This window comes from Ranitomeya imitator, chromosome 1 (assembly GCF_032444005.1).
Source record: "Ranitomeya imitator isolate aRanImi1 chromosome 1, aRanImi1.pri, whole genome shotgun sequence".
In the NCBI taxonomy this organism is placed as follows: domain Eukaryota; kingdom Metazoa; phylum Chordata; class Amphibia; order Anura; family Dendrobatidae; genus Ranitomeya; species Ranitomeya imitator.
This window is the reverse complement of record NC_091282.1, coordinates 112,648,073-112,792,251: the sequence shown is the minus strand read 5'-3', so window position 1 is coordinate 112,792,251 and position 144,179 is coordinate 112,648,073. Positions and strand designations below refer to the sequence as shown.

Here is a 144,179-nt window from a genome sequence, read left to right as displayed (position 1 = left end):
TTATGCTTGATAGACGTATACAATGATTCTATGTCTGCTGTAAGCATGAGTATATTTCTGTCAAGATGTAATGTAATTGATCAATTCTCCGCAGTGCCACCATAGTATCCTTGATAAGAAACAGAAGGGTTAAAACTATGGCTTTCAAGAAATAGTCAACTACATCAGATATAACCTCACATAATCCCCATTGCCTGCAACTATAGGCCAACCCCAGTGGATCAGTTGAATTTCTGTGCAGTTTGGGGATAAGATAAAAAGTGAGTAGTCTGGGGTGGCAGTCCCGCACCTTATCCAGTATATTTTTAGATATTATTCCATCATTATAGGCCTTTTGTAGAATGTTGATTTGATTAGTTTGAAAAGAACAGAGAAGATTGTATGTTAGTTTCTGATAACACTTATCATCTCCCAATAGTTTCTATGCCTGGCTTTCATACATATGGGAAGACCACCTTATTACAAGATTACCCCCTTTGGCCACTGGTTTATAAATCACATCAGCCAAGAATTTAACTCCTGTAGAGCAATCTTTTCATTTTTCGTTACATTTTAAAAGCCTTTGTGGCTTTGAGCCAGAAACTCAATTTTGGTCATAACAAACTTGGTGAATATTTCAACTGCTGGGCGTAGTAATCCCAAAGAGGGGAATTTCTTAGATTTGGTAAACAGGTGAGTAGGGACAGCACTAACCTCGACTGATTCATTCTCTTCTGTCAATGATTTTAGTACTTCCAAGGCTTCCCTTTCTTCCTTGGTGGTAAAAATACCCAGCTCATCAGCCTTATGCAATTTTTTCACGGTTAATTTCCTAGCGAATAGATGGGTGTCTTTTATTGACATGAATACATCGTGATGGGAAGATGGAGAGAAAGATTAATCACAGGCGTGATTTACATGATTTTTTCTATATAGTAGCCTATTATTTGATAATCACCACAGTGTAATATAAGCAGCAATATATTGTTAAATAACTGTCATGATACAGTAGCGTCCCCTTCAGGAGGTTATTTTTTATTGATACTGGTTATATTACAATTAATAAAAATTGATTTTCACTTATGATGGATCTCTTCTTTACTTTGCACAGTATTGCTAGCCACAGTATGGGTTTAATCAGTGGCCCAATGCAGAGAGTGCAAAGACATCACTGCATAGGACTGCCGGCACCAGAGCACTCACATCTTAGACAAGAAGGGGTATCTGTTAATGACAACCTTTCACCAAATTTTTTATGCTGAACCCGACGTAGGATGTAATAGTGGCTGCAGAGTGGGATAAAATGCAGAAATATACATTCAAATTATTTGTCACTTAATGAGTTAACTTTTGTTAAGTTCCAGTGGGTGTTAGGCTAGTTTCCCATTTGCGTTACAATCAGCAGCGTTTAATCCGCAACTTAAAACGCACGAAAAACCGCATGCAAACGCGTACAAATGCAGCGTTTTTTAGATGCATAAGGTAATGCATGCGGTTAAAAAAAACGCGATGTTTACACGCTTTTTCATGCGTTTGCTGTGCGCATGGTGGAAAATTTAACAGAAGAAAAATCTAGATAACCAGACACCGCCAATGGGACTACAGTGTATTATGGATATCTATATATAGACCCTAGGACTGCTGAAATCTTCACAGTTTGCTGCTGTATCCTGTCATGATGGATCTTCACATGGAGAGCTTTTATTTCAACCTGGATTTAAGCATCAAGCTGTTTCTTGCCTGTGCGTTTGCTTGGGAGCAACAAAGACGTAGAGAATGACAGAGAAGGACACGACGTAGGTGTTTTTGGAGACACCCCATTATTGAACTCCGGGAGAACCGTGGAGCCTATCACATGCTATATGGCGAGCTTAATGCCAACCCGGACAAATTCCCGGAATATACCAGGATGTCTCAAGACTCTTTCCGGCATTTGCTTGGTCGTGTGCAAGGAGCCATCCGGAGACAGGACACCCAGCTCCGTAGAGCGATTCCAGCAGAGGAACATCTCCTGGTTACATTAAGGTACGTAAGAATTCTAAACAAATGCCAGTCATAATTATTGTTGGTCTGCCATGTATTATTTGTATTTTCCTTTATGTCTTTAGCTAAACACCACCATAAATGGAATTGATTGTAATTTTATTTTTTTATTTTATTTCAGATTTCTGGCAACCGGAGAGAACTTATCATCCCTCCACTTTCAGTACTGGCTTGGAATTTCCATCCTGTCTGGAATACTTGCGGACACCTGCCGGGCTTTGTGGAAAGTTATCCAGGATGAATTTATACCCCTACTTACGGAGAACATGTCGATTGAAATTGCAGAAAAATTCTGGGGTGTGTGATTTGTGAGCAGTGGATGGAAAGCACATATGCATTATCAAACCCGAACTGGATCGGAGTACTTCAGCTACAAAAAATATTTTTCTGTTGTGCTCATGGCAATAGCAGATGCGGACTGTCGCTTCATCGCCGTGGACATTGGAGCTTTTGGCCATGGCAATGACTCACAGACTTTCAAAAATTCGGATATGGGCCGACGTGTGTATGGCAAAAATTTTAATTTTCCACTGCTGCGAACTCTCCAACACTCAAGGCCCACCAATGCCATTTGTATGGTTGGGGATGAGGCCTTTCAGATGTGTGAAAACCTACTGAAGCCATATTCCAGTCGGGACTTGAACCACACTAAAAGGATTTATAACTACAGACTGACCAGGGCCCGAAGAACAGTAGAGTGTACCTTTGGGATTCTAGGCTCAAAATGGCGCATTCTTGGGACAGCCATTAATCTAAAAATGGAGACAGTCGATGAGGTGGTCAAAGCCTGTGTGGTTCTCCACAATTACATAATGGCTAAGGAGCGACCCAACATTGAACTGGATGAACCAGTTGCAAACCCATTGCCAGATTACCAGCATCACCCGCTGCGGTCAAATGTTGAAGTTGGCCACATGCAGGACCAATTTGCTGCCTATTTTGATTCTGATATTGGACGTGTGGCATGGCAAGACAATATTGTGTAAAATGTCCTGTCGGGTTTGGATCTGTACAAGTTATGTTTTAAATGTTACTAATATTTTTTGTTAATAAATTTCGTGTTTTGATATCTTGACCTAGTCTCCTATGTATTTCCTCTAAAAACCACTTACCGTATATACTCGAGTATAAGCTGACCTGAGTATAAGCCAAGACCCCTAATTTTGGCACAAAAAACTGGGAAAACTTAATGACTCGAGTATAAGCCTAGGTTGGAAAATGCAGCAGCTACTGGTAAATTTCAAAAATAAAAATAGATACCAGGAAAAATAAAATTAATAGAGACATCAGTAGGTTAAGTGTTTTTCAATATCCATATTGAATCAGGAACCCCATATAATGCTCCATACAGTTTATGATGGGCCCATAAGATGCTCCATATTAAAATATGCCCCATCTAATGCTGCACAAATGTTGATTATGACCCCATAATATGCTCCATACAGACATTTGCCCCATATAATGCTCCACAAATGCTGATTATGGCCCCATAAGATGCTCCAAAGAGATATTTGCCCCATATAATGCTGCACATGGCCCCATACAGATATTTGCCCCATATAATGCTGTACATGGCCCCATACAGATATTTGCCCCATATAATGCTGCATATGGCCCCATACAGATATTTGCCCCATATAATGCTGCACATGGCCCCATACAGATATTTGCCCCATATAATGCTGCATATGGCCCCATACAGATATTTGTCCCATATAATGCTGCATATGGCCCCATACAGATATTTGCCCCATATAATGCTGCATATGGCCCCATACAGATATTTGCCACATATAATGCTGCACATGGCCCCATACAGATATATGCCCCATATAATGCTGCACATGGCCCCATAAGATGCTCCATACAGACATTTGCCCCATATGCTGTTGCTACGATAAAAAAAAAAAAAATGACATACTCACCCCTCAGGCCCCCGGCACTTGCTATATTCACTGGTCCATGTTCCACCGACGGCCGCCGCTGTGTCTTCCGCATCCTCTGCACTGATGTTCAGGCAGAGGGTGGCGCGCACCCTAATCGCGTCACCGCACCCTCTGACCTGAGCATCACTGCAGAGGATGGGGAAGATGCACCGGCGGCCATCGGTGGAACGGGGAACAGGTGAATATCGCTGACTGCGTTATACTCACCTGTTCCTGGCGCGGTCCCTGGACGTCCCTGGTTCTCCAGCGCCGGCAGATTATTCCTGTATTGATCGGTCACATGGTACCGCTCATTACAGTAATGAATATGCGGCTCCACCGCTATGGGAGTTGTTGTGAATTCTGTGGCCAAGCTCCCTCCTGTGGTCGAGAGTGGTACTTCGGCTGGTTCTGTCTATGAGCTTTCTTTGGTGGATGAGAGTGGTACTGCGGCTTCTGAGTTTCCTTCCTCAGGTGATGAGGTTAAGTCGTTAGGTGCTGCTCTATTTAACTCCACCTGGTGCTTTGATCCTGGCCTCCAGTCAATGTTCTAGTATTGGTCTTGCTTCCTCCTGGATCGTTCCTGTGGCCTGTCTATCCTGCATAAGCTAAGTTCTGCTTGTGTTACTTTTGTTTGCTATATTTTCTGTCCAGCTTGCTATATTGGTTTTTCTTGCTTGCTGGAAGCTCTGAGACGCAGAGGGAGCACCTCCGTACCGTTAGTCAGTGCGGAGGGTCTTTTTGCCCCTCTGCGTGGTTGTTTGTAGGTTTTTGTGTTGACCGCAAAGCTATCTTTCCTATCCTCGGTCTATTCAGTAAGTCGGGCCTCACTTTGGTAAATCTATTTCATCTCTGTGTTTGTATTTTCATCTTTACTCACAGTCATTATATGTGGGGGGCTGCCTTTTCCTTTGGGGAATTTCTCTGAGGCAAGGTAGGCTTATTTTTCTATCTTCAGGGCTAGTTAGTTTCTCAGGCTGTGCCGAGTTGCATAGGGAGCGTTAGGCGCAATCCACGGCTACCTTTAGTGTGGTGTGATAGGATTAGGGATTGCGGTCAGCAGAGTTTCCACGTCTCAGAGCTCGTCCTATGTTTTTGGTAATTGTCAGGTCACTTTGTGTGCTCTGAACTTCAAGGTCCATTGTGGTTCTGAATTACCTGTTCATAACAGTACTGGAGGCCCAAAGTACTAATGCTTCTCAATAGAGGGAAAAGAGAAGTTCTGAGACCATTTTTTTTTCTTTGCACTGTGTTCTGTCTTTCTTTTCCCCTTTACATCAGGGTGGTTCAGAACACAGGTGTGGACATGGACATTCAGGGTCTGTCCTCTTTGATGGATAATCTCACTATAAGTGTACAGAACATTCAAGATTTAGTGGTTCAGAATCCTATGTTAGAACCTAAAATTCCTATTCCTGAGTTGTTTTCTGGAGATAGAGCTAAGTTTTTGAATTTTAAAAATAATTGTAAACTATTTCTGGCTTTGAAACCCCGCTCCTCTGGTGACCCAGTTCAACAAGTTAGGATCATTATTTCTTTATTACGTGGCGACCCTCAAGACTGGGCATTTTCCCTTGCGCCAGGAGATCCTTGGCGCATAGCAAATGTGGTGCCAATATTCAAAAAGGGCTCTAAAAGTGAACCTGGAAATTATAGGCCAGTAAGTCTAACCTCTATTGTTGGTAAAATATTTGAAGGGTTTCTGAGGGATGTTATTCTGGATTATCTCAATGAGAATAACTGTTTAACTCCATATCAGCATGGGTTTATGAGAAATCGCTCCTGTCAAACCAATCTAATCAGTTTTTATGAAGAGGTAAGCTATAGGCGGGACCACGATGAGTCATTGGACGTGGTATATCTCGATTTTTCCAAAGCGTTTGATACCGTGCCGCACAAGAGGTTGGTACACAAAATGAGAATGCTTGGTCTGGGGGAAAATGTGTGTAAATGGGTTAGTAACTGGCTTAGTGATAGAAAGCAGAGGGTGGTTATAAATGGTATAGTCTCTAACTGGGTCGCTGTGACCAGTGGGGTACCGCAGGGGTCAGTATTGGGACCTGTTCTCTTCAACATATTCATTAATGATCTGGTAGAAGGTTTACACAGTAAAATATCGATATTTGCAGATGATACAAAACTATGTAAAGCAGTTAATACAAGAGAAGATAGTATTCGGCTACAGATGGATCAGGATAAGTTGGAAACTTGGGCTGAAAGGTGGCAGATGAGGTTTAACAATGATAAATGTAAGGTTATACACATGGGAAGAAGGAATGAATGTCACCATTACACACTGAATGGGAAATCACTGGGTAAATCTGACAGGGAGAAGGACTTGGGGATCCTAGTTAATGATAAACTTACCTGGAGCAGCCAGTGCCAGGCAGCAGCTGCCAATGCAAACAGGATCATGGGGTGCATTAAAAGAGGTCTGGATACACATGATGAGAGCATTATACTGCCTCTGTACAAATCCCTAGTTAGACCGCACATGGAGTACTGTGTCCAGTTTTGGGCACCGGTGCTCAGGAAGGATATAATGGAACTAGAGAGAGTACAAAGGAGGGCAACAAAATTAATAAAGGGGATGGGAGAACTACAATACCCAGATAGATTAGCGAAATTAGGATTATTTAGTCTAGAAAAAAGACGACTGAGGGGCGATCTAATAACCATGTATAAGTATATAAGGGGACAATACAAATATCTTGCTGAGGATCTGTTTATACCAAGGAAGGTGACGGGCACAAGGGGGCATTCTTTGCGTCTGGAGGAGAGAAGGTTTTTCCACCAACATAGAAGAGAATTCTTTACTGTTAGGGCAGTGAGAATCTGGAATTGCTTGCCTGAGGAGGTGGTGATGGCGAACTCAGTCGAGGGGTTCAAGAGAGGCCTGGATGTCTTCCTGGAGCAGAACAATATTGTATCATACAATTAGGTTCTGTAGAAGGACGTAGATCTGGGGATTTATTATGATGGAATATAGGCTGAACTGGATGGACAAATGTCTTTTTTCGGCCTTACTAACTATGTTACTATGTTACTATGTTACTATGTATCCTGCATTATGTAATATTGATGCGTTTTTTCTGGCGCTCGGATTGCTGTACGATGAGCCTAATTCTGTGGATCAGGCAGAAAAAAATTTGCTGGCTCTTTGTCAGGGTCAGGATGAGATAGAGTTATATTGTCAGAAGTTTAGAAAGTGGTCCGTGCTCACTCAATGGAATGAATGTGCGCTGGCAGCTATTTTCAGAAAGGGTCTCTCTGAAGCCCTTAAGGATGTCATGGTGGGATTTCCTATGCCTGCTGGTCTGAATGAGTCTATGTCTTTGGCCATTCAGATTGGTCGACGCTTGCGTGAGCGTGAATCTGTGCACCATTTGGCGGTATTATCTGAGCATAAACCTGAGCCTATGCAGTGCGATAGGACTTTGACCAGAGCTGAAAGGCAGGAACACAGACGTCAGAATGGGCTGTGTTTCTACTGTGGTGATTCCACTCATGCTATCTCCGATTGTCCTAAGCGCACTAAGCGGTTCGCTAGGTCCGCCACCATTGGTACGGTACAGTCAAAATTTCTTTTGTCCGTTACTTTGATCTGCTCTTTGTCTTCCTATTCTGTCATGGCATTTGTGGATTCAGGCGCTGCCCTGAATTTGATGGACTTGGAGTTTGCTAGATGCTGTAGGTTTGTCTTGGAGAACTTGCAGTGTCCTATTCCATTGAGAGGAATTGATGCTACGCCTTTGGCCAAGAATAAGCCTCAGTATTGGACCCAACTGACCATGTGCATGGCTCCTGCGCACCAGGAGGATATTCGCTTTCTGGTGTTGCATAATCTGCATGATGTGGTCGTGTTGGGGTTGCCATGGCTACAAGTCCATAACCCAGTATTAGATTGGAAATCAATGTCTGTGTCCAGCTGGGGTTGTCAGGGGGTACATGGTGATGTTCCATTTCTGTTTATCTCATCATCCACCCCTTCTGAAGTCCCGGAGTTTTTGTCGGATTACCGAGATGTATTTGATGAGCCCAAATCCAGTGCCCTACCTCCTCATAGGGAGAGCGATTGTGCTATCAATTTGATTCCTGGTAGTAAGTTTCCTAAGTGTCGACTGTTCAATTTATCTGTGCCTGAGCACGCCGCTATGCGGAGTTACGTGAAGGAGTCTTTGGAGAAGGGGCATATTCGCCCGTCGTCGTCACCATTGGGAGCGGGGTTCTTTTTTGTGGCCAAGAAGGATGGTTCGCTGAGACCTTGTATTGATTGCCGCCTTCTGAATAAGATTACGGTCAAATTTCAGTACCCCTTGCCGCTGCTGTCTGATTTGTTTGCTCGGATTAAGGGGGCTAGTTGGTTCACCAAGATAGATCTTCGTGGTGCGTATAATCTTGTGCGTATTAAACGGGGCGATGAATGGAAAACAGCATTTAATACGCCCGAAGGCCATTTTGAGTACCTGGTTATGTCATTCGGGCTTTCTAATGCTCCATCAGTGTTTCAGTCCTTTATGCATGACATCTTCCGAGAGTACCTGGATAAATTCCTGATTGTATACTTGGATGATATTTTGGTCTTCTCGGATGATTGGGAATCTCATGTGAAGCAGGTCAGAATGGTGTTCCAGGTCCTGCGTGCTAATTCTTTGTTTGTGAAGGGGTTAAAGTGTCTCTGGTGTTCAGAAGGTTTCATTTTTGGGGTTCATTTTTTCTCCTTCTACTATCGAGATGGACCCTGTTAAAGTTCAGGCCATTTATGATTGGACTCAGCCAACATCTCTGAAGAGTCTGCAGAAGTTCCTGGGCTTTGCTAATTTTTATTGTCGCTTCATCGCTAATTTTTCTAGTATTGCTAAACCGTTGACTGATTTAACCAAGAAGGGTGCTGATGTGGTCAATTGGTCTTCTGCTGCTGTGGAAGCTTTTCAGGAGTTGAAGCGTCGTTTTTCTTCTGCCCCTGTGTTGTGCCAACCAGATGTTTCGCTTCCGTTCCAGGTCGAGGTTGATGCTTCCGAAATTGGAGCAGGGGCTGTTTTGTCGCAGAGAAGTTCTGATTGCTCGGTGATGAAACCATGCGCCTTCTTTTCCAGGAAATTTTCGCCTGCTGAGCGAAATTATGATGTTGGTAATCGAGAGTTGCTAGCCATGAAGTGGGCATTCGAGGAGTGGCGTCATTGGCTTGAAGGAGCTAAGCATCGCGTGGTGGTCTTGACTGATCACAAAAACTTGACTTATCTCGAGTCTGCCAAATGGTTGAATCCTAGACAGGCTCGTTGGTCGCTGTTTTTCTCCCGTTTTGACTTTGTGGTTTCGTACCTTCCGGGCTCTAAAAATGTGAAGGCGGATGCCCTGTCTAGGAGTTTTGTGCCCGATTCTCCGGGTTTGCCTGAGCCGGCGGGTATTCTCAAAGAGGGGGTAATTTTGTCTGCCATCTCCCCTGATTTGCGGCGGGTGCTGCAAAAATTTCAGGCTAATAGACCTGACCGTTGCCCAGCGGAGAAACTGTTTGTCCCTGATAGGTGGACGAATAAAGTTATCTCTGAGGTTCATTGTTCGGTGTTGGCTGGTCATCCTGGAATCTTTGGTACCAGAGATTTGGTGGCTAGATCCTTTTGGTGGCCGTCTCTGTCACGGGATGTGCGTTCTTTGGTGCAGTCCTGTGGGATTTGTGCTCGGGCTAAGCCCTGCTGTTCTCGTGCCAGTGGGTTGCTTTTGCCCTTGCCGGTCCCGAAGAGGCCTTGGACACATATCTCTATGGATTTTATTTCGGATCTCCCCGTCTCTCAAAGAATGTCGGTCATTTGGGTGGTTTGTGATCGCTTCTCTAAGATGGTCCATTTGGTGCCCTTGTCTAAATTGCCTTCCTCCTCTGATTTGGTGCCATTGTTTTTCCAGCATGTGGTTCGTTTACATGGCATTCCAGAGAACATCGTTTCTGACAGAGGTTCCCAGTTTGCTTCGAGGTTTTGGCGAGCCTTTTGTGCTAGGATGGGCATTGATTTGTCTTTTTCCTCGGCTTTCCATCCTCAGACAAATGGCCAGAATGAACGAACCAATCAGACCTTGGAAACATATCTGAGATGTTTTGTTTCTGCTGATCAGGATGATTGGGTGACCTTTTTGCCTTTGGCTGAGTTCGCCCTTAATAATCGGGCCAGCTCGGCTACTTTGGTTTCGCCGTTTTTCTGCAATTCTGGGTTCCACCCTCGTTTCTTTTCAGGGCAGGTTGAGTCTTCGGACTGTCCTGGTGTGGATAGTGTGGTGGATAGGTTGCAGCAGATTTGGACTCATGTAGTGGACAATTTGACTTTGTCCCAGGAGAAGGCTCAACGTTTTGCTAACCGCAGGCGCTGTGTGGGTCCCCGACTTCGTGTTGGGGATTTGGTTTGGTTGTCATCTCGTTATATTCCTATGAAGGTTTCTTCTCCTAAATTTAAGCCTCGTTTCATTGGTCCATATAGGATTTCTGAGGTTCTTAATCCTGTGTCTTTTCGTTTGACTCTTCCAGCTTCTTTTTCCATCCATAACGTGTTCCATAGGTCATTGTTGCGGAGATACGTGGCACCTGTGGTTCCATCTATTGATCCTCCTGCTCCGGTTTTGGTTGAAGGGGAATTGGAGTATATAGTGGAGAAGATTTTGGATTCTCGTGTTTCGAGACGGAAACTCCAGTATCTGGTTAAGTGGAAAGGTTATGGTCAGGAAGATAATTCCTGGGTCTTTGCCTCTGATGTCCATGCTGCCGATCTGGTTCGTGCCTTTCATGTGGCTCATCCTGGACGGCCTGGGGGCTCTGGTGAGGGTTCGGTGACCCCTCCTCAAGGGGGGGGTACTGTTGTGAATTCTGTGGCCAAGCTCCCTCCTGTGGTCGAGAGTGGTACTTCGGCTGGTTCTGTCTATGAGCTTCCTTTGGTGGATGAGAGTGGTACTGCGGCTTATGAGTTTCCTTCCTCAGGTGATGAGGTTAAGTCGTTAGGTGCTGCTCTATTTAACTCCACCTGGTGCTTTGATCCTGGCCTCCAGTCAATGTTCTAGTATTGGTCTTGCTTCCTCCTGGATCGTTCCTGTGGCCTGTCTATCCTGCATAAGCTAAGTTCTGCTTGTGTTACTTTTGTTTGCTATATTTTCTGTCCAGCTTGCTATATTGGTTTTTCTTGCTTGCTGGAAGCTCTGAGACGCAGAGGGAGCACCTCCGTACCGTTAGTCGGTGCGGAGGGTCTTTTTGCCCCTCTGCGTGGTTGTTTGTAGGTTTTTGTGTTGACCGCAAAGCTATCTTTCCTATCCTCGGTCTATTCAGTAAGTCGGGCCTCACTTTGCTAAATCTATTTCATCTCTGTGTTTGTATTTTCATCTTTACTCACAGTCATTATATGTGGGGGGCTGCCTTTTCCTTTGGGGAATTTCTCTGAGGCAAGGTAGGCTTATTTTTCTATCTTCAGGGCTAGTTAGTTTCTCAGGCTGTGCCGAGTTGCATAGGGAGCGTTAGGCGCAATCCACGGCTACCTCTAGTGTGGTGTGATAGGATTAGGGATTGCGGTCAGCAGAGTTTCCACGTCTCAGAGCTCGTCCTATGTTTTTGGTAATTGTCAGGTCACTTTGTGTGCTCTGAACTTCAAGGTCCATTGTGGTTCTGAATTACCTGTTCATACCAGGGAGTGGAGCCGGGTCCATATTCATTACTGTAATGAGCGATACCATGTGACCGCTCACTACAGGAAGAAGTTGCCGACACCCGCAAAAAAACAGGGACGTGCAGGGACCGCGCCAGGAGCAGGTGAGTATTATTACACAGCTGCTGCTCCCCCTCCCCTGCTGACCCCTGGGTATGACTCGAGTATAAGCCGAGAGGGGCAATTTCAGCCTAAAAAAATGGGCTGAAATTCTCAGCTTATACTCAAGTATATACGGTATGTTGTTTTTGGTAAGGTAGTTGACGTCATTACGTCCTGATTCTGTTCTGCAGTATCTATTGGACGCAGACTGAAGAGACGATGGAGGTATAATACAAAGCAGATCTACACTCATCAAGTCAGGTGTCATAAATAATGAATTCATGATGCACAAATAACAGCCTCATGAATTCACTATTTCTGACACATGTTCAGGTGAGTATAGATATGCCTTGTATGACCTCCATCATCGCTTCAGTTTGTGTGAAATAGATTACGTACACTGAAGAAAAAAATGGAGGTTATACAAGGCAGTTCTCTACTCACCAGGTCAGGTGTCGTAAATAATGAGTTCAAGACGCAGAGTTTTGTGCATCATGAACTCACTATTTATGACACATGACCTGTTGAGTATGGTTCTGCTTTGTATTACCGCCATTTTCTCTTCAATCTGTGACACAGATTAATCAGACTGAAGATATTATGGAGAAAATACAAGTTATATTTATTTTTTGCCACCTCATAGCTCAATACCAAACATACACAGCTGCAGTCTTGTAGTTAATAACTACTGGACCTATGAGTTGGCAAAAAAATATAGTGTGCGGCGCAGTGTTTTATTAGGCACATGGTGTGTGTTGCCGGCGGCAAAATACACAAATAACCAAACATTATTGGGGGCAAAAAACATTATTATTTATTTTGTAACCAAAAAAACATTTAACTGCGCCTGCTTGGGGTAGAGTGACGGAACTGGGGGGTGTCACGATTGGACTGGCGAGTAAACTGGGACCAGGGGCACCTTTCCTGGCCCTAGCTCTAGGGGGCGCCCTAACTCGCCCTGTTCCCCGGGATACCTCAGATGGCGAGGATGCCGGGGCCTCCGCCCTCGCCCTGTCTCCGGACTGCCGCCCTGCGTCTGTCCCCCTTCCCCACCTGGGGAAGAGAGGCGCTACTGTGTACAACAGTACACCAACCCGACTAACAGGGGAACAAAGACAGGGGTAAAAAGAAAACTCCACTCACACAAAATATGCTCTCACAAATAACAGAGGTATCCACCAGGGTGTGAAGGACGGGGAATGTAAATAAAGCAGGTAAGGGATGAGGAATTTTCCAAGTGAACAAACCATACAACTGTCGCACAATAAATTCCTCCAGCTCTCCAAACTCCAGCTCCTCACTACACCAGGTCTCTCAAGCAAGTGCTATCTCAGACAAGGATCTGACCAGAAGGCCTAGCTTTTATAGGAGAGATGAGTGGCTAACAGAGCACAGCTGAAAGCAGGAATTTGTACATGGCCTATTAACCCCTGTCCTGCTGAAAGAAAACAAAGCACCTTCAATACACAGAAGTGCTTCTTCTCAGCGATGAAGCAGAAGCCATCAGACGCCGTGGACTTCTGACACTACTCTGTCGCGGTAACTCCGTGACAGGGGGTGTGTAGCTGTGAGGCCTGGCTAAGTGTGGACGACGCAGGGGTGGCAAGAGAAGGTGTAATTAAAGTAGTGGGGTCTGGGAGTTCGGGGATGGGGCTTGACACATGAGAGGGCTGAGACACACTGGAAGGGAGACAACAACCTGACATTACAGACACATTTGGGAGGTGAGGGGTGAGGAATACAGATAGTCCGCTGCTTTTTATTTTTTTCCTTTTTTGGGATCTACGTGTAAGTCTGGGGAGCCTTGGTGGGCTCATTTGTTGCGGCCTGGTCGTGGTGGGCGACCTGTCAGGGTACGGCTGTTGCATTGTGCTCGTAGAGTGGACAGCCATGCCAGAGTCCTGCCACTGCATGGTGGTGGGGAAGGTGATGCCTGGGTCATGCTGCATCGTGGTGGTGGAGCGGAAGGCCATGCCAGGGTCCTGCAGCTGCATGGTAATGAGGAAGGCCATGCCTGGGACCTGCTGCATCGTGGTGGTAGTGGAGCGGAAGGCCATGCCAGGGTCCTGCTGCTGCATGGTGGTGGGGAAGGCCATGCCTGGGTCCTGCTGCATCATGGTGGTGGTGGAGCGGAAGGCCATGCCAGGTTCCTGCTGCATCGTGGTGGTGGTGGTGGAGCGGAAGACCATGCCTGGGTCCTGCTGCTGCATGGTGGAAGCAGTGGAGGAGGTCCAAGCAGGAGCAGCAGTTGTCATGGTGATGGTGGTGGGCTGTCCAACAGCACTCGGCATGGTGGTGGTGCTGTAGTGGTGTCCGGCAGTGCTTGGAATGGAAGTAGCCGTGCAGTGGTATGCAGCAAAGCTCGGCATTGAGGTCAGCGTGACAGTGTTGGCACAGGTGGATATGCCGCGACTGTCTGCTGAAAATACCGACTCTGCTGCATAGCCTGCACGTAAGCAGCATTGCAGGCCTGCATCACACTAAGCTGGAGATCAGGAGTAAGGTGTTCTGACATGCCCTGTTTAATTTGATTAAAAAAATGATGTGCTGGCCTCTGGAGGTCGGCTTTCACTTGGTCAAGGCTTTTGGTGACCTCCTGGATAAGTGTATTAATATGGTTTATGGCACTATCCAGTCGGTCACTCATCGCCTTGAGTCCATCATGAAAGACCGAGCTCAAGTGCAAAAACTCGGACATGAGTGACCTGTCCGAGGCCCTCTGCCGCTGCCGGGAAGAGCCTAAAAAAAAAAAAGAGGCAGAGGACTGGGACAGGGGAACACCTGATGGACCAGCTTCCTGGTCTCCAGTCTGTGTGGCAGGCCCACTTGCTGCAGCGCTGCTAGAAGGCTGGAACGGGTCCGTGGCTGTTTGATGAAGGACCGCTCCAGAACCAGGGTCAAGAGTGCTGCTCCATGTGCTGTGAAAAAAGAAGAAAAAACACATTACTATCAAACATTTACAATAGTAAAGTGCAAACAACTGTGGAATAGAAAAATACAGATTAGGCAATCCAACACAACCCATTACACCACAAAAAATACTTACGTTCTCTGGGAAAAGGACCGGTCTCAAAAATGCAAGGATGCAGTGATACTTGTATTTGCGGATCCTTGCTCCAGAACCACTAGGAACCCGGCTTTCTTGATGAAGGTCCTTGTTGAAGCGATCCTTCATCAAATGCCAATGTGTTTTGACTTTGAGCACTGTTGAAAAATATAAATAATCGTTAGACAATGCACTTTTGACCGTGATCACACAACTGTGTGTGATGAGAGAAACTCCTAAGAGTTTCTCTCATCACACAGTTGTGTGATCCCAGCCAAGGTGACTGCTGCAGCACACCGCATTGCAATACTTACAAAATGCATTTCGGACCCGAGTCAGGGCGTTGTCCCAGCCATCCCACATCACTTTGGCCACCTCATTCCATAACTGCCGGATCGTCACGTTGTCCGAGTGTTGCGGAACCTGGGTGTCCCACAACGGGACTCACTCATGGACCAGGGAGATTAGGAGGTCATTTTCAATGAAGTCCTCATCCCGTTCTGAAACCTAAAAAATAACTAAAGACATTAATGTTGGAGAGATAGTAGGAGCGCCCCCAGATGCAGGGCCGCGGGTTACTCGGTAGCGGTCCTCTCTGGCTCTGTTCTGGGGTTGTTACGGTGGCTGGACCCAGTCCGTGACCCTGCTAAGGGGCGTCCAATGAAGGATGATGAAAGTCAGCTAAGGTTTCGTGACGCCACCTTTGGTATTCGGTCAGGGTGACCGACGCTGCTTGGGGTCCACTGGGGTGATGTGATGGCAGCTAGATGGTATACCTTCCCACAGGTGAAGTATGTCCCCAGGGCTTCCCAGTAGTGTAGGTGGCGATAGTGTGAGGCGCAGTCAATAATGATGACACACGGTTGCAGTCTCTTTACCTTTTACGGAAGGCTTCGGGATCCTCAATCCAGAGCACTGTCAACTGGGCTGTCTGAGACCGGCTGGTCCGAAGGCACATCCAGAATTCCCTTTGCAGGTGGAAATCGTTGCCTACCACTATCGCCTGTGTGTTGTAGTTCTTCCCTGCTGAGCATTCGGGATAGTCCTCACAACTTCTGTCCTCGTTCTTTCTCGTTCTCTCTCTCTCCCCGTCCCCCAAGTTTATCTGGATAGGACGCACCCATTTGACGGGAAGGCTCGGAGCTATTCTGGGACCCTAGAGATGCCCCTCTCCACGCTTGCACCCTATGTCTGCTTAGGTGATGTATGGTAGACAGCCAACCTATAATTAACTGTCATGCGGTTTTTGAAGTAAGGCATAAAGTCAGTTACTTCCTCGGTGTTCCGGTCACCGGCTAAGCGCCTCAGTAGGAAGTTGCCGTTCTCGGGGCACGACTCCTACTGGCTCTCCTTTGTGCTTGATCTTGTTTCTCACTGTCCACAATATCCTTCTCTTCTTGTCCTTTCTTAGGATACCGCCGCAAGGTAGTGCAGGCGCGGTTCCGTTGCTTTCTAATCGTTCTGCTAGGCCCCTGTCAGGAACCCACCCCTGACAGGTCCTCCCTGGACTCTCCCCAGGATGCGTTCTTCTCTAACTTCCTATCCGACTCCTAGTTTTACCAGTGTGAGGAGTGGCCTAATACATAATGCCTTTTGCTCCCCCTAGTGGCCGAAGTGTGAAGTGTAATGTGTGCTTGTGATACCTGGTCAGGTGAACTCCTTTAGTGCAATCAGACATAACATCACCCTCCTTAGCGGCAGAGCGACATTACTGCAACGACCAGGTCTCTGGGGCGCTGCATTAACATACGGAAAAGAAAGAAGACAGAGACAGAAAACCGGCATGAATATTGAAAGTCAAGAAAAAAAAAAAAGGAGTCAAGAAGAAAAAGGTAAAGAAAGAGGAAAGTAAAGAAATGAACATTCAAGAATAGTAAAGTCAGGATACAATAAACAGTCAGCCAGGTATACTTACACGCTGCCGCCTTGCCACCCGAGCGTCTCCACGCTGCTCCTGCTCAGCCTCTGCCACAGTGGAAGAACTGCTCTAAAAAAGGAAAAAAAAAAAATTTGACACATGTGTAGATGTGACACTGAATACTTACAAATCTGAAGAGGTGAGTACTCATTTCACTGACATTTTCCCCTTGTGCAGGCCCAGGCCATTGCTCCTCCTCAGAAGATGACATACTGATGCATGCAGAAAGAAAAAATTAACAGAAATTAGGACATATAGAGACAGAAAATTGAAAATAAAGGTATTGGCTTTGATATACTCACATTGTTCTGAGTCTTGTTTCCTCCAAGGTGCTTTCCTCTGTCTGGTCTGCTTCCTAGTCTGCTGTATAGTGACCAATGCCCACTCCCTCCTCTTATCAGTTTGTATGTGGGGGGTGGCCAATCAGTGTCTAGACATGTTTTCCTGTGGTGCAACGCATGCGTTCACAAATGCAAGCAAACGCATGTGCTTGCGAACGCATGCGTTCACATAGACCGTAATGCGTTTTTTTGCCGCATTCCTTCCGCTAACAACCACATATGTTTCTAGGCAAATTGACGCCTCTAAAATTACTACATGTAGCATTTACCGCGCCAAACCGCAGACGACGAAACAACGCATGCGTCGTCAAACGGGGCAAAACGCAACCAATTGCAGACACCTGCCTTCCTTAATGTTAAAGATAGGAATTCACGACGCATGCGGAAAATTGTGGCACAAACGCTGCGGACACAACCGCAAATGTGAAACCAGCCTTAAGTGATTGCAACTCATACAGGAGGAAGTACAGCTCCTAAATAACTCATTAGGTGCCAAAAACTTTGATAATATTTCTGCCATGGAGAGGCAAAAGAAAAAGAAAAAATGTTTTATTCCACTCTGCAGCCAGTACTGCATTGTGTGTTCAGATCAGCATGAAAAATTTGGTGAAAGGTCCTTTTTCAGGGAAAGGGGTCAGGTGAGGAGTAGTTTTGTTATTTTTGGGTGCAAAAAAGTAATGGGCATTATTAAGGTTAATTATTATTGGGCATTATTAACCCCTTCCCAACCTTTGACGCCACATAGGCGTCATGAAAGTCGGTGCCAATCCGACCTGTGACGCCTATGTGGCGTCATGGAAAGATTGCGTCCCTGCAGATCGGGTGAAAGGGTTAACTCCAATTTCACCCGATCTGCAGGGACAGGGGGAGTTGTAGTTTAGCCCAGGGGGGGTGGCTTCACCCCCCGTGGCTACGATCGCTCTGATTGGCTGTTGAAAGTGAAACTGCCAATCAGAGCGATTTGTAATATTTCACCTATTAAAACTGGTGAAATATTACAATCCAGCCATGGCCGATGCTGCAATATCATCGGCCATGGCTGGAAACACTAATGTGCCCCCACCCCACCGATCGCCCCCCCCCAAGCCACCGATCTGTCCGGTACACTGCTCCGGCTCCCCTCCGTCCTGTGCTCCGCTCCCCCGTGCTCTTGTCCACTCCCCCCATTCTCCTATCACCCCCCCGTGCTCCGATCCAACCCCCCTGCACTCCGATCCACCCCCCCGTGCATCATCCCCCCCCGTGCTCCGATCCCCCCCGTACTCCGTTCCACCCCCCCACGCTCCGATTCCCCCCCCCCATGCTCCGATCCCCCTCCCGTGCTCCCCCCACCCACCCCATCATACTTACCGATCCTGCCGGGGTCCGTCAGTCTTCTTCCCGGTCGCCGCCATCTTCCAAAATGGCGGGCGCATGCGCAGTGCGCCAGCCGAATCTGCCGACCGGCAGATTCGTTCCAAAGTGCATTTTGATCACTGAGATATAATCTATCACAGTGATCAAAATAAAAAAAATAATAAATGACCCCCCCCCCCCTTTGTCACCCCCATAGGTAGGGACAATAAAAAAATAAAGAATTTTTTTTTTTTCCCACTAAGGTTAGAATAGGGTTAGGGTTAGGGCTAGGGTTAGGGCTAGGGTTAGGGCTAGGGTTAGGGCTAGGGTTTCGGTATGTGCACACGTATTCTGTTCCTCTGCGGATTTTTCCGCTGCGGATTTGATAAATCTGCAGTGCTAAACCGCTGCGGATTTATGGTGGATTTACCGCGGTTTTTCTGCGCATTTCACTGCGGTTTTACAACTGCGATTTTCTATTGGAGCAGTTGTAAAACCGCTGCGGAATCCGCAGAAACAAGTGACATGCTGCAGAATGTAAACCGCTGCGTTTCCATGCAGTTTTTCTGCAGCATGTGTACAGCGATTTTTGTTTCCCATAGGTTTACATTGAACTGTAAACTCATGGGAAGCTGCTGCGGATCCGCAGCGTTTTCCGCAGCGTGTGCACATACCTTTAGAATTAGGCCATGTGCACACGGTGCGGATTTGGCTGCGGATCCGCAGCGGATTGGCCGCTGCGGATTCGCAGCAGTGTTCCATCAGGTTTACAGTACCATGTAAACCTATGGAAAACTAAATCCGCTGTGCCCATGGTGCGGAAAATACAGCGCGGAAACGCGGCATGTCAATTCTTTGTGCGGATTCCGCAGCATTTTACACCTGTTCCTCAATAGGAATCCACAGGTGAAATCCGTACAAAAAACGCTGGAAATCCACGGTAAATCCGCAGGTAAAATGCAGTGCCTTTTACCCGCGGATTTTTCAAAAATGATGCTGAAAAATCTCACACGAATCCGCAACGTGGGCACATAGCCTTAGGGTTAGGGTTGGAATTAGGGTTGTGGTTAGGGTTACGGGTGTGTTGGGGTTAGGGTTGTGATTAGGGTTATGGCTACAGTTGGGATTAGGGTTAGGGGTGTGTTGGGGTTAGTGTTGGAGGTAGAATTGAGGGGTTTCCACTGTTTAGGCACATCAGGGGTCTCCAAACGCAACATGGCGCCACCATTGATTCCAGCCAATCTTGTATTCAAAAAGTCAAATGGTGCTCCCTCACTTCCGAGCCCCGATGTGCGCCCAAACAGTGGTTTACCCCCTCATATGGGGTATCAGTGTACTCAGGACAAACTGCGCAACAATTACTGGGGTCCAATTTCTCCTGTTACCCTTGTGAAAATAAAAAAATGCTTGCTAAAACATCATTTTTGAGGAAAGAAAAATGATTTTTTATTTTCACGGCTCTGTGTTGTAAACGTCTGTGAAGCACTTGGGGGTTCAAAGTGCTCACCACATATCTAGATAAGTTCCTTGGGGGGTCTAGTTTCTAAAATGGGGTCACTTGTGGGGGGTTTCTACTGTTTAGGCACACCAGGGGCTCTGCAAATGCAACGTGACGCCCGCAGACCATTCCATCAAAGTCTGCATTTCAAAAGTCACTACTTCCTTTCTGAGCCCCGACGTGTGCCCAAACAGTGGTTTACCCCCACACATGGGGTATCAGCGTACTCAGGAGAAACTGGACAACAACTTTTGGGGTCCAATTTCTCCTGTAACCCTTGGGAAAATAAAAAATTCTGGGCTAAATAATTATTTTTGAGGAAAGAAAACGTATTTATTATTTTCATGGCTCTGCATTATAAACTTCTGTGAAGCACTTGGGGGTTCAAAGTCCTCACCACACATCTAGATTAGTTCCTTTGGGGGTCTAGTTTCCAAAATGGGGTCACTTGTGGGGGGTATCTACTGTTTAGCCACATCAGGGGCTCTGCAAACGCAACGTGACGCCCGCAGAGCATTCCATCAAAGTCTGCATTTCAAAACGTCACTACTTCACTTCCGAGCCCCGGCATGTGCCCAAACAGTGGTTTACCCCCACATATGGGGTATCAGCGTACTCAGGAGAAACAGGACAACAAGTTTGGGGGTCAAATTTCTCCTGTTGCCCTTGGGAAAATAAAAAATTGCAGGCTAAAAGATCATTTTTGAGAAAATAATTTTTTTTTTATTTTCATGGCTCTGCGTTATAAACTTCTGTGAAGCACTTGGGGGTTCAAAGTCCTCACCACACATCTAGATTAGTTCCTTTGGGGGTCTAGTTTCCAAAATTGGGGGGGATCTCCAATGTTTAGGCACACAGGGGCTCTCCAAACGTGACATGGTGTCCGCTAATGATTGGAGCTAATTTTCCATTTAAAAAGCCAAATGGCGTGCCTTCCCTTCCGAGCCCTGCCGTGCGCCCAAACAGTGGTTTACCCCCACATATGGGGTATCAGCGTACTCAGGACAAACTGGACAACAACATTTGGGGTCCAATTTCTCCTATTACCCTTGGCAAAATAGGAAATTCCAGGCTAAAAAATCATTTTTGAGGAAAGAAAAATTATTTTTTATTTTCATGGCTCTGCGTTATAAACTTCTGTGAAGCACCTGGGGGTTTAAAGTGCTCAATATGCATCTAGATAAGTTCCTTGGGGGGTCTAGTTTCCAAAATGGGGTCACTTGTGGGGGAGCTCCAATGTTTAGGCACACAGGGGCTCTCCAAACGCGACATGGTGTCCGCTAACGATGGAGATAATTTTTCATTCAAAAAGTCAAATGGCGCTCCTTCCCTTCCGAGCCTTACCATGTGCCCAAACAGTGGTTTACCCCCACATGTGAGGTATCGGTGTACTCAGGAGAAATTGCCCAACAAATTTTAGGATCCATTTTATCCTGTTGCCCATGTGAAAATGAAAAAATTGAGGCTAAAAGAAATTTTTTGTGAAAAAAAAGTACTTTTTCATTTTTACGGATCAATTTGTGAAGCACCTGGGGGTTCAAAGTGCTCACTATGCATCTAGATAAGTTCCTTGGGGCGTCTAGTTTCCAAAATGGGGTCACTTGTGGGGGAGCTCCAATTTTTAGGCACACGGGGGCTCTCCAAACGTGACATGGTGTCCGCTAAAGAGTGGAGCCAATTTTTCATTCAAAAAGTCAAATGGCGCTCCTTCCCTTCCAAGCCCTGCCGTGCGCCCAAACAGTGGTTCACCCCCACATATGAGGTATCAGCGTACTCAGGACAAATTGGACAACAACTTTCGTGGTTCAGTTTCTCCTTTTACCATTGGGAAAATAAAAAAAATGTTGCTAAAAGATAATTTTTGTGACTAAAAAGTTAAATGTTCATTTTTTCCTTCCATGTTGCTTCTGCTGCTGTGAAGTACCTGAAGGGTTAATAAACTTCTTGAATGTGGTTTTGAGTACCTTGAGGGGTGCATTTTTTAGAATGGTGTCACTTTTGGGTATTTTCAGCCATATAGACCCCTCAAACTGACTTCAAATGTGAGGTGGTCCCTAAAAAAAATGGTTTTGTAAATTTCGTTGTAAAAATGAGAAATCGCTGGTCAAATTTTAACCCTTATAACTTCCTAGCAAAAAAAAATTTTGTTTCCAAAATTGTGCTGATGTAAAGTATACATGTGGAAAATGTTATTTATTAACTATTTTGTGTCGCATAATTCTCTGGTTTAACAGAATAAAAATTAAAAATGTGAAAATTGCGAAATTTTCAAAATTTTCGCCAAATTTCCGTTTTTATCACAAATAAACGCAGAATTTATTGACCTAAATTTACCACTAACATGAAGCCCAATATGTCACGAAAAAACAGTCTCAGAACCGCTAGGATCCGTTGAAGCGTTCCTGAGTTGTTACCTCATAAAGGGACACTGGTCAGAATTGCAAAAAACGGCCAGGTCATTAAGGTCAAAATAGGCTGGGTCATGAAGGGGTTAAGGTGTGGGAGTCAAATAAGAAGACACAAGGGTGTGCAAACACTGTGAGGACACAGAGGGGAGATCATTGTTTGGGTCACTCAAAACACTTTGAGGCATGAAGTCCAATGGGCATCATCAGTACGTATAGGAGCACAAAAAAGGGCAAAATTGTGGGGCCACAAAAGAAGCATTAGAAAAGGGAAATAACTGCTAAATGAGAGTATGAACGTGTAATATTAATGTTTGGGCTGCACCATTACTATGTGGAAAACAAAAAGGTGCCACTGGTGTTGGAGAGGGCAGTATTATTATTATGTGGAGCAGGTGACACCTGTTTTTTTGTGTAGAGGTTGGGGAAAGGATTGGAAAGATGTTGGAAGAAAGAAGTCGAAGAGGTCTGGAGTCTCTGGACAACAAATTTAGCAACCAAGGTGGTCATACTAAGTATTGACTCGGGGGCTGAATACAAATCTACGTCACAATTTTCAGATTTATATATTTTTTAAATATTTAGAAAACCATCCTTTACACTTCATAAATTCTTACTTGGCATATCACATAAAATACTTTTAAATTTGTGGGTGGAACGTGAGAAAATGTGGAAAAGTGAAAACTTTTTCACTGCACTCTATAAACTGCTGTTTATATGATTTTTATAGGGGCTAAGTCCCCTACACACCTGTTTAATTAGTTAATTTGCATTAATTAATTAGCATTTCAGAATGAGAAACTCCCTTTAAGTAAGAACAAAATTGTCACCAAATGTGGACAACCCTAAAGCTCGGTGTAACTTGGAGGTTGGACACTGGTGTACATTAGTCTTTACGGTTCAGATTGTAAATGTTGCTACATGTTCTAGTAGGAGGGCACAGATCTTAATTTCACCTATGACATTATGGGATGAGATTAGTCGTGGGGACACATGGACATTTTCTCGTCATCCAATAGTACAAATATTAGCACGTTTTTCTATTTCTGGAGTGGAGTATTAGATGATTGCAGTAATTGTGCCATCAAGTGAAATTAATTCATCAGGATAAGGCACGAGAAATATTTGTTTTCAAAGCATTACAATGTTTCCAGCAATTAGTAATATGTGATAAAATCAGGCAGTTACTGGAGCGTCCTACGAGCTGTGATTAATTAAAGTGTTAATTATTCTACCAAAGTAGTTTAATTGTTATAGTAAACTATTGCATTCATTTACAATGTAAAGTGTCGGTGTCATTAAGCTGTCAGTAATTCACCAAATGTCTGAAAGTATTGTAGTAGCATCTGGGCGGTTGTATGAAAAACTATGGGTTACCTACGTTCACATTAGCGTTGCGCCGCCCTGCGTCGGCGACGCAACGCGCGACGCATGTTAAAACGCGCGCAAACGCGCGCAAAAACGCGCGCGTTTTGCGACGCGTGCGTCGTTTTTGACAAAAATCGGACGCACAGAAAATGCAACTTGTTGCATTTTCTTGCGTCCGACGCTAGCGTCGGAAACGACGCACGTGGCGAAAAACGCCACCCAAAAAACGCACGCGTCCCCTATGTTAAACATAGGGGCGCGTCGCCGCTGCGTCGCCGACGCAACAGCGGCGCAACGCTAATGTGAACGTAGCCTTAGTAACCAAAGCTGTAATTAGAAGTTTCTAGGTAAAACCCTTAGGCCATGTTCACACGTTCCTGATTTCCCTGCTGTTTTTTCTGCACTAAAAACCGCAGCTCTTGGCAGAAAACGCAGGTGCGTTTTTTGGTGCTTTTTGGTGCGTTTTTTGATGCGTTTTTTAGTGCAGTTTTTTATGCAGTTTTCTCTGCAGAGTCTGTGTGTTTTCTAGGAAGTTTTTTTAGGGTTAAAATGGCTGAAAATACCCTAACCCTACCCCTAACCCTACCCCTAACCCTACCTCTAACCCTAGTTCTAACTGTAGTGGGGGGGGGAAAAAAAAATTCTTTATTTTATTATTGTTACTACCTATGGGGGTGATAAAGGGGGGGGGGGCATTTACCTTTTTTTTATTTTGATCACTGTGAGGTTATCACAGTGATCAAAATGTGCCTGGAACGAATCTGCCGGCCGGCAGATTCGGCGAGCGCACTGCGCATGCGCCCGCCATTTTGGAAGATGGCGGTGCCCAGGGAGAAGACGGCCGGACGGACACCGGGAGGCCCGGTAAGTATAAGGGGGGGAGATTAGGGCACGGGGGGGGGGGGGGGCGTCGGTGCACAGGGGGGGGCATCGGAGCATGGGGGGGTGGGATTGGAGCACGGGGGGCAGCCTCACTCCGCCCACGCACTTCCTGCTGCAGCGGTTCTGCACCACAAACCGCAGAAAACCCGCAGATATTTTTTTTGTCTGCGGGTTTTACTGCGGGTTTGACCTCACAATGGAGGTCAATGGGTGCAGAACCGCTGCAGTTCCGCAAAAAGAAGTGACATGGTACTTCTTTTTTACCGCAGCTATTCAGCGCAGCTTTTTTCGGGATTTTCCGCAATGTGGGCACAGCAGTTCCTGTTTTCCATAGGGTACATTGTAATGTACCCTGCATGGAAAACAGCTGCGGACCCGCAGCGGCAAAATCGCGGCGATTCCGCATTAAAAAAAGGATTGTGTGAACATGGCCTTAACATGGTTCCTCTTATATAGCAAAGGACACATTGGATGACCTTATGTACCAGTTCCCAAGTGCGACTCTTTTGGCCTGTGCCAGTAAAAGGGAATCTGACACTATGTCACCTAAACTGAGAGCAGCATAATGTACAGACAGAGACCCCGATTCCAGCAATGTGTCACTTACTGGGTTGCTTGCTCTACTTTTTCATAAATTCACTGTTTTATCAGCAGGATATTGTAGGCCAGTTGCCATGAAGTCTTCCATATTCAGCTGCGGCTGGTGTGGGGCGATGCTGCGGGTCCAGTGCTTGGAGGAGGGCGCTCTGGTTGTGTGAGGCTGCAGGCTCTGGTCTTTCATAAAATGTCAGCGGCTTCCTGATGCCCACAGCATGGAAATCAATGGGAAGGGGACTCTGCTCACTGTTGACATTTTATGAAAGCCCATGGCCCGCAGCCTAGCACTGCCAGGACACACCCTCCTAGCACAGGGCCTGAAGCATCGCCCTTATCCTGCTGACAGCCTCCTATTGGAGCGACCCTTTCTCCTTTGACCCCACTCCACCACAGCCACCCCTCACTCCAGATAAGCAATAGTAAAATAAGACTATAAGAAGCACCACCATTTCATTTTTTTTTCCATTTCTATTTAAAAATATGGGGTGCGTCTTATGGTCCGCATAATACGGTATATAGTGCCAACAAATTCAGCAACACTTTACAAGTAAGCAGGCACATGTACGAACAATAAAGACATTGAAAAATAACACAGATTAACAGTTACAGGAGGAGTGAGGGCCCTGATCACAAGCTACAATCTGTAAGGCCCAGCCATCATTATAAATAGGGCATTTTAAATAAGCTGCAAGATCCGGTCATCAGCCAGTACCTGTCTAGTACCCACAGGTGTCGGTGTTGGGATCTATTCTCTTTAAAGGGAACCTGTCACCCCGTTTTTTGAGATTGAGCTATAAATACTGTTAAATAGGGCCTGCGCTGTGTGTTCCTATAGTGTATGTAGTGTACCCCGATTCCCCATGTATGCTGAGAAATAACTTACCAAAGTCGCCGTTTTCGCCTGTCAATCAGGCTGGTCAGGTCGGGAGGGCGTGGTGACATCGGTGGTTCTTCCTCAGCTTTACGTTGGTGGCGTAGTGGCGTAGTGGTGAACAAGCAGCGCGCGATCTGCGCTGTAATCCCTTGCATCGGTGGGGGCGGCCATCTTCCTGGGGCCGCGCGTGCGCAGATCGAGTGCTCTGCTGCACGGGGCTTCAGGAAAATGGCCGCGGGATGCCGCGCGTGCGCATTAGAGATCGCGGCGGCCATTTTCCCAAAGCCGAGATGCAAACTCGGCTTTGGGAAAATGGCCGCCGCGATCTCTAATGCGCACGCGCGGCATCCCGCGGCCATTTTCCTGAAGCCCCGTGCAGCAGAGCACTCGATCTGCGCACGCGCGGCCCCAGGAAGATGGCCGCCCCCACCGACGAAAGGGATGACAGCGCAGATCGCGCGCTGTGTCTTCACCACTACGCCACTACGCCACCAACGTAAAGCTGAGGAAGAACCACCAATGTCACCACGCCCTCCCGACCTGACCAGCCTGATTGACAGGCGAAAACGGCGACTTTGGTAAGTTATTTCTCAGCATACATGGGGAATCGGGGTACACTACATACACTATAGGAACACACAGCGCAGGCCCTATTTAACAGTATTTATAGCTCAATCTCAAAAAACGGGGTGACAGGTTCCCTTTAACATATTTATTAACGATCTGGTAGAAGGTTTACACAGTAAAATATCGATATTTGCAGATGATACAAAACTATGTAAAGCAGTCAATACAAGAGAAGATAGTATTCTGCTACAGATGGATCTGGATAAGTTGGAAACTTGGACCGAAAGGTGGCAGATGAGGTTTAACAATGATAAATGTAAGGTTATACACATGGGAAGAAGGAATCAATATCACCATTACACACTGAACGGGAAACCACTGGGTAAATCTGACAGGGAGAAGGACTTGGGGATCCTAGTTAATGATAAACTTTCCTGGAGCAGCCAGTTCCAGGCAGTGGCTGCCAAGGCAAACAGGATCATGGGGTGCATTAAAAGAGGTCTGGATACACATGATGAGAGCATTATACTGCCTCTGTACAAATCCCTGGTTAGACCGCACATGGAATACTGTGTACAGTTTTGGGCACCGGTGCTCAGGAAGGATATAATGGAACTAGATCGAGTTCAAAGGAGGGCAACAAAATTAATTAACGGGATGGGGGAACTACAATACCCAGAGAGATTAGTAAAATTAGGATTATTTAGTCTAGAAAAAAAGACGACTCAGGGACGATCTAATAACCATGTATAAGTATATAAGGGGACAATACAAATATCTCTCCGAGGATTTGTTTATACCAAGGAATGTGACAGTCACAAGGGGACATTCTCTGTGTTTGGAGGAGAGAAGGTTTTTGCACCAACATAGAAGAGGATTTTTTACTGTTAGGGCAGTGAGAATTTGGAATTCCTTGCCTGAGGAGGTGGTGATGGCGAACTCAGTCGAGGGGCCTGGATGTCTTCCTGGAGCAGAACAATATTGTATCTTACAGTGATTAGATTCTTTAGAAGGACGTAGATCTGGGAATTTATTCTAACGGAATATAGGCTGAACTGGATGGACAAATGTCTTTTTTCGGCCATGCCAACTATGTTACTATGTTACAATCCCTGGTATTTTGTATTAAGGTAGGGGTAATGTCAGGAGAAGTGTATACAGTAATTAGGTGTCATCAGCATAGAGATGATAGTGGAAACCAAATTTGCTGATGGTTTGTCCAATAGGGGCAATATATAGTGTACTGTGGCTAATGATCGCGTAACATAGTAACATAGTAAGGCCGAAAAATGACATTTGTCCATCCAGTTCAGCCTATATTCCATCATAATAAATCCCCAGATCTACGTCCTTCTACAGAACCTAATAATTGTATGATACAATATTGTTCTGCTCCAGGAAGACATCCAGGCCTCTCTTGAACCCCTCGACTGAGTTCGCCATCACCACCTCCTCAGGCAAGCAATTCCAGATTCTCACTGCCCTAACAGTAAAGAATCCTCTTCTATGTTGGTGCAAAAACCTTCTCTCCTCCAGACGCAAAGAATGCCCCCTTGTGCCCGTCACCTTCCTTGGTATAAACAGATCCTCAGCGAGATATTTGTATTGTCCCCTTATATACTTATACATGGTTATTAGATCGCCCCTCAGTCGTCTTTTTTCTAGACTAAATAATCCTAATTTCGCTAATCTATCTGGGTATTGTAGTTCTCCCATCCCCTTTATTAATTTTGTTGCCCTCCTTTGTACTCTCTCTAGTTCCATTATATCCTTCCTGAGCACCGGTGCCCAAAACTGGACACAGTACTCCATGTGCGGTCTAACTAGGGATTTGTACAGAGGCAGTATAATGCTCTCATCATGTGTATCCAGACCTCTTTTAATGTACCCCATGATCCTGTTTGCCTTGGCAGCTGCTGCCTGGCACTGGCTGCTCCAGGTAAGTTTATCATTAACTAGGATCCCCAAGTCCTTCTCCCTGTCAGATTTACCCAGTGGTTTCCCATTCAGTGTGTAATGGTGATATTGATATAGTCGATGGGAGGTATGTGTCTCAGAGATAACTTGTCTCTGTGATGTAACCCGGAGTATTTTTTCTAGTGCATGAAATTACTAAGAAGTTTGTTTTTGCACCTGGGACCAGGTTACGGATAGCTGTGAGAGATGACGGGTCTGGCTACCAACATAAATAATAATAATAAATAATCTTTATTTTTATATAGCGCTAAGGCTAGGTTCACATTACGTTATGTGAACCCGTTTAACGGACGTTACACCGCGGCATAACGCGGTGTAACGTAGTCCGTAACGCCGCCATTACTTGTAATGGCGAACGCATCGCTAGCGCACGCCCACATTGGGCGCCTACAACGCTGCTTGCAGCATTCGCGGTCTGTTCCTCGCTAGCGCAGATCGGGCATCTGCGCTAGCGGGATCGGCAAACGCGATCCCTTACAGGATCGGACAGTGATTGACACATTAGCCAATGATGGGACAGTAGTAGTCCCATCATCCGGCTAATGTGTTGAATGTAAAAAAAAAACCACAAACATACATGCTACATACATACTACATACATACAACATACTATATAATACATACATACTACATTCAAGATTCAAAGAAGCTTTATTGGCAGGACCAAATACACATCAGTTTTGTCAAAGCAAGTGTATAGAGGCAATAGGGATAGGGACTGTGGGGATGTTGGGTAGGAACTGTAGGGAAGGTGGGTGGGGGCAGATCCAGGGTGGGGGCTATAGTCCATGGCATAGGGGAGGTGGATGGGGGCAGATCCAGGGTGGGGGCTATAGTCCATGGCATCATATTTCTCTTTCTCGCAGTCTATGACATTCGCTCACATACCGCGCTGCTATCTCCACTGCTCTCTATTCTTCTCCCAGCAGGATATATGTTTTCTCTTCCTCCTTCATGGTGATGAAGTCCGGGAAGAGATGTAAATTGTATTGCATATTTTAACAAATATTTAATAGGTTACAGCAGAGTAGGGCCCGGCCAAAAGTGTCTACCGTGTTATGGTGGCGGCTTAAAAAATCTTTTGGCCAAAACAAAAGCTGCCGGCTATATGTGTGATCTGGTGATGGGAACTGTCAATGTGTGATAGGTGAGAAGTGGAGATTTTCCAAGAGAGAGCGGTGGGACTGTGGACAGTTCGTGGGGTGGAGCCTGGAGGCGGGGCTGGGGTGGAGCCTGGGCGGAGTTTCAAGGGGGCCCCGAACATTTTGCCAGTATCGGGCCCCAAAATTTCTAGTGGCAGCCCTGAGTATGGCTGTGTGGGACAAACTGGATTTCTGACTGTTTTATAGAAGTGCTTGGTTCTATCCAGTCACATTAGTCTGCTGCACAGTGCATTGAGCAGGTTCTTTATCTCATCCATATCTCTGCTCTGCATGTGTCTGTGTGGGCTCTGTGGTCCCCTCCGTGGAGGTCTCCACCTGTGATGGTCTGGCACTGGATGAAGAGCTTTGTTTCCAGCTTCAGGAGGTAGCATTGGGGTTTTCTGCTCTTTTGTTCTCGGGGGTCTTTCAGTGTGATTATGGCCACTGTTGAATCCAGTCCTGGGGTCTCTGTTTAGCACGATGTCCTTCAGCTCTTTGGCCAGGAGGCTGACCCCTTGTTTATTATCGTGCAGGTGACTGATGTTTATGGAGAGGTGTTGTGTCAGAGTCACATTTGGCACAGTCTTGATCCTTTCAGTCAGTTCTGTATTGATGGTTTGGGTGGTTTGCCTGGATATGTCCTTTCTTGGGAGCAGCGATGACAGAATGATTTTACTGTCCGGGAATTTTAGTTTTGCCATCTTTGCCAGTTTGATCAGTTGTTCTGCGATCTGCTGGTGCTGGTCCTTGTCTTGACATTTCGGTTCACACATTTCTTCCCTTATTTTCTGTAGTCCTATTTATTGAGTTCATTTGTTGCTTGGTAATTTGCATTCCTTTGTGAGGGGGGGGGGGGTTAGGCGGCTCTGTCTGGGAATCGCTATGTGAGCATTAGAGGTAGCTGCTGGGGCTTGTAGTCCTTTATAGGTTTGTGCCTGCTCTTTGATATCAGAAAAACAATTTTCAAATTGCTGCAGAGCATCCTCAGTCCCCTGCACCATGACTGTGCCACTGTTGTATAGGCTTATGGTGAGCACATTGGTGTCATCATCTGCTTGGCTGTTAATTTTAATCCGCTGGACATTATTAGTGTTGTATTTAGATACTTGTTTATATCGTTTGCACAGGGCAGTGTGCCAGGCTGAGAGTTGGTCTGTATAGAATAATAAATTGTTTTTTCTTTTTGGTTAAAGAGTCTCTGGATTCTCTCTAATATAGTCCTTCTTGGGTTAATTGCTCCACTGCCCCTGTGTTATCTCCAGATCTGACACCCAGCATTCCTGTGTCTCTGGCTCTGGGCTTTGTTCATTTACTTGTTCTAAATTTGTGTTTTCCATTTTGTAGTTATATGTTAATTATAATCCTTATTTCTAAGAAGATTAATTTGTAACAAGTCTATAGGTTGTGTTGTAGTTAAAGAATTCTCCTACCTTTTATAGGTCCAGGTATCAGGATGTCAGATGTATGATGCCAGCTGTTTCCAGTCTGTATCCTCCAGGAGATTCTTGTTTTGTCCTTTAAATCCTCCAATTCTTCCTTTTCTCATAAAATTTAAAGTCCAGTTCAGTCCAGATCACTTTTATGTTCCACGGAGTTGAGTTTTTCCAGGTTTTGTCTTACAGTTGCCTCATTACAAGGTATAAAGTGATGGAAATTCAGGAGCTCATGTTCAGTGCTTCTTACTCCTAGGAATGGTGGGCGGAGGCATATGTTGTAGTATGTTGTATGTATCTATGTATATAGTATGTTGTATGTAGTATGTATGTTGTAAGTATGTAGTATGTTTTATGTATGTTGTATGTAGTATGTATGTTGTATGTATGTAGTATGTATGTTGTATATATGTAGTATGTTGTATGTATGTATGTATGTAGTATGTTGTATGTATGTATGCAGTATTACAACATACTACATACATACATACAACATACATGCTACATACATACATACAACATACTACATGTAGTATGTATGTTTGTGTTTTTTTTTACATTCAACACATTAGCCGGATGATGGGACTACTACTGTCCCATCATTGGCTAATGTGTCAATCAGTCATTGTAGCAGGCATAGCCCGATGGGACTTGTAGTCCCATCAGAAGATGCCTGCACACAGACACAAAGACCCCCGGAAGGCCCGCACAGACCCCTGAGAGGCCCATACAGACCCCCGGCTGGCCCGCACAGACCCCCGAGAGGTCCGTACAGACCCCCAGCAGGCCCGCATAGACCCTCGAGAGGTCCGTACAGACTCCCGGCAGGCCCGCACAGACCCCCGAGAGGCCCGTACAGGCCCCGGCAGGCCCGCACAGACCCCCTAGAGGCCCGTACAGACCCCGCCCGCACACACAGACACGCACAGTCTCCGCCCACGCACCGCCCACACTCTTCCCCCTCCCGGACTGGATGTGCAAGGAAAGAAAGGGTTTATTTTCATTCCGATATTTGTGTCCCATTGACTTGCATTGGTTTCTGGTATCGGAATCGGTGATACCCGATATTTTTTTGGGTATCGGTCCGATCCAATACGATCTGATATTTCCCGATATCGGAAGGTATCGCTCAACACTAGTTATGACAGCTTGTCTGAATGAAGAGGGAAAAAATACCGCAGGAAAAGAGAGGTTCAATATTTTAGTTAGGTAGGTAGTGACAACTGAGAAGATAGACTGGAGGAGATGTGAAGGAATAGGATCACTGGTGCAGGTTGTAGGACGAGAAGAAGCAAGGAGCCTGGTAACTTCTTCTTCTGTGACAGGTTTCGAAAGTGGAAAGTTAGCTTGAGGTGCGGAAGGGACTGTGCAAAAATGTCCTGATGGATTTGTTTGAGGAAAATTTGTTTGTCTAGGAAATAAGTTGTTAGATTGTCATCGCTGAGGTTGGTGACCGAGGACTGTATTTTATTGCTCAGGAGGGAATAGAAAGTTTCAAAGAGCCGTTTTGGATTGTTGGACAGTGATTTGATGAGGGTGGTGGACTTTTTTGGCCAGATGGAGAGCAGACTTGTAAGTTTTGAACATGAACTTATAGTGGATGAAGTCTCCAGCCAATCCTGATTTTCTCCACTGACACTGAGAGCACATTGAGCAACCCTTGAGGAAACGTATTTGCAGTATGTGGCCAGGGTCTGTGTGTACCAGGTGCTGCTTCATTCAGGGCATTCAGCAATATATAATTATAATGTGACACTTCTGAGTCTGGACAGGAGAAGGAGGAGATCAGGGCTAAAGATGACTATAAATTGTTCATAAGCTGCTGAGTTTGATTGCACATAGATTTCTGTATGTGTGATAAATGGCAGTGTCATGGGCATGGAGAAGAAAAGCAGGTTGTGGTCAGAGAGCGGGAGAGAGGAGTTAAGGTACCTTCACACTAAACGACGCTGCAGCGATCCAGACAACGATCCGGATCGCTGCAGCGTCGCTGTTTGGTCGCTGGAGAGCTGTCACACAGACCGCTCTCCAGCGACCAACGATGCCGGTAACCAGGGTAAACATCGGTTACTAAGCGCAGGGCCACGCTTAGTAACCCGATGTTTACCCTGGTTACCATCCTAAAAGTAAAAAAAACAAACGCTTCATACTTACCTTCCGCTGTCTGTCCCCGGCGCTGTGCTTCTCTGTACTGGCTGTGAGCACAGCGGCCGGAAAGCACAGCGGTGACGTCACCGCTCTGCTTTCCGGCCGCTGTGCTCACAGTGAGTGCAGGAAAGCACAGCGCCGAGGACAGACAGCGGAAGGTAAGTATGAAGCGTTTGTTTTTTTTACTTTTAGGATGGTAACCAGGGTAAACATCGGGTTACTAAGCGCAGCCCTGCGCTTAGTAACCCGATGTTTACCCTGGTTACCAGCAAAGACATCGCTGAATCGGCGTCACACACGCCGATTCAGCGATGTCAGAGGGAGTGCCAGCGATCAAATAAAGTTCTGGCCTTCTAGCCCCGACCAACGACATCACAGCAGGATTCTGATCGCTGCTGCGTGTCAAACTGAACGATATCGCTAGCCAGGACGCTGCAACGTCACGGATCACTAGCGATATCGTTTAGTGTGAAGGTACCTTTAGTAATGTTTTATATTAAGTAGAGCTGTGAGAAGACTAGGTTCAGAGTATTCTCATCTTCAGGTTTAGGAGAGTTCGTAAAATGTGAAAGACCGAAGAAGGAGGTTAGAGAAAATGAGTGACAGATGTGGAAAATGGACAATCAATGGGGCTGTTAATGTCCTTCATAATGAGAGTGTCACAGGATAGTCAAAGGATAGAAGTTGTGGAAGCCAGATGACAAAGTGATCTAGAAATTGATTGGTTTTGCCAGGAGGGTGATACACAATCGCCACTCGCAGGGAGAAGGAATTGAAGAGTCTAAAGGCCCCTTCACATTAAGCGACGCTGCAGCGATACCGACAACGATCCGGATCGCTGCAGCGTCGCTGTTTGGTCGCTGGAGAGCTGTCACACAGACCGCTCTCCAGCGACCAACGATGCCGGTAACCAGGGTAAACATCGGGTAACTAAGCGCAGGGCCGTGCTTAGTAACCCGATGTTTACCCTGGTTACCATGCTAAAAGTAAAAAAAAAACAAACACTAGATACTTACCTACAGCCGTCTGTCCTCCAGCGCTGCGCTCTGCTTCTCTGCACTCCTCCTGTACTGGCTGTGAGCCGGAAAGCAGAGCGGTGACGTCACCGCTCTGCTTTCCGGCTCACAGCCAGTACAGGAGGAGTGCAGAGCACAGCGCTGGAGGACAGACGGCTGTAGGTAAGTATCTAGTGTTTGGTTTTTTTTACTTTTAGCATGGTAACCAGGGTAAACATCGGGTTACTAAGCGCGGCCCTGCGCTTAGTTACCCGATGTTTACCCTGGTTACCAGTGAAGACATTGCTGGATCGGTGTCACACACGCCGATCCAGCGATGTCAGCAGGAGTCCAGCGACGAAATAAAGTTCTGGACTTTATTCAGCGACCAACGATCTCCCAGCAGGGGCCTGATCTTTGGTCGCTGTCACACATAACGATTTCATTAACGATATCGTTGCTACGTCACAAATAGCAACGATATCATTAACAATATCGTTATGTGTGAAGGTACCTTAAGGCCGGGAGCACACATGCGAGAAATACGTCCGAGTCTCGCATGGTAATACCCGGCATTGCTGCCATCACTCAGAAGTGGAGAGTGCGGCCGCATAGCAATACATGCAGCCTCATGCTCCGCTCCAGAGAGACGGTGGCAATGCCGGGTATTACCTTGCGAGTCTCGGATGTATTTCTCGCATGTGTGATCCCAGCCTTACAGTGTGGCCTTCAAAGGAGAGAAGGATAATCGAGGGTCTGGGGGGGTAACCTGGAAAGCACATTGTGATGAAAGGAGCAGACTAACTCCTCTACATTGTCTTCTCTCAGGTCTGGTGGGTATGAGAAAATTGTAGTCCACCAAACGAGGGAGCAGCAGCGACGGTGGTGTCCAACTGCTGGATCCAGGTTTCAGTGAGAGCCAGAAGGTTAAGGGAATTAGAAAGGAAAAAGTTGTGGATGTACGGAAGTTTGTTGCACACTGTTCTGGCATTCCAGAGAGCACAATTTAAGGAGACAGGAGAAAAATGTTAGTGAATGTTAGTAAGATAAATACTAGTGGAAAGACGGCCGGGGTTAGGGGAAATGTCACCAGCGACTAGGAGAAAGAGAAAAAAAGAGAAAGAGAAGGTGGTTAAGTGATTTATGGAGTGTTTTGTGCACTGTATGGTGGTAGTGGGTGGTTTGGAGTAATTGAGAAATCAATCAGCAGAGCCTGAGCATTGTTTATGGAAGAGGGGAGTAGAGAGGGACTTATGTGGAGAGAGTGCACAGAATGTGTAAAAGGATGGTAGATGTGAAAAAGAGTAGCAGCTAGAACAAAGATGAAGCAAAGAGATATGGAAAATAAATAACGTAGTACAACTAAACAAAAAGCATGTTTGTTTGCGTATTTGGTATAGATTACCCAGGGGTGAACTTAGCCTCTCTGCTGCCTGAGGCGAACTGCAAAATAGCACCCCCCCCCCCCATACACACACGGCTCTGCTCCGCTCCGTACTCATAGACGGGTCAGCTTCATACACTTTGTACACACAGGGCTCCGTTTTATACACACAGGGCTCCGATCCGCACACCTCGTACACACTCGGCTCAGCTCCGCACACCTCGTACACACGCGGCTCAGCTCCGCACACACATGGCTCAGCTCCGCACACCTCGTACACACACGGCTCCACTACACCCACACTGTAAACCCCTCCTGACCCCCACACACAAGCTTACCCTCTTCCAGCACCATGACAACCAGAACACCAGAGTCCTACATACACTGAGGCCACTGATCATGTGACCACTGACTCCTCCCATCCCGTGACATCATCACAAGTCCTGTGCGCACAGAACAGTCTTCTATGAGCAGCCCCAGCAGATGCAGGAGAGGAGTGACTTCAGGTTGAGGACCTGTGATGACGTCACGATCACATGACCGGTCACATGAGCCAGGGAAGGCTGGATGAGGGGATTCGGCCATTCGGGACGGTTGGCAGCCTTGAATACAGTAGTAAATGAACCTGCGTCTACAACGCAAATTCAGTTACTACCCGGCAGAATCTGCCGCCCCCTCTCTTCATTGAAGGCAGTGCATAAAGGCAAAGTACTCAACTTGCCACATGGTAGCGGCGCCCCTGCCCTGTCAAAAAGTTTTTTCTAATATCTCATCTGTGTCTCCTCCCATTCAGTTTCATTCCATTGCTTCTAGTCACTCCTTGTGCAAATGAGAATAAAGATGATCCTTCTACAATGTGACAGCCCTTGAGCTATTTGTAGACAGCTATTAAGTCTCCTCTCAGTCTTCTTTTTTGCAAGCTAAACATTCCTAAATCCTGTAAACGTTCCTCATAAGACATGGCTTTCAGAAGTCACCATTCTGGTCGCTCTTCTCTGAACTTGCTCCAGTTTGTTGATGTCTTTTTTAAAATGTGGTGCCCAAAACTGGACACAGTATTCCAGATGAGGTCTGACCAAAGAGGAGTAGAGAGCAATAATGACTTAACGTGATCTAGACTGTATGCTTTTGTTAATACATCCCAGAAGTGTATTTGTCCTTTTTGCTGCTGCATCACACTTTTGACTCATGTTCTGTCTGTGATCTATTAGTATACCCAAGTCTTTTTCACATGTGCTGTTGCTTAGCCCTATTCCTCCCATTCTGTATATGCTTTTTTTTATTTTTATTGCCCAGATGTAGTACTTTGCATTTTTCCCTATTCAAGATCATTCTGTTAGTTGCTGCCCACTGCTCCAATTTATTTATATCTTTTTGAATCCTCTTTCTCTCTACTCTAGTATTAGCTATCCCTCCTAGCTTTGTGTCATCAGCAAATTTAATCAGTTTACCCTCAATTCCTTCATCTAAATCATTGATAAAGATGTTGAACAATACAGGGCCCAGGACAGAGCCCTGCGGTAGCCCACTTGAGACATCCTTCCAACTTGATGTACAGCCAATTACGACCACTCTTTGGATCCAATCACTAAGCCAGTTATGAATCCACCTAATAGTTGCCTTGTCCATTCCATACTTAGTCATTTTTTCAATGAGGATTGTGTGAGATACTTAGGGAAATGCTGTAGATATAGTATATCTTGACTTCAGCAAAGCATTTGACAGATCCACCCAGTCAGTGATTCTGTAATAGAGGGAAATTAAGTTAGTCTGACATGACTTATTAGTTACAAACCCATGCTGACTCTGTTTAATCACTTCATTCTTATCCAGGTATTTACATACATGTTTACTAATTTGTTCAAAGATCTTTCCTGGTATAGACGTCAGACTCACTGGCCTATAGCTCCCTGGGTCCACCTTCTTCCCCTTTTTGAAGATAGGAGCATTTGCTCTTCTTCAGTCTTCTGGGACTTCTCATGCTCTCCAAGAATTTTCAAAGATTATGGAGAGTGGTTCAAAAATTTCTTCTGCTATCTCCTTCAGTACTCTGGGGTGTAATTCATCTGGACCCGGAGACTTGAATTCATTTATGTTAGCTAAGTGTTTTCTCACTATCTTTCTGTTTATAGATATCCTGGATTCTGGGGCTTCAAGGTGCTCACCACACATCTAGATATGTTATGGGGTATCTGTGTACTCAGGAGAAATTGCAAAACAAAATTTGGGGTCCATTTTCTCCTGTTACGTTGTGAAAATAAAAACTTTGGGACTAAAAGACAATTTTTGTGTGGAAAAATTTGTTTTTTTTTCAATGTTCCTTGAGTGGTCTAATATCCAATACAGAATCCCTTTTGGGGGATTTACACTCTTTAAGCACATCAGGCGGCGTGGCTCTCCAAACGCCACAACACATCCGCTAATTATTCCAGCTAATTTTGCATTCAAAAAGTCAAATGATGCTTCTTCCCTTTCGAACCCTGCCGTGTTCCCAAACAGTAGTTTTCCTTCATATATTTGGCATCAGCATACTCAGGAGAAATTGTTCAACATATTTTGTGGTCAATTTTTTCCTTTTACTCTTGTAAAAATAAAAAAGTTTGGGCTAAAACAACATTTCTGTGGAAAAAAAATGTGATTTTTTATTTTCAAGGCTGTACGTTATAAACTTATGTGAAGCAACTGGGGGTTCAAGGTGCTAACTACATATCCCAATACATTAAGCGGTCTAGTTTCCAAAATGGGGTCAATTGTTGGTGTTTTCTACTGTTTACGCACATAGGGGGCTCTCCAAACGCGACGTGGTGTCCGCTAATGACTCCAGCCAATTTTGCACTCCAAAAGTCCAATGGCGCTTCTGCTCTTCTGAGCAAAAAAAATATGGTTTTGTAAATTTTGTTGGAAAAATTAGAAATCGCTGATCAACTTTTAACCCTTGTAACTTCCTGTATATTTCAAAAATTGTACTAATGTAAAGTAAAAATGTGGGAAACACCAGGGTTACTTACTGGTAGCCGTTTTTTACGGAGCCCATGACAGCACACATGAGAGAGAGGGATTCCGCCCAGTCAGGACAGGAAACCTACTGAAATAAAAGGGCGGTACCTCTCCCTCGCTTCAGTTGGTTTTCAGAGCATGAGAGGCCTCCTTGGTTAGTACACATGGTAATCCACCACCACATTATAATAATAACAAAAAAACACCCAGCTAAAAGTGCCCACCAAAGGGTGAAAAGAAGAAGGGATGGAATATACAGGTGCTGTCATGGGCTCCGGAAAAACCGGCTACCAGTAAGTAACCTTGGTGTTTTCCCGTCTCCCATGACAGCACACATGAGATTTTTGGAGAAAGGAACACCTTAGGGAGGGACCACCGCTTGCAGCACCCTTCTACCAAAGGTAAGGTCAGTAGAGGAAGATAAGTTCAGTCGGTAGTGTTTAAAGAAGGTAGACGGTGAGGACCAGGTAGCAGCCTTACATATCTGATCAAGCGATACCTCTGCTTTTTCTGCCCAGGAAGTAGCCACGGCCCTGGTGGAGTGAGCCTTGATGCCTTCAGGGATCGGAACGCCACATGCAGTATAGGATAAGCTAATGGCCTCCCTAATCCACCTGGCAATAGTACCTTTGGACACCCCATGACCTTTCCTGCTACCCTGGAAAGCTACAAATAGAGACTGATCCTTCCTCCACTGACTGGTCAAGGATATGTACTGTAACATAGACCTTCTTACATCAAGAGTGTGAAACCTCTCCTCACCTGGATTTTTTGGATTAACACAAAAAGAGGGTAATACAATCTCCTGACTCCTATGAAATTTAAGGACTACCTTAGGTAGATAAGCCGGATCTGGTCTTAGAACCACCCTGTCGTCATTTATCTGAGTGTATGGAGGACAAACAGACAGGGCTTGCAAGTCACTCACCCTACGTGCGGACGTCAAGGCTACCAATAGCACTGTTTTTAGAGTGAGAAATTTTATTGATAATTCTTGCAAGGGCTCAAAAGGATTCTTAGTTAGAGCATCTAAAACGAGATTTAAATCCCAGGGAGGAATTTTCTGAATTACTACTGGTCTAGACCTACTACATGATTTAATGAAATGGGCAACCCACTTATTGGAAGCTAAATTACAATGATATAAAGCTCCTAATGCTGACACTTGAACCTTAAGTGTATTGGTAGCCAATCCTAGCTGTAAGCCTGCTTGCAGAAACTCTAAAATAGCACCCACAGGAGCCTCATCCGACAAAGGTTGTCCTAAAAACTCTAGAAATCTCTTCCATGTCCTACCATAAATTCTTGACGTAACCGGCTTCCTACTTTTCAACAGGGTGGAGACTAGCCCTGGCGAGAATCCCTGTCGGCTTAGTAATGCCCTCTCAAATCCCAGGCTGCCAGATGGAAGCCCTTCACTTGAGAGTGGCATACTGGACCCTGGGTAAGCAGGTCCGGGACCTCTGGTAGGATCCATGGATCGGTTACCGACATTTGCCTTAGGAGAGAGAGCCATGGCCTTTTCGGCCAGAATGGAGCAATCAGAATCACTCTTGCCGGCTCCGTCCTGATCTTCCTCACTACAACCGGAATTAATGCTATTGGTGGAAACACGTAAGCGAGGCTGAACTTCCACGGTATGCGGAGGGCATCTACTGCAACCGGGTTCCCCCTCGGGTCTAGCGAACAGAACCTCTTCACCTTCCTGTTGTGAAGCGTGGCAAACAAGTCTATTACCGGTTCTCCCCAGGCCTGCACTATTTGTTGGAATACCCTGGGATTCAGTGACCATTCTCCCTGCCTTAGCTTTTTGCGACTTAAGTAGTCCGCCTTTGTGTTTTCGACCCCCTTTATGTGTAGAGCTGTGAGGGACAGTAGGTGAGATTCTGCTAATTGAAGGAGCGCCGATGTTGCCTTCATGAGTGAAAGGGATCTCGTTCCCCCCTGATGATTGATATAGGCTACTACCGCGTAATTGTCGGACATCACTCTGGTATGACGACCCTGAAGGATTGGAAGGAAATGTTTTACTGCCCTTTCTACAGCCCATAACTCTCTTATATTAGATGTTTGATGTTTTTCTATATGGGACCAGGACCCCTGTATGGAAAGGGTCCCCAGATGTGCACCCCATCCTGTACCACTCGCGTCCGTTGTGATCACGTCCTCTATCGGAGTTAGCCACTGAACCCCTGAGCTCAAGTGATCCCTTACTGACCACCAGACTAGGGAATCTCTGACACGTATTGAGAGGTGAATTTTTCCCTCCAAATGCCCTTCTAACAATCTCTGTGTTGACAGGACCTCCCACTGTAATTGCCTCAGGTGAAGTTGTGCCCATTTTACAGCGGGAATACAGGATGTTAGTGACCCTAGCAGGGACATCGCCTTTCTTAGTGTCATCACAGGCTGATGTATCGCCAGTTCCACAAGACTTTGTATTTTGGAAATTTTGTTCTCCGGCAGGAGACAGAGTTGACGCATGGAATCCAGAATCAACCCCAGGAAGGATTGAACCTTCACTGGTGTTAATCTCGACTTGGCGACATTTACCTCCCAACCTAATACTGCTAGGGTCGTAGTCACTTCTTCTATTTGCGCAAGACAGTGATCCACTGATCTGCCTATTATCAGGAAGTCGTCTAGGTACGGAACAATGACTATGTCCCGGGAACGGAGGAAGGACATGACCTCTGACATTAATTTTGTAAATATCCTTGGCGCTATTGATAGACCAAATGGAAGGGCAGCATACTGGTAGTGTTTGAGCTGACCTTGGACAAACACTGCTACCCTCAGAAATTTTTGATAGTCTTGATGAATTGGGACATGGTAGTACGCGTCCTTTAAGTCTATAGCTGCCATGAAGCAGTCTGGAAACAGCATCTTTATCGCTGAGCTTACCGACTCCATCTTGAAGGAGTAATTTTTTATTGACCGATTTAGTTTTTTTAGGTTGACAATAGTTCTTAGTCAGCCATCTGGTTTTCGTATTAAGAAGAGAGGGGAATAAAACCCTTCTCCTTCCTCTACTTTTGGAACTTCTACTAGGACCATTTTTAGAACTAGCCCCAATACCTCTGTTTCCAGAGCTAGTTGTTCCTCTGGAAGTTTCCTGCATGGTGTTAACACAAAAGTCTGTCGAGGTGGATGGATAAACTTTATTTTTAGTCCGTCATTGACAACATTCAACGCCCAACGACTGGGGGAAATATTCAACCAGGCGTGAAGATAGAAAGAAAGCCTTCCCCCTACTTCTAGCTTGGCGTCATTGGGAGGGCTTTTTTGTGGATGTGGAGGGGCCCTTAAACATGTACCCCGATCCTTTCCTATCTCTATAATCCCAGTTTCTTCTATCTCCCAGAGGGCGACCCCTATTGAATTTTCCTCTCCGAAAATAAGGCCGTCTGATATCCACTGGAAAACGGGGAAAACCTTTTTTCTTGTTGCCAGCTTTTTCTAAAATGTCCTCCAGTTTCTGACCAAAGAGGAATTTGCTGTCGCACGGAATGGAACAGAGTCTATTTTTTGAGGGTAAGTCCCCTGGGCACCCCTTCAACCACAAGGCACGTCTTGCCACGTTAGATAATCCTGCTGCCCTAGATGCAAGTCTTACAGAGTCTGCTGAGGAATCCGCTATAAAGGCCGCCGCTCCTTGTGCCATTGCCATATTGGCTAGGATTTCGTCTGTCGGCACTCTAGATTTCAACTGATCCTCTATTTGTTGCAGCCAGACTATAAGGGAACGGGCAACACATGTTCCAGCTATTGCCGGTTTTAAACCTCCTGCGGCTGCCTCCCAGGTATGTTTTAAAAAAGCATCTGCCTTTTTATCTAAAGGGTCTCTTAGGACGCCTGAATCATCCAAGGGTAGGGATGATCTCTTAGAAGATCTGGCCACCGCACCATCAATTTTAGGGGCTTTATCCCATATTTCTGAATCTTTGTCCTCAAAAGGATACCGTCTCTTAGAAGCTGAGGGAAGACTACCCGACTTTTCAGGCTTCTTCCACTCCTTGTCTATAAGGGTTTTAACTCTAGTATTTATGGGGAAGGTACGCTTCCTCTTCTCCTCCAAACCACCAAACATAACGTCCTCTACTGATCTGGACTCCTTCTCATCTTTAAGGCCCATTGTAGCCCTAACAGATTTAACCAGTTTATCTGTATTCTCAGTTAGGAAGCATGGTCAGCCCCCAACATCACTATCCGAAGAGGAGCCAGAGAACACAGAAGAGGACGAAAATGGAGACAGAGGTCCTTCTTGATATTCCTCGTCAGATTGAGGGGTATCAGAATCCGGAACAGTCTCTAAGACCTTGCTACTCCTCTTTTTAAGGGCTGATTTTAAAGACCCTTTAACCTCTGCCCTAATCATGGCCCTGTGGCTAGCGGCAAAGTCAGGGGATTCATCCTGAATAGTTTTTTGGATGCACTCCGCACAGAGGCTTTTCTGCCATTGGACTGCTAGTGGGGCTTTGCAGAGGGCACATTCTTTGTTCTTGGACTTGGCACTAGCCTTCCTTGGCGCCTGACAAGCAAGCAGAGACATGTAGCCTATTAACACCATGTGACATTCACAAAGATCACTCACCACCCGCTGACACTCAAGGGTACCGGCTTTTGAGGCTGATCTGGAGTACGGATAACGTCCCTCCTAGAAGCTGAGGAGTCCTGTGATTTCCGATCCGGACGACTGCTGCTTCTCCTCCTAGCATGCTGGTGAGCAGACATAGCACCTGAAAGGCTCTCTTGCTGCTGCTGCTGCTGTGGCAATGATTGATGTGATTGCTGCTCCATACAATCCTCCATAGCTGAGCTCTGTATATGTGAGCACATTCCCTGTGGATCCACTCCCTTTTAAAGGGTGATCCACTCTGCTCACCGCCTCATCCGGTACCAAATTCTGCTCCTCCCCCACCTCTGCGCCCACCAGGAGACCGCCAGGGGATTCCTGTGACGCCGCAGCGCTTGTCCATGGGCGCCGCCATCTTGGATCTGGCGCGCAGCAGCGACATCACGCGGCCACGCCTACTTCCAGCGTGCCCCGCGCGCATCACCGCCGCGCACCCGGAAATCAGAGCCGGCGGCAGCAGAGGGGGAAGAGAGCGGCGTGGCAGCCGCAGAAGAGCCACAGGACTCCGGACTGCGCTGCCAAACGCCCGCACGTGCGCTAAGGCCCCAGGACCTGAGAACGGCGCTTCCACACCCTGAAGGCCGGCATACAGGCATCCTGCCTGTTCTTCCAGTGCCGGGACAGGAGTGGGCGAGTGGAATCTTCAATCAATATACCGCCGTAATTTCAGCACAAGGGTTCCCCTCAGGACAGGAAACCCAACTGAAGCGAGGGAGAGGTACCGCCCTTTTATTTCAGTAGGTTTCCTGTCCTGACTGGGCGGATCCCCTCTCTCTCATGTGTGCTGTCATGGGAGACGGGAAAATGTTATTTATTAACTATTTTGTATGATATAACTCTAGTTTAAGGGCATAAAATTAAAAGTTGAAAAACTGCAAAAATTTCACCAAATGTCCAATTTTTTCATAAATAAACGTAAGTCATATTGAACAAATGTTACCACTATCATGATCACTATCAAGTTCAATAAGTCACCAAAAACATTCTCAGAATCAGTGGGATCCGTTGAAGCGTTCCAGAGTTATTACCACATAAAATGATACTTGTCAGAATTGTAAAATTTGGCCTGTTCATGAAGGTGAAAAGAGGCTTGGGATGTGGAGCATTTTTTTTTACTTAAAAATTTGCTAGTTTGACTGCTGGTATAATACACTGCAACTATACCAGTCACATTCAGGACACTGCTGCTCGCGGGACCTAACGGGCTTCTGTAGCTGCAGACCCAGAGGCAATTGGTAAACCTCGGTTCACCATGGTAATCATCAGCACCCTGTGATCGCATGGTGGGCCCTCTGTGGGGCGATGCAGGTACAGAAGGAGCTCCCTACCTACAATTGATATGCGGCAGTTGGTATAGCTATTGGCATCTAATGGTTAAACTGTCAAGATCGTCAGTTGCAGCAGGGCGCCAGCTGTATGTAACAGCCAACACTCTCGCGCGCTAAATCCTAGCCCCCATCATAGAAAAAGAAGGGCTTAAAAGTCAGAAAAAAATTGTAAACTCGCTCCAGTAAAAGGGGACTGTAGTAAACAGCGAAGTAATACATCAAGGTAATTCCTTAACAGGCTCCAAGTTGATCAACCAAATGTGCGACACTTTGATATATTTAATGCAATTCACGGCACGGCCCTGCTGTATATGGAGAGCCCCCCACTGTATGAGAGCCCCCGCTGTATGTGGAGAGCCCCCTGCTGTATATGGAGAGCCCCCCACTGTATGAGAGCCCCTGCTGTATGTGGAGAGCCCCCTGCTGTATGGGAGAGCCCTCTGCTGTATAAGGAGCTTTCCCTGCTGTATATGGAATGCCCCCCCCCCCCCGCTGTATGAGAGCCCCCAGCTGTAAGAGGAGTGTTCCCCGCTGTAGGAGCGCCCCCTGCTGTATGAGGAGAGCCCCCTGCTGTATGGAGAGCCCCCTGCTGTATGGGGAGCGTCCCCCGCTGTATGAGAGCCCCCTGCTGTATGGGGAGCGCCCCCTGCTGTATAAGGAGAGCCCCCTGCTGTATGAGGAGAGCCCCCTGCTGTATGGAGAGCCCCCTGCTGTATGGGGAGCGTCCCCTGCTGTATGGGGAGCGCCCCTGCTGTATAAGGAGAGCCCCCTGCTGTATGAGGAGAGCCCCTTGCTGTATGAGGAGAGCCCCCTGCTGCATGAGGAGAGCCCCCTGCTGTATGGGGAGTGTCCCCCGCTGTATGAGTCCCCTGCTGTATGGGGAGCGCCCCCTGCTGTATGAAGGACGCCCCCTGCTGTATGAGGAGAGCCCCTGCTGCATGAGGAGAGCCCCCTGCTGTATGGGGAGTGTCCCCCGCTGCATGAGGAGAGCCCTGCGCATACAGCAGGGGGCTCCTTATACAGCAGGGGGCACTCCTCATACAGCAGGGGGCTCTCCTCATACAGCAGGGGGCTCTCCATATACAGATGGGGGCTTTCTCCATACAGCAGGGGGCCCTCCTCATACAGCAGGGGGCCCTCCTCATACAGCAGGGGGCTCTCCTCATACAGCAGGGGGCTCTCCTCATACAGCAGGGGGCGCTCCTCATACAGCAGGGGGCGCTCCTCATACAGCAGGGGGCTCTCCTCATACAGCAGGGGGCTCTCCTCATACAGCAGGGGGCGCTCCTCATACAGCAGGGGGCGCTCCTCATACAGCAGGGGGCGCTCCTCATACAGCAGGGGGCGCTCCATATACAGCAGGGGGCTCTCCTCATACAGCAGGGGGCTCCTCATACAGCAGGGGGCTCTCCATATACAGATGGGGGCTTTCTCCATACAGCAGGGGACACTCCTTACACAGCAGGGGGCTCTCCATACAGCAGGGGGCCCTCCTCATACAGCAGGGGGCGCTCCTCATACAGCAGGGGGCGCTCCTCATACAGCAGGGGGCGCTCCATATACAGCAGGGGGCTCTCCTCATACAGCAGGGGGCCCTCCTCATACAGCAGGGGGCGCTCCTCATACAGCAGGGGGCGCTCCATATACAGATGGGGACTTTCTCCATACAGCAGGGGGCGCTCCTTACACAGCAGGGGGCTCTCCATATACAGATGGGGGCGCTCCTCATACAGCAGGGGGCTCCTTATACAGCAGGGGGCACTCCTCATACAGCAGGGGACTCACCTAATACATTAGGGGCTCTCCTCATACAGCAGGGGGCCCTCCTCATACAGCAGGGGGCTCTCCTCATACAGCAGGGGGCTCTCTCCATACAGTCCATACAGCAGGGGGCTCTCTCCATACAGCAGGGGGCTCTCCTCATACAGCAGGGGGCGCTCCATATACAGCAGGGGGCTCTCCTCATACAGCAGGGGGCTCCTCATACAGCAGGGGGCTCTCCATATACAGATGGGGGCTTTCTCCATACAGCAGGGGACACTCCTTACACAGCAGGGGGCTCTCCATACAGCAGGGGGCTCTCCATACAGCAGGGGGCCCTCCTCATACAGCAGGGGGCCCTCCTCATACAGCAGGGGGCTCTCCTCATACAGCAGGGGGCTCTCCTCATACAGCAGGGGGCTCTCCTCATACAGCAGGGGGCTCTCCTCATACAGCAGGGGGCGCTCCTCATACAGCAGGGGGCTCTCCTCATACAGCAGGGGGCGCTCCATATACAGCAGGGGGCTCTCCTCATACAGCAGGGGGCTCTCCATATACAGATGGGGGCTTTCTCCATACAGCAGGGGACACTCCTTACACAGCAGGGGGCTCTCCATACAGCAGGGGGCTCTCCTCATACAGCAGGGGGCGCTCCTCATACAGCAGGGGGCGCTCCTCATACAGCAGGGGGCGCTCCTCATACAGCAGGGGGCGCTCCATATACAGCAGGGGGCTCTCCTCATACAACAGGGGGCGCTCCTCATACAGCAGGGGGCGCTCCTCATACAGCAGGGGGCGCTCCTCATACAGATGGGGACTTTCTCCATACAGCAGGGGGCGCTCCTTACACAGCAGGGGGCTCTCCATATACAGATGGGGGCGCCTTATACAGCAGGGGGCACTCCTCATACAGCAGGGGACTCACCTAATACATTAGGGGCTCTCCTAATACAGCAGGGGACTCACCTAATATATTAGGGGCTCTCCTCATACAGCAGGGGGCTCTCCTCATACAGCAGGGGGCTCTCCATACAGCAGGGGGCTCTCTCCATACAGCAGGGGGCGCTCCATATACAGATGGGGCTCTCTCCATACAGCAGGGGGCTCTCTCCATACAGCAGGGGGCTCTCTCCATACAGCAGGGGGCTCTCTCCATACAGCAGGGGGCTCTCTCCATACAGCAGGGGGCTCTCCATATACAGATGGGGCTCTCTCCATACAGCAGGGGGCGCTCCATATACAGATGGGGCTCTCTCCATACAGCAGGGGGCGCTCCATATACAGATGGGGCTCTCTCCATATACAGCAGGGGGCTCTCCATATACAGATGGGGGCTTTCTCCATACAGCAGGGGGCGCTCCATATACATAGTAACATAGTAACATAGTTAGTAAGGCCGAAAAAAGACATTTGTCCATCCAGTTCAGCCTATATTCCATCATAATAAATACCCAGATCTACGTCCTTCTACAGAACCTAATAATTGTATGATACAATATTGTTCTGCTCCAGGAAGACATCCAGGCCTCTCTTGAACCCCTCGACTGAGTTTGCCATCACCACCTCCTCAGGCAAGCAATTCCAGATTCTCACTGCCCTAACAGTAAAGAATCCTCTTCTATGTTGGTGGAAAAACCTTCTCTTCTCCAGACGCAAAGAATGCCCCCTTGTGCCCGTCACCTTCCTTGGTATAAACAGATCCTCAGCGAGATATTTGTATTGTCCCCTTATATACTTATACATGGTTATTAGATCGCCCCTCAGTCGTCTTTTTTCTAGACTAAATAATCCTAATTTCGCTAATCTATCTGGGTATTGTAGTTCTCCCATCCCCTTTATTAATTTTGTTGCCCTCCTTTGTACTCTCTCTAGTTCCATTATATCCTTCCTGAGCACCGGTGCCCAAAACTGGACACAGTACTCCATGTGCGGTCTAACTAGGGATTTGTACAGAGGCAGTATAATGCTCTCATCATGTGTATCCAGACCTCTTTTAATGCACCCCATGATCCTGTTTGCCTTGGCAGCTGCTGCCTGGCACTGGCTGCTCCAGGTAAGTTTATCATTAACTAGGATCCCCAAGTCCTTCTCCCTGTCAGATTTACCCAGTGGTTTCCCGTTCAGTGTGTAATGGTGATATTGATTCCCTCTTCCCATGTGTATAACCTTACATTTATCATTGTTAAACCTCATCTGCCACCTTTCAGCCCAAGTTTCCAACTTATCCAGATCCATCTGTAGCAGAATACTATCTTCTCTTGTATTAACTGCTTTACATAGTTTTGTATCATCTGCAAATATCGATATTTTACTGTGTAAACCTTCTACCAGATCATTAATGAATATGTTGAAGAGAACAGGTCCCAATACTGACCCCTGCGGTACCCCACTGGTCACAGCGACCCAGTTAGAGGCTATACCATTTATAACCACCCTCTGCTTTCTATCACTTAGCCAGTTACTAACCCATTTACACACATTTTCCCCCAGACCAAGCATTCTCATTTTGTGTACCAACCTCTTGTGCGGCACGGTATCAAACGCTTTGGAAAAATCGAGATATACCAGGTCCAATGACTCACCGTGGTCCAGCCTATAGCTTACCTCTTCATAAAAACTGATTAGATTGGTTTGACAGGAGCGATTTCTCATAAACCCATGCTGATATGGAGTTAAACAGTTATTCTCATTGAGATAATCCAGAATAACATCCCTCAGAAACCCTTCATATATTTTACCAACAATAGAGGTTAGACTTACTGGCCTATAATTTCCAGGTTCACTTTTAGAGCCCTTTTTGAATATTGGCACCACATTTGCTATGCGCCAGTCCTGCGGAACAGACCCTGTCGCTATAGAGTCCCTAAAAATAAGAAATAATGGTTTATCTATTACATTACTTAGTTCTCTTAGTACTCGTGGGTGTATGCCATCCGGACCCGGAGATTTATCTATTTTAATCTTATTTAGCCGGTTTCGCACCTCTTCTTGGGTTAGATTGGTGACCCTTAATATAGGGTTTTCATTGTTTCTTGGGATTTCACCTAGCATTTCATTTTCCACCGTGAATACCGTGGAGAAGAAGGTGTTTAATATGTTAGCTTTTTCCTCGTCATCTACAACCATTCTTTCCTCACTATTTTTTAAGGGGCCTACATTTTCAGTTTTTATTCTTTTACTATTGATATAGTTGAAGAACAGTTTGGGATTAGTTTTACTCTCCTTAGCAATGTGCTTCTCTGTTTCCTTTTTGGCAGCTTTAATTAGTTTTTTAGATAAAGTATTTTTCTCCCTATAGTTTTTTAGAGCTTCAATGGTGCCATCCTGCTTTAGTAGTGCAAATGCTTTCTTTTTACTGTTAATTGCCTGTCTTACTTCTTTGTTTAGCCACATTGGGTTTTTCCTATTTCTAGTCCTTTTATTCCCACAAGGTATAAACCGCTTACACTGCCTATTTAGGATGTTCTTAAACATTTTCCATTTATTATCTGTATTCTTATTTCTGAGGATGTTGTCCCAGTCTACCAGATTAAGGGCATCTCTAAGCTGGTCAAACTTTGCCTTCCTAAAGTTCAGTGTTTTTGTGACTCCCTGACAAGTCCCCTTAGTGAAAGACAGGTGAAACTGCACAATATTGTGGTCGCTATTTCCTAAATGCCCAACCACCTGCAGATTTGTTATTCTGTCAGGTCTATTAGATAGTATTAGGTCTAAAAGTGCTGCTCCTCTGGTTGGATTCTGCACCAATTGTGAAAGATAATTTTTCTTGGTTATTAGCAGAAACCTGTTGCCTTTATGGGTTTCACAGGTTTCTGTTTCCCAGTTAATATCCGGGTAGTTAAAGTCCCCCATAACCAGGACCTCATTATGGGTTGCAGCTTCATCTATCTGCTTTAGAAGTAGACTTTCCATGCTTTCTGTTATATTTGGGGGTTTGTAACAGACCCCAATGAGAATTTTGTTACCATTTTTCCCTCCATGAATTTCAACCCATATGGACTCGACATCCTCATTCCCTTCGCTAATATCCTCCCTTAAAGTGGACTTTAGACAAGACTTTACATAGAGACAAACCCCTCCTCCTCTCCGATTTTTACGATCCTTTCTAAACAGACTGTAACCCTGTAAGTTAACTGCCCAGTCATAGCTTTCATCTAACCATGTCTCGGTTATTCCCACTATGTCAAAGTTACCTGTAGATATTTCTGCTTCTAGTTCTTCCATCTTGTTTGTCAGGCTTCTGGCGTTTGCGAGCATGCAGTTTAGAGGATTTTGTTTTGTTCCAATCTCCTCACTGTGGATTGTTTTAGAAATGTTCTTACCTCCTTTCTGAGTATGTTTTCCTGGGTCGTCTTTGTTCGAGTCTAATGTTTTTCTTCCCGTCCCCTCTTCTTCTAGTTTAACGCCCTCCTGATGAGTGTAGCGAGTCTTCTGGCGAATGTGTGTTTCCCAGGTTTGTTGAGGTGTAGTCCGTCTCTGGCGAGGAGTCCATCATACCAGTAATTCACACCGTGGTCCAGGAATCCAAATCCTTGTTGTCTGCACCATCGTCTTAGCCAGTTGTTTGCATCAAGGATCCTGTTCCATCTCCTGGTGCCATGCCCGTCTACTGGAAGGATAGAAGAAAAAACTACCTGTGCATCCAGTTCCTTTACTTTCTTCCCCAACTCTTCAAAGTCCTTGCAGATTGTCGGTAGGTCCTTCCTTGCCGTGTCATTGGTGCCAACATGTATCAGAAGAAATGGGTGGACGTCCTTGGAGCTGAAGAGCTTTGGTATCCTATCGGTCACATCCTTGATCATCGCACCTGGAAGGCAGCATACAGATGGGGCTCTCTCCATATACAGCAGGGGGCTCTCCATATACAGATGGGGCTCTCTCCATACAGCAGGGGGCTCTCCATATACAGATGGGGCTCTCTCCATACAGCAGGGGGCTCTCTCCATACAGCAGGGGGCTCTCTCCATACAGCAGGGGGCTCTCTCCATACAGCAGGGGGCTCTCTCCATACAGCAGGGGGCGCTCCATATACAGATGGGGCTCTCTCCATACAGCAGGGGGCGCTCCATATACAGATGGGGCTCTCTCCATATACAGCAGGGGGCTCTCCATATACAGATGGGGCTCTCTCCATACAGCAGGGGGCTCTCTCCATACAGCAGGGGGCTCTCTCCATATACAGATGGGGCTCTCTCCATACAGCAGGGGGCTCTCTCCATACAGCAGGGGGCTCTCTCCATATACAGCAGGGGGCTCTCCATATACAGATGGGGCTCTCTCCATACAGCAGGGGGCGCTCCATATACAGATGGGGCTCTCTCCATATACAGATGGGGCTCTCTCCATATACAGATGGGGCTCTCTCCATACAGCAGGGGGCTCTCTCCATATACAGCAGGGGGCTCTCTCCATACAGCAGGGGGCTCTCCATATACAGATGGGGCTCTCTCCATACAGCAGGGGGCTCTCTCCATACAGCAGGGGGCTCTCTCCATACAGCAGGGGGCTCTCTCCATATACAGCAGGGGGCTCTCCATATACAGATGGGGCTCTCTCCATACAGCAGGGGGCGCTCCATATACAGATGGGGCTCTCTCCATATACAGATGGGGCTCTCTCCATATACAGATGGGGCTCTCTCCATATACAGCAGGGGGCTCTCCATATACAGATGGGGCTCTCTCCATACAGCAGGGGGCTCTCTCCATACAGCAGGGGGCTCTCTCCATACAGCAGGGGGCTCTCTCCATATACAGCAGGGGGCTCTCCATATACAGATGGGGCTCTCTCCATACAGCAGGGGGCGCTCCATATACAGATGGGGCTCTCTCCATATACAGATGGGGCTCTCTCCATATACAGATGGGGCTCTCTCCATACAGCAGGGGGCTCTCTCCATATACAGCAGGGGGCTCTCTCCATACAGCAGGGGGCTCTCCATATACAGATGGGGCTCTCTCCATACAGCAGGGGGCTCTCTCCATACAGCAGGGGGCTCTCTCCATACAGCAGGGGGCTCTCTCCATATACAGCAGGGGGCTCTCCATATACAGATGGGGCTCTCTCCATACAGCAGGGGGCGCTCCATATACAGATGGGGCTCTCTCCATATACAGATGGGGCTCTCTCCATATACAGATGGGGCTCTCTCCATACAGCAGGGGGCTCTCTCCATATACAGCAGGGGGCTCTCTCCATACAGCAGGGGGCTCTCCATATACAGATGGGGCTCTCTCCATACAGCAGGGGGCTCTCTCCATACAGCAGGGGGCTCTCTCCATACAGCAGGGGGCTCTCTCCATACAGCAGGGGGCTCTCTCCATACAGCAGGGGGCTCTCTCCATACAGCAGGGGGCGCTCCATATACAGATGGGGCTCTCTCCATACAGCAGGGGGCGCTCCATATACAGATGGGGCTCTCTCCATATACAGCAGGGGGCTCTCCATATACAGATGGGGCTCTCTCCATACAGCAGGGGGCGCTCCATATACAGATGGGGCTCTCTCCATATACAGCAGGGGGCTCTCCATATACAGATGGGGGCTCTCTCCATACAGCAGGGGGCTCTCTCCATACAGCAGGGGGCTCTCTCCATATACAGATGGGGCTCTCTCCATATACAGATGGGGCTCTCTCCATATACAGATGGGGCTCTCTCCATACAGCAGGGGGCTCTCTCCATATACAGCAGGGGGCGCTCCACACCACTGCAGTGGACGCCACTTCCGTATAGTACACATTTGCTCGGGTAGCAGCTGATTGACTGACAGTGATCACGTGATGTGTTGTGGTTACCATGCCACCCCGCTCCGCCCAGAGTGCCGGCCGCCCCCTGACTCGCTTGCTGTCGCCGCCCTCCATCTCTCTTCCTGGTGGCAGCCATTTCCTCCGGAGCTTGTAGACACAGTCCCTCAGTCACTCCCCGGCGGCCTGGCAGACCACAGGCTAATGTGCGGCCCTATCCGGGGGGAGCATGTTCCCTAACTCCCCCAGTGTGGGCCGCAGTCCGCAACCGCCCTTCCCCATACCGCACCACACCGGCGGGGAGCTGCTCAGTAAGGTGCCGCTGGCTGTGCGCCCCGAGCTGCTGCATGCCCACCTCACCTACCAGAAGAATGCCAGGTGAGGGGAGGAGCTGACTGTGTGTACCTGGTGGGGAGACGGTGCGTGCAGACGTGTGTGCGTGAGGGAGAGACACGGTGCGTGCAGACGTGTGTGCGTGAGGGAGAGACACGGTGCGTGCAGACGTGTGTGCGTGAGGGAGAGACACGGCGCGTGCAGACATGTGTGCGTGAGGGAGAGACACGGTGCGTGCAGACGTGTGTGCGTGAGGGAGAGACACGGTGCGTGCAGACATGTGTGCGTGAGGGAGAGACACGGTGCGTGCAGACGTGTGTGCGTGAGGGAGAGACACGGTGCGTGCAGACATGTGTGCGTGAGGGAGAGACACGGTGCGTGCAGACGTGTGTGCGTGAGGGAGAGACACGGTGCGTGCAGACGTGTGTGCGTGAGGGAGAGACACGGTGCGTGCAGACGTGTGCGTGAGGGAGAGACACGGTGCGTGCAGACATGTGTGCGTGAGGGAGAGACACGGTGCGTGCAGACATGTGTGCGTGAGGGAGAGACACGGTGCGTGCAGACATGTGTGCGTGAGGGGAGGAGACATGGTGCGTGCAGACATGTGTGCGTGAGGGAGAGACACGGTGCGTGCAGACGTGTGTGCGTGAGGGGAGGAGACACGGTGCGTGCAGACATGTGTGCGTGAGGGAGAGACACGGTGCGTGCAGACATGTGTGCGTGAGGGAGAGACACGGTGCGTGCAGACATGTGTGCGTGAGGGAGAGACACGGTGCGTGCAGACGTGTGTGCGTGAGGGGAGGAGACATGGTGCGTGCAGACATGTGTGCGTGAGGGAGAGACACGGTGCGTGCAGACGTGTGTGCGTGAGGGGAGGAGACACGGTGCGTGCAGACATGTGTGCGTGAGGGAGAGACACGGTGCGTGCAGACATGTGTGCGTGAGGGAGAGACACGGTGCGTGCAGACATGTGTGCGTGAGGGAGAGACACGGTGCGTGCAGACGTGTGTGCGTGAGGGGAGAGACACGGTGCGTGCAGACGTGTGTGCGTGAGGGAGAGACACGGTGCGTGCAGACGTGTGTGCGTGAGGGAGAGACACGGTGCGTGCAGACGTGCGTGAGGGAGAGACACGGTGCGTGCAGACATGTGTGCGTGAGGGAGAGACACGGCGCGTGCAGACGTGTGTGCGTGAGGGGAGAGACACGGCGCGTGCAGACGTGTGTGCGTGAGGGGAGAGACACGGCGCGTGCAGACGTGTGTGTGTGCGTGAGGGAGAGACACGGTGCGTGCAGACGTGTGTGCGTGAGGGAGAGACACGGTGCGTGCAGACGTGTGTGCGTGAGGGAGAGACACGGTGCGTGCAGACGTGTGTGCGTGAGGGAGAGACACGGTGCGTGCAGACGTGCGTGAGGGAGAGACACGGTGCGTGCAGACATGTGTGCGTGAGGGAGAGACACGGCGCGTGCAGACGTGTGTGCGTGAGGGGAGAGACACGGCGCGTGCAGACGTGTGTGTGTGCGTGAGGGGAGAGACACGGCGCGTGCAGACGTGTGTGTGTGTGTGCGTGAGGGAGAGACACGGTGCGTGCAGACGTGTGTGCGTGAGGGAGAGACACGGTGCGTGCAGACATGTGTGCGTGAGGGAGAGACACGGTGCGTGCAGACGTGTGTGCGTGAGGGAGAGACACGGTGCGTGCAGACGTGTGTGCGTGAGGGGAGAGACACGGCGCGTGCAGACATGTGTGCGTGAGGGGAGAGACACGGCGCGTGCAGACGTGTGTGCGTGAGGAAGAGACACGGCGCGTGCAGACGTGTGTGCGTGAGGGGAGAGACACGGCGCGTGCAGACGTGTGTGCGTGAGGGGAGAGACACGGCGCGTGCAGACGTGTGTGCGTGAGGGGAGGAGACACGGCGCGTGCAGACGTGTGCGTGAGGGGAGGAGACACGGCGCGTGCAGACGTGTGCGTGAGGGGAGGAGACACGGCGCGTGCAGACGTGTGCGTGAGGGGAGGAGACACGGCGCGTGCAGACGTGTGCGTGAGGGGAGGAGACACGGCGCGTGCAGACGTGTGCGTGAGGGGAGGAGACACGGCGCGTGCAGACGTGTGCGTGAGGGGAGGAGACACGGCGCGTGCAGACGTGTGCGTGAGGGGAGGAGACACGGCGCGTGCAGACGTGTGCGTGAGGGGAGGAGACACGGCGCGTGCAGACGTGTGCGTGAGGGGAGGAGACACGGCGCGTGCAGACGTGTGCGTGAGGGGAGGAGACACGGCGCGTGCAGACGTGTGCGTGAGGGGAGGAGACACGGCGCGTGCGTGAGGGGAGGAGACACGGCGCGTGCAGACGCGTGCGCTAGGGGGAGAAACGGCGCGTGCGCTAGGGGGGAGACACGGCGCGTGCAGATATGGGGGGGTATGTTGACATGTTGCAGACTTCATGCTGATATTATCCTCATGCAATTCCGCAAATGTCCACAGCGGCAGATCTAGACCCAATTGTGAGGCTTGATATTTTCCCATGGGCTCTATTTTTCTCTGACTCGCCTCTGCTCTTTTTTCTCCACCACTAGCTGTTTCCATGATGGTGGATCCCAACCCCTGTGATGACATTTCGTGCCATGTGATCGCTACTAGCATGTTATCTGTAGTGGTTCCGTTGGGACAGAGCGTCACCGCAGGAGGTCGGGATGCACCGTGATTGGGAAGGAAGCATCGGTGAGGATCTTGTGTGTGTTTTCAGGTTTTACTTTTATTGTGGATTTTGCAGTAACCCCACATGTGATAGAGAGTTACGAAAATAGATACATATTGACTTCACGGGAACTTTCACAATAAGGCCACATTTTTACCACAACATTAGTGGACGTTCTACAAATTAAAGAAACAAAAAATCCACACTGCAGATCATTTTCTACACCAAAAATGCTGCAACATGCGGAAGAGATTTCTAAATTCTCATCCACTGTTTTGTTAGTACGAGAAGCTGCAAATGTGTCCAAAAATCCAGATGAAAAATGTTGGGATGTGTAAACAGTGTAGTACTCGGTTAAAGGGGTTTCTTTCAGTGCATGTTTATCACCCATAGTACAGTTGCTAAATAATTACTGGGACCCCCACCATTTACTAGAGCTTTAGGTTTGAAGTCCCCAGTTCATCCTGCCTGTGCAACCACAGTGAAAATACCTGAATCCAGCGGTGGTCATGTATGCGCACTATGCCTCCATTCAATGGCTATGGCACAGACATAGCCGGACACATTGCTAGCCTATCGTCATCTGTCCCATAGTCTTTGAATTTGAGTGTCAGAGACGGAGGTCTTCGGGGGTCCAAGTGATCAGACACTTGTAAACTCTCCTGTGGATATGTGATAAATGTAATTTGTGAAAAACTCTCTCTTACCGATCCAGCACAGATGCTTTTATTTACTTTAACATTTGACTGTTAGTCACTGGCCCTCACTGTGATGCCAGTGAGTGTGAGAGGCACGTGACTGCCAATGGGTGACTACATTGGTATCCATATTTGCAAACATTTTTTTTGGTCCCTATGCGTCTAAAGCGACAAATGAAATCACTTTGACGATTGAAATATTTTGGTGTGTACTTCCCCCGCTGCAGACAAATGTGTCGCTATGGTGTTAAACCCTATGTAGTTCAGTCCTACAGTCATATGTTCTCCCTTCTAACTGTGCCCTGCTTCATACTAAGTTCAGTTGGTAGGATTAAAGGTAGTTGGGAGGGGGGGGGGGGTTTGAATGTTGACGGTATCGGACTATATGGGGCCCATTTGTAGTCATTGGGCTTTAGGGATCACATGAGAAGCAGGGTCGCCTGACATTTTGTAAAGTGTGCATATAATCTATGTATGTTCGATGCACCTTGTTTGATAACATTAACTCTTTTAGCCTCTCTAGGATGCTGATGAGTGGGAATGTCCTGATGATGCCACCGGTGACCACACAACCATGGACTCTTGGCAACCACAGCCCCTTAATCAATCCAGTCTCTTCACCTTCACCATTCCAAAACAGGAAGTGAGTACCCCCAATTGTCACCATCATCTACTTGTTGTATTCTCTATTTTTCATTTGTGTGTGCATAGATAGATACTGAATGATCCGGACAGTCAGACACTTGCCAGTCACAATAATTTCTGGAGTTGTCCATTTATGAGTACTCATTTATTTGACCAACCAGTGCTGGACTGGCCGCAGAGCCGTGGACCAGTGCACAACTTTGCAATCAGTTGTCTAGATCAGGCATGGAACAATGGACCTCACCAGCCTTATTCCAAGATAAGAGACATTGGCATCCTATTCTGTAACATACTGTAGATTGCGCCTATGGAAAAGAACAATCCTAGCCATAAAGACAGGATTACCAACCATAGTCTTTTTGTTCATTATTTGACATAGGGGCATCAATGATGTCTCTGAAGGTGCTGGTGTGAGTTATTCTAATTGTAATTATCTTTTTACAGTTCTGTATCTGTATTCTGAGCTGTAGACACATTGAGGGGGATTTATTAGGGCTGGACTAAGGCTATGTGCACACGTTGCAGATTAGGCTTAGGAATTTCTGGTGCAGATTCTGCCTCTCCTGGCTGAAAACGCACCTGCGGATTTGTCGCGTTTTTTGTGCGGTTTTCTTGCGGATTTGCTGCGTTTTTTACCCCTGCGGTTTTCTATAATGGAATGGGTACAAAAACGCTGCAGATTCACAAAAAAGAAGTGACCTGCTACTTTTAAACCGCAGCGATTTCGCAGCGGATTTTCCGCAAAGTGTGCACAGCATTTGTTTTTTCTCACTGATTTACATTGTACTGTAAATCAATTGCGGATCTGCAGCGTTTCTGCACTGCAAAAAACGCTGTGGATCCGCAGAGAATCCGCAATGTGTTCACATAGCCTAATAGTACTTTGATATACAGGCGCACACCTCTTAGGGTATGTTCCCACGGTCAGTAAACGCTGCGGGTTGGACGCTGCGTACATCCACAGCATCCAACCCGCAGCGGCAAGATGTTACAGCATAGTGGAGAATCCCATGTCCACTATGCGTGCACCGGTACCCGCTGCTTATCTGTGGAGATAGAGATGCGGTGCGTCTTTCCAGACTGCAGCATGTTTATATTGCAGTCTCCGCAAGATAAATATCACCCGTACAATGTATTACACGCGGTGAATCCGCACGGTTCACTGAACACATGCGGAATCACCTGCGTTCAAAAGCCGGCAGCGTTTTGGATGCAGCAGACATGTGGTACATCCAAAGCCCTGCCGATTACTGACCGTGGGGATGTAGCCTTACAAGAGTTGGATTGTTGACTGCTGTGCATGCGCTGGAAAATGAAATCTAGGCCAATCATGAACTCGCACAATTTGCGCTATAATTTACACAACTTTCAGGCTTAAATTAAAGTGCCTCCCACTTTAAAAATAAAATAAAATCGAGCAGTGGAACCCCCACACACACAAACGAGAGTTGCAATGATGGTGCATGTATCATGCGCAACATAAATTTTTAGTTTTTATCACCAGAAAATTGGTGTGGTCACATTGATAAATCCCACTCATTATTGTTATCCTTCATTTTGCTTTCTCTATAAAAATGTTGGTTTTCCATAGTTGGTCTAGTATAGCTGGAAACAGGATGAGTGCCAGTTCAGTGGTTTTACAGATTTTATAGAGGACCTTTCAATGAGGACCTTCTCCAGTTGGTGCTGCTCCACTGGTACTAGAACAGATTTTCTTTTTCCTCTCGGCTTCTCAGGTCCAAAGTTACCCCCCTCTGAAATAAAGGTTCACATGCTCAATTTAACCAACTGGGTGTGTGTCACAGAACTTCAACGGGTGTTTGCGTTTTCACCTCTGACACTGGCCATAATCTTAATCATCACTACCGTTCCCACAGAGAAGTTAAATGGCACACAACCCGACGTTCAAAGGATTCTTTTCTCCTTCATTACTGGGGGACATAGATTTGGAACAGAGGGGCACAGAAAAAAAAGAAAAGCTGTTAGCTGAGCAGTGGCAATTGGAGGAGGTACTCAGCTTAAATTAAAACATGTGCGCAGGATTGGCGCATAGCAAATGTGGTGCCAATATTCAAAAAGGGCTCTAAAAGTGAACCTGGAAATTATAGGCCAGTAAGTCTAACCTCTATTGTTGGTAAAATATTTGAAGGGTTTCTGAGGGATGTTATTCTGGATTATCTCAATGAGAATAACTGTTTAACTCCATATCAGCATGGGTTTATGAGAAATCGCTCCTGTCAAACCAATCTAATCAGTTTTTATGAAGAGGTAAGCTATAGGCTGGACCACGGTGAGTCATTGGACGTGGTATATCTCGATTTTTCCAAAGCGTTTGATACCGTGCCGCACAAGAGGTTGGTACACAAAATGAGAATGCTTGGTCTGGGGGAAATTGTGTGTAAATGGGTTAGTAACTGGCTTAGTGATAGAAAGCAGAGGGTGGTTATAAATGGTATAGTCTCTAACTGGGTCGCTGTGACCAGTGGGGTACCGCAGGGGTCAGTATTGGGACCTGTTCTCTTCAACATATTCATTAATGATCTGGTAGAAGGTTTACACAGTAAAATATCGATATTTGCAGATGATACAAAACTATGTAAAGCAGTTAATACAAGAGAAGATAGTATTCTGCTACAGATGGATCTGGATAAGTTGGAAACTTGGGCTGAAAGGTGGCAGATGAGGTTTAACAATGATAAATGTAAGGTTATACACATGGGAAGAAGGAATCAATGTCACCATTACACACTGAATGGGAAACCACTGGGTAAATCTGACAGGGAGAAGGACTTGGGGATCCTAGTTAATGATAAACTTACCTGGAGCAGCCAGTGCCAGGCAGCAGCTGCCAAGGCAAACAGGATCATGGGGTGCATTAAAAGAGGTCTGGATACACATGATGAGAGCATTATACTGCCTCTGTACAAATCCCTAGTTAGACCGCACATGGAGTACTGTGTCCAGTTTTGGGCACCGGTGCTCAGGAAGGATATAATGGAACTAGAGAGAGTACAAAGGAGGGCAACAAAATTAATAAAGGGGATGGGAGAACTACAATACCCAGATAGATTAGCGAAATTAGGATTATTTAGTCTAGAAAAAAGACGACTGAGGGGCGATCTAATAACCATGTATAAGTATATAAGGGGACAATACAAATATCTCGCTGAGGATCTGTTTATACCAAGGAAGGTGACGGGCACAAGGGGGCATTCTTTGCGTCTGGAGGAGAGAAGGTTTTTCCACCAACATAGAAGAGGATTCTTTACTGTTAGGGCAGTGAGAATCTGCAATTGCTTGCCTGAGGAGGTGGTGATGGCGAACTCAGTCGAGGGGTTCAAGAGAGGCCTGGATGTCTTCCTGGAGCAGAACAATATTGTATCATACAATTAGGTTCTGTAGAAGGACGTAGATCTGGGGATTTATTATGATGGAATATAGGCTGAACTGGATGGACAAATGTCTTTTTTCGGCCTTACTAACTGAGCTAAGAGCAGTCATGGGGACCAGTCTCCCTTCTGGTTTGTTGCATACTTCATCCTATGTATTTCATCAGGTGAAATATGCAATGTACAATGTAATGAATGTGTTAGATCTTAAAATTTGCTGCATGTTTGTATATCGCTACATGTGCACTTCACTTGGGAGGAAACCTCGTGTCATGTGTTTGCAGACTTTTGCAATTTTGCCTTGTCTCACCGTGGCCTCTGTGCTGTGTTTTTGTCCAATGCACCATGAGACAAAATGGTTCTTATTGTCTTAAGAGGCTCCTAATTCTTCTGCTCCTCATTGCTGAGTTGTTGTGGCTGCATCTTGTATCTATACGGTAATCTTATGTAAGCAGTCATTGGTGTTTTTCTGTAATGTCTTTTCATGTAGTCATTGTTACCTGTGGTCCTGGCCTTAGTGTTTTCTTCGTTCTACACAAGCTGCATATGGGTGTCTCATGTGTACCACCTGGATGATGAGCGTCCTTGGAGGATGCAGTTGTGAGGCACATCAGGATCTCCACGGAGCTCTTACAGCTGCTTGTTAAATCAAAATAGCTTAAAAAAAACTTTCCAGATGTAACTTGTTTTTTTTTTTTCTCCTCAGTCTGGATCAAGCCTGGCTTTCCTCGGCTTTGTTAATGTCATTCCTGTGTTGGGCATATTCTGACGTACCCATAGATTATTATTATTATTATTCAGCCATTTCAGAATCTAGTCCCTTTGGCACCTACATTATTTTGCCATAGGCTACTTTCACACTAGCGTTTTTTTAAATCCGTCACAATGCGTCTTTTTTTCAGAAAAAACGCATCCTGCAAAAGTGCTTGCAGGATGCGTTTTTTCCCCATACACTTCTATTGACGACGCATTTGCGACGGATTTGCACACTTCGCATCCGTCTTGCGACGAATGCGTCGTGCTTTGACGGACCGTCGGGAGAAAAAAAACCTACATGTAACGTTTTTTTCTCCCGACGGACCGCTTTTTCCGACCGCGCATGCGCGGCCGGAACTCCGCCCCCACCTCCCCGCACCTTACAATGGGGCAGCGGATGCGCCGGAAAAATGCATCCGCTGCCTCCATTGTGCAATGCAGCAAACGCTAGCGTTGGAATCTCTCCCCGACGCATTGCGATGGGGAGATTCCGACGCTAGTGTGAAAGAAGCCTTATAGATATGGTGACTCTTGTATCTGATAGTCAGCTCATGTGCTCTGGTTATCTATCTATCATGGTCTGGTTCCCTAGCACATGAAACAAGGGAGCCAAGTTCTCTATTTCTTAATTTCGAAGATGCGGAGCTGCATGGTCCCTATGGTTTTATAATGCGATTGAATGCTGAGCTCCATCCTTCTGAAGCCATGTAACATTGTTTGCTATGTAGTACGTAACCCATGGCACCTATAAGAATCCTATTTATCTGCCCAACTTGTTCGGTGCAAACTGCAAATGTAGTAATTTTGTTGTGCGCTTTTTGTCCTTGACTCCTAAAAATAATTTCCTAGAGTTTTGCTACATTTTTTATATTGTAGGTTTCTCGCTTCCTCCCAATGAACGCCTAATCAGACTGAGGCTTAGGCTCTGTTCACATCAGTTTTTTGCTTCGGTCACTGTCCTCATGCCGATGTATGAACATTTGGCTGCCATTCACTCAACTTAAGTTAAAAAAAAAGTTCTTACTCTGCCTTTCTGTAAAGCAACATGGGAAGGGGCAAAAAGGCCACTCATGCAAATGTAGCCTTTGCCAAAAGAACCCTTTTTGGCCTATGCTGGGTGCAGGGGGATTATGTAAAGTAGATGTGAACAGAGTCTAAGATTGCAGAATTTCTTGCCCGTAAGATTTAGGCTGAAATGCAATATAAGCTCTAATAGCTTTGTAGTGAATCTTCTCATGTGTAGTGTCAAGATCTGAACAGTGAATTTAGGTTCTCTTTTGCCCAGATTACCCTTTTTACTTAAACAGTTTCTCCATATTGAATCACTATTACGGTAAGAGCTTCCCCCAGTTTGCTTCCTCACTTGAACCTATGTATATAAGTGGTGCCCTCACAATGACTGTCCATGATGCACATAGATATAAGCTTTCAGTATGCCCGTCATCTGGTGGTGGTGTCTGGGGCACTAAGATGCATTTTGTGTTGTTCCTTTTCTCTTTGCTTTCTCTTCCAGGAGGAGAAGTGATGAGGGGATTAATCAGTATGATCTGAAGAGGCAGAGGTTTCAGTCTCCGCCACAGTCGCCTTCATCTATTGCTCACCAGTCAGTGCCTTTAAGAGATGACTTCTATTATTCCTTTGATGGGTTGCCATTACGGCAATCTCTTCCGAGCTCTGATGTAAATAGTCAAGTTCCATCCGCAGCTGATTCCTGGCTGTTTGACGACATAGAAACCACTTTGCCTGTTGCTAATGACAAGGTAAAACTGGAAACGGCTCTCTGTCTTAGGGTATGTGCACATGATGCAGATCTGCAGCGTTTTTTTCTGCAGCAGAAACGCTGCAGAACTGCACTGTGATTTACAGTACAATGTAAATCAATGTGGGAAAAAAAAAAGCTATGCACATGGTGCAGAAAAATCCGCGCAGAAACGCTGCAGATTTCAAAGAAGTGCATGTCACTTCTTTTGTGCAGTTCTGCAGCGTTTCTGCACCCCTCCATTAATAGAAATCCACAGTGGTAAAAACTGCACAAAATCCGCACAAAAAATGCACTAAAACCGCATAAAAACCGCATCAAATCCGCAGCTGCGGATTCTGACAGGAGATGCAGATTTAGTGCAGAAAATTCTGCACCACATTTCCTACGTGTGCACATAGCCTTAATAATTTTAGAGTTACTTAGTACCTTCTTTACGGAACTGGTGTCATAAACTCAGATCTGACATCTGCAAAGTGTTTCCATAGGCTATTCTGGGTTTCTTCCACATACTGGCCCACATTTATTAAGTTTACACATGTAAATGTATGGCTGTGCGTACTGTCATACCTTAAATTCATCAGATTAATAGATGGAAACTAGAGTTGGTGCGAATCAATTTGCAGGAGCCGTTTCAAAAGCCAGCTCCGTATACTGTGGCTGTCGGATGGAAATCCTGAGAATCATCTCCTCCCTATCAGCATCAGCGGCTCTTCTTTTGATTAGCTGGTCTGGCCAAATGCCACGTGTGTGAAGCTGCAACGATGACGTTGCACCAGGCTGGTTAATCAGAAGGAAACCGATTCCTGAGGCTCGTGTCTGTTGGCTGCAGTTTACCGATCTGGCCGCTAGACTGGGTCCTGTAAATCAATTTGCACCAACTTTAGTGCACGCACATTGATAACATGCCATTCTCCTTTATCTTTTCCAAATTCACGATGATAAAAATGTGGCCGCTGATATTACCGTAAGGGCAGGTTCAGACAAGCGGATTTTCGGTCAGAGCACGATCTGACAAAACATCGTCTCGCACTTGAACAAATTTTAGTCTATAGGGCCGAGCACATGTCATAATTTTTCCTTGGACCACAACGGTTTGAGGAAAAAAAAAATGCCGTTTGATCCGATATTCAGATCATGCTCGGCCATGCAAGCCAATGAGTCTGTAGAAACCATCGGCCTGCACACGGATGACATCTGAGTGCAGTCTGATTTCCACGAACTGACCGAATGGAGAAGATGATCAAACTTTGATCATAGTGTGATTTGCATAATCGGTCATATTCTATCAGATGAGATAATAAATGGTTCTCTGCTCCTAGCCTAAAACTACTTCTACCATGTGTATCCAAGCCACAGACAAATTTGCACTGTACAAGGAAGCAGTGTGAGTGCACGCTCTATTGGAAGTCTTTTGGGACTGCTGTATAATAAAAACCAGTAATTCCTCTGTTCTATCTCTCAGCTGAGTCAGCAGATCCTGGACTTGTTTCAAGCTTGTCAACAGCAAGTGTCTGACTTGAAGAAGAAGGATATCTGTCGGGCAGAACTGCAGAGGGAAATTCAGCAAATATTTCCCCGTATGTAACAGAGTAGAGTTTCCTAAAAGTTTTTGTAGTTTTATTTGCCCATTGCAGAAATTGTGTCTTATTTACCCTCTTGTATTCTTTTTGTAGAGAGCAGACTGTACCTGGTTGGTTCGTCACTTAACGGGTTTGGCACAAGAAGCAGTGATGCAGACTTGTGTTTAGTTATAAAAGATGAGCCGGTAAGTCCTGAAACGATTAAAGGGAAACTGACACCAGTTCTTTAGTGTGTGAACCAATGCCACCACTTTTTTTAGCACCTGTAGTGCATTACACAAATGTGTCCATCACCTCCTGACTCCCCCCTGTATACCATCAAAAATACTTTATTTTCTCCACTCTGTATGTAAATGCTTTTGGTCCGGTCCGAGAGGCATTATCTCCTTGGCGTCTGTGCTGCCTCCTAGCCCCCAAAAGCCGTCATCTACATAGTCTCATTAGCATCGTCTGCTCATGCAGGCGCACTTTGCTGCGCACGTGCCCGGAAAACGTCATTCCGGCAAATGGTTTCCAGTAAAACTGAGCCAGAATCGCCATATATAAATTACATGTACTGTGTTTACACAAGAAATGAATACCGTATGTGAAGAATAGTAGGGCAAAAATAATAATAAAAAAAAAAATAGAGGCTGATTTACTGAAGATATGTAACTTTTAAACTGAGTACACTAGGACTGTGTTTGCACTTCTGTTCTGCAGTTTGTTCAGGTCTCTGGCTAAATCTTCCATCGGGACCACAGGATGCAGTGATGCGCATAGAGTTCAAGTGAACTCCGTTTATCGCAATCCCAAAGAATACATTGTCACACTGCACGTAAACGTAGAATGAAAGCGGCTAAATGTAAATTTCTTGCATAGTCAGGAGGTATACACAACTAAACCGATCAGGGGTTTGAGGTGGAATCGCCGAATGCAGTGCAGAAAATCACTGTGAATAGAACTTGAGACTAGACCGTAACCCGTTCACGACATGCGCCGTACTAGAACGGCGCATGTAGTGTCCCTCTCTTATGTGGGCTCCGGTACTGAGCCCACATCTTTCCCGACACATGTCAGCTTTTTTGGCAGCTGCCCCTAAGAGCTGCGGGTGGAATCACGATCCACCCACTGCTGTTAACCTGTTAAATGCCGCTGTCAATTGCTGACAGCGGGCATTTAATGTGATCGCTCTGGAAGCGCGTCACTAGTCCTGCCCAACGATGACCAGTCACATGATCGCGGGTCACCGATGGGTTGGCATGACAACCAGAGATCTCCAGCAGACCTCTATAGTTGTTATTACCAGTTTGCTGATCATCGCCTGTGTGTAGCTGAGGCGATCGGGTTATCTCAGCTCCTAGTCTCCCATCGAGGCTATTGAAGCATGAAATAAAGAAAGCTTTTAAAAATATATAAAAAATTGCCTTGCGAAAGTATTCGGCTCCCTGGAACTTTTCAACCTTTTCCAACATATCATGCTTCAAACATACAATTCAAAAAAGTAGGCAGCACTCCATATTCTCTATGCATGATTTATTCAGACCCACATGTCTGGGCAACGTTTCGGCTCCAAATGAGCCTTTCTCAAGGCTTGAGAAAGGCTCATTTGGAGCCGAAACGTTGCCCAGACATGTGGGTCTTAATAAATCCTGCATATCACTAAAGAGAATATGGAGTGCTGCCTACTTTTTTGAATTGTGTGGACGAAGGACAACCAGTGGACAGGCTGTTCAAGGGCTTTGCACCCGAAGATAAGTAAGGATTTGTGCTGTTCCTTTTTTGTTAATATGCTTCAAACATAAAGATACTAAATGTAAATTTTTGGTGAAGAATCAACAAGTGGAACACAATTGTGAAGTTGAACCAAATTTATTGGTTATTTTACATTTTTGTGGAAAATCAAAAACTTAAAAGTGGCGCATGCAATATTATTCGGCCCCTTTAACTGAATACTTTGTTGCGCCACGTTTTGCTGCGATTACAGCTGCAAGTCGCTTGGGGTATGTCTCTATCAGTTTTGTACATCGAGCGACTGAAATTCTTGCCCATTCTTCCTTGGCAAACAGCTCGAGCTCAGTGAGGTTTGATGGAGATCGTTTGTGAACAGCAGTTTTCAGCTCTTTCCACAGATTCTCAATTGGATTGAGGTCTGGACTTTGACTTGGCCATTCTAACACCTGGATACGTTTATTTGTGACCCATTCCATTGTAGATTTTGATTTATGTTTGATATCATTGTCTTGTTGGAAGACAAATCTCCGTCCCAGTCTCTTTTGCAGACTCCAACAGGTTTTCTTCAAGAATGGTCCTGTATTTGGCTCCATACATCTTCCCATCAATTTCATCCATCTTCCCTGCTGAAGAAAAGCAAGCCCAATCCATGATGATGCCACCACCATGTTTTACAGCGGGGATAGTGTGTTCAGGGTGATGAGCTGTGTTGCCTTTACGCCAAACATATCGTTTGGCATTGTTGCCAGAAAGTTCGATTTTGGTTTCATCTGACCAGAGCACCTTCTTCCACATGTTTGGTGTGTCTCCCAGGTGGCTTGTTGCAAACTTTAAACTACACTTTTTATGGATATCTTTGAGAAATGGCTTTCTTCTTGCCACTCTTCCTAAAGGCCAGATTTGTGCAATGTACAACTGATTGTTGTCCTATGGACAGACTGTCACACCTTAGCTGTAGATCTCTGCAGTTCATCCAGAGTGATCATGGGGCTCTTGGCTGCTTCTCTGATCAGTCTTCTCCTTGTTTGAGATGAAAGTTTAGAGGGACGGCCGGGTCTTGGTAGATTTGCAGTGGTATGATACTCCTTCCATTTCAATATGATCGCTTGCACAGTGCTCCTTGGGATGTTCAAAGTTTTGGAAATCATTTTGTATCCAAATCCGGCTTTAAACTTTTCCACAACAGTATCACGGACCTGGTTGTTGTGTTCCTTGGTCTTCATGATGCTCTCTGTGCTTCAAACAGAACCCTGAGACTATCACAGAGCAGGTGCATTTATACGGAGACTTGATTTTACGCAGGTGGATTATATTATTAATTTTATTATAGCGCCATTTATTCCATGGCGCTTTACATGTGAGGGGTATACAGAATAAAAAGTACAATAATCTTGAACAATACAAGTCACAGCTGGTACAGGAGGAGAGAGGACCCTGCCCGCGAGGGCTCACAATCTCCAAGGAATGGGTGAGGATACAATAGGTCAGGGTAGAGCTGGTTGTGCAGTGGTTTTGTCGATCGGTGGTTACTGCAGATTGTAGGCTTGCCGGAAGAGGTAGGTCTTCAGGTTCTCTTTGAAGGTTTCGAGATGAAAGTCTGATATGTTGTGGTAGAGCGTTCCAGAGTAGGGGTGATGCGCAAGCGAAATCTTGTTTGCGATTGTGGGAAGAGGAGATAAGAGGGGAGTGAAGGAGATCTTGTGAGGATCGGAGGTTGCGTGCAGGAAAGTACCAGGAGACGAGGTCACAGATGTATGGAGGAGACAGGTTGTGGATGGCTTTGTATGTCATGGTTAGGCTTTTGTACTGGAGTCTCTGGTTAATGGGGAGCCAGTGAAGGGATTGACAGAGGGGAGAGGCCGGGGAATAGGGGGGGGTAGGGTCAGGTGGATTAGTTGGGCAGCTGAGTTTAGAATAGATTGGAGGGGAATGCAAGAGTGTTAGAGGGGAGGCCAAAGAGCAGGAGGTTACAGTAGTCAAGGCGGGAGATGATGAGGGCATGGACTAGCGTTTTTGCAGATTCTTGGTTTAGGAATGTACGGATCCGTGAAATATTTTTGAGTTGAAGGCGGCAGGAAATGGAAAGGGTTTGGATATGCAGTTTGAAGGAGAGATCAGTGTCAAGGATTACCCCAAGGCAGCGAGCTGTGGGACTGGGGGGAGTGGGCAGCCATTTACTGTAATGGATAGGTTCGTTGGGGGGGGGGGGGGGGTCGCGTGAGATGGGGGGGAAAGACAATGAATTCTGTTTTTAGAAATCTAACGGAGAAGAAGGATGAAATAGCGGATATACATTGGGGGATTCTGGTTAGTAGGGTGGTGATATCTAGTCTAGAGATGTAGATCTGTGTGTCATCAGCATAGAGATGATACTGAAAACCGTGAGATTCTATGAGCTGTCCCAGGCCAAAAGTGTAAATGGAGAAGAGCAGGGGCCCTAGAACTGAACCTTGCGGGACTACGACAGATAGGGGGCGAGGTGAGGAGGTGGTGTGTGAATGGGAGACGCTGAATGTTCGGTCAGTTAGGTATGATGAGATCCAGGATAGGGCCAAGTCTGTGATGCCAAGGGATGAGAGGGTCTGTAGTAATAGGAAATGGTCCACTGTGTCAAAGGCAGAGGACAGGTCCAGGAGGAGGAGGATAGAGTAGTGTCGCTTGCTCTTGGTGGTTAATAGGTCATTGGTGACCTTAGTTAGGGCAGTTTCAGTGGAGTGGTGTGACCGGAAGCCTGATTGTAAGTGGTCGAAGAGGGCGCAGGAAGATAGATGGGAGGACAGTTCAAGATGGACGTGTTGTTCCAGTAGTTTTGAGGTATAGGGGAGAAGTGATATAGGGCGATAGCTAGATACAGAGGATGGGTGTGATTGAGGCATGTTTAAAGCTTGAGGGGAAAGCACCAATTGTTAGTGATAGGTTGAAGAGATGGTTTAGAGTTGGGATGAAGACTGTGGTGAGGTTTGGGATGAAGTGGGAAGGGATTGGGTCAAGTGCACAGGTGGTGAGATGCGATCTTGAGAGTAGAGTGGAGAGTCGATCTTCTGTAATGGTAGAGAAGTTGGTTTTGGAGGTGGAGGGCTGGGTAGTCGGGAGGAAGGACTCTGGGGGTTGTCGACTAAAACTGTCTCTGATGTTCTCAATCTTCTGCTTGAAAAATGAGGCAAAGTCTTCAGCTGAGATGAGTGGGGAGGGAGGAGGTGCTGGGGGACGGAGGAGAGAATTGAAGGTGTTGAATAACTGTTTAGGGTTGTGAGACAGGGAGGATATGAGAGATGAGAAGTAGGTTTGTTTAGCTGTGGCGAGTGTGGTCTTGAAAGTAGTGAGGGACTGTTTGAATGCGATGAAGTGCTCGTTGGAGTGGGATCTTTTCCATCTCTGCTCAGCAACCCTGGAAGCTCGCCTCAGTTCTTTGGTCAGGCTGGTGTGCCAGGGCTGTCTGTTGATTTTGCGAGCTTTGGTGTGTGTGAGAGGGGCAAGAGATTCCAAAGCTACAGCTATTGTGGTGTTATATAGAGCGGCAGCGTCATCCGCATTGTGTAGGGAACTTATTTCTGTAAGAGGAAGAAGGAATTCAGAGAGTGAGCGTAGATCAAGGTGTTCAAGATTTCTGTGAGGGTGTGCAAGTTTGTGGGGTGTGGATTGTAGACGAGGAGTGGAGAGAGAAGAGAATGTGAGTAGATTGTGGTCAGAGAGAGGAAGAAGTGAGTTAAGGTACCTTCACACTAAACGATATCGCTAGCGATCCGTGACGTTGCACCGTCCTCGCTAGCGATATCGTTCAGTTTGACACGCAGCAGCGATCAGAATCCTGCTGTGATGTCGTTGGTCGGGGCTAGAGGGCCAGCACTTTCTTTGGTCGCTGGCTCTCCCGCTGACATCGCTGAATCGGCGTGTGTGACACCGATTCAGCGATGTCTTCGCTGGCAACCAGGGTAAACATCGGGTTACTAAGCGCAGGGCCGCACTTAGTAACCCGATGTTTACCCTGGATACCATCCTAAAAGTAAAAAAAAACAAACGCTTCATACTTACCTTCGGCTGTCTGTCCCCGGCGCCGTGCTTTCCTGCACTCACTGTGAGCACAGCGGCCGGAAAGCAGAGCGGTGACGTCACCGCTCTGCTTTCCGGCCGCTGTGCTCACAGCCAGAGCAGAGAAGCACAGTGCCGGGGACAGACAGCCGAAGGTAAGTATGAAGCGTTTTTTTTTTTTTTTACTTTTAGGATGGTATCCAGGGTAAACATCGGGTTACTAAGCGCGGCCCTGCGCTTAGTAACCCGATGTTTACCCTGGTTACCGGCATCGTTGGTCGCTGGAGAGCGGTCTGTGTGACAGCTCTCCAGCGACCAAACAGCGACGCTGCAGCGATCCGGATCGTTGTCTGGATCGCTGCAGCGTCGTTTTGTGTGAAGGTACCTTTAGAGAGGTTAGATAGGGAGCATATTTATCATTATTAGGCATTTAGGACAACAATGGATCATTCAGAGATCCACAATGAACTTCTGGAGTGAGTTTGCTGCACTGAAAGTAAAGGGGCCAAATAATATTGCACGCCCCACTTTTCAGTTTTTGAATTTCCACAAAAATTTAAAATAACCAATAAATTTCCTTCAACTTCACAATTGTGTTCCACTTGTTGTTGATTCTTCACCAAAAATTTACATTTGATATCTTTGTTTGAAGCATGATATGTGGGAAAAGGTTGAATAGTTCCAGGGGGCCGAATACTTTCGCAAGGCACTGTAGCTTTGGCCAAGTCATGCTGCATGGTAGTGTATTTTCAGTGCAAAGAATCGCATTTTAGGTCACACTTCTTTCTCGATCTACTTTCCCCATTGTCAAGCATGGTAAAAACATGTTTACAACATACTAAAAGTGGCGCAAGACATGAAAGACAATATTTGGCACAAATTAAACCCAATTTCTGTAGCTTGTACCTTGGTAAATTAGCCGTATACTGTACAGCACCTGTATCTATATACAGTTACGAATGTTAATGTATCGCTGGCCTTTCCCTTTGACATGTGACCCACAAAGGTTTCTAGTTTTACTCCTGTATATAGGCATAGGTGGTAAAAGTAATCAAGAAAAAGTCCAATGGGCGGATATTGATAGGAATCCGATGGATTCATTGCCATTTTCTAATAGAGACCCATTGGCCACTCCAAAATAGAATTGACTGCACGGAAGAGGACAATGGAGTTAAATAACTAAAAGCATTATTATATTCAAGTACGTAGAAAGTAAATACCTACAGGACTGACTTACACTGAATGAAAAGGCAGCACATGCTGCCTAACAAGTTGTAAGGTGTAATGGGGACAGTGGACTGCTTACCATGAATATTATACACCATGCATGTATCCATAACAAAAAACTCCCACTATATGGATGGATGCATCAACTTCCAAAAGAGACCAACCATCGTATTATTATATCATATAAACACCACTGTGGTCATATTGATGTGAAAATGGGGTAAATGTTACATATAATATGTACAAGGCCTGTGTCAGTAAATACCATAATCTGTCAACTCCTGCAGATGGCATCAAATGAAAGGGAGAACGAAACCCTACATTTATATTGTTAGTTGAAGACCACTATCATTATATTGATGCTAAAAAATGCAAGTCTATGGATAAAGTGTAACCATTTATCTTACTCATCATAAAGTGCACCAAGTAAGGTACCCAGAACCTGTAAATGGGCATAGGTGGTAAATGTATAGCAATGTCATGGTTACAGCATTGTAAGTGCCTGCTGTGGATCATCTGCTATTGAATGGTTGGCTATGTAACCTTTGCCAAGCCGTGCTCCCCCCGTCTAGAACTATTCAGCGAGTGACACTTTCCAGGATTTAATAATGAAGGTGCAAATTGACGTAGTGAGTATCTATTGTAATTTAGATGATGTGTATCGAAAATTGAGTTTGGCTGAAACATTTTAGTTTTGTTTTTCTCCATTTTTGAGTTGAGGAAGTAGTACAGCTAGAGTTTGTGTGACCTAAGGAGGGTGCTGGATTTTAAAGCATAAGCACATTTACTTCCGCTGTGTAATCTTTCATGTTCACTTATAAATGAAACTGTGACATTTGGGCGGTATGGTCTATATTTAACATTTTTGAACAAAATCAACATGGTGAGATACGGTATTTCTTGGTATTTTACCAAGAAAGGTTCTTTGGAGAACCTGGAAGCTTCTGTGGTACTTGTGCAAGTGCAAGGATGGCATAGAAAGAAAGCTTATAAGATAGCCATAACTAACTTAAAGTGCTCTATATCTGCTTGAAGGCAATGTCCACTTTAAGGGTATGTGCAAGCGTTCAGGTTTTTTCGCGATAAAAATGCATTAGAAAACGCCTACATATGCATCCTATCATTTAGAATGCATTCTGCAATTTTTGTGCACATGTGGTTTTTTTTCCGCAAAAAAAGCAGCATGTTCATTAATTTTGCGGATTTTGCGAAAAAACCTGAACGTGTGCCATAGCCTTACATCTTGGTGGTCTAGCAAATTCAGTATATGTTACCAAGAAGTGGAGGACAGGTTTACAAATAGTGTTACTTTAGATGCATTGGAGCAAAATAAAATTTGAAAAGCTTTTTTCTCTGAGCTATTAGCTGTCTGCTACTTTGGCAATCCTTTCTTAAATGATGTAGTCCCTCATGTAAAATGAAAAAAAAAAAAAAAAGTAATCTGCGCTGGCGCCGAGCATGCAATGTCAGCGCTGTAAGTTTCTGGGTGCTCGCGTAACATTAGGCTATGTCATCGGGCGATGATGGACTTCTTCACTCACACTTGCATTGGACGTCTGAGTTTTGTCCCAGGAAATGTGTAAGCGCTGCAGTCCATTAGCAGCTGCAGATTGACTGCAGCGCTCACGTAGCGTAATGATGTCACGTGAGTGCCAGGAGATTTAGTGCAAGCATTGCTGGGATTGTGCCGGTGCAGGAGATGAGTAAGGTGTTCTTTATTTTACGCTACAGTATTTACAGTAAGAAGATGTTGTCCAAGTAGTAAACGGCCCCTTTTGAACTTTAATAAGATGTGCCTGCTATAGTAACATCTGTCTGATGTTTGTGCCCATAGCAATCCATGTAACATATCACACGCTTCCACGGCTCCGTCTTGTTTTGTGCAGCAGCTTGAAAGCATTTAATGCATGTGCCGATCCGCGCATCAGATTCTCCTACACAGAAGAGGATGGAGCCAGGGAAGCAGAAAAAATGAGAAAGGGTACATGCAAAAAGAGAAAAACTGCCCATCCAGAAGAAAATATAGAAAAGGTAATACTTCATTGGTATAAAGACATAGGCCCCGATTCATCAAGGTATTTATACTAGAATTATGGCCTAAAACAACTTTTTGCGTTGTCATTCCAGTTTTTGGCGAATTGGGGCAACTAATTTAGAGTTGTGGTTTACGTTACGCTTAAATTGTTCCTCCCGTCCCCGTGACTTGTGCCGCTTCATGAATTAGGCGCATCTTATTCCTGCATGCCCCTCATTACCACAGGTTTAGTCCTAATGAATCGGGGCTGTATAGTTAATCTCCAAAAAGTTTTAAAAACGCCCTATGGTGTAAAATACAACAACCTATTGTATGTATTTGTTAGATTTACTGTATTCCATCCATCATGTAGACACATAGATATGTATTATGTTTTCTATATCTGATGGTATTAGGCTACGTTAACATTTGCGTTGTGCGGGGCTGCGTCGGCGACGCACCGCACAACGCAAACAAAAACGCACGCTAAAACGCAGCGTTTTGCGACGCATGCGTCCTTTTTTGCCGAATTTTGGAGGCAAAAAAAATGCAACTTGCTGCGTCCTCTGCGCCCTACGCTTGCGGGAAAAAAAACGCATGCGTCGCAAAACGCAGCACAACGCATGTCCATGCGCCCCCCATATTAAATATAGGGACGCGTGACGCATGCGTCGCCGCGGCTGCGCCCGACGCAGCCGCGAAAAACGCTAATGTGAACGTAGCCTTACTTTAATGTTATTTTGTCCTTATTATAGTCTTGTTTCTTGTACCTGAATGCCAGGATTCACTATTTTATGTGTGAACGTCTGGTTATTCTGTGGGGCCTCCACACTCGTCGGGGGTCATTGTATTTTACATCATAGCGTTTTGACAACTTTTTGTTTTGTCTACCTCTGTCTTTAGAACAGTAAGGTGTTTATCTTTTTCTATATTTTCTTCTAGATGTGCTGTTTTTCTCTTTTGTACATACCTTTTATCCTGTTTTTTAGCTAATTAGTTCCTGTACTTAATTGACTAGCGCTCTTGCGTTAATTTTTTTTTTTCTGTTGAAATTTGCTGCCCCCCATACCTCATGTATTGCGGAGCCAGAAAAGCAGTCATGTATTGACCTATGTCACATCTGCCATGATTGCTGTGGACACCACAGTGGCTCTATCCAGTGTTTTACACTGCTAATTGGTAGGAACGGGCTCTTATGATGCAGTGAAGTGGAGAAAGAGCGGCATATACTGCGTGATTTGGTACAAAACTGTTTACAGCATTGAGGAAGTTTAGTTAAAATTTACCAACCCCCTTAGTGCTCACTTCTGATTTCTTGACTGTCATTCACATTCTTTATTCTTGACTAAAAACCTGTTTGTTTTTTTTTCCATTTTGCTGTATTCTTTCTGGAGTTGACCCTGTGTGTATTTTTCTCCCTATACAGATGAATCAGAAAACAGAAGCCAGGCATATACTCAGCTTACTCCAAAAACACTTCTACACTAGACTTGGTAAGTGAATTCTGAGTAGATTGTGAGTGTCCCAGATCAGTCCGAACATTTCTAATGTTTAGTACAGGCCAGTCATTACTTCAGTAAAGCTGTGTTCTGCGTTATAAGCTGATCTGCACATAGCTAGCTATAGAGAGCCATGATCTATTTTGGCCTCCCCATAAACATGCTGGCTCAGCTTGTCTGCATGAGTGTGAATATTTGTTTAATTTTCAGTAATGAAAGATAAATGCTGTGTACTGTCCTCATAGCTTAAAAATGTTGTCCACATATCCGGAATTTTTATTTTTTTATTCTTATTTAAATGTATTTTTTTTTTTTAATTTAAATATTTTTTTTCAATTGCAGTTTTTGGCTCTTACAAGCTTTTTATTTAGCTCCACATTCTATTTTAATGTGGGTTGCGGCCATAAATCAGCTGAGAGGAGCTTCGAAAAGGACAAATTACCATTGCTAACTCCCAGACGGACTTTTATAGTGATTTTGAATGAATTCAGTTGTCATTCTGCTGCCAGCATTATATGGTACAAAACATAATGAAACCCAATTGCAGTAAAGATTTTGAGCCCTAGTTACTAGTGATGAGTGAACGAGCTCTGATCAGGTGTTATCCGAGCATGCTCAGTGTTAACAGACTGTATTCGGCGTGCTCGAATAATATGTTTGAAATCCCGCTGTGTCAGGTCTCGCAGCTGTTAGGCAATCCCTGCATGTGTTGTGACTGACAAACAGCCATGAGCTATGCAGCCGCGGGGTCATGAACATATGATTCAATCACGCCAAAGCCACTCGGTTAGCACCCGAGCATGCTGCGATCCGATGTCTTATTCCAGAGAAATCCTTTAATATGTAAATGAGCTGTTGCAATCTACCCCCGGCCCATAGATCCTCTCGAGTCTGCCTCCAGAGATTAAGAGGGCGTTACCAGTCACTGACAGTGTGCTCTCCTGATCTACATGTCTTACAATGGTTATGTTCCCTTTTTATTTAAAACAATCTCTTGAGGCAGATTCTTGAGGGGCCGGACATAGAGCTCAACAGCTCATTTACATATTAAGAAAAACATGAATTTTTCTGGAATAAGACCTCTGATCACAAATATCAAGATATCATTTTATTCAGTTTTCTATTACATAAATGTTCATCTAGACAGCGTAGGAGGTTTGATCCTAGTGAGAGATTCCCTTTAACCCCTTCACAACCTATGTCATAGGTATGTCATAGGTCGTGTCCCTGTACTTCATGCGGGCTCCGGCTCTGAGCCCGCATATTTTCCCAGCATGTCAGCTGACATGTGCCACTAACAGCATCGGATGGAATTGCGTGCCACGTGTGGCTGTTAATGTTAAATGCCGTTGTCAATCTCTGACAACGGCATTTAACATGCTCGCACTGAAACCGCATCACAACCCTCCCTGTCGGCGCCCGTGTCTCATGAACGCGAGTCGCAGATGGGTTGGCATGACAACCTGGGGTCTGCAGGCCCCCTGTAGTTGTCATTGCCAGATTATGAGCACTGTCCCTGTATTAACACCATAATCGTAACAATAAAAACGTCAGCTCAGCAAGCTTCACCCAGCAGCAGATCCCAAAAAAGAGATACTACAGGTCTCAGAAAATGGCACCTTTTTTTTTTTCTTTTCAAAAATTTAGATTTTTTTATCACCACATAAGTAAAACAGAAACTGTACATGTTTGGTGTCTGTGAACTTGAAATGACCTGGACAATCCTAATGGTGGGTCAGTTTCAGCATTTAGTGAAAATTGTAACAGAAAAAGTTAAAGTGGATTTGACCTTTTGCATATTGACGGAAAAATACAAATTTTGGCTCTGAGGAGACAGGGTGCAAAAAACGGAAATGCAAAAAAACTGAAAATCCCAAAGTCGTTCAGTCAAATTTTTATGTGAAATATCTACCTATCAATATTCATTTTAAATCACACTACAAACTCTTATATACAAATTGTTTTTTCTTTCCCAGGTTATATTGAAAGACCTCAACTAATTAGAGCAAAAGTACCAATTGTAAAATTCAGGGACAAAGTCAGGTAAGTCATCAGTACTAAGGTATCCTGTGTTACACGCGCACCATTTGGATTTATGGCATGTCACACTGCTAAAGACAATAGGACTGTGTGGTAGTTTTCTGTCGTGGAGCTGTAATATGGATTGCTAAATGATCAATATTTAAAGGGAACCTGTCGTGTCAGAAAACGCTGTTACCTTACAGTTATTGGGTAAATTTGCAGGTTAATAGTGTTATATAGTTGCCTGGACCCCACACTGATAACCCAGCTGCTGGGAGGAAATGAACGTTATTCCTCTCAGCAGCCTCCTACTTTCAGTCATAAAGGCACAACCTCAATCACTACTCAGTACATAGTGAGCGGCGGCTGTAACCACGCCCTGACACTGACTGACAGCCGGCTCAGCAGTCCATCAGTGTAGAGCCAGCTGTCAGTCAGTGCCCGGGGCGTAGATACAGCTGCAGCTCGCTATGTACTGAGCGGTGACTGACGCCACACCTCTGTGACTGAAAGCCGGAGGATTAAAGTTAATTTCGACTTTAGAAGGCTATGAACCTGTAGACTCACCCGATATCTGCAGAATCATAGCAGTTTTTAACATGATAGATTCCCTTTTATGCAAAACCTCTTTAGACTATGTTCACATGTTGCATTTTTGCAGCTTTTTCCATGCAAATTAAAAGCTGCTTTTTGTAGTACCAGCAAATGCGAAGAGCTTTCAGAAATCTCACGTACACGCTTGTTTTTATTTTTCTAAATGAATTTGAGAACTGCAGCATCTTTGAAATATGCATCATGGCAATTCTTGTGTTGAAATTGTGTTTCTAGTTGATATTTGTAAAATAACATATAATGCACCAACTTCATGAAGGGCTAGCGCTCATTTCGTGCCTGTGTATTAAGCAATTGCATGTACAGCAAAAGCCCAATACATTTTATCATCCCTAGCACCTAATTAACTTATGCACAATCACTAAATGACTCTGCTCACTTTCCCGCATGTGCATGTAAAACCCGGTGCTTTGCTTTTCGGTAACAGTCAGCAAACTGCATGGTAATTATGCGAGCTTACAACATTGCCTTCAGTCTGCTGGCGTGGATCATCTGAAATAATCCGAAATGATGTTCTGCATAAGGAAACCTATTTCCTAAAGCATTCTCAATATTCCCTCTCTTGTTCGGCGACCAGATTCGCTGCAGCACAGGCTGTGATGTGCTGGGGCCTGCTGGTGTTTCCAGTGCCACTAGTTTAGGGCATGATAATGAAGGTGTGAGATTGCTCTATAGTGGCTGCTCAGCATAGGCCCCCATGGTGACCTATTCGCATCCTCTTACACTAAAACATATAATCTTCCCATCAGGATGTTGTGCAGGTTATGGGTACACCCTCCGCTGCAGTGGTATGCGATGACTGTTAGCTCTTCATAGATGGTATATATGGTGGTCTCATCTCATCCCTGAATACTATCATACAGCGCCTTTTTCTCTTGTTAGTGGTGTGGAGTTCGACTTGAATGTAAACAATGTTGTTGGAATCAGAAATACATTCCTTCTAAGAACCTATGCACACAGTAAGTCTCTCATCTAATCTTTTGTATGGGTGATGCCAGTTCTGACATCTGCATGGAGGGGGTGAACCGTGACGATCGCCTGTTGCCAGTGGTAGATGTTGTGTCCGTTGTGATAAGATGACTGCAGAGAGGTGATCTCTACTAAATAGGACTGCTAATGAAAACAGCAAATTGCTAGAATTTTTTTAAGCTGTGACCTCTTAGGCCATGTTCACACAGTACGTTTTTTACCGCGGAACCGCGGCGGTTTTGCCGCTGCGGTTCCGTAGCTGTTTTCCATGCAGGGTACAGTACACTGTACCCTATGGAAAACAGGACACACTGTGCACATGGTCCGGAAATTGTAAAAAAAAAGACGCGCTGAATAGCTCCCGGAAAAAAGAAGGAGCATGTCAATTCTTTTTCCGGAGCCGCAGCGGTTCTGCACCCATAGACCTCCATTGTGAGGTCCAAACCGCAGTAAAACCCGCAGATCAAAAATATATCTGCGGGTTTTACTGCGGTTTGATGTGCAGAACCGCTGCAGCAGGAAGTGCGGGGAGCGGGCGGAAGTGCGTGGGCGGAGTGTGGCTGCCCCCCCCCCGTGTTCCGATCCCGCCCCCCCGTGCTCCGATGCCCCCCCCCCAGTGCTCCGATGCCCCCCCCAGTGCTCTGATGCCCCCCCCGTGCCCTAATCTCCCCCCCTTATACTCACCCGGCGTCCCGGTGTCCGTCCGGCCGTCTTCTCCCTGGGCGCCGCCATCTTGCAAAATGGCGGGCGCATGCGCAGTGCGCCCGCCGAATCTGCCGGCCGGCAGATTCGTTCCAAAGTGCATTTTGATCACTGAGATATAACCTATCTCAGTGATCAAAATAAAAAAATAGTAAATGACACCCCCCCCCCTTTGTCACCCCCATAGGTAGGGACAATAAAAAAAATAAAGAATTTTTTTTTTTTTTTTTTTTTCACTAAGGTTAGAATAGGGTTAGGGGTAGGGGTAGGGTTAGGGGTAGGGTTAGGGGTAGGGGTAGGGTTAGGGGTAGGGGTAGGGTTAGGGGTAGGGTTAGGGTTAGGGGTAGGGTTAGGGGTAGGGTTAGGGGTAGGGGTAGGGTTAGGGTATTTTCAGCCATTTTAACCCTAAAAAAAATTCCTAGAAAACACACAGACTCTGGCTAGAAAACTGCATCAAAAAAACGCATCAAAAAACGCATCAAAAACGGACCAAAAAAGGACCAAAAAAAGGACCTGCGTTTTCTGCCAAGAGCTGCAGTTTTTTAAAAAAGTCAGGAAAAAAAAAGGATGGAAATCCTGAACGTGTGAACATACCCTTAGGCTGCCGTCACACTAGCAGTATTTGGTCAGTATTTTACATCAGTATTTGTAAAACAAAACCAGGAGTTGAACAAATAGAGGAAAAGTATAATAAACATATGCACCACTTCTGCATTTATCACCCTCTCCTGGTTTTGGGTTGCAAATACTGAGGTAAAATACTGCTAGTGTGACGGCACCCTCAAAATGACCTGCAAGTTCAGCACCTATAGGTAATGATTGAAGATTACCCACTGTTTATTTACCTCACTGCTTGCTGCTTTTTAACTTGGCAATGTCAGGACAGAGAAGTCATTGTGACTACATGTTAGCGGCAGTGTCTTCAGGGGAGTCTAATGGTCTGAGACACACCCACTGTCTCCTCATTGGTTTAGGCTGCTGCTTTCTCCCTCACACTGCAACACCGCATTCTCCGATTGGTTACTGTGTATAGATGGCTGTCACAGCTCTGCGGGTAGTCGGTGCACAGAGAGCTGATTTTCCAGGGTAACAAAGACAATAATTGTAGAGTCCAAATTACGTCCGGAGACGAAAAAATGTAATCGGGGAATTGTTCCCCTTTTGATGATGAGAATAGCCTGGAAGGTGTCTTTAATGTAAATAGTGACATGGAAAATGTATATTTTATATAATATCTATATAGATTTATTTATATTAAAGATAACACTACTCAAAAAAATAGAGACCACTTAAACCGTATAATGTAACCCTGAGTCCATCACACTTCGGTGTAATCAACCTGTCCAGTTATGAAACAACACCGATTGTGAATCCATTTCTCCTGCTATTGTGCAAATGGAACAGACAAAAGGTAGAAATGACAGGCAATCAGCAAGACACCCCACTATAAAGGAGTGGTTGTGCAGGCGGTGACCACAGACCTTTTTCCTGTTCTCATCCTTTTTGGCTGTTGTTTTGGTCACTTCTGCATTTTGTCATTGCTCTCATCTCTTGAGGTATTGTACAGTAGCATGAGGCGGTGTCTGCAACCCACAGAAGTTGCTGAGGTAGTGCAGCTCATCCAGGATGGCACATCAGTGTGAGCTGTGGCAAGAAGAGTAGCTGTCTGTCAGTACAGTGTCCATAGCATGGAGCAGATACCAGGAGACAGGCCAGTACACCAGGAGACGTGGAGGGGGACGTATGAGGGCCACAACCCAGCAGCAGGACCACTGCCTCCTCCTTTGTGCATGGAGGAGCAGGGCCAAAGCCCAGCAGTCCACTAACATCCATGTGTCTGTTCAAACTGTCAGAAACAGACTCAATGAGGGTGGTATGAGGGCCCGATTTCCACAGATGGGTGTCTTTCTTACAGCCCAACACCGTGCAGGGTGATTGGCATTTGACAGAGAACACCAAGTTTAGCAGATTTGACATTGGCGCCCTGTGCTCTTCATGGATGCGAACAGGTTCACACTGAGCACATGTGACAGTTTGGAGACGCCGTGGAGAACGTTCTGCTGCCTGCAACATTTTCCAGCATGATCGGTTTGGCAGTGGGTCAGTAATGGTGTTGGGTGGGATTTCTTTGGAGGGCTGCACAGCCCCATTTGCTCTCCAGAGGTAGCCTGACTGCCATTAGGTACCGGGATGATATCCTCAGACCCCTTGTGAGACCATATGAAGGTGCAATGGACCCTCCTGGGTTCCTTCTGATGCGTGACAATGCCAGAGCTCATGTGGCTGGAGTGTGTCAGCAGTTACTGCATGATGAAGGCATTGAAGCTATGGACTGGCCTGCCCGCTCCCCAGACCTGAATCCAGTTGAGCACATCTGGGACATCATGTCTTTTTCCATTCACCAACGCCAAGTTGCACCAGAAGACTGTCCAGGAGTTGGGTGATGCTTTAATCCAGGTCTGAGAGACAATCCTTCAGGAGAACATCTGCTGCTTCATCAGGAGCCTGCCCAGGTGTTGTAGGAAAGTTGTACAGGCACATGGAGGCCACACACACTACTGAGCATCATTTCCTAGTCTTGAGGCATTTCCATGAAGTTGGATAAGCCTGTAATTTGATTTTGAGTATCAGTCCAATCCAGACCTCCACGGGATATTAATTTTGATTTACATTGATCATTTTTGTTTATTGTTCCCACCGAATTCCACTATGTACTGAATAAAGATTTGCAACTGGAATATTTCATTCAGTGATATCTAGAATGTGATATTTGTGTTCTATATATATATATATATATATATATATATATATATATATATATATATATATATATATATATATATATATTGTCTGTGTATAAACAGACATATACAAGCATTCTATTCTCTTTAACCCCTTGATGACCGCCAATATCTCTTTTTACTGACCTGAGATATAAGAGGATAGCCTCCCCATAGAGGTAACAATCCAGCAGCTGTCCACTATAGCTGACAACTTGCTGCATTAGCCACTATGAGTGTTGGCACCATCCATATCTGTTTAACCCCTTAGATGATGCTGTCAAGTGACTCATCATATAAATGGTTGAGTGTGGGGGCTTCCTACTCAATCCCATCAGCACCTAGAGATCATGATGTTGTGGTTCTGATGTTTTTCATGGAAATTCATGACCAAATAGTGACCTTAGAATCTGCCGGCTATAGCGGCCTGTTCAGAAGTTAACGACATTTAGGTGGTAAAAATACACTTTTACATTCCTATTATCACTTTGCTTTAATTCCTGAAAATCATTTGAAGGGTTAATAAACTACCTGACAGCAGTTTTTAATATGTTGAGGGGTGTATAACTTTTGGGGGTTTCCCAATATATATAGGACCCTCAAAGTCACATCAAACCTGGATAAGTACCTAGAAAAATAAATTTTGTAAATTTGCTTGAAAAAATGAAAAATGATTGCTACATTTTTAAACCTCCTAAAATACTAACTAAATGAAACAATATTTTACAACTGGTGTTGATGTAAAGCCGACATGAGGGAAATGTTATTTATTAACCCCTTCAAGACCCAGCCTATTTTGACCTTAAAGACCTTGCCGTTTTTTGCAATTCTGACCAGTGTCCCTTTATGAGGTAATAACTCAGGAACGCTTCAACGGATCCTAGCGGTTCTGAGATTGTTTTTTCGTGACATATTGGGCTTCATGTTAGTGGTAAATTTAGGTCAATAAATTCTGCATTTATTTGTGATAAACACGGAAATTTGGCGAAAATTTTGAAAATTTCGCAATTTTCACATTTTGAATTTTTATTCTGTTAAACCAGAGAGATATGTGACACAAAATAGTTAATAAATAACATTTCCCACATGTTTACTTTACATCAGCACAATTTTGGAAACAAAATTTTTTTTTGTTAGGAAGTTATAAGGGTTAAAATTCGACCAGCGATTTGTCATTTTTACAACGAAATTTACAAAACCATTTTTTTTAGGGACCACCTCACATTTGAAGTCAGTTTGAGGGGTCTATATGGCTGAAAATACCCAAAAGTGACACCATTCTAAAAACTGCACCCCTCAAGGTACTCAAAACCACATTTAAGAAGTTTATTAACCCTTCAGGTGCTTCACAGCAGCAGAAGCAACATGGAAGGAAAAAATGAACATTTAACTTTTTAGTCACAAAAATTATCTTTTAGCAACAATTTTTTTATTTTCCCAATGGTAAAAGGAGAAACTGAACCACGAAAGTTGTTGTCCAATTTGTCCTGAGTACGCTGATACCTCATATGTGGGGGTAAACCACTGTTTTGGCGCACGGCAGGGCTTGGAAGGGAAGGAGCGCCATTTGACTTTTTGAATCAAAAATTGGCTCCACTCTTTAGCGGACACCATGTCACGTTTGGAGAGCCCCCGTGTGCCTAAAAATTGGAGCTCCCCCACAAGTGACCCCATTTTGGAAACTAGACGCCCCAAGGAACTTATCTAGATGTATAGTGAGCACTTTGAACCCCCAGGTGCTTCACAAATTGATCCGTAAAAAAGAAAAAGTACTTTTTTTTCACAAAAAAATTCTTTTAGCCTCAATTTTTTCATTTTCACATGGGCAACAGGATAAAATGGATCCTAAAATGTGTTGGGCAATTTCTCCTGAGTACACCAATACCTCACATGTGGAGGTAAACCACTGTTTGGGCACATGGTAAGGCTCGGAAGGGAAGGAGCGCCATTTGACTTTTTGAATGAAAAATTATTTCCATCGTTAGCGGACACCATGTCGCGTTTGGATAGCTCCTGTGTGCCTAAACATTGGCGCTCCCCCACAAGTGACCCCATTTTGGAAACTAGACCCCCCAAGGAACTAATTTAGATGCCTAGTGAGCACTTTAAACCCTCAGGTGCTTCACAAATTGATCTGTAAAAATGAAAAAGTAATTTTTTTTCACAAAAAAATTCTTTTCGCCTCAGTTTTTTCATTTTCACATGGGCAGTAGGATAAAATGGATCATAAAATTTGTTGGGCAATTTCTCCCGAGTACGCCGATACCTCATATGTGGGGGTAAACCACTGTTTGGGCACTCGGCAGGGCTCGGAAGAGAAGGCGCGCCATTTGACTTTTTGAATGGAAAATTAGCTCCAATTGTTAGCGGACACCATGTCGCGTTTGGAGAGCCCCTGTGTGCCTAAACATTGGAGATCCCGCACAAGTGACCCCATTTTGGAAACTAGACCCCCCAAGGAACTTATCTAGATGCATATTGAGCACTTTAAACCCCCAGGTGCTTCACAGAAGTTTATAACGCAGAGCCATGAAAATAAAAAATAATTTTTCTTTCCTCAAAAATGATTTTTTAGCCTGGAATTTCCTATTTTGCCAAGGATAATAGGAGAAATTGGACCCCAAATATTGTTGTCCAGTTTGTCCTGAGTACGCTGATACCCCATATGTGGGGGTAAACCACTGTTTGGGCGCACGGCAGGGCTCGGAAGGGATGGCACGCCATTTGGCTTTTTAAATGGAAAATTAGCTCCAATCATTAGCGGACACCATGTCACGTTTGGAGAGCCCCTGTGTGCCTAAACATTGGAGATCCCCCAGAAATGACACCATTTTAGAAACTAGACCCCCAAAGGAACTAATCTAGATGTGTGGTGAGGACTTTGAACCCCCAAGTGCTTCACAGAAGTTTATAACGCAGAGCCATGAAAATAAAAAAAAAAATTATTTTCTCAAAAATGATCTTTTAGCCTGCAATTTTTTATTTTCCCAAGGGTAACAGGAGAAATTTGACCCCAAAAGTTGTTGTCCAGTTTCTCCTGAGTACGCTGATACCCCATATGTGGGGGTAAATCACTGTTTGGGCACATGCCGGGGCTCGGAAGTGAAGTAGTGACGTTTTGAAATGCAGACTTTGATGGAATGCTCTGTGGGCGTCACGTTGCGTTTGCAGAGCCCCTGATGTGGCTTAACAGTAGAAACCCCCCACAAGTGACCCCATTTTGGAAACTAGACCCCCAAAGGAACTTATCTAGATGTGTGGTGAGCACTTTGAACCCCCAAGTGCTTCATAGAAGTTTATAATGCAGAGCCGTGAAAATAATAAATACGTTTTCTTTCCTCAAAAATAATTATTTAGCCCAGAATTTTTTAATTTTCCCAAGGGTAACAGGAGAAATTTGACCCCAATATTTGTTGTCCAGTTTCTCCTGAGTACGGTGATACCCCATATGTGGGGGTAAACTACTGTTTGGGCACATGCCGGGGCTTGGAATTGAAGTAGTGACGTTTTGAAATGCAGACTTTGATGGAATGCTCTGCGGGCGTCACGTTGCGTTTGCAGAGCCCCTGATGTGCCTAAACAGTAGAAACCCCCCACAAGTGACCCCATTTTGGAAACTAGACCCTGAAAGGAACTTATCTAGATGTGTGGTGAGCACTTTGAACCCCCAAGTGCTTCATAGAAGTTTATAATGCAGAGCCGTGAAAATAATAAATACGTTTTCTTTCCTCAAAAATAATTATTTAGCCCAGAATTTTTTATTTTCCCAAGGGTTACAGGAGAAATTGGACCCCAAAAGTTGTTGTCCAGTTTCTCCTGAGTACGCTGATACCCCATATGTGGGGGTAAACCACTGTTTGGGCACACGTCGGGGCTCAGAAGGGAAGTAGTGACTTTTGAAATGCAGACTTTGATGGAATGGTCTGCGGGTGTCACGTTGCGTTTGCAGAGCCCCTGGTGTGCCTAAACAGTAGAAACCCCCCACAAGTGACCCCATTTTAGAAACTAGACCCCCCAAGGAACTTATCTAGATATGTGGTGAGCACTTTGAACCCCCAAGTGCTTCACAGACGTTTACAACGCAGAGCCGTGAAAATAAAAAATCATTTTTCTATCCTCAAAAATTATGTTTTAGCAAGCATTTTTTTAGATTCACAAGGGTAACAGGAGAAATTGGACCCCAGTAATTGTTGCGCAGTTTGTCCTGAGTATGCTGGTACCCCATATGTGGGGGTAAACCACTGTTTGGGCACACGTCAGGGCTCGGAAGTGAGGGAGCACCATTTGACTTTTTGAATACGAGATTGGCTGGAATCAATGGTGGCGCCATGTTGCGTTTGGAGACCCCTGATGTGCCTAAACAGTGGTAACCCCTCAATTCTACCTCCAACACTAACCCCAACACACCCCTAACCCTAATCCCAACTGTAGCCATAATCCTAATCACAACCCTAACCCCAACACACCCCTAACCCCAACACTAACCCCAACACACCCCTAACCCTAACCACAACCCTAATTCCAACCCTAACCCTAAGGCTATGTGCCCACGTTGCGGATTCGTGTGAGATATTTCCGCACCATTTTTGAAAAATCTGCGGGTAAAAGGCACTGCGTTTTACCTGCGGATTTTCCGCGGATTTCCAGTGTTTTTTGTGCGGATTTCACCTGCGGATTCCTATTGAGGAACAGGTGTAAAACGCTGCGGAATCCGCACAAACAATTGACATGCTGCGGAAAATACAACGCAGCGTTCCCGCGCGGTATTTTCCGCACCATGGGCACAGCGGATTTGGCTTTCCATATGTTTACATGGTACTGTAAACCTGATGGAACACTGCTGCGAATCCGCAGCCAAATCCGCACCGTGTGCACATAGCCTAATTCTAGAGGTATGTGCACACGCTGCGGATCCGCAGCAGTTTCCCATGAGTTTACAGTTCAATGTAAACCTATGGGAAACAAAAATCGCTGTACACATGCTGCAGAAAAACTGCACGGAAACGCAGCGGTTTACATTCCACAGCATGTCACTTCTTTGTGCGGATTCCGCAGCGGTTTTACAACTGCTCCAATAGAAAATCGCAATTGTAAAACCGCAGTGAAATGCGCAGAAAAAAACGCGGTAAATCCGCCATAAATCCGCAGCGGTTTAGCACTGCGGATTTATCAAATCCGCAGCGGAAAAATCCGCAGAGGACCAGAATACGTGTGCACATACCGAACCCCTAACCCTACCCCTAACCCTACCCCTAACCCTAACCCTACCCCTAACCCTACCCCTAACCCTAGCCCTACCCCTAACCCTACCCCTAACCCTAACCCTACCCCTAACCCTAGCCCTACCCCTAACCCTATTCTAACATTAGTGGGAAAAAAAAAATTTCTTTATTTTTTTTATTGTCCCTACCTATGGGGGTGACAAAGGGGGGGGGGGTCATTTATTATTTTTTTTATTTTGATCACTGAGATAGATTATATCTCAGTGATCAAAATGCACTTTGGAACGAATCTGCCGGCCGGCAGATTCGGCGGGCGCACTGCGCATGCGCCCGCCATTTTGGAAGATGGCGGCGCCCGGGAGAAGACGGACGGGACCACGGCTGGATCGGTAAGTATGATGGGGGGGGGGGAATCGGAGCGCGGGAGGGGTGGAACGGAGCGCGGGGGGCGTGGAACGGAGCACGGGGGGGCTGGAATGGAGCACGGGGGGGTGGAACGGAGCACGGGGGGGGGTGGATCGGAGTGCAGGGGGGGTGATTGGAGCACGGGGGGGGTGATTGGAGCACGGGGGGAGCGGACACGAGCACGGGGGGGAGCGGAGCACTGGACGGAGGGGAGCCGGAGCAGTGTACCGGCCAGATCGGAGGGCTGGGGGGGCGATCGGAGGGGTGGGGTGGGGGCACACTAGTATTTCCAGCCATGGCCGATGATATTTCAGCATCGGCCATGGCTGGATTGTAATATTTCACCCGTTATAATGGGTGAAATATTACAAATCGCTCTGATTGGCAGTTTCACTTTCAACAGCCAATCAGAGCGATCGTAGCCACGAGGGGGTGAAGCCACCCCCCCTGGGCTAAACTACCACTCCCCCTGTCCCTGCAGATCGGGTGAAATGGGAGTTAACCCTTTCACCCGATCTGCAGGGACGCGATCTTTCCATGACGCCGCATAGGCGTCATGGGTCGGAATGGCACCGACTTTCATGACGCCTACGTGGCGTCATGGGTCGGGAAGGGGTTAATTCCTTACTGTGGTGTGACTATCTGGATTACAGGGATAATCATTCAAAGTTTGAAAATTGCTAATTTTTATTTACATTTGTCAAATTTTGATATATTTTTTTTATAAATAAACACAAAACATATTGACCAAAAATTACCCTTATCATAAATTATAATGTGCCATGAAAAAAACAGTCTCAAAATCGCTGGGATTTGTTGAACTGTTCCAGATTTAAATTTTTTTTGCCCTGTCACTAAGGGGTTAAATGCCCCTTGCAATGCTTTAGTTAGACCAGAGACCTATCTGTACAGTTTTTAATGAGATAAATGTACTATTGCACAGTAAATTATTTCCTATGGACGCACCACTGAGGGTATACATACATTGCATGCTTCATGTTGCCACTAAAACATGTTTTTTTCTTCTACAGCAGAGAGCCGCGTTCGTCCATTAGTCCTGGTTGTTAAGCGGTGGGCCGGTCACCATGGTATAAATGATGCCAGCCGAGGAACCTTGAGCAGCTATAGTCTCGTTTTGATGGTTTTGCACTATTTACAAAGTAAGTAAGAAGCTGCATGCACCTGTGTACACTGTGCATAAATCTTCTGGTACTTGTGAGACTAGGACAGATCCCAGCCTGGAAAGTGAAGAGTCTGCGGCTCTTGTGGGGGCTGCGTGCTCGGCAGAGTTCCTTTTTTCCCTGTGGGCCTGACTGTTACTCACAGCTGTGCACTGACTCTGCAGTAGTACAGTCATCATTAGTGAAGAAAGGCACTGCTTGCATGATTAGCTGCACAAAGAAGGCAAAAAGGCTTTGTCAGAGAACAGGGAGTGGGCTAGAATGAGGGGGAAGAAATCTCTGCAGAGCACTGAGCTGCCCAGCTGTGAGCCCACAGTGTCGTGAGCGCATTGTCTCCAATTTTCTACATATTTAACAACTTGATTAGTTCAGATGGGCAAAAAGCCTATATTCGGCCAGCGTTTCACCTTCCGAGTTCTGGGATTAAGACGGTGTTCACACAGTAGCATGTGTAGTAATTGTGTCCGTTTGGAGGAAGCAGGAACGTTCACTCATTTTTTTAATGGGTGAAATCTTTGCCTTTAAAGGGAATCTGTCACCTACTTTTTCGTATATAAGCTTCAGCCACCATCATCAGGGGCTTATCTACAGCATTCTGTAATGCTGTAGATAAGCCCCCCCCCCCATGTAACCTGAAGGATAAGAAAAACAAGTTAGATTATACTCACCTGGGGGGGCGGTCCGGTCTGATGGGTGCCGGGAAAGGTCTGAGAAGCCCAGCGCCTGCGCACTGCAGTACTTTGCACTGCCCTCAACAGGGCAGATAAAGAACGCCTGTGCAGGAGACGCGACAGGACGCAAGGAAGAGGATCTCATGAAGATGGGAGGCGCTGGACCGCGACCCCCATCGGACCGCCCCCACCCTAGGTGAGTATAATCTAACTTGTTTATCTTACCATTCGGGTTAAATATGGGGGGGGGGGGAAGCTTTTCTACAGCATTACAGAATGCTGTAGATAAGCCCCAGATGGCGGTGGCTGAAGCTTATATATGAAGAAGTAGGTGACAGATTCCATTTAAAGGGGTATTCCGCTAAGAATAAGGCTGGGGCTGCATGACAGCTTTTGCCATGAAACGGGTCACGTGGTCAAAGTTCGCTATGTGTTGCTGCTACATAACAGTGCAATATTGCTGAATGGGGTTGCATTGTGACCCCAAGGGAACAGCCATAAGTAAGAGCAAGTCAGTAAAAAAAAATCCAACAGCAATTGTGGTATTGTTGGGGTGCAATGTGACCCTATTCACTTGTATTGCACTGCAGTGTAGTAGTGACAAATGGCGAACTTCGGCCTTGTCAGTTTATTCACTTATATAGCGGCATTAATTCCACAGCGCTTTACAGACATTCACTGTCCACGTTGGGGCTCACAGTCTACATTCCCTATCACTATGTCTCTGCAGTGTGGGAGGAAACCTACACAAGCACAGGGAGAACATTTGTCTTTGGTGGGATTGGAACCCAGAAGTCCAGCGCTGCAAATGCATCAATGATAACCACTGAGCCACCGTGTGTTGTGGCCAAAGTTACCAGGTAGCCTTAGGCTATGTGCACACATTGCGGATTGGGATGCAGAATTTTCTGCACAAAATCCGCATCTCCTAGCAGAAAACGCAGGTGCAGATTTGACGCGTTTTTTTTATGCGGATTCTGTGCCTTTTTGTTGCGGATTTCATGCGTTTTTTACCCCTGCAGATTTCCATGATGGAAGGGTGCAGAAACCCTGCAGATCCGCACAAAAGAAGTGACGAGCTACTTCTTTTGATCCGCAGCGTTTTTCATGCGGAATTTTCCGCACCATTAGCAACATTTTTTTTTTCCTATTGATTTACATTATACTGTAAATCACTTTGCGGATCCGCACTTAATCCGCATCGTGTGCACATAGCCTTAGCCAAAGAAGTAATTATCACTTATCCGCAGGAGAGGCGATGATCACTAGATGTATGGCATCGCAATGCTTCATGTCACATCTAATAGAATGGACAAATTATCCAAGCAGATCTCCTGGTGCAAATAGCATGGCCTTCCCACATGCAGATTTTTCCTTGCAGGGCTCCAATGTAGAATATTATCTGCAGAGTGTCGAGCATAAAATGGACTTCTCTGTGTTAGCTTGACAGACTAATTTTCAAGCAGATCTGTCACCGGGTTTCACAGTGTATACTGTTTAGACCTGATGAGGCTGGTGCACTCAGGTTTAAAATCCATGTCAGAATGGCTGTATAATCCATGTCTAAAGTGTCCCTGCCTAATATTAAAATTAGATTTCTACTTTAGCTGGAGTCTTGCCATAAAATTCTGACTTTTAATTTCGGGACTTTACAAACGTTGGGGATTTTAAAAGTAAGTACACCTGCCTCATCAGGTCAAAGAGCTATTTTATAATGTATGCAAATTGTACTGTGAAATCTGGTGATTAATCTGCTGTCCATGAGGGGCTCTATAAGATGCCATAATGAAGCCAGATAAATGGGTACTTCAGGGCATCTGCCAGGGAGGTCGAATAAAATGTGCCACCTTTACCTTTCCATTATCTCTCTGGGCATTATTATGGAATGCCCCCTCAGCTACGGTTTTTTTTTTTGTCCATAGGATTGACCAGTGTAAACTTAGACTCTCACCCACTCCAGCACTGACCCCGGTCAGTGGCTCTAGCAACTGGGCGGTGATTCCAATGTTGTCGCGCTATGAGACAACTGAACCCAGTGATTGGCTGCAGCGGTTTTGTGCTACAGTTGTAATGTTGTCAGTGATGAATGAGTAAGGCTATGTGCACACGTTCAGGTTTTTTCGCGATAAAAACTAATTAAAAACGCATACATTATGCATCCTATCATTTAGAATGCATTCTGCATGTTTTGTGCACATGATGCGTTTTTTTCCTCGAAAAAAATGCATCGCGGTAAAAAAAAAAGCAGCATGTTCATTAATTTTGCGGATTATCTGCGTTTTTCCCGCTATTCTATGCATTTGGGAAAACTCATTAAAAAACGCATGCGGATTTCTGGCAGAAATGTCCGGTTTTTGTCAGGAAAAATTCTGCAAGAAATCCTGACATGTGCACATAGCCTAAAGGTTAGGCTTGGCCAGAGTAAAAACAACAAACTGTCTACATAAAAAAAAAACTTTAAAGGGGTCATCCGAGACTGACAACCTATCCTACAGATAAGTTATCAATGTTAAATCAACAGAGGTCTGACACCAGGCACCCCCAAAGATCGGCTGATCTCTGCATCCAGGTGTAAGCAATGTATAGTCGCTTTGTACACCTTTATTACGTTCAGATTAAAAGTATATTATATTTGTTTTTGTAGCGCTACCTGAACCAATTCTTCCATCTCTACAAAAAAAATACCCAGTAAGTACCATGTCGGCTTTTCTTTTATGTTTATAGACCTACATCTTCATGCTTGTTGAACAAGCCTATGGAGAGGCTAATAAGATGCTCGTCCTTTCAGCCTGCAGTTTTTCTTGGGTCGGGCGGAGTTTGCAGTGCACTTACCATTGCAACCTTTTTTTCAAAGGGTGTTTTGTGAAAATGGAAAAAGTCTGCCAATTTCTAGAAACTACACCCAGCTCATGGGTTGTGCCTGACGTTTTGTGAATTTGATGCAGTCAATGGGTGAGAACTGTTAGGGCATGTTAATGGCTTGTATTATAAGTTCACACAGGGCGTTTTTGCTGCGTTTTTTTTTTTTTTTTGCTGCTTTTTTAATGCAAATTTTCAGCTGCTTTTTACAGTACCAGCAAAGCCTGAGATTTCAGAAATCTCATGCACACACGTTGGTTTTTTGTTTGATCAGTATTTTGTGCTTTCCTGCGTTTTTTTGGACATAGAGCATGTTACTTCTTTCTGCGTTTTTTGCTGCGTTTTTTCACCCATTGGCTTGAATGGGTGTTGAAAAAAACACAGCAAAAACGCAGGTATCTTTTGCTGCTGAAAATCCAAGGACATTAGCATGGACAAAGAGAAAAAAACGCACCAAATACGCAACAAAAAACGCACCTAAACATGCGTTTTTGGCGCAGCTTCTTTCCTGCCAAGAAGATCAGGTTTCACTGCAGAAAAAAAAGCAACAAAAATGCCCTGTGTGAACTTACCCTTAGGGCGAAGTTCAGTGTTCAGTGTCTGCATCAGGAAAGCTCCCAGCGCATATGCCGAATGTATCTCTAGTTTTTGTCCTACTGTGTTTGTTACATTTATCTAATATATAATTGCCTAGAATACTACTTCCTGCAATTTGTGCCAACTTCCGTGGCTTTGTCCGGAGCTAATGTCCGGAGCTAATGTCCGGAGCTAATGTCCGGAGCTAATGTCCGGAGCTAATGTCCGGAGATAAGTGACGTCAACAGTGTCCAGTGTCTGATTGGTTGCCGCCTGCTGCGAGCGACCAATCAGAAACGTGCCGTACTGTGACACACTGCGCCCGCCATTTTGGTGTGATTTTTGAATTTTTACCTCACAGCAAGTTTCTACTGCGTGGAGGCGGGCCCAGTGACGTTGCTCTTCAAGCTCCTGCCGAATTTCGTCAAAAAAATGATAATACCATTTACCAAAACTATATATATTTAGTTGTGAAGTGGTTCAGTGACATTTTCACACCAATTTTGAACTTTTGTTTGGTGTTTTCTCCATATACTGCCTATTATTTTTGTTCTTTCTTACTATTATTTATTAATTGTATTATTCTTACATTTGAATAAATAAAGTATATATGGATTCTAGACTTCCGATTCTTTAGAATCGGGCTGCCATCTAGTATTATATAAGTAATTAATTTAGATTACATAAGTATTAGGCTATGTGCACACGTTCAGGTTTTTTCGCGGGAAAAACGCTATAAAAACTCATTAAAAATGCATACCTTATGCATTCTATCATTTAGAATGCATTTTGCATGTTTTGTGCACATAATGCGTTTTTTTCCGCAAAAAAAAAAACGCATCGTGGTAAAAAAAAGCAGCATGTTCATTAATTTTGCGGATTTTCTGCATTTTTCCCGCTATTCTATGCATTTGGGAAAAACGCACAAAAAACGCATGAAAAAGCGTGAAAAAACGCATGCGGATTTCTGGCAGAAATGTCTGGTTTTTGTCAGGAAAATTTCTGCAAGAAATCCTGACGTGTGCACATACCCTTAGGGTGTGTTTCCACGTTCAGGAAACGCTGCGTGTTTGACGCTGCGTGGGGCCGCAGCGTCAAACACGCAGCATCCAGATGTTCCAGCATAGTGGAGGGGATTTTATGAAATCCCGTCTCCACTATGCGTGGTAACACGCATCCGGCGGCCCTGCGACTCCGGACATGCGGCGCGTCTTTTAAGATCGCAGCATGTCCGTGTACCTTGCGGCGACGCTGCGCCGCCGCAAGGTATAACACCGGGCCCTATGTGTGGCGTGCGATGAACCCGGATGTGGTCTATGAACACATCCGGCATCATCGCGTCACAGAAGGGGGCGGAGCTTAGCGCGGAGCGGGTTTGCCGCTCCGACCAAACCGCCGGCCATCCTGAAGGTGGACACGTACCTTTACAGTGAAATACTTGGCAGACTTTATTTGGATGCTCAATTTTAGAAGATCTCCATGATTGAATAACACTGACTGAAGGCTCGTAATAGATGTTAGCTGAGACTTGGTAGAAAAAGTAGTCAAAACCCCAATTTTCTCGTGTATATTATTAAATTAGGGTAAGGCAAGATCGTTGTGTAGATCAGTGAATTCATTTTTGTGAACAAGATGTTTTTGGATCGTGAAATTGAATTCTTCGGGGCGTGGCTATGTAGCTGAAGAAGAAGGAGGCATCCTAGGAGAGCTCCATACATCCTGAGCTGATTCTGCTATAAATATTGTGCGTGACCGAGCGGTACTAGCCCGGATCGGGACCCCATGCACCGGAGAGTCTGGTGGACCTTCTGGGAGACCGCTGTGGAGATTTGCGGAGCCGGGAGCTGCAGAAGCTAAAACAGGCAGGAGAGCCCCATGTGCAGCGGCGGCCATCTTGGGAGCGCGCGCTAGGGAGCACAAGACACCGCGCTGTTCATTGCCGGAGCTGGACCTCCCACCGTCTCGGAGGCAGCGGTGACTGACCGCACTGGTGGGCGCGACGAGGGACCTGCAAGAGGGAGCAGGAAAGAACGCGGTGCTGCTCTCTGCTGGAGCCGGGTCCCCCTCATCTTGGTGGCGGTGGATACTACTGGTAAGCCGTGAGGACTGATGCAAGTGGCGGTACATGCCGGGGGTAGCGGCCATCATATCAGCGCACACCCTGACAGTTAGGGAAGTGCGCTTCTAATCTTATTAGCGGCGCTGGGCGGTGGGTGTGCGCCTGAAGAAGTAGGGGTGGTGCAGTGTGTGCCCTGAGAAAGTGGGACCTGCGCCCCCCTGTCGGGTGGACATTTTCCCTGCTAACGCCATAACATTACAGGGATTAACCCCTTTTCAGCTGCTCCCCTTATGATAACTGTGGAATTGCACGGCTTGAGTGTTACAGCGGCTATCTCTATATACCGGATACCCTAAACTGCCTGCCCAGTGGACTCCTGTCTTATAACCTCGGGCTCCATAATACAAGTCTCAAAATCGGAATACAGCTTGTCCATAATTACTCCTTGGGTCGCTTTGTGAAATCCCCTTGTGAATATCCATCATGCAGCACCCTAGAGGAGCATCGGCTGCTGAAAAATTAAAAAAATATGCCAAAGATGATCCTCATGATAATGTGCGCAATCTTAGAAATAATCCTACACCGTCTCAACGTAAAGGACGCCCCTCCGACAGCAATGAGGAGGGAGGAGAGGATGAACTGACTCTTAAACAGGCATCAGAGCAGTTGATGCAGGCTATCTCCCTCACTAGATCAGCTCTTACGGAGAAAATAGAAGATGTGCATACTGAGGTGGGACGCCTGCGTCATGACATGCAAACTATGAGAGGGCGCATCACGGAGGTTGAAACGAGGGTGTCTCATATTGAAGACACTATCGCCCCTATGGAGGCTAAACTGACCAAAGCTGCCGGATCCGTAAATGCCTGGAAGCAAAAGGCAGACGACTTGGAAAATAGACTGCGCCGCAATAATATCCGAATTATAGGTCTCCCGGAGCGGTCGGAGGGTCAGCAGCCTGAACAGTTTCTGGAGGAATGGCTCAAGTCATCACTGGGAGATGGATTCTCCTCGACATTCGCGGTGGAAAGGGCCCATAGGGTCCCGACCAGGCCTCTTCCTCCTGGAGCCCCGCCGCGGCCTTTCCTGGCGCGTCTCCTTAATTGTAGAGACAGAGATATCATCCTCCGCTTAGCACGGCAGAAGGGCCTCATCAAATTCGATAATGCTACCATATCGATTTTTCCAGATTTTTCTATGGAACTTCAAAAGCAGCGAGCACGATTTATGGATATCAAGAAACAACTTAGAGATAAGAACATCGTTTACTCCATGCTTTATCCGGCCCGGCTTCGCATCGTTTATAAGGGCTCCTCCTTATTCTTCACGGATCCAGCGGAGGCGACTGAGTGGTTGCGGTCTCGCGGGGGGTCGAATGCGGAAGACCCCTAACCTGAGCTCCCTGATTAATGGCAACATAGATAGAGCTTTCTGTCTGGATGCGGAAAATATCAACAATACCGGACACTGAGTCCAGTGAGGGTATCCCCTATTCAATTTGACTGTGGGAGTATGGAAATATGCTCCCCTACTGTTCAAGTTTTGTTTAGTTTGGTTTTATATACTAGTTTTGGATGTTTATTAAGCATGGCTGCCTCTAATGCTAATTCTTTGCTCGGTGCGGTGCCGTTAGACTGCACCCGAATGATAATGATATATATCAATGCTCCCTTTAAGAGTAAATATGGGGGCTGAACTTATATGTATGACCTGGAACATACGAGGTATAAAAACTCCTCGAAAGAAAATTAAGGTGTTTTCGCAGATTAAAAGATATCACCCTCAAGTCGTAGCTCTGATAGAGACACATCTGACAAGAGACACGGTTCGATGTATACAAAAGCCATGGGTACAGTGGTCCCTACACGCATTCCACACTAGCTATTCAAGAGGGGTCTCTCTGCTGATACACAAGGAGGTCAGATGGGAGGCTAAAGAGGCGAGACGTGATCCGGAGGGTCGTTTCGTCTTTGTGCATGCATTTATTAACTCACGAGAGTATGTGTTGTTGTGTATCTATAACCCCCCTCCCGCTAACATGTCAATCCTACGTATGGCTCTGGGCTTCTCCTTAAAATATCCGGAAGCCAATGTTATTTGTATGGGAGACTTTAATTTAATAATGAATCAGTCCATGGATAGATTGAGATTGGACGATGTGGACTCAGGGGAAGTTGTGCCTCAGCACCCCTCACAATTAGCACTATTTATGGAAGGGAGTGGGTGGCTAGATTTATGGAGAATAAACCATCCAGAAGTTAAGGGGTACACCTGCCACTCGTCTACTAGGCAGTCTTTGTCTCGAATAGACTATATATTTGGGTCGGGTGGCTTGGCGCTATGGGTGGATAGCATCGAACATGGTAACCGGGGGATCTCAGATCATAGCCCGATCATTCTTAAACTTAAATATGGGCAATCCGATAATAGCAATAGGTCCTGGAAATTAAATCCCTTTTGGTTAAAATTGATAGACTCTAGTGATAGGACGGTTGATCAGTTGAATAGCTTTGTGCTGACACATTCGGAAATCCAAAACCTTGGTCTATTCTGGGATACCCTGAAGGCATACTTGAGGGGATGCTTGTCTTCTACCATTTCCTATATTAAGAGAGTGACGGCGAGGGAGGACGAGGAGATAGAGCAAAGATTAAAAGACTCAGAGGCCACTTATATAGCTAATCAGTCCAGCAGTAATAGAATTGAGTGGCTTACTTCCCAGAGATTGTATACCCAACATACAGATGCTAAGTCAAAGCGCAAATTATTTTTTACTCGTCAGTCCTACTTTGAGCTAGGGAATCAAGCCAGCACACTCCTGGCCTTCTTGGTGCGCCAGCATAGCACCTCCAACACAATATTGCAGATCCGGGTGTCCGATGGCTCATTGGTGTCCTCTACTGATGGAATACTTCAGGGCTTTTATGATTATTATACTTCGTTGTATAAGTCTAAGAGTGGTTTAGATGTCGATGAATGCCTGGATTATCTATCGGATATAACATTCCCCTCGCTGAGTCCATCCCAACGAGCTCTTATGGAGGCTGAATTTACTCTGGAAGAGGTAGAACATGCTATAGCAGATATGGCCACCGGGAAAGCCCCGGGACCTGATGGATTTCCCATTGAATTTTATAGAAAATATCGTGATAAATTAGCACCTATATTGCTGAAGGTACTAAGGGGAATATGGGAGGGAGAATCGGTACCCGAATCGTTTTATGATGCTAATATTATTGTGCTTAGGAAGGAGGGGAAGGATCCTCTGGATTGTGGATCATATAGACCAATTTCTTTAGTGAATGTGGACTACAAAATTTTCACTAAAATTCTGGCTACTAGATTGAATGCGATCATACTAGATCTCATACACCCAGATCAAACTGGCTTTATGCCCGGGAAAAATACCTCTATTAATATTAGAAGAGTGCAATCGGTCATTCAATATAGTTCATTAGAGCCAGACAATAAGTGGGCATTAGCTTCGTTGGATGCAGCTAAGGCTTTTGACTCCCTTGAGTGGTCCTTTTTAACTGCATGCTTACGGAAATATGGGTTTGGGAATAAATTTCTAAGAGGGATAGGTACACTATATGCGAAACCTGGGGCACGTATGGTGGTAAACGGTTCTGTATCTGCACCATTTTCCTTACATAGGGGAACTCGCCAGGGATGCCCTCTCTCCCCAGCTCTATTTGCCTTGGCTATAGAAGCCCTGGCAATACGGATGAGGTCCTCTGTAGACATTAAAGGGATACATATTGCTGACCGGGTGGACATTATTGGTCTTTATGCAGACGATATGGTGGTGTTTATGGACCAGACAGAAGATACATTGCCAAAAGTAATAACGATGATTGATAAATTTAGTACATTTTCTGGTCTATATATAAATTGGGATAAATCTGCTTTGATGCCTCTCTCCCATACCCCAATGCCATGCCTTGAAACCCTCTCGCTGCTGCCCATTGTCTCCAATTTTAAATACCTTGGAATACATATGTCTCAATGCAGTCACCAAGATTTGCATCTCAATATATATCCACTATTGGACGTGGTTAAATCTAAATTTGCTACCTGGGACAAGCTCCCGCTATCTGTGGCTGGTCGTATTAACCTGATCAAAATGATATTACTCCCAAAATTGAGCTATTGTCTTCAACATAGTGCCGTTTTAATACCTAAATCTTTCTTTGCAACCCTGAATTCCCTTACCACATCCTTCATATGGGGGAAAGCTAGGCCTAGACTTAAATTATCCATTCTACAGAGACCCAAACAGGGGGGTGGGGCTGCCTTGCCGGACTTCTATCTGTACTACCTTGCTGGGCAGGCAAAAATGATAAATAAATGGATGCCCGGGGAGTCTCTTCCCAACTCTGAAAGCCATGTATTACATTCAGCTCAGATTGATTGCCCGCTGGGCTTTTTGGAAATGGAGAAAATTACTGTCCCTCGTTTGCTTCCTTTGCTCCGATTGGCCCGTTCGATATGGAGGCAAATTAAAAAAGTTACAAAATCTGTTGATATAGCAGCCGAAATGCCATTGTGGAACAATAGCTATTTCCCGGGATTATTAGGCCATCCATCTACTGAATTTTGGATATCGTATGGTGTCCTCACAGTGAGTGATATACATAGCCAAGGAATTTTTGTTTCTTTTGAACAATTACAAAATACTCACAATATACCGAGATCTCAATTTTTCCGTTATTTACAATTAAGATCTGCTTTCCAATCATATGTACGGCATACGGGTGCAGGTAGAACTATTTCAACTTTACCATTAATAGGAATTCTCAAATCACAAGGGCCTCAGGGACTCATCTCTTCTTTATATACCTATATGTTATCCATAGGCGAAGAATCCACCTTAGATTTAATTAAGGGAAAATGGGGGAGGCTACTTCCAGATACACTAGGAGAAGAATGGGATGAAATCTTGGAATCCCCGACTAGGGTCTCCCCATCAATCAATAATAGGATGACCCAACTGTATATTATATATCAATCCTATTTGACCCCGACTCGTCTATTTAAAATGGGCCATCTTCATTCATCAGACTGCTTGAGGTGTCATTCCAGTGACGCAGATTTCATTCATATGATCTGGAAATGTCCTGTTGTTTTTCAATTTTGGAAAGAGGTAACGGTACTATTGACATCCTTGGTGTCGATCCCTGTTCCACTTGAGCCACTGGTATGCCTGTTTGGGGTATGGGAGGCAGAGACATGGGATCACCACACGGGAATCTTTCTGAGAGAATCGCTATTTATGGCACGAAAGGTGTTAGCAATGCGTTGGATGGGAGGTCCTGTCCATCTCTTAGGGCATGGATTGACTTAGTGAACTCAATTATTCCATATGAGCGGACGCTATATCAAAACAGGGGTTGTCCAGCCAAATTTGAGAAGATATGGGGAAGATGGAACTCATCCGGCCATACTGTTTAGATCAAAATAACTCAGTATACGTATAAAAAGGGTGTACGATTATGCGGACACTATTTACTCACAGGGCGGAGTCTATTTAGAACTCTCCTGCAAGAGGCACTATGTTATGTTAGTTTTGGAGGCTTTATTAGAAGTTAATGTAGTTAAGGTTTAAATAAGATGTTACTGATTAACATACACAGTTTATTATCTTTATAATATTTTATACACGGCTATGTATGGTAATTTTCTATAACTAACTAATGGATAATGATGTATACAAGCAAATGTGTGTATGATCTGTCCTGTAATTAATAAACGAATTTAAAAAAAAAAATTGAATTCTTCAGTAGGTTTTTCTTATGTTATCGAAGAGCAGCATGATATATGGACAAACCCTGATTCCAGCAATGTGTCACTGGGCTTCTTGCTGCAGTTTTGATAAAATCACTGTTTTATCTGCTGAAGTTCTCTGAATGCTGAGCCCTGCATAACCCCGCCCACACCACTGATTGGCAGCTTTCTGTGGACACTGTGCATAGGCAGGAGGGGGCGGAATTACATTGCACGAGGATTACGTGGCACAAGATGAGTGATGCTGTCCTGCTGATAAAACACTGATTTTATTGAAACACACAGCCCCTTTTTTAACATGAATTCACAATTATCTTGCAGTGTAAATGTCCCTTAAGTGACACATTGCTGCAATCAGGAACTCTGTCTCTACATTGTGCCGCTCTCAGGTTAAGTAGCAAAAATCTGCTGACAGATTTCCTTTAAAGGTAATCTGTTACCAGGTTTTGCCACCAGGTTTTGCCACCAATCTGACAGCAGCATAACATAGAGAGAGATTTCAGCGATGTCACCTAATGGGCTGCTTGCTGTAGTTTTCATGGAATCATTGTTTTATCAGCCGGTGATTATCATTAGAGGACTAGTAACCCTGCTGCCAGATAGTCAAGCATATTCATGAGCTCTGTATAACCCTGCCCTCACCACAGATTGAGTTTGTGGTGGGCTGATTTATACAGTGATAAGGATTCAGAGAACTGCTAGATCTGTAGCAGAAAAAAGTCATTTTATCAAAATAACACTAAGCAGGCCTGTCAATGACACATTGCGGAATCAGGGTCTCTGCCCCTACATCATGCTGCACTCTGATGGGGAAGCAAAAACCTGGTGACAGATTCCCTTTAATTGTTCAGTCACATTTTCTTACTAAGACATAAAAATCCATTTCTCCTTCACCACATTGGGGGGCACAGAACCATGGGTGTTATGCTGCTGTCGCTAGGAGGCTGACACTAAGTTGAGACAAAGTTAGCTCCTCCCCTGCAGTATACACCCTCATGCTGGCTTCTAGAGACCCAGTTCAAGCTTAGTGTCCATAGGAGGCACACTGGGTCTGCTATTCAGACCAGAACTTTTAGGCTATGTGCGCACGCAGGAAAAGAGGTGCAGAATTTTCCCCCAATCTCGGCAGCCATCTTCCCTGCAGCACCGCTGTTCTGGCCGCCCTTAGTCTGCACATGTCAAGCCCTGGAAGCCGGTCTTCTCCCTTACTCAGCGCGCCGCCTCATCTGATTGCGGGACACACAGGACCTGGGTAAGGAGTCTGTACTAGGTGCTTCCCTGCAGCTTTACCCCTCTTAGTTTCCACTAGCAGCTTTTTTACTTATATTGGGGTACATCATGTCGCAGTCAAGGGCTAAAAAGGCTTCAAAGGTTCATACCACCTTTTTCACTGTGTGTACCACCTGCCAGGCTCCTCTCCCTCAGCCTCTCCTCTCTGCCCAGCCTGTGATGCCCATTGTGCCCAGGAGCCCTCCGCCGCTACCGACCCCAGTGTATCTAGCCCCCCTGAGTGGGCCGCGTCACTGTCACAATCCATGGCTTCGCTGGCCAAAGCGATTGAATCCCTTTATTACCCCTCTGAGGAGCGGGGCACTCGTTTACCTGGGTTAAGAGACCCCTCCCTTACAGGGGAATCATCGGCCAGCAGGGGCCGCTCTCACCTGAAGGAGGTACGGTCATCCAAAAAACGGATCCGCTCTACCTCTCCTGAACATTCACCAAGCCATTCAGCCTCTGGTAGCTCCACTTCTCGCTCCCCCTCTCCAGGGGTTCGCAGCGATCATGACTCTGAGTATGAGGCGTCCTTGGACCCTGATTCTCCGGAGTTTCAATCGACTGTGGATTCCCTCATTGAAGCTGTCAATCATGCGCTAAAGGTTGATGATGACCCTAATTCGGCTCCGGATCATGCAGTATCTTTTACAAGAACCAAGCGATCCCATAGGGTGTTCGCCTCTCATTTCTTAGATATAGTCCGGCGACACAGGGAGTGACCGGATAAGCGCTTTACGGGTAAAAACGCCCTGGGATTGAAGTTTCTTTATCGCCTCTCATTGGGGGACACAGGAACCATGGGTGTATGCTGCTGCCACTAGGAGGCTGGCACTATGCAAATAAAAGTTAGCTCCTCCTCTGCAGTGTACACCCCACCGACTGGCATTATACTCTTCAGTTTAGCTTAGTGTCAGTAGGAGGTGGACACGGGTGTTTCATTAGACCCTTATCTACCTCAATGTGTGTTGTTTTTTTTCAGGGCCCCTGTGGATGCATGGGATTTAAACCTGGTACTGGACGTTCTGAGGGTTTCTCCCTTTGAGCCCCTTAGGGAGATTCCTCTATCAGTTCTATCTTGGAAGGTGACCTTTCTTGTGGCCATCACGTCTATTCGCCGCGTTTCCGAGTTAGCGGCCCTGTCTTGCCGACCTCCATTTTTGGTCATTCACCAGGACAAGGTGGTCTTCCGGCCTCCACCTTCTTTTCTTCCTAAGGTGTTTTCTACCTTCCACCTCAACGAGGACATCGTTCTACCTTCCTTTTGTCCAGCTCGACTCATCCTCTGGAGCGATCGTTGAACAAGCTGGACCTCGTCAGGGCAGTGAGGATCTACCTGGATAGAACGTCCACTTTCCGGAAGACTGATTCCTTTTTCGTCATTCCTGATGGCACGCGCAGAGGCCAACCGGCTTCCAAGGCGACTATTGCTTGCTGGATCAGAATGGCAATTTTGGAGGCTTACCGGGTCAAGAACAGAGTGCCCCCTCCTGGGATTAAGGCTCACTCTACCCGGGCTGTCGGCGCCTCCTGGGCGGTTCACCACAGGGCTTCCGCCCTACAGCTTTGCAAAGCGGCAACTTGGTCTTCCATCCACACGTTCGCCAAATTCTACAAGGTCCATACCTACGCTTCGGCGGATGCCAGCCTAGGCAGAAGGATCTTGCAGGCGGCAGTGGTGAGTCCTCTGACCTGATGGAAGTCTGTTTTCCCGCCCGTGGGACTGCTTTGGGACGTCCCATGGTTCCTGTGTCCCCCAATGAGAGGCGATAAAGAAAACAGGATTTTTGGTTGCTTACTGTAAAATCTGTTTCTTGGAGCCTCCATTGGGGGTCACAGCTCCCTCCCAATGTTTCTGTTATATGTTCTATGACTGTTCTCACGCTTACAGTTCTCAAGTTTGTGGTTATGGTTTTTCAACCTTGCTCATTATCTCCTACTGCTTTCTCACTAACTGAAGAGTATAATGCCAGTCGGTGGTGTGTACACTGCAGAGGAGGAGCTAACTTTATTTGCATAGTGTCAGCCTCCTAGTGGCAGCAGCATACACCCATGGTTCCTGTGGAGGCTCCAAGAAACAGATTTTACGGTAAGCAACCAAAAATCCTGTTATCCCTTTTCCGCAGATCTTTTCCCAGATTGGATGGAACCTCCAACAGTGGATCCTCCGGTATCGCGTTTGGCTACCAAAACACTTTTCTCTGTACCTGATGGGGCTTCAATTAAAAATACCACAAAACGCCAGATAGATTCCCTGGCTTGCTCAGTATATGAAGCCTCAGGTTCCTCTTTATCCCCTTCCTTTGCGGCGGCATGGGTCGCAAAAGCAATGGTTTTCTGGGCAGATGCCCTTGCAAAATCTATTCAGGACCAGGCTCTTCCGTCTGAGGCGGCGGATCTCGCCAAACAAATCGCTATGGCTGGAGACTATTTGATGTATGCGTCTGTAGACGCAGCAGACTGTGCGGCAATTGCTGCCTCAAACACCGTCACCATTAGGAGAGCACTATGGCTTAGAGAGTGGTGCGTGGATTCCTCCTCTAAAAAGTATCTGATTTCTCTGCCTTTTCAGAGCGGACGTCTGTTTGGAGAAAAATTAGACCAGCTTATTTCCGATGCTACAGGAGGGAAAAGGAAATTCCTCCCGCAGCACAGGCCTAAAATTGCTTTTCAGCGTCAGCAACAGTTTCCCTTTTGGCCCTTTCGCAATAGCCCATTCTGGTCCTCCACCACGGCTTCATCCAGATCAGAACGATCTCCAAGTACAGAGAGAGACCCTCGGCTCTCATACACGCCGAATCGGTCCTGTCAAGGTAAGCCTAGGCAACCCAGAACCAGGGGATCCGGGCCCTCCAGATTTCCTTCACAATGACTCTGGGAGTTTTCCGGTCGAGACCACCAGAGTAGGCCGACGCCTGCTTCTTTCAACTTGTCTGGCTTTCCGTTAACCACGACGAATGGGTCAGAGACCTGGTGTCTTCTCGTTACAAAATAGATTTCTCCGGCACGGTTTTTTCCCTCTCTTCCCCCAAGTTCAGGAGCTCAGTCTCGCACACTTCACCGTGCCATCGAAACTCTCCGCCGAAATGGAGTAATTGTTCTGGTTCCAGAACACGAGAGATTCAGATGTTTTTACTCAAACCTCTTCGTCCTTCCAAAAAAGGGTGGGACGGTGCGCCCTATTTTGGATTTAAAGCTCCTAATCAAGTATGTAAAGGTCCGGCACTTCAGGATGGAATCCCTCAGGTCGGTCATCTCTTCACTGGAGAGAGGAGAGTTTCTAGCATCAACAGACATCAAAGATGCTTATCTCCATATCCCAGTCTTCCCGCCACATCAAAGGTTCCTGCGTTTTGCCATCCAGGAGGACCATTTTCAGTTCACGGCCTTACCCTTTAGCCTTGCCACCACGCCCAGGGTATTCACAAAGGTCATGGCCATTCTTCACTCCCGAGGAGTGGTCGTGTTGCCATACTTAGACGACTTCCTGATCAAAGGTCCGTCCTATCATGCCTGTGAAGCAAGTGTCCGCATTACCTTAATACCCTTTCACGCCTGGGCTGGCTGATCAACTTGGACAAGTCCTCCCCTGTTCCAGCCTGACAGATCTCCTTCCTAGGCGTGATCCTGGACATGTCCAAGGGGCTGGTCCTGCTTCCTCGGTCCAAGGCCCAGCAGGGAACCCGGACGCTTTGTCGTCCCTTCCCTCATTCCATTCCATTTGCCATGAGGATCCTGGGAAAAATGGTGGCCGCAATGGAAGCGGTTTCCTTCGCTCAACTGCATCTCCGCCCCTTACAACAGGCTCTGCTGGACAACTGGGACAGGAGTCCCTTATCCCTCGATCGGCCATGTCCTCTGCCCCCGCGGATCAGGCAAGCGCTCAAATGGTGGACTTTGGAATCATCCCTCATCCAGGGGAGGTCCTTTCTCCCAACCCACTGGCTGGTGGTGACTACCGAGGCCAGCCTCCTCGGTTGGGGAGCGGTATTTCGCCACCACACTGCCCAAGGGCGTTGGACCATTCAGGAGTCGAGACTTCCGATAAACATCTTGGAGATTCGAGCGATCAGATTTGTCCTGAGACGTTTCCACTTCCTCCTCGTGGGTCACCCAATTCGGATTCAATCAGACAGCGTCACAGCTGTGGCGTACATAAACCATCAGGGGGGACCCGCAGCAGAGCGGCGATGCGGGAGGTCTGCCACATTCTCCGTTGGGCCGAGAACAACCGCTCCATCATTTCCATCGTGCACATTCCAGGCGTCGAAAACTGGGCGGCGGACTTTGTCAGCCGTAAGGGTCTCGCCACGGGAGAGTGGGAACTCCATCCAGAGGTCTTCCAGCAGAATTGCCTTCACTGGGGTACTCCGGACGTGGATCTGATGGCGTCCAGACTGAACGTAAACGTTCCCAACTTCATAGCACGTTCTCGGGATCCCCAGGCCATTGGAGTGGATGCTCAGTTCTCTCAAGGGTCAGATCTCGGCATTATCCGTGTTGTTCCAACGCAAGATTGCTACTGACTTGCAAGTCAGGACTTTTGTTCAGGGGGTTTCCCATGTCGTACCCCCCTATAGAATGCCCTTAGAGACTTGGGATCTCAATTTGATCCTGGGTGTCCTTCAGGAGCCCCCTTTTGAACCTCTGCTGGATGTCTCGCTAATTGTCCTCTCCTGGAAGGTCGTCTTCCTTGTTGCAATAACCTCTATCATGCAAGTCTGAGTTGGCCGCCCTGTCCTGCCGGGTGCCCTTCCTTTCCTTCCGCCAGGACAAGGTAGTCCTATGTCCACCTCCGTCCTTTCTTCTCAAGGTGGTTTCATCCCTCCACCTTAATGAAGATACCGTTCTTCCCTCCTTCTGCCCGCAGCCAAGACATCGGGTTGAAAAGGCCCTTCACACCTTGGACGTGGTGAGGGCCCTCTGGAAGTACACTTCTAGGACTGCCACCTTCCGCAAATCGGACTCCCTCTTTGTGCTCCCGGAGGGTCACAAAAAGGGTTTAGCCACTTCTAAAGCCACGATAGCCAGATGGATCCGATCAGCTATTCAAGAATCTTATCGGGCTAGGGGCAGACCTATCCCACTCGGTCAGTGGGTGCTTCCTGGGCCATTTGGCACCAGGCCTCGGCAGAGCAGGTTTGCAAGGCCGCAACATGGTCCAGCCTGCATACTTTCACGAAGCACTACAACGTTCACACTCCATCTTCTGCGGAATCGTCCCTTGGCAGACGTATTCCGCAGGCGGCCATTGCACATTTATAGTCCGTTGGTACACGGAGTTATTTGGTTGTATTGTTTCCCACCCAGGGACGCTTTGGGACGTCCCATGGTTCTGTGTCCCACCAATGTGGCGAAGGAGAAATAGGGACTTTTGTGTACTCACCGTAAAATCCTTTTCTCCGAGCCATTCATTGGGGGACACAGCACCCACCCTGTTAGCCTTATGGCTCGTTTTCTTTTTTGGTTCTTGACTTACTCTGATACGTTGCACTCAATTATGTAAGATGTTGTTACTGATCTCCTACTGCTTTTACACTGAACTGGGTCTCTGGAAGCCAGCACGAGGGTGTATACTGCAGGGGAGGAGCTAACTTTTTTTGTCTCCACTTAGTGTCAGCCTCCTAGCGACAGCAGCATAACACCCATGGTTCTGTGTCCCCCAATGAGTGGCTCGGAGAAAAGGATTTTATGGTGAGTGCACAAAAATCCCTATTTCCCCAAAACAATGATTACATGAAGGTAAAGATGCAATGTGGTCAGTCCCAGAAATCATTGTGTTCTTGTAATTGGTGAGATGCCATGTGCCTGTAATATCAGGCTAGAATACCCTGGATGGACAAGCATATATACAGCAGTCACTGTAATTGATTCATTCATTGTAGCAATGAATCAGATGGAAGTAAAAGGGGTATTCCCATCTCCCAAGATCCTATCCCAATATGTAGTAGGAATAATAATATTAGCAAATATCTCCAATTAGAAATGGAGTATAGTTTTTCTGATAAGCTATTTCACTTACCACATGTGCAGGCATTGCAGGACCTTAGGTATCCATGGTTAGGACCACTAGCAACTATGCATCACTTTATCAGTGATTGTAACCATGGACATCCAAGGTCCTTCAATGCCTGCACATGAGGAAAGAGACACAGCGATTCAGAAAAACTAGACTACATTTCTAATTTCTAGGTATTTGCTATTATTATTACACCTCCTACATATTGGGATAGGAGCTTAGAGATGGGAATACCCCTTTAAGGAGATCATGCTTGCCATTGGTAAGAGTAGTAGATATGTTGAGCATAGTCAAACACTACAGGCAAAACTGAGCCTTCTGCCCAGTGTCACGTTTGATGGAGTGATGCAGCGAAGATTCGCTCGGTCATGCACTGCTACAACTTACATCGGTTTTCCATGCTCCTATATTTTTGGACTTGCTTCCCAGATGCCCTGTACTGTGTGTAGCATTTCACATTACATATACACTATAGTTTTGTTTGTTTTTTTTTCTCCTTGACAGGAATGTTTTAACCCTGCTATGCAGTTGCACCTTGTCCACCATGCTCCTCGCAATATCCCTCAATGTGTGTCCAAAAATGCATCAAGCCTCGGCGACCTTCTTGTGGGGTTCTTGAAATACTTTGCCATAGAATTTGAGTAAGTGAAGTAACTATTCCCATCTACTAGACTAGAGTAAACCTACGCTATAGAATGCCAGTTACGTCTTGTGTTGGAAAGTGCGATATTTCAGAATGTGCTGCCGAGTATTAAAACCAAAAGGAGCGCTAGTAATAGTTCTGTTATGGTTGTACTTTCCACTGATAGGCGACAACTGCTTCTTTATAAGGGTTGACTTATTTTTAATGCAAATCGGACGGGTCCCCCGTGGCCCCAGCAGATGTCTACATAGCTAGATTCCCTGCCTGACAGTCCCGATATTACATTACACACATAACAAGATCTTTAGAATAAGTATTGCTGAAGTATGTAAGTGAGGGCGTTAACTAGTCAATGGAGCGTTAGTTTCCCCAGACTAGTCAGCCCTCTTAAATGTTATCACGCCCCTGAAGATTTTTTTAAAAGCCATTAAAACTATGTAGGTCTTTATTGCCTATTTTGTATTGTACTCCTTCCTGCCAGAATTGTTTACTTGTTCCAATTAGGACTAAAGTTAATTCTGGAGACGGATCCAGTCTGTGCCATCCCATAGTAATGCTGCATGTCTCTCTTAGCTGGAAAAGCAAGATGATTTCAGTTCGCGAAGGCAAAGCCATGCAACGGACAGAAGGCCTTGAATGGAGGAACAAATACATCTGTGTAGAAGGTAAGGAAGACATGCCTCCTAATTACTGTAATAGAAAATAAAGGGGCTGCTGCTTACTAGGCCCCTGCAGTTTCGCACGTGAGACCAAGAGGCACCCAGGATGACACACTAATGTGAAGTGAACACTGCCCTTGTCCAGCTGCCATGAAGGACCAAACTGGACACCAGGCCAGGGGAGTTCGGATCTTTTTGCTCCTCCATACAGACTACAAATAATCCTATGTAATCTAATCCTGCAATCAAACTGGGGGACCAGACAAAGGTTGTAGTCTGTTGTCACAGGCACAGCGGCACGGAGCTGAGGATGCCAAAATAGTAGGAAATGGTTGTGAAAATCCAAGTTCAAAGCATCGTTATTTTTCATAATTGAGGATGATACAATGGTTATGAAGGTGGGTCACTCATCAGACTGCATTGTTATGCAGTTTTGCCACAAAACAGATTTATTGACTTATTATGTGGGCGCAGCCTAGAGCTGCCCCGTTCCTGTTCCCTGGCTATAATCCTACATGGTCTGAGTCTTGTACGCTCGCCCACTATGCCGATTCAGTGAAGGGATCATGATCTTCTGATGTACTGCGCCACTTCCTCCTGTGATCTTCTGATGTACCAAACCACTTCTTCCTGTCTGACGAGGAGTTTATAACCTGAAATGTTCTGTTCACAAGAAAATATGTTCATAAATGCGGCGTGTCTTTATGGATCTGGATCCAATCCAATTGGTCTCTTTTGTGGCAAAACTTCTTGTTTTGGAATGCTGCTCTATGGCTTACTGAGCAGTTGGCCAGCTCTATTGGAACAGGCCCCATGGCTTTATTCTCGGAGTTGTGCTGGCTGGACTTGTGTATACTTGGCTTTACATGTCAGTTTATTTAAAAATGGTTTTTAAGTGTATGTTTTCTTGTGTAGAGCCATTCGATAGGACGAACACTGCTAGAGCGGTACATGAAAAACAGAAATTTGACATAATTCAGGAGGAATTCATGAAGGTACGATTATTGGGAGAATGGGTATGTGGATTTTGTCAGTTCCATTCACACTGCACAACTGTAGTTAAGCGAGGGTTATCCGGGACTTTAACCCCTTCTCGCAATGCACCGTACATGTACTGCTCTGTGTGAGATGCGCTCCCGCAAAGAGCAGTACATGTACGGCGACACGATCGCGTGGCCTCACACTGAGCGCCACAGCAATCGTATGCGGGTGTCAGCTCTGTGAGAGCTGACACCTTGCAGCAACACCCACGATCGGTGCTAGCACTGGCTGCGGGCATTAAACCCTTCTGCTACTGGCAGTAGTGACAGCGGCATAAAGGAGCGTCATTTCCTGCGATCGCGTTATCCTTGATGGTCTCCATGGAGACCCCCGGCACCAAGATGCCGCGGGGTCCTGCAGGTAAGGTGGCTAACCAGTGCCTGCAAACAGCAGGACCGGAGACGCCTCCTTCCCTGCCTGTCAGTCGCTGCTCTGATGTTCTGCAGGGCAGATGTATTGAAAAACATCACATCAGCGATCTGATGTTATACAGTGATGTCCCAGGATGGGACAATGTAAAAAAATAAATAAAAAATAGTGTTAAAATATTTTTTACAAAATCCCCAAATAAAGAAAAACATATTTTTCCAATAAATACATTTATATAAATAAGTAATAAAAGTAAACTTAAGAACCAGCTCTATAAAACTATCCCACTAGTTAACCCCTTCAATAAACACCGTAAAACGAAATAAAAACAAGGCAAGAAGAAAACGTGCAATAATACGTGATCAAAAAGACGAATGTGAATAAAAATGGTACCACTTGTCCCGCAAAAAAAAACAGCTGTATGGCGGCTTATCAGCAGAAAAATTAAAAAGCTATACCGTATATACTCGAGTATAAGCAGAGACCCCTACACAATAAACTGTGAAAACTTAATTGAGACATGAGTAGGTTGTGTTTTTGAATATCCATATTGAATCAGGAGCCCCATATAATGCTCCATAAAGTTTATGATGGGCCCCATAAGATGCTCCATAATAAAATACGCCCCATATAATGCTGCACAAATGTTAATTATGACCCCATAAGATGCTCCAAAGACATATTTGCCCCATATAATGCTCCACAAATGCTGATTATGGCCCCATAAGATGCTCCAAAGACATATTTGCCCCGTGTAATGCTCCACAAATGCTGATTATGGCCCCCATAAGATGCTCCATAGATACATTGGCCAAAAATGTGGAAAAATTATAGCTCTCAAAATGTGGTGATGCAAATACTAGTTTTTGCAATAAAAAGCATCTTTTAGGCTAGGTTCACATTGGCATTTCTGTGTGCAGCGTATCATCTACATGCGCAAACACATGCCAAAACGCATGCAAAAGCATCATCTTGCGCATAATGCAAACAAAAAAGCTTCGTGTGCATGAGTTTAAATGCGTTTTGGCATGCGTTTGCGTTTTTTATGCGCATGGTGGAGACGGTGACATCATTTTCTGGACATGATCAGTCTAAAGTACACATGCGTATGCATGTCCTTACGTACCAATGCGTTCCCATAGACAGTAATGTGTTTTTTGGACGCGATCATCCATAATTGTCCGCATGCGGACGGTTGCGCAATATTTAACGCCTAAAAAAATGCAACATGTTGCGTTCACCGACACCGCTGCACACCGCGAAAAGGCGCATCAGCATGCGAACGCATGCAAAAGCAGGTCCCTGCATACACCATGTTAGATATGCACGCATGATGCATGCGGATCATACGCAGCACACAGAAACGCTAATGTGAACCCGGCCTTAGTGTGTGACAGCAGCCAAACATAAAAACTGATAGAAGGTCTTTTTTTTACACGTCCTGATATTCTCGGTACCGGAGATGTCAGTGTTTGTGTGTGTGTGTGTGTGTAATACTTCCCTTACATGTGTGGCATCCGTGTGCCGCATCATTACCACACGGACGGGCGCCAGGGAAGAAGCATTACAGTAAGCACTGTTCCCCAGCACCGTGTGCTGAACATGGCTCTCATCATTCTCCCCTGCTCTGCCGGCGATTGGTGCGAGCAGGGGAGAATGATGAGTTATATTTAAGTGATAAGAGACAGCAGGTGGCGACTGATGAGGCTATTACTCCCATCAGTCTGCCCCTGCTGCTGCCGCTGCTAATAAGTGACATCAGGAGGAGCTAATGGGGTATTCATCAGCCGCCTGAGCTATAAATGAATTAAAACAAATGGCGTGGGTTTCCCTGTATTTTCTATAACCAGCCAGGCAAGGTTGCTTATCAAGAATAGAGGGGTCCTCACGCTGTTTTTTTTTTTTTTCTAAATTATTTAAATTTAAAAAAAACTGCGTAGGTGCACCCCCCATTTTTGGCAACCAGCCTTGCTAAAGCTCACAGCTGGGGATTAGTAAGGGGCCATGGATATTGACCCCCCAGCATTAAAATAGCAGCCCGCAGCTGCCCAGAAAAAACACCTCTATTATATGCGCCAATTTTGGTGCTTTGTCCGGCTCTTCCTACTTGTCCTGTAGCTGTGGCAAGTGGGGTTTATATTTGTGTGGTTGATGTCACCTTTGTGTTATCAGGTGACATCAAGCCCATGGCTTAGTGATGGAGAAGCGTCTATAAGACACCTATCCTTTACTAATCCTATAGTTATAAGGTAAATTAGAAATAAAACAAAACACACTTTTCTATTTTTATTTAAAAATAGCAAAGTTATATTCACCTAATGCTTAGTTCCACCATAGCTTTCTTTCTCCTGTAATAAAACAAAAATAAAAAACCATAACCCTCACCTGTCAGTCGTTCTGTCCCACACTGTAATCTGTCTGGGGGATAATTGGTTTTCAACCTGGACGGTGCCAAGATGAGATCGTCCCGGCTGAGAACCACTAGTAAATGATCTGCGTGCGCAGCATCAGTGACCGGTGGTGACGACATAGAGGTTACCTCCGGTCACTGAGGCTGTGTTCCCAGCTGGGCTGAACTGCATAAAAGTGCCGTCGACCACAGTCATTAAACCCCAAAGTAAGTGCTCACTGCTCAGCGTAGCTCGCCGGATAACTGTGATCCCAAATGTTATGTAAAATGTTCCCAATAAAAGCTTCAACTCAATCCAGTAAAAAAGCAAGCCTCTACTCAGGACCATCATTTTGTTAACGGAAGTATATTGGGCTTCCACGTTACTGGTGGCACAAAGGCTCTGGAAAGCGAATTGTCTCTTCACCCGCCAAAAGAAATTCAGCAAATTCTGCACTCCCAAATCTAAATGCCCCCTCCTTTCTGAGCCCCACATTGTACCTAAACCACATATTATGTCCACGTTTTCGCATTTCTGAAGCGATGAGAGCCCGCCTAACTTATGGGTGCATGTCTCCAGAAGCATGAGCTGGGCATAACGTACTGGTGGCTACTGTGTACTGGCCACTACAGCGTACTAGTCACTACGACGGCAGTTTGCAATTTTCACTCGGCAATATTCATTGCTGCTTGTTTCTGGAAAACACCCATGGAGTCAAAATAGTCACTGCACCTGTAGATAAATTCCCCAAGGGGTATAGTTTCCCTAATGGGGTCACTTGAGGGGGCTCTGTATATGGAGTCTGCAAACTTCTAGGAAACTCTGCGCTCCAGGAGACAAATAGCGCTCTGTTCCTCCCGAGTCTCTCCGTATGGTTAAGTAGTACGGTACAGCTACATATGGGGTATTGCCACATTCAGTACAAATTGTGGTGCCATTTTAACCTCTTAGTGACAGAGCCAATTTGGTACTTAATGACCAGGCCAATTTTTGCAATTCTGACCACTGTCACTTTGAGGTTATAACTCTGGAACGCTTCAACGGATCCCGCTGATTCTGAGATTGTTTTTTCGTGACATATTGTACTTCATGTTAGTGGTAACATTTCTTCGATATTACTTGCGATTATTTATGAAAAAAACGGAAATATGGCGAAAATTTTTAAAATTTTGCAATTTTCAAACTTTGTATTTTTATGCCATTAAATCAGAGAGATATGTCACAAAAAATAGTTAATAAATAACATTTCCCACATGTCTACTTTACATCAGCACAATTTTGGAAACAAAATTTTTTTTTGTTAGGGAGTTATAAGGGTTAAAAGTTGACCAGCAATTTCTCATTTTTACAACACCATTTTTTTTAGGGACCACATCACATTTGAAGTCATTTTGAGGGGTCTATATGATAGAAAATAATGAAGTGTGACACCATTCTAAAAACTGCACCCCTCAAGGTGCTCAAAACCACATTCAAGAAGTTTATTAACCCTTTACGTGCTTCACATTAACTGAAACAATGTGGAAGGAAAAAATTAACATTTAACTTTTTTTTGCAAACATCTTAATTCAGAACCATTTTTTTTATTTTCACAAGTGTAAAAACAGAAATGTAACCATAAATTTTGTTATGCAATTTCTCCTGAATACGACAATACCCCATATGTGGGGGTAAACCACTTTTTGGGCGCACCGCAGAACTTAGAAGTGAAGGAGCGCCGTTTGACTTTTTCAATGCAGAATTGGCTGGAATTGAGATCGGACGCCATGTCACGTTTAGAGAGCCCCTGATGTGCCTAAACAGTGGAAACCCCCCACAAGTGACACCATTTTGGAAGCTAGACCCCTTAAGGAACTTATCTAGATGTGTGGTGAGCACTTTGAACCCCCAAGTGCTTCACAGAAGTTTATAACGTAGAGCCGTGAAAATAAAAAATCGCTTTTTACACAAATGATCTTTTCGCCCACAAATTCTTATTTTCACAAGGGTAACAGGAGAAATTAGACCACAAAAGTTGTTGTGCGATTTCTCCTGAATACGTCGATACCCCATATGTGAGGGTAAACCACTGTTTGGGCGCACCGCAGAGCTTGGAAGTGAAGGAGCGCCGTTTTACTTTTTCAATGTAGAATTGGCTGGAATTGAGATTGGACGCCATGTCGCGTTTGGAGAGCCTCTGATGTGCCTAAACAGTGGAAACCCCCCACAAGTGACCCCATTTTGGAAACTAGACCCCCCATGGAACTTATCTAGATGTGTGGTGAGAACTTTGAATGCTCAAGTGCTTCACAGAAGTTTAGAATGCACAGTCGTGAAAATAAAAAATATTTATTTTTTTTTCACAAAAAAGATATTGTAGCCCCCAAGTTTTTATTTTCACAAGGGTAACAAGAGAAATTGGACCCCAGAAGTTGTTGTCCAATTTATCCCGAGTACGCTGATGCCCCATATGTGGGGGTAACCCACTGTTTGGGCGCACGGCAGAGCTCAGAAGGGAGGGAGCACCATTTGACTTTTTGAGCGCAAAATTGGCTGTCGTGTTTGGAGACCCCCTGATGTACCTAAACAGTGGAAACCCCCCAATTCTAGCTCCAACCCTAACCCCAACACACCCCTAACCCTAATCCCAACCTGATCCATAATCCTAATCACTAAACCTAACCATAATCACAACCCTTACCCCAAAACAACCCTAATGTCAACCCTAACCATAACCCTAATCAAAACCCTAAATCCAACACACCCCTAATCCTAATCTCAACCCTAATCTCAACCCTAACCTCAAACCCAACCCTAATCCCAATACACCCCTAATCACAACCCTAACCTTAACCCTAATCCCAAACCTAACCCTAATCCCAAGCGTAACCCTAATGCCAACCCTAACCCTAATACCAACCCTAATCCAAACCCTAACCCTAATCCCAGCTCTAACCCTAACTTTAGCCCCAACCCTAGCCCTAACTTTAGCCCCAACCCTAACCCTAGCCCTAAGGCTACTTTCACACTTGCGTCGTTTGGCATCCGTCGCAATCCGTCGTTTTGGACAAGAAACGGATCCTGCAAATGTGCCCGCAGGATGCGTTTTTTGCCCATAGACACGGATGGCCACACGTCGCGTCCGTCGTGCACTGGATCAGTTGTGTTTTGGCGGAGCGTCGGCACAAAAAAACGTTCAATGAAACGTTTTTTTGTACGTCGCATCCGCCATTTCTGACCGCGCATGCGTGGCCGTAACTCCGCCCCCTCCTCCCCAGGACATAGATTGGGCAGCGGATGCGTTGAAAAACTACAGCTGCTGCCCACGTTGTGCACAATTTTCACAACGTGCGTCGGTATGTCGGGCCGACGCATTGCGACGGCCCCATACCGACGTAAGTGTGAAAGAAGCATAACCCTAAATTTAGCCCCAACCCTAACCCTAAATTTAGCCCCAACCCTACCCCTAACCCTACCCCTAATTTTAGCCCCAACTGCTGTTCTCCTGCCGGCCGGCAGATGGAGACAGATGGCGGGCGCACGCGATGCGGGCGCCCGCCATTTTCTTCTGCCGGCGGCCAGGAGGAGCAGCAAGAGGATCCAGGGACCTAGGTGAGTATGATAGGGTCCCCGAATCCCCCTATTTCTCTGTCCTCTGATGTGCGATCACATCAGAGGACAGAGATTTACACTTTACTTTTTTTTTTTTTTTTGCGGTCGCCGGTAAACAGTTAATTACCGGCGATCGCAAAACAGGGGTCGGTAATACCGACCCCGATCATGCTCTTTGGGGTCTCGGCTACCCCCGGCAGCCGAGACCCCAAAGATTCTCCCGGTGCCGGCCGGCGGGCGCACTGCGCACGCGCCCGCCATTTTGAAGATGGCGGCGCCCACCGGGAGACACGAGGAGCATCGGGGGAGCTAGGTGAGTATTGGGGGGCCACCTGGGACCCCTTTTCTCTGTCCTCCGATGTGCGATCACATCGGAGGACAGAGAAATTAAAAAGAGATCGCGTTTTTTTTTTTTTTTTTTTTGCGATCGCCGGTAAACGGTTAATTACCGGCGATCGCAAATGCGGGGTGGGTTAAAAACCCCCCGAATCATGTTCTCTGGGGTCTCGGCTACCCCCGGCAGCCGAGACCCTGGAGAAAATCGGCCTCTGGGGGGCGCTATTGACTTTTTCCACAGCGCCGTTAATTAACGGCGCTGTGGTTTAAGTACCCTTAGCGGCCGCCGTTAAAAGGCGTATCGGCGGTCGCTAAGGGGTTAACCCATTTCTTGTGAAAATGTAAAATCTTTGGCTAAAACTAAATTTTGGTGTTAAAAATGTAGTTATTTTGTCTTCACTGCCCAATGGTATAAAATTCTGTGACACACTCATGGTAGCAATATGATCACTGCACCCCTAGATGAGTTCATTGAGAGGTGTAGTTCTTAAAATGGGTCACTTATGGGGGGTTCTCCTGGGTCATGGCAACCTGCAAACCATGACCGTAAAATCTGACACTCCTTGCCTTCTGAGCTTTGCATTGTGCCTGAAAAATATTAAATATTTCCCAATTGCATGTAGGGTATTGGCACATCCCGTATTATCCCATAGAAAAATTTAAAACTTGGGGTTAAAACAACATTTTAGTGGTAGAAATGTAATTTATTCTTTATTTATCGCCTCTCATTGGGGGACATAGGAACCATGGGTGTATGCTGCTGCCACTAGGAGGCTGACACTATGCAAATAAAAAAGTTAGCTCCTCCTCTGCAGTGTACACCCCACCGACTGGCATTATACTCTTCAGTTTAGCTTAGTGTCAGTAGGAGGTGGACACTGGTCTTTCATTAGACCCTTATCTACCTCAATGTGCGTCGTTCCTTTTCAGGTTTTTCCTGAGGGATACAGGGTGAACAGTCACACCTGTACTCCCACAATGCGGACTATGAGTACGGTGTGTACTGCCACCCCGTATCCTCATAGATCCCTCTCCAGGACCAAGAGCCTAGCACACCAGCGTGCTTAGATGTCCGGTCCTGGCTCCGTCCCCCACCCACTCGCCCACCAGAGCCTGATGGTCGGAGGAGACGAGGACGTCCATCACAGCTCCGTGGACGTCTCATTCCCCTCAGGTTAGTAGCGGACGACGTGGGATGTTTAGGTGAGTATTTTCCCTAAATTTCCCAGATCTTTCCCTGTCCTCCCTCGCAGTGTGGGGGAGTAGAAGTCCCTAAATGCGCGCGGCACGACCCTCTATGGCGGCGCTGACGTTATTTTAATAGGGATCCCAGGGGCACCAAGACAAGCATAGATTCGCGGGGTGGAGGCCGCCGCGCTTCCTCCAGTGCTATCCCCTTTATCGGGGCCGCAGTATCCTCCCTGCGGCCGCACTGTCCGGCGGCCGCAATGTCACCTTACAGGGGCACCGCTTCCCCCTGCGGCTGCAATGCACCCTGTGCCTGCGCGGCGGCCTTGGCAGGCTGCCGCGCTACTTACTTCCTGCGGGCTTCGGCGCTGCGATCTTCTATCCGGCAGCGCCGGCCTCTATTTTAGGTCCCGGCTTCGGCCGGGGCCTACTTTGGCGCTGCGACCCTGACTATTCCGTTCCCTCTGGCGGCCCTGGCTCTGCGGCGCACTGCTCCAGGGCCGCGGCCTCTTTTCCGGTGGCACTGGCCTCTAATTTAGGTCCTGGCTTCTGCCGGGGCCTACTTTCGGTACCGCACTCCTCCACTTCCGCTTTCTTCGGGCGGGCTTTCTCCCGCCCGACAAACTGTGCCCTGCAATCTCCGCCCCTTCCTCCATGCCGCTGCTGGACCCACGTGCAGGAGATACCACACGTGCCCGCATTTTCGCCAAGAGCGCTCATTTCTGGGGGCACAGCACACCATCTGCACGGATTGCAACCAGAGGCCGCAGGGCAGGAGCTCCTCTTCTTTCGGATCCACCGCAAGCGGGACATTCCTCCAGGCCGGCTGCAACCTGGTATCCGTTTTCTCGTCTGCCGTGAGTAGCTCTGCACTGCAGACTGACACCCCCCTCTGCCCCACTGTCCCCTAACCTGCTGGCATTTCTTCAGGGACCTCTCAATATGTCTAACTCTAAAGGAGGCTGCTCTCGTCCTCCTACTTCTTCATCTTCTGCCTTAGTCAAGTACTTTGCTTGTTCGTCCTGTAACAGCAAACTTCCCTCAGGTCAGCCCTCTCCGCTATGTCAGGCCTGCAGCAACCCGATTGTTCCCACCGCCCAGGATCCCCCGGCTGGTCCGCCCGAGAGTAATACACCCATCCCAGGCTGGGCCTCCTCTCTGTCACAATCGGTGGCCGATTTAACACGGGTGTCTCAAACCCTGGTGTCCGTGCTGGATCGATTACCCCTGCAGACCCCCGCAGTGGCCAGCGGGTCGCAGGAGCCGCCACCCGAGCCCTCCTTGATAAGCCACAAAAGGTCCAGACAGGAACGTCGGTCTGAGTCCACTTCTCGCTCCATCTCGCCACCCGGCCCTCCTCTACGGTCGGCGTCCCCCCGATCCTCCTCCCTTGAGTCAGGCGAGACATTCTCTGATGCGCCCTCGGAGGATATTTCGGAGCTGGATTCTAACCAAATCGCCACCATGAGGGATATGGTCCAGAATGTCATTGGAGCTATAAACCAAACCTGTGGCATTAAGGATCCCTCTACAGAATCCGCAGATCAGGCGGTTTCGTTTAGACGGGCCAAACCACCTTCCAAGTTTTTTTGCTCCTCATCCTGAATTCGAGGAAATCTTCTCCAGAGAGAGACAGAAAACCCGACCAGACGTTTTCAGAGGGGAAAACGCCTGGGTGCGTTATATCCCTTTTCTCCAGAACTTACCGCCAATTGGACGGTCTCTCTCGGTGGATCCCCCTGTTTCCAGGCTGTCCACCAACACGGTGCTTCCACTGTCCGGCGGAGCATCTCTGAAGGATTCTAATGATAGGGTTATAGAATCCTTTGCTAAGTCAGCCTTTGAAGCGGCTTCAGCGACTCTATGCCCAGCTTTTGCTTCCACTTGGGTCTCAAAATCCATTTCAAAATGGGCCAAGGATCTACGTCGAGGTATTCTGGACGGGGCGCCTCCCGCGCAACTAGCGGAGCTTGCCAACGAGATTTCCCACTCTGGTGAATACCTGGTCTCCGCCTTCCTGGATGCCGCGTCTTGTGCGGCTCAGGCTTCCAGCAATGCTGTTGCCATCCGCTGGACCGTTTGGCTCAAGGCCTGGCAGGCGGACTTATCTTCCAAAAAGTCCCTTACCAGTCTGCCCTTTCAGGGCTCTCGTCTCTTTGGTTCCCAGCTGGGCCAAATCATTAAGGACGCCACCGGGGGTACAAGTTCTCTTCTCCCCCAGGCTAAGCCTCGTCGCCCTCCTCCTAGACGGTAGTTTCGATCCTTTCGGCCTTTTCGTCGCTTCGCAGCGTCAAACTCCTTTTCCCAGCAGCAACAGAGGCCACAGGCACGTCAAGAGAAAAAGGCAGTGTTCTTTAGGCCCACTCCGTCCTGGCGTCCTCGCTACTCCCAGGGAAGATCCTCCAGGCCCAGGACTGGAAGATCAACCTCGGCACGACTCTCGGCAAGACCTCAGCCCAACTCCCAGGTTGGGCGGCCGTCTTCTCCTTTTCAGGGATGTCTGGATTTCTGCAGTAGAGGACGCATGGGTCAGGGAAGTTGTATCCTCGGGATACAAGATAAAATTCGTTTCACGACCCTGGGATCGTTTTTTAGAATCCCGTCCTCCAAGAGATCCCGCTCTAGTTCCGGGTTTCTTCGCAGCCATCGCTTCTCTTCTCGAAGCCGGGGTAATCGTTCCCGTCCCAGAAAAAGAACGGTTCACGAGTTTCTACTCGAACATTTTTGTGGTACCGAAAAAAGACGGCAAGGTTCACCCCATTCTGGACCTCAAATTGCTGAACAAGAGAGTTCGTCTGAGACACTTCAGGATGGAATCCCTTCGTTCAGTAATTGCTTCCATGGAAGCCCAGGAATTTCTGTGCTCAATAGACATCCAGGACGCCTATCTCCATGTCCCGATATTTCCCGGACATCAGTTTCCTGCGCTTTGCAGTGCTCCGGGAACATTTTCAGTTCGTCGCCCTGCCGTTCGGTCTCGCAACCGCTCCAAGGGTGTTCACGAAGATCATGGCGGCGCTGATGGCCATCTTGAGAGTCAGAGGCCTGGTCCTATTTCCATACCTTGACGACATCCTCATCAAGGCTCCGTCCTTTTCTCAGGCTCACGAAAGCCTGTCCATTGTTCTCGACACCTTAGCCCGTTTCGGGTGGCTGGTCAACCGGAAGAAGTCCTGCCTTATTCCTTCTCAGCGCATCATCTTTCTGGGCATGCTCTTCGACACTCGTCAGACCAGAGTCTTCCTTCCCAAAGACAAGAGATCCACTCTTTGTCGGGACATACACTTGCTCCAGGGTCCTCGGCCTCCCTCCCTCCGATCGGCCATGAAGGTCCTGGGGAGGATGGTGGCAACATTGGAAGCGATTCCCTTCGCCCAATTTCATTCACGACCCCTTCAGCAAGCCATTCTGTCTCAGTGGGACAGGTCTGTGTTCTCCCTGGATCGGCCGATCCGACTCTCTTCTCGGGTCAAACGGTCTCTCAACTGGTGGCTGACGTCACCTCTCATCTACCAGGGCAGGTCCTTCCTTCCAGTTCACTGGCAAGTGGTGATGACGGATGCCAGCCAGCTCGGCTGGGGTGTGGTTTATCGCTACCTGACAGTTCAGGACCGTTGGTCGACGCGGGAGTCATCTCTGCCTATCAATGTCCTCGAGATTCGGGCCATCTTTCTGTCCCTCCGCCACTGGGAAAGGATTCTCAGGGGCCTGCCAGTCCGGATCCAGACGGACAACGCCACGGCTGTGGCATATGTCAACCATCAGGGGGGAACCCAGAGCTCCTTGGCCCTTGCCGAGGTATCCAAGATCCTCCTTTGTGTAGAGGCTACGGTTCCGGTGATATCCGCGGTGCATATCCCCGACACAGACAACTGGGCCGCCGACTTCCTCAGCCGCGAGGGCCTCGCGGCAGGGAAATGGTCCTTGCATCCGGAGGTCTTCCATCAGATTTGTCTTCGATGGGGGACTCTGGACGTGGATCTCACAGCATCTCGAATGAACAGGAAGGTTCCGCAGTTCGTCTCCAGGTCTCGCGATCCTCTCACAGTGGGCGTCAACACTCTGGCCATTCCTTGGTCACAGTTCGTGCTGCCCTACCTGTTCCCACCCCCCCCTTCCATTACTTCCCAAACTGTTGAAGAAGATCAAAGCGGAAGGGTGCCGGTCATCCTGATCGCCCCGGATTGGTCCAGGAGAGCTTGGTTCGCGGAGCTAGTCAACCTTCTCGCGGACACTCCCTGGCGCCTTCCAGACAGGCCCGATCTGCTGTCTCAGGGTCCGATCTGCCACCCGAATTCTCGGTCGCTCAGTTTAACGTCGTGGCTGTTAAGACTGCAGTTCTTAGAGCGTCCGGCCTTTCGGACCGGGTGATTTACACCATGATTCAGGCTCGGAAGCCTTAGTCTTCCAGGATCTACTACCGTACCTGGAAGGCTTACTTGGTGCGATTCCAACCGCTTTCCATCCATGTCCTTTTCCCTGCCTTCTCTTTTGGCCTTCCTTCAGGCAGGACTGGATTCGGGCCTGGCTCTTAGCTCCCTGAAGGGCCAGGTCTCTGCGCTTTCCATTCTCTTTCAGAAGACTTTGGCTTCTCGGCCACAGGTTAAGACCTTCCTTCAAGGAGTAGCCCATGCTATCCCGCTGTACAGGGCCCCTGTGGATGCATGGGATTTAATCCTGGTACTGGACGTTCTGAGGGTTTCCCCCTTTGAGCCTCTTGGGCAGATTCCTCCATCTTGAAAGGTGACCTTTCTTGTGGCCATCACGTCTATTCGCCGCGTTTCCGAGTTGGCGGCCCTGTCTTGCCGACCTCCGTTTTTGGTCATTCACCAGGACAAGGTGGTCTTCCGGCCTCCACCTTCTTTTCTTCCTAAGGTGTTTTCTACCTTCCACCTCAACGAGGACATCGTTCTATCTTCCTTTTGTCCAGCCCCGACTTATCCTCTGGAGAGATCGTTGAAGAAGCTGGACCTCGTCAGGGCAGTGAGGATCTACCTGGATAGAACGTCCACTTTCCGGAAGAGGGATTCTTTTTTTCGTCATTCCTGATGGCACGCGCAGAGGCCAACCAGCTTCTAAGGCATTATTGCTCGCTGGATCAGAATGGCAATTTTGGAGGCTTACCGGGTCAAGAACAGAGTGCCCCCTCCTGGGATAAAGGCTCACTCTACCCGGGCAGTCGGCGCCTCCTGGGCGGTGCACCACAGGGCTTCCGCCCTACAGCTTTGCAAAGCGGCAACTTGGTCTTCCATCCACACGTTCGCCAAATTTTACAAGGTCCATACCTACGCTTCGGCGGACGCCAGCCTAGGCAGAAGGATCTTGCAGGCGGCAGTGGTGAGTCCTCTGACCTGATGGGAAGTCTGTTTTCCCGCCCGTGGGACTGCTTTGGGACGTCCCATAGTTCCTGTGTCCCCCAATGAGAGGAGATAAAGAAAACAGGATTTTTGGTTGCTTACCGTAAAATCTGTTTCTTGGCGCCTCTATTGGGGGAGACAGCTCCCTCCCAATGTTTTCTGTTGTTTTATGTTCTATAAGGGTATGTTCACACGTTTCTGATTTCCATCCTTTTTTTTTCAGGACTGAAACCGCAGCTCTTGGCAGAAAACGCAGGTCCTTTTTTTGGTGCTTTTTTGATGCGTTTTTTGATGCAGTTTTCTAGCCAGAGTCTGTGTGTTTTCTAGGAAGTTTTTTAGGGTTAAAATGGCTGAAAATACCCTAACCCTACCCCTAACCCTATTCTAACCTTAGTGGAAAAAAAAAAAAAAAATTCTTTATTTTTTTATTGTCCCTACCTATGGGGGTGACAAAGGGGGGGGGGGTCATTTACTATTTTTTTTTTTTTTTATTTTGATCACTGAGAGGTTATATCTCAGTGATCAAAATGCACTTTGGAACGAATCTGCCGGCCGGCAGATTCGGCGGGCGCACTGCGCATGCGCCCGCCATTTTGCAAGATGGCGGCGCCCAGGGAGAAGACGGCCGGACGGACAACGGGACCGGGTAAGTATAAGGGGGGGAGATGGGGGCACGGGGGGGGGGGGGGGCGTCAGAGCACGGGGGGGTGGCATCGGAGCATGGGGGGGTGGGATTGGGGCACGGGGGGGCAGCCACACTGCAGCGGTTCTGCACCACAAACTGCAGTAAAACCCGCAGATATTTTTTTCATCTGCGGGTTTTACTGCGGCTTTCACCTCACAATGGAGGTCAATGGGTGCAGAACCGCTGCTGTTTTACAAAAAGAAGTGACATGGTACTTCTTTTTTACCGCAGCTAATCAGTGCGGTTTTTTTTTTAAATTCAGGATCATGTGCACAGTGGGTCCTGTTTTCCATAGGGTACATTGTACTGTACCCTGCATGGAAAACAGCTGCGGAACCGCAGCGGCAAAACCGCTGCGTTTCCGCGGTAAAAAACGCACTGTGTGAACATGGCCGAACTGTTCTCACGTTTACAGTTCTCAAGTTTGTGTTTATGGTTTTCAACCTTGTTCATTATCTCCTACTGCTTTCTCACTAACTGAAGAGTATAATGCCAGTCGGTGGAGTGTACACTGCGGAGGAGCTAACTTTTTTATTTGCATAGTGGCAGCACCCATGGTTCCTGTGTCCCCCAATGGAGGCTCCAAGAAACAGATTTTACGGTAAGCAACCAAAAATCCTGTTTTCTTCACCACACAATGATATAAAATTCTGTGAGGCACATTTGATCACTGCACCTCTAGATGAATTTACTGGGAAGTGTAGACCTCAATTCATACGTAAGGAATGAAGGATGGTGGTTTATTCTACGCTTTTCGAAGTATATAGTTACTACTTTCTCAGGATATTACCACATGTATACCTCTGGATTGAGGTCTTGTTCAGCAGCGCGGTTAATATCCACAAGATTTCTTTCATTTTCGTTAACAGCTGTACAATGACACAGTCCTCCTCGCTCTGTACTCGTGTACTCTTGTGTACTTTTCTCATAGGAGAAATGCTTCCGGGTATACCTAGGTTATGTGGCATCCTTAGGAGCTTGCAACATTTTTTATTTATTTATTTTTTTACATGCAGTCATAAAATACCTTGATCTGAAATCCAAAGCATATTATAGTGTACTTAGTGGGTGCCGTAATAGAGCTCCATACAACTTTTGTGTGTTGGAATCACAAAACTTCATTATAATCCTAAACTCTGGCAATAATCATTGCTGATCTGCACTTCGCAATGAGGAATAATATAATTGAACCTAAAATCTGTTCTGAAATGTGATCTTTGTTTCTCCTTTAGGCATGGGTGAGATTGAGAGACAACCAAGATCTCAATAGTGTGCTGCCTCTTCAAAGACTTGTGGGAAAGCAGAAATGATCATGTGTCTTATGGATGGAAATGAAACGAAATAAAACCCTTTTCATCTGCAATATGCTTACACCTCAAGACTTTAAGGATCCTTTTTAACTCAATATAAATATTGTATAAAAGGAAAAATACTTTTAGAAAAAGATATATCTTTTTTTTTTGTGTATGTGCACTATACGATCCTTTTTTTTTATTGTATATTGGGGTATTTGCTGAACCTTGATTTAATATGTGTGTGAGAGTGAGGACACTGCTATCTTTTACTTTGTGAGAAATTCTAGGATTGCACTACACACTGATCAAATGTTCTTCTCCTCGCCTGTGTAAATCTGTGGCTTTCCTTTGGCAGTGTACTACACTAAACATAAGCTTGAATCTGTTTACCTCATTAGTTGCTGACTATTAAATAACTGTTCCAGGGGATTTTTATTTTGTACTTGATCTTTCCTCTGTTTTTTGTCCAAAAGCCCAATTTTTTATTTTTTCTGAAAAAGAGATAGAAGTATCAAATAGCTTGAGCAAAGTTTATATCTGCATGGAGGTACCCGGTTTTCTATAGGATATATAAATATACCAGAGAGCTAAAGGATAAACTACACAGTAATATGAAAACGAAGGACATGTGCTGTGCCTACATTTTGGCCTAATTTATGACACTTTGTCTTTTACACAACCACCGCAGGGGCAGATGAATTTGTGTGACCTGCCAAATGCACTCAGACCGCCATCTAAATCAGACCCAGATTGGACTGCAATGCTCGGCCTGGCCGCAGGTCTCCCAACCAGAGCGTGACCGCTTCATATATGTCTATGCATCTTTACTGCTCAGGTTGTGAGAGTCGCCGGCCAGTCCATATGCTGCATTCTTATCTGGTTCCAGTTGATACAGCCGTCTCACCCTAAAGGATGACTTGTTCTCTCCCCTGACATGTCTCATTAGGTAAAGCTTTCCCAATAAACTAACAATTCAGGAACTCAGCATTGTATGTCTACTGGACCTGTCCCATCATTAACAGTTTGTTCAGGAACCGGCACCATCTAGCAGCTCATGACTTTCAGGCTATGCTGAGCGTTCTTTTAACAGCTGGAGCTGCGCATGTTGCTGACCACTGGTGTAGAAACGCAAGTTATTGATTAGTGGAATGGTAATACCTAATTTTCGATGCATTCATACATTTCCAAGAGTAATAACACAAGGATAGTAGAATGTAGAGTTGTACGAAAAGGTGCTGCAACATTGTTATTTCATAGCGTGAAACATGGATTTCCGAAAACAGATGTGTCAGGAGAGATTAACGGTCTTTTAAAAAAGAACTTGTGTTTCCCAAGAAGTTATTCTTGCATGAAAGCTTTATCCATTATTTGATATTTACTAGGAGTAATAATTCACTTGTTCCATTTTTTGGCCTGAGTACGGGCCACCATGTCTGGAATGGCTGCTGGTCTCGTGATCTAGCATTCTATAGCCTCATAGGCTTATGTCAAGCTGTTGAGTTTGGGACCAACGACTGGACATCGCAGTCCGTACTCTGATTCTGAATGCTGGACTTGTGAAACTGGTATTAGTGGGCATTTCAGTTCTTCAGTAAAGCACCAGTTTCCCCCAAAAAATAGTAGTTTGTTTTTGCGGCTATAATAGTTTGTTCCTACCCCTTTATTATGTTGTAAATATTTGTATGTATTCATTTAAGTTACGGAAGACTCATAGATTTGTTACTGCTATTCCTGAGGGCATAGATTAATTTTCTGTGCGGACTGTCATTATTGAGGGTGAGTGTCCCCAGGCATCGGCCTCCACTGCCCAGGAGACACATTGACGGAGGCTGTCTGGTCCTGAGCAGTGTTTGCTTCAGACCCATTGTAGCACGGATGGTGCTTTTGTCAATCTGTTATCATAATTTTTAATTTTGTTGTTACTGAGTTATGTAAATTTCGTCTTTGTTTTCTTTTGTACATTGTGACTCGGAATAAAGTTTATGGATAAGCAAAATTTGTTGCATTTGTACTTCAGATTGATTGGAAGAAACAGTTCTGGTAAAACTCATCCTCAACAGTCGTCGCCCACTGTGCCATCACTCACCCTGCCTTTTCAGTTTTTCCCCATGGTGCTTTGACAGGCTGCAGAGGTGATATTTGGTCTACAACACATGCTTGCTGCATGCAGTTGACCTCTGAGGACCGTTACTGGCTGCGTGTTGTACAGAGGATATCACAGATTCAGCCATGTCATCAAAGATTGGCTCAGGAGTAACTGAGAACACATACAGTTGAATTCCAGGTATGCTGCTGTCCTCCCAGTTTCCAAAATCTTGGTATGTCCCACTATATGGTTCGGAGATGAGCCAATAGGCTGCACCTTACACAGCAGTGACCAGTTCTCTTCTTACCCTTATGGAGGAAGCGGAGCCCTCTAAAATTGTTACATTGCACATACATGTGTGATAGGTGTAGATTTCACGGATTTCCACTTAACAGGAGATTGCATTTACTTTATTTGATCACACACCCTTCCTTCTATACTGTATGTTAGCCGCATAATGACAATATCTGCGATGGTTGGGTGCCGCAGGTAAGTACTTTCCTAGTAGCGCAAGCTTTGTTTTTTTTTGTGCCATGATGCACTCTAAATTCAGTTTGGTCAGTTTAATACCATCTGCCTTGCCCACCTGGCTTCAAGCATGCCCCTTCCCTTAAGTCTGTTCTCACAAAGCCAGACTGGGAAGGATCTGTGTCTCTGGCCTTTTCAAGTCTAGTCTGTCACTTAAGAACGACCTGGTGTCTAGTCTGACCAAGACTATTTCTACACCTAGAGCCGATGCTACAGGCGCTTCTCACAAAATTAGAATATCATCAAAAAGATTACTTAACTCCTTCAAGACGCAGCCCTTTTGCGTTTTTGTTTTTCGCTCCCCTCCTTCCCAGAGCCATACATTTTTTTTATTTTTCCGTCAATATGGCCATGTGAGGGCTTATTTTTTGCGGACGAGTTGTACTTTTGAACGACACTATTGGTTTTACCATGTCATGTACTAGAAAACAGGAAAAAAATTCCTAAGTGTGGTGAAATAGCAAAAAAAAGTGCAATCCCACACTTGTTCTTTGTTTGGCTTTTTTGCTAGGTTCACTAAATGCTAAAACTGACCTGACATTATGATTCTCCACTTCATTACGAGTTCATAGACACCAAACATGTCTAGGTTATTTTTTATCTAAGGCTGCGTGTCCACGTTCAGGATGGCCGGCGGTATCGCCGGAGCGGCTTAGCCGCTCTGCGGTAAGCCCCGCCCCCTTTCTGGGACGCGATGATGCCGGATGTGTTCACAGCACACATCCGGCATCATCGCTCCCCACCATAGGGCCCTGTGCTATATCTTGCGGCGACGGAGCGTCGCCGCAAGATATACGGACATGCTGCAATCTGAAAAGACGCGCAGCATGTCCGGAGTCGCAGGGCCGCCGCGTGCGTGTTACCACGCATAGTGGAGACGGGATTTCATTAAATCCCCTCCACTATGCTGTAACATCTGGACGCTGCGTGTCTGACGCTGCGGCTCTATGCAGCGTCAGACACGCAGCGTTTACTGCACGTGGACACATACCCTTAGTGGTGAAAAAAAATCCAAACTTTGCTTAAAAAAATAAATAAAAAATTGCGCCATTTTCCCATACCCGTAGTGTCTCCATTCTTCGGGATCTTGGGTCGGGTGAGGGCTTATTTTTTGCGGGCCGAGCTGATGTTTTTAATGATACCACTTTTGTGCAGATACGTTCTTTTGATCGCCCGTTATTGCATTTTAATGCAATATTGCGGCGACAAAAAAAAAAGCAATTCTGGCAGTTTTAATTTTTTTTCTCGCTATGCCGTTTAGCAATCGGGTTAATCCTTTTTTTAATTGATAGATCGGGCAATTCTGAATGCGGCGATATCAAATATGTGTAGGTTTGATTTTTTTTTTTTTTTGTTTTATTTTCAATGGGGCGAAAGGGGGGGTGATTTAAACTTTTATATTTCATTTTTCATATTTTTTTAAAACATTTTTTTAAACTTTTGCCCTGCTTCAATAGCCTCCATGGGAGACTAGAAGCTGGCACAACTCGATCGGCTCTGCTACATAAAAGCGATGATCAGCTGAATTACAGGCTGTGGACCTACACCAGCAGATGACATGGCTCCCCAAACCATCACTGATTGTGGAAACTTCAAACTGGAACTCAAGCAGCTTGGAATGTGGCCTCTCCACTCTTCCTCCAGACTCTGGGACCTTGATTTCCAAATGAAATGCAAAATGTACTTTCATCTGAAAACAACACCTTGTGCCTCTGAGCAACAGTCCAGTTTTTTCTCCTTGGCCCAGGTAAGACGCTTCTGGTGTTGTCTATTTGTCATGACTGGCTTGACACAAGGAATGCGACACTTGTAGCCCATATCCTAGATAGTCTGTGTGTGATGGCTCTTGAAGCAATGATTTGTGGGTTTCCTGCGAGTTCTCAACTTTCTCCCACAAAGATATACTGATAGGGAATTATTATTGTGAACCCCAAAGTGGATGGTATGTCACAACTATTTATTTGAATAGGAAATTAGCCTTTTGCTAGAAAAGTTGTTGACAGTAATACCGAACCACAAATACATAAACGGGCCGGTTTCCTTCTTTTGTTTCGAGCCTCCATCAATATCTATAGGTCACCTGTAAAGTCTATTAAATTGCTTCTACTGTGTGGCTATTGCTGCAGTAGAGAATTTGAAATTGAGAATAGAGTATGTTCCCACATGGTGTTTTTGCAGCTTTTTTAAAATGTTTTTCTACAGCAAAAATACTTTGTTTTACTGTAGCTGCAAAATAATTTTAACCCCTTTCAGACCTTAACCCCTTTACCCCCAAGGGTGGTTTGCACATTAATGACCGGGCCAATTTTTACAATTCTGACCACTGTCCCTTTATGAGGTTATAACTCTGGAACGCTTCAACGGATCCCAGTGAATCTGACTTTGTTTTCTCGTGACATATTGTACTTCATGACAATGGTAAAAATTCTTTGATAGTACCTGCGTTTATTTGTGAAAAAAACGGAAATTTGGCGAAAATTATGAAAATTTCGCAATTTTCCAACTTTGAATTTTTATGCAATTAAATCACAGAGATATGTCATACAAAATACTTAAGTAACATTTCCCACATGTCTACTTTACATCAGCACAATTTTGGAACCAACATTTTTTTTTGTTAGGGAGTTATAAGGGTTAAATGTTGACCAGCAATTTCTCATTTTTACAACACCATTTTTTTTTAGGGACCACATCTCATTTGAAGTCATTTTGAGGGGTCTATATGATAGAAAATACCCAAGTGTGACACCATTCTAAAAACTACACCCCTCAAGGTGCTCAAAACCACATTCAAGAAGTTTATTAACCCTTCTGGTGCTTCACAGGAATTTTTTGAATGTTTAAATAAAAATGAACATTTAACTTTTTTTCACAAAAAATTTAATTCAGCTCCAATTTGTTTTATTTTACCAAGGGTAACAGGAGAAAATGGACCCCAAACATTGTTGTACAATTTGTCCTGAGTACGCCAATACCCCACATGTGGGGGTAAACCACTGTTTGGGCGCATGGCAGAGCTCGGAAGAGAAGGAGCGCCATTTGACTTTTCAATGTAAAATTGACTGGAATTGAGATGGGACGCCATGTTGCGTTTGGAGAGCCCCTGATATGCCTAAACATTGAAGCCCCCCACAAGTGACACCATTTTGGAAAGTAGACCCCCTAAGGAACTTATCTAGAGGTGTGGTGAGCTCTTTGACCCACCAAGTGCTTCACAGAAGTTTATAATGTAGAACCGTAAAAATAAAAAATCATTTTTTCACAAAAATTATCTTTTCGCCCCCAATATTTTATTTTTCCAAGGGTAAGAGAAGAAATTGGACCCCAAAAGTTGTTGTACAATTTGTCCTGAGTACGCTGATACCCCATATGTGGGGGTAAACCACTGTTTGGGCGGATGGGAGAGCTCGGAAAGGAAGGAGCGCCGTTTGACTTTTCAATGCAAAATTGACAGGAATTGAGATGAGACGCCATGTTGCATTTGCAGAGCCCCTAATGTACCTAAACAGTAGAAACCCCCCACAAGTGACACCATTTTGGAAACTAGACCCCCTAAGGAACTCATCTAGATGTGTTGTGAGAGCTTTGAACCCCCAAGTGTTTCACTACAGTTTGTAACGCAGAGCCGTGAAAATAAAAAAAAAAAATCTTTCCCCCCAAAATGATTTTTTAGCCCCCAGTTTTGTATTTTCCCGAGGGTAAGAGGAGAAATTCGACCCCAAAAGTTGTTGTCCAATTTGTCCTGAGTACGCTGATACCCCATATGTTGGGGGGAACCACCGTTTGGGCGCATGGGAGGGCTTGGAAGGGAAGGAGTGCCATTTGGAATGCAGACTTAGATGGAATGGTCTGCAGGCGTCACATTGCGTTTGCAGAACCCCTAATGTACCTAAACAGTAGAAACCCCCCACAAGTGACCCCATATTGGAAACTAGACCCCCCAGGGAACTTATCTAGATGTGTTGTGAGAACTTTGAACCCCCAAGTGTTTCACTACAGTTTATAACGCAGAGCCGTAAAAATAAAAAAATCTTTTTTTCCCACAAAAATTATTTTTTAGCCCCCAGTTTTGTATTTTCCCAAGGGTAACAGGAGAAATTGGACCCCAACAGTTGTTGTCCTATTTGTCCTGAGTACGCTGATACCCCATATGTTGGAGTAAACCCCTGTTTGGGCACACGGGCGAGCTCGGAAGGGAAGAAGCACTGTTTTACTTTTTCAACGCAGAATTGGCTGGAATTGAGATCGGACGCCATGTCGCTTTTGGAGAGCCCCTGATGTGCCTAAACAGTGGAAACCCCCCAATTATAACTGAAACCCTAATCCAAACACTCCCCTAACCCTAATTCCAACGGTAACCCTAACCACACCTCTAACCCTGACACACCCCTAACCCTAATCCCAACCCTATTCCCAACTGTAAATGTAATCTAAACCCTAACTGTAACTTTAACCCCAACCCAAACTGTAGCCCTAACCCTAACCCTAACCCTAGCCCTAACGCTAGCCCTAAAATACATTTTTTTAATTTTTCCCTAACTAAGGGGGTGATGAAGGGGGGTTTGATTTACTTTTATAGCGGGTTTTTTAGCGGATTTTTATGATTGGCAGCCGTCACACACTGAAAGACGCTTTTTATTGCAAAAAATATTTTTTGCGTTACCACATTTTGAGAGCTATAATTTTTCCATATTTTGGTCCACAGAGTCATGTGAGGTCTTGTTTTTTGCGGGACGAGTTGACGTTTTTATTGGTAACATTTTCGGGCACGTGACATTTTTTGATCGCTTTCTATTCCGATTTTTGTGAGCCAGAATGACCAAAAACCAGCTATTCATGAATTTCTTTTGGGGGAGGCGTTTATACCGTTCCGCGTTTGGTAAAATGGATAAAGCAGTTTTATTCTTCGGGTCAGTACGATTACAGCGACACCTCATTTATATCATTTTTTTTTATGTTTTGGCGCTTTTATACGATAAAAACTATTTTATAGAAAAAATAATTATTTTGGCATCGCTTTATTCTCAGGACTATAACTTTTTTATTTTTTTGCTGATGATGCTGTCTGGCGGCTCGTTTTTTGCGGGACAAGATGACGCTTTCAGCGGTACCATGGTTATTTATATCTGTCCTTTTGATCGCGTGTTATTCCACTTTTTGTTCGGCGGTATGATAATAAAGCGTCGTTTTTTGCCTCTTTTTTTTTTTTTTTTCCTTACGGTGTTTACTGAAGGGGTTAACTAGTGGGCCAGTTTTATAGGCTGGGCCGTTACGGACGCGGCGATACTAAATATGTGTACTTTTATTGTTTTTTTTTATTTATTTAGATAAAGATGTATTTATGGGAATAATATTTTTTTTTTTTTCATTATTTAGGAATATTTTTTTTATTTTTTTTTTACACATTTGGAAAATTTTTTTTTTACTTTTTTACATTGTCCCAGGGGGGGACATCACAGATCGGTGATCTGACAGTTTGCACAGCACTCTGTCAGATCACCGATCTGAGAGAAGTGCAGGCTGCTTCACAGTGCCTGCTCTGAGCAGGCTCTGTGAAGCCACCTCCCTCCCTGCAGGACCCGGATTCGCGGCCATCTGGGATCCGGGCCTGGAGCAGGGAGGGAGGGAGGTAAGACCCTCGCAGCAACGCGATCACATCGCGTTGCTGCGGGGGGCTCAGGGAAGCCCGCAGGGAGCCCCCTCCCTGCGCGATGCTTCCCTGCACCGCCGGCACATCGCGATCATCTTTGATCGCGGTGTGCCAGGGGTTAATGTGCCGGGGGCGGTCCGTGACCGCTCCTAGCACATAGTGCCGGATGTCAGCTGCGAAAGGCAGCTGACACTCGGCCGCGCTCCCCCCGTGAGCGCCGCCGATCGCGCTAGACGTACTATCCCGTCCGTGGTCATGGGGGCCCACCCCACCTCGACGGGATAGTACGTCTGATGTCAGAAAGGGGTTAAACGTATAGGTACGTCTAAGGTCGCACCCCCCACCCCTTCCTTTTCCGGTACATGTGCCCCTAAAGGCCTCAATCTCTGACAGCGGCATTTAATATTATCTTGCCGGAAGCGTGTCACGACTGCGGCTTGGCGATGGGTTGACATAACCTGGGGTCTGCAGAAGACCCCTGTGGTTGTCATTGCCAAATAGCTATGAGTGATGGCCAGCATTCATAGCAGATGAGCATTTTAGCTGCACATAGCAGGGCTGAAGACGGGGGTGTCAAAAATTTGTTTTCTGGCGGATGGAGAAAATGTCCAGAGCAACGTTTTTTCTGTCTGGCAGAAAACGTATGAAAAGCAGGTATAAATGGCCGAATCCGGCGATCTCTCAACTGAAAGAGAAGGGGTTAAAATGTTTTATTTTTCTTCCCTTTCCATATTTTTGAGCTGCAGGGCATTTTTTTTTTCTCTAAGCCTGTTAAATGTCAATTCTTCCAGCATTTTTGGAGCCTTTTTCAACAATTCTAATAAACGGGGGGAAAAAATCAAACGCTCATATTTTACTCGGTGATTTTCCTGCCAACCCTCTGGTTTCTGTTGCAAAAAAAAATGCACAAACTCCACATTTGATCATATCCTTAGACAGACAGCTTGTCCTGAATAGAGAGCGTAAGGCAGCAGTTTATCACCTTCTTTAATGGTAAGCCAAATCTCAATGTTTAGATTTCATTTCCAAAAATGAGTATTTAGTGTTTCACAATTTCATCTTTTATAGACAGTGGAGAATACTTGTAAGGCAGCGATATAGTCAAGGAGTGCTCTCCGCATGCAGCTCGTGCCATTTTCCCTTCGTTCTAGAGTTCTGTTCTCTGCATAGAAAGTGCTACTTTTCTAGAGGTAGAGCTGCTAGAAAGTCTAAAATGTAAGTGTACCCCTCTGATAGGGCCAGCATTGACCTCATATGCGCAGGGGATGATTAGGGGAATTGCATTCATAGCCGAACCGATCATTTGTATAGGATCCAATTACTGGGTAAAGCTGTGGTATACTTTATTCAGCTGATCGGCCTAAACGCAGGGAGTTGTACCTGGAGCAATCACACAAATCCTTTGAAAAGGAGCTCCTTATTAAGTCTGATATGGAAAAAGTAAAGTCTACATTCATTAAATTATATGAACACCTACTAGGACTTTGTTTTCTTAAGGGGAGTATGGTAGCAGATTTGTATTATGTAATCCGAGAGCAGGCTGGTGTAGAGGCTGATATAAAAAAGGGGAGAAGCCAGCCCTCTTTATGGTCAGAACACAATACATAAAGTGCATTTGCACATATTAATTTCTAACTGTATTTCAAAATGAGACATTTAGCAAACAATTGATCGATTCTTTGAGCCACCCCGCTACGCCAAGGCATTCTCAAATGGGGCAATCCTACTCTACGTTTTTTATATTCGCTGTGCCATTGTGGCCTCCTAAATGTATTAAAAGCAAGACCACATTAAATGCAAATTGTACCTGAAGCGTTTCTGAATCACTCCCATGGCGCCAGAAAGGGCAAGCGCAGATAAAGTTTGACCAGGTCCGGACATAGATATTTCTGGTCCAACCTCCACACTGCCTAACCAGCCCCACAGATGAAGGATGAGACAGGTCCAGACATAGGTGCACAATCAAACAGCCTAGGGCAGGGCTGCTGTATGTGTGTACAGCAGCCTAGATCAATCACAATGAACACAGAATGGCGTACATAACCCAGCGCGCACGGCAACAGTGGTGGTCAGCCACAAACCAATCTATATATATAATTGTCTAAAGGGTACTTCCGTATGTTTGTAACGGAGATCCCGGGTCGCTGATTAGTCGCAGCCAGCTGGCTGCAACCAATCAGCGACAGGACAGTCCGGCTGCGGATTGGCCCCTCCCTACTTCCATCCAGTCACTGCCCCATCCATACTCCCCTCCAGTCAGCACCCACATAGCGTTTTAGGACTGCGTTACACCGCGGCATAACGCGGTGTAACGCAGTCCGTGAATGCTGCCATTAACTTTGTAAGTGTGCCTATGCAGCATCAACAGTAAAAACATATAATGTTAAAAATAATTAAAAAAAAAAACAAAACATTATATTCTCACCGTCCGCGCCTGCCTTTCCCGGTCCTCACGATGCTCCGGTCCCAAGAATGCATTGCGGCAATGACTGGAGATGACGTAGCGGTCTCGTGAGACCGCTACATCATCACGTGTTATTGCCGCAAGGCGTTACTGGGAATGGAGCGTCGCAACGAGACTGCCACATCACGTGTTATTGCCGCAAGGCATTACTGAGAACAGAGCGTCGCAACGAGCATCGGTAAAGGCCTGGCCTGGATCTGGGGGCCGCCGGAAGGTGAGTATATAACTTTTTTTTAATTTTAATTCTTTAACAGGGATATGGTGCCAACATTGTTAGATACTACGTGGGCTGTGTTATATACTGCTTGGGCTGTGTTATATACTACGTCGCTGTGCTATATGCTACATGACTGCTATATACTACATGGGCTGTGCTATATACTACATGGGCTGTGTTTATATACTGCGTGGGCTGTGTTTATATACTGCGTGGGCTGTGTTATATAGTACGTCACTGTGCTATACTACGTGGGCTGTGCTATATACTTCAAAAAGAACCTGAAGACCCACCTCTTCAGACAAGCCTACAACCTGCAGCTACCACCGATCGACCAAACCGCTGCATGACCATCTCTACCCTCACCTACTGTATTCTCACCCATCCCTTGTAGATTGTGAGCCTTCGCGGGCAGGGTCCTCATTCCTCCTGTACCAGTTATGACTTGTATTGTTTAAGATTATTGTACTTGTTTTCATTATGTTTACCCCTCCTCACATGTAAAGCGCCATGGAATAAATGGCGCTATAACAATAAATAATAATAATAATATACTACGTGGCTGTGTTATATATTGCGTGGGCTGTGTTATATATTGCGTGGGCTGTTATATATTGCGTGGGCTGTGTTATATACTGCCTGGGCTGTGCTATATACTACATACATATTCTAGAATACCCGATGTTTTAGAATTGAGCCACCATCAAGTGTCAAAATAAAAGGGAGAAGCCAACGCTGCTTATGGTCTCACCCTTCATCTGTGGTGCTGGTCAGGCAGTTTGGAGGTTGAACCTGAAACATCTATGTCCGGACCCGGGCAAACCTTTATCTGCGCTTGCCCTTTCTGGTGCCATGGAAGTGATTCAGAAACGCTTCAGGTACAGTTTGCATTTAATGTGGTCTTGCTTTTAATACATTTAGGAGGCCTTTATGGCACAGCGAATATGAAAATCGTAGAGTAGGACTGCCCCATTTGAGAATGCCTTGACGTGGCGGGGTGGCTCAAAGAATTGATCAATTGTTTGCTAAATGTCTCATTTTGAAATACAGTTAGAAATTAATATGTGCATATGCACTTTATGTATTGTGTTCTGACCATAAGCAGCGCTGGTTTCTCCCCTTTTTATTTTGTAGAGGCGGATAATGTGTAACTTACTAAGCTATGTGCTGCTGTTTCATTTAAATTAGTTTTATCAGCAGGAGATTATCACTACAGGACTTGTGCATCCTGGTCCTATCCCGCCCCTAACTGATTAGCAGATTATTGCCAATATACAATGTAAACAGAAAGCTGCCAATCAGGAGTGTGGGCGGGGTTATACAGGGCTCAACATTCCGAGGTCTGCTGGATCTGCAGCAGAGAAAACTGATTCCATCACAACTGCTGCACCCAGTAGACTAAGTGACACATCGCTGGACTGGACGCCTCTGCCCCTACATCATGCTGATTTTAGATGACATAACAAACCCTGCTGATTGAATCTTTTTATAATGCATGCAGGATTTTTTTTCTGCTAAAAATCACTTTGCTACTGGGTTTCCTTACAAATTTAGCTTTTGCAAATTCTTTGTTTTCACTGCATATTTCCAGCTGCCAAATTTAGTTATATATCTTTTTCTGAGCTTCCTGGTTTATCATCACAAAAGGAACTTTGAAAAAGCCAGATAAGGGTTAGGCCTCATTCAGATGCACTTTCATGTACTTGAAAAACCTACAAGAAGAAGGGAAGCCAAAGCCCAATGAATGAAATATGTAAATCTTTATTATTTCAACAAAAGAACTATAGACAAACATAAATAAAGAGAAAAAGATCGGAGTATGCGAAGTCTCTCAGAAAAGTGAAAGACCTTTCCTAGATGTACTTCGTGATACATGTAAATGAGACATTTCAATTAAAAGGAAAAGACAACATGCTGATATATTAAAAAGCGCTGTGCAAAATAATGGCCAAAAATAAGGTAAAGCGCAGTGCAGAAAAAAAATAATCCTGGTAGTAAATAACGTGTCAGTAAAGCTGGAGTCACACTAGTGATTTTAAAATCGGTCCGATTTTATTCCTGCAAAGTCGGATGAGTGTCATGCATTTTCATGTGAGTATAAGCCGATTCTTCACACCTGGCATCCGATTTGCATCCGAATGCAGTGCAACTTTAACATGACATGAGCAACATACATACAGCAATCCTGTCATTTACTATTGTTTTCAAAGGAAATATTCTTCAAAACATATAGTGTATATGTATGTGTGTATGTATGTATATATATATATATTGTGTGTGTGTGTATATGTATATTTCTCTATTGCCTCTCATTGGGGGACACAGGGACCATGGGTGTATGCTGCTGACGCTATGCACAAAAAGTTAGCTCCTCCTCTGCAGTGTAGACCCCACCGACTGGCATTATGAACCTCAGTTTAGCTTGGTGTCAGTAGGAGGTGGACACGGGTCTTTCATTAGACCCTTATCTACCTCAATGTGCATCGTTTTCTTACAGGTTTTCCGGAGGGATACAGGCTGAATAGTCACACCTGTAATCCTACAATACAGACTATTGAGTACGGAGTGTACTGCCACCCCGTATCCTCATAGATCCGACAGCAGGACCAAGATCCTAGCACACAAGCGTGCTTACGAGTTCGGTCCTAGCTCCGTCCCCCACCCACTCGCCCACCAGAGCCTGTCGGTTGGAGGAGACGAGGACGTCCATCACCAGCTCCCTGGACGTCTGATACCTTCCCCGGTTTGAGGTTAGTAATTGACGGCGTGGGATGTTTAGGTGAGTATCCCACTTTCCCCTTCCCTCACGTACCTCTGGGTCCCTCCTCAAGTTGGGGTGGTCATGGGGGTCCCTAGGAATTCCTTTATCATCGTTTTCAACGGGTGAGGAAATATGGGGCGAGAATCATCGCTCCATTTGCGCACGGCCCTTGTGGGCATCCACGCTGCTTCCCCTCTCGCGGCCTCACTGTTACAGGCGGCCGCACTGTTCCAGGCAGCTGCACTGCCTTTCTCACGGCCTCACCTTGCTCTGAGTGGCGCGGCAACCCTACAGGTAGCCGCGCTGTTTTTTCTGCGGCTGCACCTTTCTCTGATCTCGTGGCGGCCTTGTAGGCTGCCGCTCCATTTTACCCGGCGACCACATCTTTCCGGTACCGCAACCCTCTCCAGCGGTCGCTGGCTTTTAATTTAGGCCCCGGCTTCTCCCGGGGCCTACTTCCGGCGACACGACTCCGCCCACTTCCTTTTTCCTCGGGCGGGCTTTTCTCCCACCCGACCATCATTCCCTGCCCACCGGCGCCATCTTGGTGCTCCCGACCCACGCGACTAGCTCCGCCCCTTCTTCCACTGTGCGCTGCTGAGTTGAATTTCAGCACCACGCACGCCTCTCGCCCTTTTCAGCACACAGTTGGACGTCCTCATCTGCAGTTCTGCCCTCCAGATGATGTGTCCCAGGTTCCCTTGACTGGATCGCTGCAGGAATCTTCCCTGGGGGATCATCTACAAGCTGGGCAACTGCTTCCGTCTGGAACCGCCTCATCTGCCGTGAGTAGCTCTGCTCTGCAGACTGACACTCTCCTCTGCCCTACTATCCCCCAACCTTCTGGCATTACTCTGGGGTTCGTTCACCATGTCTAATTCTAAGGGAGGTCGCTCTCGCCCTCCTACTTCTTCCTCTACTTCTCTGCCTTAGTCAAACACTTTGCGTGTTCGTCTTGTAACTGCAAACTTCCCTCAGGTCAGTCCTCTCTCCCCTCTGTCAGGCCTGCAGCAACCCCATTATGCCCACCGCCCAGGGTCCCCCTGCTGCTCCACTTGAGAGCGAAGCCTCCACCCCAGGCTGGGTTTCCTCTTTGTCACAATTGGTAACGGATCTAACACGGGTGTCCCAGACCCTTGTGTCCATACTTGATAGGTTGCCCCTGCAGACCCCCGCAGTAGCCAGCGGGTCACAGGAAGCTCCGTCCGAGCCTCCCATTATAGGCCGCAAAAGATCCAGACAGAAATGCCGGTCTGAGTCCTCTTCTCATTCCATCTCGCCACATGATCCTTCTCTGCGGTCAGTTCCCCCCGGTCTTCCTCACCCGAGTCAGGCGAAGCTTTCTCTGATGTGCCTTCAGAGGATAATTTGGAGCTGGATTCAAACCAAATCGCTAGCATGAGGGATATGGTTCAGAGTCTCATTGGAGCAATCAACCAGACCTGTGGCATCAAAGGTTCCTCTACGGAACCCGCAGATCAGGCGGTTTCGTTTAGACGGTCTAAAGCACCTTCCAAGGTTTTTGCTCCTCCTCCTGAGTTCGATCAGCTTCTGACAAGAGAAAGGGAGAATGCAACCAGATGTTTTCAAAGAGGAAAGCGTCTTGTCGTCTGATATCCTTTTTCCCCGGATCTCATCGCCAACTGGACTTCTCTCTCAGTGGATCCGCCAGTTTCTAGACTTTCCACCAACACAGTCCTCCCGCTGTCTGGCAGAGCATCTCTGAAAGATTTCAATGATAAATTCATAGTCCTTTGCTAAGTCGGCCTTCGAAGCAGCCGCGTCTGCTCTATGCCCGGCCTTTGCTTCCACCTGGGTTTCGAAGTCTATATCCGAATGGGCCAAACAACTCCATCGGGGCATTCTGGCCGGAGCTCCACCAGTACAGCTGGTGGAACTTGCCACCCAGATTTGTCACGCTGGGGAATACTTGGTCTCTGCTTCCCTGGACGCCGCGTCTTGTGCCGCTCAGGTGTCTAGTAATGTTGCCATCCGTCATACTGTTTGGCTCAAGGCCTGGCAGGCAAATGTGTCATCGAAATAGTCCCTTACCAGTCTGCCTTTTCAGGGATCTCGTCTCTTCAGTTCAAAGCTGAACCAAATTATTAAGGACGCTACCGGGGGCACAAGCTCCCTTCATCCCCAGTCCAAACCTCGCCGGCCTCCTCCAAGGCGGCAATTTCGGTCCTATCGGCCTTTTTGTCGCTTCGCGGCGTCAAACTCCTTTTCCCAACAGCAGCAGAGGCCGCAGGCTCATCAAGAGAAGAGGACTGTATCCTTTAGAACCGCTTCTTCCTGGCATTCCCGCTACTCCCAAGGTAGATCTTCCAGGTCTAAGACTGGAAGATCCACCTCGGTATGACTCACGGCAAGGCCCCAGCGCACCTCCCAAGCTGGGCTGCCGTCTCCTCTTCTTCAGGGACGTCTGGATCACCTCAGTGGAGGACGCATGGGTCAGGGAAGTGGTATCCTCAGGATACAAAATAGAGTTCATTTCTCGGCCCCAGGATCATTTCTTCGAATCCCGCCCTCCAAGAGACCCCGCTCTAGTTCGGGTTTCTTTGCAGCCATCGCTTCCCTCCTCAAATACGGGGTAATCTTTCCCGTTGCAGAAAAAGAGCGGTTCACAGGGTTCTATTCGAATCTTTTTGTGGTACCGAAAAAAGACGGCAGGGTTCGTCCCATTCTGGATCTCAAATTGCTGAACAAGAGGGTTCTCCTGAGACACTTCAGGATGGAATCCCTTCATTCAGTAATTGCTTCCATGGAGGCTCAGGAATTCCTGTGCTCCATAGACATCCAGAATGCCTACCTCCATGTCCCGATCTCCCCCGGGACATCACAGATTCCTGCGTTTTGCAGTACATCAGGAGCATTTTCAGTTTGTCGCCCTGCCGTTCAGTCTCGCAACTGCCACCAGGGTTTTCACAAAGTTCATGGCAGCGCTGATAGCCATCTTGAGGTTCAGAGACCTGGTTCTTTTTCCGTACCTCGACGACATGCTCATCAAAGCTCCGTCTTTTTCTCAGGCTCACGAAAGTCTGTCCATTGTCCTCGACACCCTAGCCCGTTTCGGGTGGCTTTTCAACCGGAAGAAGTCCTGCCTTATTCCTTCTCAGCACCTCGTTTTTCTGGGCATGCTATTCAATACTCGTCAGACCAGAGTCTTACTTCCCGAAGACAAGATATCCACCCTTCCTCAGGACGTACACTTGCTCCAGGGTCCTCGGTTTCCCTTTTTCTGATTGGCCATGAAGGTTCTGGAGAGGATGGTAGCGACATTGGAAGCTATTCCCTTCGCCCAATTCCACTCACGACCTCTTCAGCAGGCCATCCTGTCAGGGATGTCAGGGACCTGGGACAGGTCTGTCTTCTCCCTGGATCGTCTGATCCAACTCTTCCCCCCGGGTCAAGCGGTCCCTCAACTGGTGGCTGACGTCACCTCTCATCTCCCAGGGCAGGTCCTTCCTTCCAGTTCACTGGCAGGTGGTGGTGATGACGGACACCAGCTTGCTCGGCTGGGGTGCTGTGTTTTGCCACCTGACTGTTCAGGGTCGTTGGTCGGCAGGAGTCAACTCTGCCGATCAATATCCTCAAGATTCGGGCCATCTTTCTGTCCCTTCGTCACTGGGAAAGGATTCTCAGGGGTCTACCAATCCGAATCCAGACGGACAATGCCACGGCGGTGGCATATGTCAACCAACGGGGGGACTCGGGGGGACTCGGAGCTCCTTGGCCCTGGCCGAGGTATCCAAGATCCTCCTCTGGGAAGAGGCAATGGTTCCGGTGATATCCGCAGTACATATCCCCGGCGTGGACAATTGGGCCGCTGACTTCCTCAGCCGCAAGTGCCTCACGGCAGGGGAATGGTCCTTGCATCAGGAGGTCTTCCATCAGATTTGTCTTCGATGGGGGACTCCGGAAGTGGACCTCACGGCATCCCAAATGAACAGGAAGGTTCCTCGGTTCGTCTCCAGGTCTCGCTACCCTCTCGCAGTGGGTGTCAATGCTCTGGCCATCCCTTGGTCGCAGTTCATGCTCCCTTATCTGTTTCCACCCCTTCCTTTGCTTCCCAAGCTGTTGAAAAAGATCAAGGCGGAAGGGGTGCCGATCATTCTGATCGCCCCGGATTGGCCCAGGAGATCTTGGTTTGCGGACATCGTCATTCTCACGGACGCCCCCTGGCACCTTCCAGACAGACCCGATCTGCTGTCCCAGGGTCCAATCTGCCACCCGAATTCTCGGTTGCTCAGTTTGACGGCGTGGCTGTTGAGACCGCAGTTCAAAGAGCGTTCGGCCTTTCAGATAGGGCGATTCATACTATGATCCAGGCTAGGAAGCCTTC

The 144,179-nt window shown here is 46.5% G+C and overlaps 1 protein-coding gene across 1 annotated transcript; it reads left to right on the top strand.

The window, feature by feature from the left end:
• Window positions 1-53,201: 53,201 nt before the first annotated feature.
• TENT2 (terminal nucleotidyltransferase 2) lies at window positions 53,202-128,124 on the top strand. Its single transcript, XM_069749817.1, has 14 exons — window positions 53,202-53,480; window positions 57,339-57,467; window positions 63,128-63,374; window positions 64,839-64,953; window positions 65,050-65,141; window positions 75,366-75,432; window positions 77,415-77,481; window positions 78,955-79,031; window positions 89,182-89,310; window positions 92,647-92,690; window positions 109,079-109,215; window positions 109,791-109,882; window positions 110,792-110,871; window positions 126,066-128,124. The coding sequence occupies exons 1-14, from the start codon at window positions 53,332-53,334 to the stop codon at window positions 126,141-126,143; spliced, it is 1,503 nt and encodes a 500-aa protein (XP_069605918.1). The 5' UTR covers window positions 53,202-53,331; the 3' UTR covers window positions 126,144-128,124.
• Window positions 128,125-144,179: the final 16,055 nt, after the last annotated feature.

Bases quoted from the DNA above. Each gene is read 5' to 3' on its own strand.
- TENT2 (XM_069749817.1), top strand. From the start codon at position 53,332: ATGTTCCCTAACTCCCCCAGTGTGGGCCGCAGTCCGCAACCGCCCTTC. The intron at 65,142-75,365 runs GTAAGTCCTGAA...CTCCCTATACAG, and splicing joins TAGTTATAAAAGATGAGCCG to ATGAATCAGAAAACAGAAGC. The intron at 79,032-89,181 runs GTAAGTCTCTCA...TTTCTTCTACAG, and splicing joins TCTAAGAACCTATGCACACA to CAGAGAGCCGCGTTCGTCCA.